General features: G+C 40.5%; 3 protein-coding genes across 16 annotated transcripts; 2 read left to right on the top strand and 1 right to left on the bottom strand.

Annotated features, from left to right (window-relative positions):
- Positions 1-36,696: 36,696 nt before the first annotated feature.
- Positions 36,697-98,202, bottom strand: LOC143662543 (serpin B3-like). 2 transcript variants are annotated; one of them, XM_077136124.1, is made up of 9 exons: positions 97,985-98,202; positions 89,534-89,623; positions 47,223-47,413; positions 46,584-46,640; positions 41,548-41,676; positions 40,697-40,814; positions 39,508-39,650; positions 39,067-39,222; positions 36,697-37,539 (listed from the first exon to the last, which is right to left on the bottom strand). In XM_077136124.1, the coding sequence occupies exons 3-9, from the start codon at positions 47,385-47,387 to the stop codon at positions 37,135-37,137; spliced, it is 1,173 nt and encodes a 390-aa protein (XP_076992239.1). In that variant the 5' UTR covers positions 47,388-47,413; positions 89,534-89,623; positions 97,985-98,202; the 3' UTR covers positions 36,697-37,134. The 2 variants fall into 2 exon arrangements, with proteins under 2 accessions (XP_076992239.1, XP_076992241.1); XM_077136126.1 differs by lacking the exons at positions 89,534-89,623; positions 97,985-98,202 and adding exons at positions 48,006-48,162; positions 48,523-48,655.
- On the top strand, positions 64,080-75,600 carry LOC143662542 (serpin B3-like). The gene is made up of 8 exons (XM_077136123.1): positions 64,080-64,304; positions 64,897-65,087; positions 65,667-65,723; positions 70,621-70,749; positions 71,482-71,599; positions 72,646-72,788; positions 73,074-73,229; positions 74,757-75,600. The coding sequence occupies exons 2-8, from the start codon at positions 64,923-64,925 to the stop codon at positions 75,159-75,161; spliced, it is 1,173 nt and encodes a 390-aa protein (XP_076992238.1). The 5' UTR covers positions 64,080-64,304; positions 64,897-64,922; the 3' UTR covers positions 75,162-75,600.
- A 72-nt stretch (positions 98,203-98,274) lies between the features above and the next one.
- Positions 98,275-124,753, top strand: SERPINB11 (serpin family B member 11). Of its 13 annotated transcripts, none has more exons than XM_077135281.1 (11): positions 98,275-98,627; positions 101,832-101,991; positions 103,111-103,183; positions 103,996-104,076; positions 105,285-105,469; positions 107,385-107,444; positions 108,622-108,750; positions 111,207-111,324; positions 120,255-120,397; positions 121,098-121,253; positions 123,740-124,753. In XM_077135281.1, the coding sequence occupies exons 5-11, from the start codon at positions 105,302-105,304 to the stop codon at positions 124,142-124,144; spliced, it is 1,179 nt and encodes a 392-aa protein (XP_076991396.1). In that variant the 5' UTR covers positions 98,275-98,627; positions 101,832-101,991; positions 103,111-103,183; positions 103,996-104,076; positions 105,285-105,301; the 3' UTR covers positions 124,145-124,753. The 13 variants fall into 13 exon arrangements, with proteins under 13 accessions (XP_076991396.1, XP_076991395.1, XP_076991399.1 ...); XM_077135280.1 differs by having other exon boundaries at positions 103,111-103,232; XM_077135284.1 differs by lacking the exon at positions 101,832-101,991 and having other exon boundaries at positions 103,111-103,232.
- The last annotated feature ends 2,738 nt before the right edge of the window (positions 124,754-127,491 follow it).

The raw sequence follows: 127,491 nt of genomic DNA, 5'->3' as shown, positions 1-127,491 counted from the left end.
GCACTGGCCCAGCCACTGCTGTAAGGATATTTTGTGGCTGGCTGATAAATCAGAAGGCTGGTGTAGCAAATCATTAGTAATTGATTACAGCTGTGGCTAATTACATTTACAATTAACTAAGGATGTGTTTCCTGCAAATGAGATGGAGAAGAGAGCATTTTCACTGCTTCTTCAGCCAGCAAGCCTCTCCTATGGATTTCTTTGAGACCCTTATTTGGAGTGGCCAGCTTCACAGCCTGCCCTTGGATTTTGGACTCTTGCATTCCCACGGTTGAATGAGACAATTTTATAATTCTCATATTTACAGACATCTCCTGTTGGTTGTTCTGTTTCTCTAGAGAACCCTGACTAATACAACGTCCAATCTTGTTTCATTTATTCCTCTTCCCAATACCTTACTCTCAGAATATTTTGAAGCAACTCCGAGACATCATATCATTTCATCCTATATAACTGCATAGTTCAATATGTAAGTTCCCAAGGATAAGATTTGTTTTTAAAATCTATCAAAATAGCATTCTCACACCTAAAGTACTTGCAATAATTCCTTAACCTCATCAAATGTCCTGCCAGTCTTGACATTGCTCTGGTTTTCTTATAAAATATATTTTAGGATTTGTTTGAAAGAAGCCCATACATTCTGGTTGGTCAATATGTCTCTGAAATCTGTTGTAATCTATAGTCTCTCCTCCACCTTCCCATTTGTTTTTCTTTGCAAGTTTTGTTGTTGAAGAAACCAATCATTTGTCTTATAGAATTCCCATAACTTAGATTCTATTGATTACATTTCCATTGTACTGTATATCATGTTCCTGTCCTGTCTATTCCCTGTAAGGTAGTGGATATATTTAGAGTCTTGATCAGACTCAGGACTATTGTTTTTGGACAAGATTGCTCTATGGCTGGTGCTGTGTAGTCCCACCGGAGGCCATAAGGTCTGGTTATCTGTATCTTCCCTTTGTGAGGTTAGCACTAATTAGAGATGCTGACCTGGATCCATCTTCATTAAGAATTGTAAAATAGTGATACTGAGTCCCATTATGACTTCTTTATTATCTGGGATATTTCTATAAAATGTAATTTCCTTCCATGATTGCCTATTTCATTAATTTGAGGTACAGTTCATATAGGAAAGGCAACGTAATGGATGAATTATTTCCCTTGGTGTATTAGTTTTCAAAATAATGTGTTGGTTCTCTAACTTTCTTCAAAGGTGACCATTGACCTGTTTGATGGGTTTTAATTTGTTCCTGATATTATCTTTATGCATATTTAAATGATTCCCTTTCTGGATATTTTATTCTTTCCGCTGATATCTCTCTATAGAGAGACATTTCTATGCCAAAATTGAACTGCAGAATGGGGCCCTCAGCTGGCAGAAAGAAGCTATTGGTATTCCACAATCATGAATCCCCTGAGCCGATGGGATCAGACACCTGCCTCAGGCTTGGTGTGAGAAGGCCAAACCAGTTTTGCTGCTTCCAACCATCACCCAGAAGGCAACCCCTCTTGGTCTATTATAAAGGCAGAGAAGAAAAAGAGGAGGTGACTCATCCAAGTTATGGGTAGTAAGCCTTTTGGAAATGCAGTGACTCAAACTATTGTACGGATGGCAGATGAGTAAACAGACTTAACAGGGGTGTTGTGAACCACAGTTCCCTCCAGGGCCTCGATGGGTGCTTGCCCCAGAACTACAGACATAGGGCCTCCTCACTCCACACACCCTAGACAAAGTGGTTGCAGTCCCTTTCCTTGGGTTTACAAGTGTCCTGAAGGGACCTGGACATGTCCACAGTGGTAAAAGGCTAATATTGGAGAAGAGCCAAGTGACACAGCTGGGCAGTATGTCATTTGGTGATGCCTGTCTGGTGTCAAAGGACCTGGCATGATCCCATGGTCATGGTCTGGCCAATCCATGTAGCGTCCACCTTTAAGCCATAGTTATCTGTCTGAGGAATGGGAATGTGGCCTGGGATTTCACCTACAGAAGATAGGAGACACTTTCTTTCCTTGGAGATTCTGAGCTGGAATAAAATAATCTGGTATTGGCTAAAGTCACATATCCTTCTTCTCATGTGCAGGAAGCTCTCCTTCATAAAATAGGAACAGATGAGACCAATATGGAGAAACAGCACCAAGAAATGGAGAGAAGGAATGCTTGATTCACCGTATGCTCGTGGTTCCACCAGCCAGTGAGTGCCTCCTCTGGGTTTAAACTAGTTCAAGCTGGGTTTCTGTCATCGTGTGCCTGAAGAATCCTGAGAAAAGCACACTCCCATTAGATGAAGACTTGTTAACAGCAGATAAGTTGGGTGCAATGTGCCTGAGGAATGTCTGAAGTCCTAGTGTTTTAGAGGAATTGACAGAAAAGATTTTCACTTGCTTTAGAGAATGAGGCTGCCAAAGACACAGCTGACATTCGTTAGGGAAATAAAACCTTGCTTGTGTTGTTGCCTAGATAGAAAAACCATCTATGGATTTCTATAGGAAGACTAAGAGGAGAAAATCTCAAAGTTAAACCTTAAAAAGTTTCAACTTAAGTAATATTTTTCAAATTAACTCTTTGCTTCTTGTTCTCATTTGGGATGGCTTATGAGGTGGATAATTCATATCTGCTTCAGAGTACTTAGGTTGGTAAATGTCATTGCATATATAATAAAAATTGATAAAACTATGTATGAGAATGTTTATAAATAAACACAAACTCACACAATCATGAGATTGAATTCTGAGCCCTATACTTAAACATAAAAGACTTAAGATGACCAGAATATCAAGTATTCTTTTTTTTTCCGCAGGTCAATTGATAACCAGGTCTTTTGACTTCTATGATAAGAAATCACATTTTGTAGAAGAATTGGGTCAATTTAAAGCACTGCCTATGTACATTCTCTGCAAGCTTTGTGTCTTTGATGGAGGAGCAGAGTGGCTGAAGGAATGGGTTGGTGTTGTGGAAAAAAGGTAGACTTTGAGAGTTCATAAAGGGGAATGTTTCAGATGAATCTGGAATCTGACTACCTGAACTGGATTCCCAGCTCCAACACTTCCTAACTATGTGACTTTGAGCAAGTCATAGAACCTTTCTGTCCCCTAATTTCCTCACCTGTACAAGTGCAGATTACCTAATAGAATAGTACCTTCCTTATGGGGTTGGTTTGGTGTTTAAATAAGACTGTTATGTAAAAGTGCTTAAGAAAATGCTTGGCACTTAAATGCTCAGTAAATGTTAGCTGCTGCATCTTCTTCTCCCTGCTTATTTTAGTTTCCTAGGCTGCTCAAAGCAAATACTACGAAAAGAGTTGGCTTAAACCATGGGAATTATTTGCTCATGGTTTTCAGGCTGGGACAATTGAGGCTTCATTAAGGCGAAGTTTTCTTCCTCAGAATTGCGGTGTTCAGGGCTGGCTGCTGCTTGTGCTTGGTTCCTTTAGGACAAGGCAAGGCACATGGCGGCATCTCCAGCTCTCTTCCTTCTCTTCCAGGCTCTGTTACAGCTTCTTGCTTCCTGTAGCATTTTCTCCCTCTTTGTCTGAATTCATTCCATTTTAAAGGACTCCAATAAAAAGGATTAAGGGCCATTCTGATTAAGGTGGGCAATGCCCTAACTGAAGTAACCTCATCCAAAGTTCCTACTTACGATGGGTTCACACCCACAGGAATGGATTATCTTTAGGAATGCATTTTCCTGGGGTACTCATCATCATTAGTCACAAGGGAAATGCAAGAATTAAAGTTGCATTTAATTCCAAACCACCCCACTCCCACTTGTCCTCTTTTTCATCCTTCTCCTTTCCTCCTTTTAATGCTATCATCGCCCATTATAATTGGAAATAGTGACTCCATCAATTTGTGTAACAGCAGGAAAGAGATGTCACATTTAACTGGGATTTTAAAAAATAACTATTTTCCATAAACTATTTATTTGGAATAATTTTTGATTTACAGAAAAATTGCAAAGATATACAGAGAGTTCCTGCACATCTCTCACCATATTCAGTGTCGCCTGATGTCATCATCTTACATTGCTGTGTGCTTATTGGCCATGTGAATATCTTCTTTGTTACTTATAGGAAACCGACATTGGTACATTACTGTGGTATGCAGAATTTAAAGATGGCACCTAAGATTTCCAGCTTCTGGTGTAGAAACACCTTTTGCAAGTTATTTAATCAAACATAAACCTAGGGGCTCTGTGAAGGGATTTTGCAGAATTAATTGAGGTCACAAATCAATTGACCATAAGATAGGGAAATTATCGGGTTGGGTCTGGCGTAATCATACGAGCCCTTTAAATCTTGGTCTAGAAGTTAGAGACCGAGATGTCGGAGGGATGCAGACCCTGCAAGAGATTAGACAAGAGCAAAATTCTCTTACAAACTTTGAAGTTGGATGGAGCCATGTGGCAAGACTCTGAGAGCTAGCCTCCTGGTGCAGAGAGTAAACCCTTGCTGACAGCTAGTGAGGAAATGAGGACCTCAATCCTACAACTTCAAAAACCTGAACTTGGCCAACAAATGAATGATCTTGGAAATAAATTCTTCTCCAGAGCATCCAGGAAGGAATACAACTGGTGGATGCCCTTATTTCATCTTCGTAAGACCTTGAACAGAGCTGTCACTGCATCATAGACCTTATAGATCTGTGAGCTAATAGAAATAAATCAGTGGCAATTTGTTACACAGTAATAAAAAACAAATGCAATTACTATGTACTAAATTCTAGACTTTGTTCGGGGTTTACCAGTTTTCAGATGATTATTTTTCTGTTCTAGGATCTAAAACAGTACATAGTGATGTACTTAGTTGTCCTGTTTCCTTGGTCTCCTCTGAACTACAATAGTTTCTCAGTCGCTCCTTGTTTTTCATGACCTCAGCAGGTTTCAAGAGTAGCGGTGGTACCATTTTACATTCCTGCTGGCAAGATCTGAGTGTTCTAGCTACTCTGAATCCTCATTAATGCTCAGTGTGTCAAACTACTTCCTTGCAGCCTTTCTAGTGGGGGTGCAACTGGCATCTCCAGAATTGTGGTTTTAATTCTTGCAAATCCCTTGCTCAATATATCCCCCCCGATAATATTTTTTATCCTGAAGTTTGATTCGTTTGATGTTAAAATAACCACTCAGGCTTTCATGGTTAGTATTATTACAGTGCGTCTTTTCCCATCATTTTATTCATTTATTTATTTATTTATTTTTGTATGGGCAGGCACCAGGAATCAAACCTGGCAAGAACTCTGCCTGCTGAGCCACCGTGGCCCACCCTCCATCATTTTATTCTTAATCTGCATAAGTCATTATATATAAAATAAGCCTTGTGATAGCCCTCATATAGTTGGGTGTTGTGATCACCCCTTGAAGGTGGGATGGACACCCTCCCAGCCAAGGAAAAAAAGGTCTAATATTGAGACTGATGCCCCAAATAAACCAAGAGAGTGTGAAGAGATTTAATTCTCACATGGTGAGGATTGCTCGGGAGAACAGGGAAGCCTCCTAAGCAGGTCTCAAAATGACTTGAGGGAGCCAGGAGGGGTGACTGGCTTTGATTTTTCTTGCGGTCAGGGGGTGAGGATGGGGTGAGAGCTGTGCACGCTTAGGGCTTATTTGATTTGAACTTCCTGCTGTGCCAAAGGGGGGAGCTCGAGGGTTTTCTTTTCAGCTTGCTCAGATGAGGATAGAGGGAAAGGCTTGAAAGCTTTCAGCAGACAATATCAGAAATGGAGTCAGATTTGTTTTTAGTTGAATCTGCCAATTTCTGCCTTTAAATAGAGTTTTGAGACTGTTTTCTATACTTCTCATTGTGTTTGGGTTTAAGTCTACCATTTTGCAATTTGTTTTCTGCTTGTCCCATCTGTTCTTTGTTCCCTTTTTCTTCTTTTCCTACCTTCTTTTTGATTACTTGAGTACTTTGGTATTCCATTTCATTTCCACTTTTAGTTATTCGTGGTTGCTTTAGAGTTTATGTGTTTTTAACTTTTCTACAGGCTACCTTCAAATAATATTATATCTCTCAATTTTCAGTGTAACAAACACAATGATATTACTTTCATTTCACCTTCCTCTCCATTGTGTTATTGTCATAGATTTTATTTGTACATATGATACAAATCCCACAGTATATCATGATTACGTGTGATTTAAATAGTCAATTTCTTTTAAACATAGGCAAAATAAATATTTTTTGTATGTATCCACCCATATACCATTTTTTTATTAATTAAAGAAAAAAAAAGAAATTAACCCAACATTTAGAAATCATTCCATTCTACATATGCAATCAGTAATTCTTAATATCATCACATAGATGCATGATCATCATTTCTTAGTACATTTGCATCGAATTAGAAGAACCAGCAAAACAACAGAAAAAGATATAGAATGTTAATATAGAGAAAAAAATAAAAATAATAATAATAGTACAAAAAAAAAAGACAAACAAACAAACGGACAGACAAAAAAAAACAACAACCTATAGCTCAGATTCAGCTTCATTCAGTGTTTTAACATGATTACTTTACAATTAGGTATTATTGTGCTGTCCATTTTTGAGTTTTTGTATCTAGTCTTGTTGCATAGTCTGTATCCCTTCAGCTCCAATCACCCATTCTCTTACCCTGTTTCTAACTCCTGCTGGACTCTGTTACCAATGACATATTCCAAGTTTATTCTCGAATGTCGGTTCACATCAGTGGGACCATACAGTATTTGTCCTTTAGTTTTTGGCTAGACTCACTCAGCATAATGTTCTCTAGGTCCATTCATGTTATTACATGCTTCATAAGTTTAGTCTGTCTTAAAGCTGCATAATATTCCATCGTATGTATATACCACAGTTTGTTTAGCCACTCGTCTGTTGATGGACATTTTGGCTGTTTCCATCCCTTTGCAATTATAAATAATGCTGCTATAAACATTGGTGTGCAAATGTCCGTTTGTGTCTTTGCCCTTAAATGCTTTGAGTAGATTCCCAGCAATGGTATTGCTGGGTCGTATGGCAATTCTATATTCAGCTTTTTGAGGAACCGCCAAACTGCCTTCCACAGTGGTTGCACCATTTGACATTCCCACCAACAGTGGATAAGTGTGCCTCTTTCTCCGTATCCTCTCCAGCACTTGTCATTTTCTGTTTTGTTGATAATGGCCATTCTGGTGGGTGTGAGATGATATCTCATTGTGGTTTTGATTTGCATTTCTCTAATGGCCAGGGACATTGAGCATCTCTTCATGTGCCTTTTGGCCATTTGTATTTCCTCTTCTGAGAGGTGTCTGTTCAAGTCTTTTTCCCATTTTGTAATTGGGTTGGCTGTCTTTTTGTTGTTGAGTTGAACAATCTCTTTATAAATTCTGGATACTAGACCTTTATCTGATATGTCGTTTCCAAATATTGATTCCCATTGTGTAGGCTGTCTTTCTACTTTCTTGATGAAGTTCTTTGATGCACAAAAGTGTTTAATTTTGAGGAGCTCCCATTTATTTCTTTCTTTCTTCAGTGCTCTTGCTTTAGGTTTAAGGTCCATAAAACCGCCTCCAATTGTAAGTTTCATAAGATATCTCCCTACATTTTCCTCTAACTGTTCTATGGTCTTAGACCTAATGTTTAGATCTTTGATCCATTTTGAGTTAACTTTTGTATAGGGTGCGAGATACGGGTCTTCTTTCATTCTTTTGCATATGGATATCCAATTCTCTAGGCACCATTTATAGAAGAGACTGTTCTGTCCCAGGTGAGTTGGCTTGACTGCCTTATCAAAGATCAAATGTCCATAGATGAGAGGGTCTATATCTGAGCACTCTATTCGATTCCATTGGTCGATATATCTATCTTTATGCCAATACCATGCTGTTTTGACCACTGTGGCTTCATAATATGCCTTAAAGTCAGGCAGCGCGAGACTTCCAGCTTCGTTTTTTCCCCTCAAGATGTTTTTAGCAATTCGGGGCACCCTGCCCTTCCAGATAAATTTGCTTATTGGTTTTTCTATTTCTGAAAAATAAGTTGTTGGGATTTTGATTGGTATTGCATTGAATCTGTAAATCAATTTAGGTAGGATTGACATCTTAACTATATTTAGTCTTCCAATCCATGAACATGGTATGCCCTTCCATCTATTTAGGTCTTCTGTGATTTCTTTTAACAGTTTTTTGTAGTTTTTTTTATATAGGTTTTTTGTCTCTTTAGTTAAATTTATTCCTAGGTATTTTATTCTTTTAGTTGCGATTGTACATGGGATTCGTTTCTTGATTTTCCCCTCAGCTTGTTAATTGCTAGTGTATAGAAATGCTACAGATTTTTGATGTTGATCTTGTAACCTGCTACTTTGCTGTACTCATTTATTAGCTCTAGTAGTTTTGTTGTGGATTTTTCCGGGTTTTTGACATATAGTATCATATCGTCTGCAAACAGTGATGGTTTTACTTCTTCCTTTCCAATTTTGATGCCTTGTATTTCTTTTTCTTGTCTAATTGCTCTGGCTAGAACCTCCAACACGATGTTGAATAATGGTGGTGATAATGGACATCCTTGTCTTGTTCCTGATCTTAGGGGGAAACTTTTCAATTTTTCCCCATTGAGGATGATATTAGCTGTGGGTTTTTCATATATTCCCTCTATCATTTTAAGGAAGTTCCCTTGTATTCCTATCTTTTGAAGTGTTTTCAACAGGAAAGGATGTTGAATCTTGTCAAATGCCTTCTCTGCATCAATTGAGATGATCATGTGATTTTTCTGCTTTGATTTGTTGATATGGTGTATTACATTAATTGATTTTCTTATGTTGAACCATCCTTGCATACCTGGGATGAATCCTACTTGGTCATGGATACGATTTGCTAGAATTTTATTGAGGATTTTTGCATCTGTATTCATTAGAGAGATTGGTCTGTAGTTTTCTTTTTTTGTAATATCTTTGCCTGGTTTTGGTATGAGGGTGATGTTGGCTTCATAGAATGAATTAGGTAGTTTTCCCTCCACTTCGATTTTTTTGAAGAGTTTGAGGAGAGTTGGTACTAATTCTTTCTGGAATGTTTGATAGAATTCACATGTGAAGCCGTCTGGTCCTGGACTTTTCTTTCTAGGAAGCTTTTGAATGACTGATTCAATTTCTTTACCTGTGATTGGTTTGTTGAGGTCATCTATTTCTTCTTGAGTCAAAGTTGGTTGTTCATGTCTTTCCAGGAACCCGTCCATTTCCTCTAAATTGTTGTATTTATTAGCGTAAAGTTGTTCATAGTATCCTGTTATTACCTCCTTTATTTCTGTGAGGTCAGTAGTTATGTCTCCTCTTCCATTTCTGATCTTATTTATTTGCATCCTCTCTCTTCTTCTTTTTGTCAATCTTGCTAAGGGCCCATCAATCTTATTGATTTTCTCATAGAACCAATTTCTGGTCTTATTGATTTTCTCTATTGTTTTCATGTTTTCAATTTCATTTATTTCTGCTCTAATCTTTGTTATTTCTTTCCTTTTGCTTGCTTTGGGATTAGTTTGCTGTTGTTTCTCCAGTTCTTTCAAGTGGACAGTTAATTCCTGCATTTTTGCCTTTTCTTCTTTTCTGATATAGGCATTTAGGGCAATAAATTTCCCTCTTAGCACTGCCTTTGCTGCATCCCATAAGTTTTGACATGTTGTGTTTTCATTTTCATTTGCCTCGAGGTATTTACTAATTTCTCTTGCAATTTCTTCTTTGACCCACTCGTTGTTTAAGAGTGTGTTGTTGAGCCTCCATGTATTTGTGAATTTTCTGGCATTCCGCCTATTATTGATTTCCAACTTCATTCCTTTATGATCCGAGAAAGTGTTGTGTATGATTTCAATCTTTTTAAATTTGTTAAGACTTGCTTTGTGACCCAGCATATGGTCTATCTTTGAGAATGATCCATGAGCACTTGGGAAAAAGGTGTATCCTGCTGTTGTGGGATGTAATATCCTATAGATGTCTGTTAAGTCAAGCTCATTTATAGTAATATTCAGATTCTCTATTTCTTTATTGATCCTCTGTCTAGATGTTCTGTCCATTGATGAGAGCGGTGAATTGAAGTCTCCAACTATTATGGTATATGTGTCTATTTCCCTTTTCAGTGTTTGCAGTGTATTCCTCACGTATTTTGGGGCATTCTGGTTCGGTGCATAAATATTTATGATTGTTATGTCTTCTTGTTTAATTGTTCATTTTATTAGTAGATAGTGTCCTTCTTTGGCTCTTTTAACTGTTTTACATTTGAAGTCTAATTTGTTGGATATTAGTATAGCTACTCTTGCTCTTTTCTGGTTGTTATTTGCATGAAATATCTTTTACCAACCTTTCACTTTCAATCTACGTTTATCTTTGGGTCTAAGTTGTGTTTCCTGTAGACAGCATATAGAAGGATCCTGTTTTTTAATCCATTCTGCCAGTCTGTGTCTTTTGATTGGGGAATTCAGTCCATTAGCATTTAGTGTTATTACTGTTTGGATAATATTTTCCTCTACCATTTTGCCTTTTGTATTACATATATCATATCTGACTTTCCTTCTTTCTACACTCTTCTCCATACCTCTCTCTTCTGTCCTTTCATATCTGACTCTAGCGCTCCCTTTAGTATTTCTTGCAGAGCTGGTCTCTTGGTCACAAATTCTCTCAGTGACTTTTTGTCTGAGAATGTTTTAATTTCTCCCTCATTTTTGAAGGACAATTTTGCTGGATATAGGAGTCTTGGTTGGCAGTTTTTCTCTTTTAGTAATTTAAACATATCATCCCACTGTCTTCTAGCTTCCATGGTTTCTGCTTAGAAATCTACACATAGTCTTATTGGTTTTCCCTTGTATGTGATGGATTGTTTTTCTGTTGCTGCTTTCAAGATCCTCTCTTTCTCTTTGACCTCTGACATTCTAACTAGTAAGTGTCTTGGAGAACGCCTATTTAGGTCTATTCTCTTTGGGGTGTGCTGCACTTCTTGGATCTGTAATTTTAGGTCTTTCATAAGAGTTGGGAAATTTTCAGTGATAATTTCTTCCATTAGTTTTTCTCCTCCTTTTCCCTTCTCTTCTCCTTCTGGGACACCCACAACATGTATATTTGTGCGATTCAAATTGTCCTTCAGTTCCCTGATCCCCTGTTCAAATTTTTCCATTCTTTTCCCTATAGTTTCTGTTTCTTTTTGGAATTCAGATCTTCTATCCTCTAAATCACTAATTCTATCTTCTGTCTCTTTAAATCTATCATTGTAGGTATCCATTGTTTTTTCCATCTTTTCTACTTTATCCTTCACTTCCATAAGTTCTGTGATTTGTTTTTTCAGTTTTTCTATTTCTTCTTTTTGTTCAGCCCATGTCTTCTTCATGTCCTCCCTCAATTTATCGATTTCATTTTTGAAGAGGTTTTCCATTTCTGTTCGTATATTCAGCATTTGTTGTTTCAGCTCCTGTATCTCATTTGAACTATTGGTTTGTTCTTTTGACTGCGCCATATTTTCAATTTTCTGAGCGTGATCCATTATGTTCTGCTGGTGTCTGGGCATTTAGTCAGATTTCCCTGGGTGTTGGACCCAACAGGTTGAAAGATTTTTCTGTGAAATCTCTGGGTTCTGTTTTTCTTATCCTGCCAATAGGTGGCGCTCGTGGCACACGTTTGTCTGCGGGTCCCACCAGTAAAAGGTGCTGTGGGTCCTTTAACTTTGGAAAACTCTCGCCCTGGGGAAGGTTCACCAGCCGAAGTGGCTTGGAAGCGTGCCAGCTGGACCGGGAATCCGAACGCGGGACGGGACCCTGGTCACCGTTCTCCGCGGCCTGGGGATCTCCTATCCAATTCTCCCAGTTGGTCTGGGGGGCCACGTGTGAGGGTGGTGCCAGCTGCCGCAGCTTGAGGGGACCGCCTGTCCAGTTGTCCCAGCTGGCCTGGGAAGGAGGAAGGGAGGAACTCCGGCCGCTTGCCGCCCTGTCCCGGGGAAGCCCGCACCCCTTCGTGATCTCACCGGAGCGGGTTCTCTCAGCCAGTCAGCCGTCCCATATACCATTTGTTCACTTTTCATTCCTTTGTGTAAATCTAGCTTTCTTTTTGGTATCACTTTCCTACTGCCTGAAGAAGTTTTTGGGAGAATTCAAGCATCTCTTTGACTGAAGTCTGGAAATAACAAGACCCCTAGGGGAAGACGTGATGGACTAATGGGAATATATAATTCAAGATTGCTTTTACCTTGTTTGATACCCTGAACTTCGTTACAGAAAGATAAAGCAGCAAGCAAGCATAATTTCAAAACCATGCAGTTTCAAAGGGCACACACCAGCCACATGTGGCTCTTTACATTTAGATTAAAGAAAATTAAAAATTCAGTCCCTGTGGGCACTATTTATTGGTGCTTAAAAGATAACACAAACGTAGCAGCTGATTTATTATCTCACATTTTGCCCAGGAATCTGAGCATGACTTAGTTGTCTCTAGTTCAGGAACTCTCACCAGCTATCATAGGAGCTGCCATCAACTTAAGGCTTGATTGTGGCTGGAGAATCCACTTCCAAGCTCATGCTTACAACTGGTGGCAAGTCCCAGAAGATTCACTTCCAAGCTCACTGCCATTGTTGCTGGCTGGTCTTGGTTCCTTACCACCTAGGCCCCTCTGTTGATTGCCTGAGTGTGCTAAAACCACATAGCAATTGGCCACCAGAAAGAGAAAAACAGTGTGTGTGTCAGAGAGCTTCAGAGAGCTCCAGAGAATGCCTCAAATGGAATTTATCATATTTTTTTAAATAACCTAATTACAGAAGTGGCCTCTGCCCACTCTGATCACTAGAAGCAGAGCAATAAGTCCAGTTCTCACTTAAGGGAGGGGTCTGCACAAGGGTGTGAATAGCTGGGGGCCTGGACCACAAGGCTGCCTCCCACAGTTCCCAAGTTGGCATTAGCTGTGTTTCAAGTGCTAAGTGGTTACCTGAGGTTGGTGGCTACCAGATAAGACATTACAGATATAGAACGTTCCCATCACTGCAAAAAGTCCAGTGGATGGCACTGCTCTTAACCAAGAGGCATTTAAAAGGAAATGTGCAGACATAACATCCTCCCTTGATGACACAAATACTCTGTCTTCTGACAAATGGATACACAGATACTGGTATAACTTGTATAACTTGCTCAAGACCAATAGCCATTGACTTCTTAAACCCATTTGTTTTCTAAAGAAGAGCGATCATTGCATGGTGGTTTATGGTTTTCCATAGCAGAGAGGTTGGTGAGAATTCTCATGTTTAATTGAATTTGCCTTCTTTTACCAACATCATATTTGTGGGTGCAGGTGGGAATTGAAGCTGTGTGGTTAGAGCCATGCCCAATACCATTGGAATCTTTGATTTTGTAAGTCTTGGTTGTCACTTTTTGTGTGACATGATATTAGTTCCCCTCTTTAGAGTTGGTTATTGTGTTTTCCATTGTTTTTACAATTATATTTTGCATTAAGTATTGGGAGAGGGAGATTCTGCAAATGGGCTTCACTTTATCATTTGTAAATACAAGTTCTGTAATACAATTTGTAAAGCTAGTTTTAATAGTTGATCAAACTATTTTCACTATTCAAAGACATCAACTCATGGTTCATAAATGCGTTTACATAGATCAATTTCATTCCTTACAGGAAAGACAAAAATGGGACTCTGAGAAAAATCTATAAATTAATATTCTAGTATCTTTTGTGGTGGATAAGAGCGTTTTCTGTTTCAGTATGTATCATAGACACTTTTGAAGTATGGAAAGTTTTTCTTTGGGGTATGTGTGTGTGATAATTTATCATTTGTTCTAGGAACAATTATATACTGATGGCCTGACAACAGTTTTCTATTTCTCACAAAGTGGAGGTGGGGAATATGGACTAGAGATGCTGAAGCCAAGGGTAAGAGACTTGGGGAAGCTGGAGGAGTGCTTGAATGCCAGGGATGGAAGAGGATGGGGGATGTTGTCAGAGGACTATATCAGATGTGCTTGACCTGAGGTTCATGAGAACATCACTTTGTCACGACCTGGTTGGGAAAGTGAGAACTAGAAATCAGTGGAACTGAAGGGACTCTGTATCCCAAACACTTTGTATAACAGGGGTAGGAATCGGTACTGAGAAATCCCAGATACTAAAACTTCTGTGCTAACGAGGAAGCTATGCATGTGATTTCACAAAAGGCAGCACCATCTAGGTCCAGGCTGGAGTCAGGAGTGACAGAGGTTTTGCAACCAAGAAGCTTAAAATCCAAGTGGTGAGTTACTTTATGGGCGCTTCAACTAATTATTTGTTTTTTTTTCAAATGGACAGGAACTAATAATATAAATTCCAAAACAATACATAATAAGAGGATGCTTCAAATTGTATTTAGGACTACTTTGTTTAATTGTTTTCATTCTACAGAATGAAACATCTTATTCATTTGCTTTGGGTAAAATAAACCATGCCAGCCTTTGTTAAGTACCCATAAATTCTGTTGACAGACAATCTGTAATGAAAATGTTGGTCCTGTGCGTATTTTTAGCTAAACTGCACATGTTAAATGGAATATCAGTCATATTTTAACTTCTCTCTGTGTACTACAGTGATGCCCATGCCCATCTGAAGGGATCTGAACCAACAGTGCTTAAGGCAGTGCCGGGCAGCTGATGGAGAGGGCTCTGCACAGCCCCACCAAGGGGGAGCTGCATATTTCAAGACTGATAAAGCCATCTCTTATCTCACGCTGTCTGGAATATGTCCTAGATTGCACAATGGTCATCCCAAGGACGCTGATATCCCCCCCCTACCCTACCCGCCCCCATCACCAATACTTATCTTCAAAATTTTGGCAGGTTTAGATAAGTGTCTAATTGTTTGTGGATCTTCTTCTTTTCATCCAACCCAGAGGGAGTGTTGGATGAAAAGCTTGTGTCCCGCCAAATGCGGAGCTGGAAATTTTGTGAATGAAATGTGAAGTATGCCCAAATTTCCCTTAGTGATGAGTTTTGGGTGTGCAAATGAAAAGATAAAATATTTTGAGATTTAAATTGCTTCATACACATAAGAACATAAATGGGTGCAACATTTTCAAAATCAGGGACTTGGCCTCAGTAAAGATGGTTGGTGAGACAGGGCTTCTAAATGCTCTTAATAAACCTATAAACATGTCACTGTTCATTTGCTATAATAATTACCTTTTCACGAAGTAATTTAGAGATGTTCATCAAAGAGAAGAGAGAAATACTTTCTGGGCCTGAACTTCTCTGAAGTTCTAAGACTATTAGCACAGCAGCTCAAATTTGAAGAATATGTGGCTTTTTGGGGGGAGATCATAATGTTGATGATGATGATGATGTTGATGGCTAAGGCACCATTAGGTAGAAACACTTTTTATCTCCATTTCACAGATACCTGGAGAGGTTAAGTAACTTGTCCAAAGTCAGCCAGATTTTAAGTGGTAGAGCCAGGATTCCAACTTAGAAAATCTGTTTTCCAAAGTCTTGTTCAAAAATCACTACACTTTATCACCTCTTAAGGCCAAGCTTAGTTTCAGAGTAAAGGTGAAGGTTCAGCCAAGAGCTACAACGACAGTGATGACAATTATGATGGTGATGAGATGACAACAGTGCCAAGGGCACTTAACATGAATTAAATGTGAGCTCTCTGTCCAGCAGCTACTTAAGCACAGTATAAACGATAGCTGGATTCATTCTCAGAGCAGGTCAATGAAATAGGAATGCTGATTAAGCCCAATTTAAAGTGAAGAAACTGAAGCTCAGAGAGATTAAGTAAGCTGCTTAAAGTCACACAGTGTGCAAATCATGAAATTCAGAGCTGGTGCACCACAAGTGACTAAGTCTAGTTGGGCATTATGGCACTTTGTATTTAATCGAGGCTGAAGTCTAGTTATCTTGCCTACAGAGTTGCCTACTTTAGTCACAGAGGGTCGATAAGTTGATAATGGATAGAGATGAAATGTGTTGAAAATGGATAATTCTGAAGGGAAGTAGTGACCAACGTAATGTTGAAAGGGACATTGGAGTTCATCTATCCAACTTAATTTAAGCAATAAAGAAACAGAGGCTCAGGGATGCCAGGGTAGTTCAGTGGTGAAAGTCTTTCCTGCCATGTGGAAGGCCTGGGTTTGATTCTTGGCCCATGCACTCTACCCCACCCCCCAAATCAACAAGTGCTGCTGCAAAATGGGATAGTCACATGGAAAAAGGATGAAATGTGACCCCCACCATGCAGCATACAAAAAAAAAGAAAAAAACAGAAGCTCAAAGAAATTATCAGTGTAAAAAGAAAATTTTACAATTAAAGCGATATTTTCAGTAGGCAAGTGTTTCATCTTTAATTAGCATAACCACTAACAAGCCCACTCTTTAAATCACTTGAAGCCCCCTGACTTTTCTCCATTGTCCACTACTGAGTGAAGCCTTCACTGGGTTCTTCTCTTGCCTGGAGAGTAAATAAATTAAAAAGTTAAAAAAAAAAAAAAGGAAATTCAGCCTTGTGTTCTTAGCTCTGGCTGCCTCTGCTTTACTCTTTGACAGTCATCTTCTCTCAGGGCACACAGTTATGAGATAATGATCTGGGTAAATGAAGTCTGGAATCCTGGCTCCCAGTGGAGTTGGCGCCCCACTCCCATCCCACTCAGTTGAACACTGACCTGTGTTCCTCTGATATTATTAACCACTGAAGTCTGGAGGAATCCAATCCTGGAAAATTCAGTGAGTCCAGAGCAGGGGCACAGTGAGTTGAACTAAAGTGGTACTTTGGAGTCAAGTATTTCAGTTCTCCTGGTCAGTTATATCAGTCCCAGCACACTGACAATTAGATAATGAACAAATGGTCAATAGCTAATATCTTACCCAGTGAGGTAGGAGTGCTGGCACAGTGGGCAGGGCTCAGGAGATGCCTTGGTGTAAGCTATGCTAAATCCAGGGATTTTCCCTTGTGGGTGGTTATTCCTTGGTGTGGCCACAGAATGTTTCTGAATCTGGTCTCCATTTTGCAAGATCAAATGCTTTATTGTTTCTTCACTCACACATTGTCAGATCTCCGGGATCTAGTTTGAGTCCATTGAATGTGTACTTCTTGAGCACCTGCTGCAGAGAATACAAGGTGACTAAGGAAGACAATCCTTGCCCTTAAAAGATGTCCAGTTTGGTAGCAGAAACAGACACATAGAGGTCACAATCACACAAAGATGTGGGTGCTCTGAAAGGCATGTGTACCTAGCTCAAAGGAGTGAGAGTGAGAGAAGCACTTGGCATTCGTTGGGAGGGATAAGGAAAACTTCCCAAACTCATATGTCAAATCTACTAACTGCCAAGAGGCCAATGTATTGATTTGTAAATGGAGCTATGTTGTAAATCATGCTTAGTCATGTCTGAACATCTTGCTGGATTAGTATGTTTATGGGTCAAATTACAATTTGGAGACTTCCTTGTTAAGTGGTAGATTATAGGTGGAAAATAGGTGTTTCTGAAACTCTAATAAATGTGCAGACCATGGTTTTGGCCCATGAGTCGTCCTTATCTACACTGGGACAGAAGCCTACCTTCAGTCTCCAATTTGCAGAGATACCAACTTTTTAAAATGTTTTTAATATTTCTCATTGGTCACAAAAAGCTTCTTTATAATAGCTTATCCCATGAATGAGGAATAATTATGAATATCTTCCTAAGATTAGATGGATTTCTTGATAAAATACTGGAGAGACTGCCTGGGCTTATTCATGAATCCCAAGCCTGACCAACAACTCATTTGTAAATCACCTCTCTAGAAAAGGTTATTTTATTGAACTATGTCTAAAGTATCACATTAATTTCAGACAATTTTAGGAAGTTTTATTTTCAGAGAGTGATATTTTCTGACTTTGTCTAATGGCCAATAGATTTCTAGAGAGTCACTAAGTACCTTTACCTGCTTTAAACCGGATCAAGAAAGCCTACTCTTTGTGGGTCTTGACTGTGGCAGAGCTGAATAACCAGAGGAGGGAGTGGGGTACAGAGTAAGAGGGAAGCGGTATCCTTTGGTCTCCCAGGCTGGCCTGTTCCTACAGGATCTACCCACCAATCTCTCTGTTTCATACCATAAACAATATTCAAACTCAGAATCTCGTGAGAAGCATAGTGAGACAAGGAACAAACCAACTTTTTAAAGACTATATGCAAATTTTGAGCCATCATTTGCTACTTCAATAATCAGTAAAATAAAAGACTTTATAAGAGAACGTTAAAATCAGTTTCAATAAACCAGTCACAAAGATTTGTCTTCCAAAAGAACTTGTAAATACTCCTCCAGTACAAGGTGATAGTGACTCTCACTGTCTGTGATGAAGAATTTGATGCCCAATGGGTCTTGCCATTTTTAAAAGCTCTGTAGTGAGGCGTCTCGTATTTTAACTACATTTGGGAGTTGCAATTTCCAGAGCTTTGGCCAGGGAACTAGTTGCCCCAAGGTTCTGGAGGTACCATAATACGTCCTTCCAAGAGTAGGTTCTCTGTGGGCATCTTCATCCCATGAGGTCCCATTTCCATTCCTGCCTCTGAGTCCTTCAGAACAGTGAGGCCAAGTCTCATCCCCAGCGGCCTCTCCATCCCATTCAAACAATGAGTCATTTGCTTACAACCAAACAGAACCTCCTTTCTCTGAAGTACAACTGTCATGCACATTTCCTTTAATATCTTGTGGCAGGATTCTGGTTGGGCAAACATTCTCTTTATAATGTGGAATGTTACATTGTCATTTCATTATTCACTTGGCATTGGGGCAATTAACCACAATCCAATTACCCTAATTATCATATGTCACTCATAATATGTAAAATAATGTGGTTATTATACTTCCCAGTCTCTTTCTTTTTGAACTCATTACATTGGGTTGTCCTTCTCATTATGTAACATCATTATTATCAGGGCGACCGTGGCTCAGTGGCAGAATTCTCATCTGCTATGCCAGAGACCCGGGTTCGATTCCTGATGCCTGCCCATGCAAAAACCAAAAACCAAAAACCAAAAACACACATAAAAAAAACTAGTATTATCAGATGTTTGGAAATAGCGGTTACAAAAACCATATATTAATAATTCTATTCTATAGAAGACAGTGAGTCTTTGAAAACAGTTGAATCTGGTAGAATCACAGAATATCTGCTTTGTTTAATATGAGCCATATCTTACCTCAACATCAGTGATTTATTCTGTACTCTGATAGCTGATGAGTATATTAATGCAAATTGTAGACATTGCTCTAAAAATTATACTTAAATTTATAAGTAAATTGAATGAATCATGTATACAGTCAGTTAATTTTTTCAAATTTTAGATTTTAATGACAGGGATTAGTTCACATGACTCAAAATTCAAAAAGGGGTGAGGGCTTATAGGGCACAGACTGTCTAAGGCCAAAGTACCAAGCCCCTCAGTCTCCTTTGCTGAAACCCTCGTGTATTTCTTTATACATCCCTCCACAGATAGGTTATGTGAATAAACATAAAAAAAGAAAAACGTATCTTAAAGACTGTTACATATCAGTAAAGAGCTTGGCATCCGTCTGTATGATTTCAGAGTAGATTATTGTATAGATGTATACAGCATAATTTATATAACTGGTACCCCGTTAACAATATTTTGGTGGAACTGTAACATTTTTGCTATTACAAACCATACATCAATGATAACTATATACATAAATCATTTTGCACATGTGGGCATATATGCATTAGGCAAACCTGGGAAACTGCTGGGTCAAAGATTATGTGGGTTTATGGTTTTGATAGCAATTGCCAAATTGCTGTCTATGTGGATTTTTCAAATATATACTCCCTCAAGCAATGTATAAAAGTTGTTTTTTTTCTTGTACCCTTCACAAATGTTATCAAACTTTTTGACCATTTCTGTTCTGCTAGCAAAAAATGGCAACTCATTTTTTTTTTTTACTTTTGCACTTCACTTATGGACAAGGCTGAGCATCTTTTCACACATTTAAATACTATTTGAATTTTCTTTTTTGTGTGAATTTCCAATTTGAGTCCTTGGCTAATTTTCCTATTGTGTAACCTTTTTCTTATTAATATGTTTGAAGACTTGATCTGTTAAGAAAAATTGTCCTTTCTTTTCTGGGACTAAGTTGTAAATATTATTCAAGGTTATCATTTGCCTTTGGGTTTTGCTTATTATGGTATTTGTCAAGCAGATTAAAAAATTTGTAATTGATTTTATCTTTTTTTATGGCTTCTAGATTTTGTATCCTCTGAAGAAAAACCTTCTCCACTTTGCTTTCTTCTAGCACTTTATTTTATTTTATATTCTTTCTTCTAGTACTTTTGTTTCATTTATCATGATCAATTTAATTTTCTGCTGATTTGAAGTTCCTAACTAATTGTATATTGCATTTCTATTCATATGTATGCCTATTTCTAAACTTTTATTCCATTTGAATCTTTATCTATGCATGCTTTGGTATGACATGGTTTTCGTTATTGTAGTTTTGTGATATGTTTTAATATTTAATCCCTTCCTCATAATTTTTCTCCTTCTCCCTGACTGTTTTTGCTTATGTAATTTTCCAAGTGAACTTATAATAAGTATGTCTAGTTAATAATATCCTATTTTAATTTTAGGGGGATTTCATTTAATTTCAAGATTAGTTTACGGAGATTTTAAATCTTTATGATTTTAGGCCTTACTTAAGAACCATAATGTGAATTACCACTTGTTTGAATCTTCTTTTTCAACTTGTAGCATCATAAAGTTTTCTTCATATGGGAAATTGTAAATTTCTTAATATTCATGGTTATTATAATATTTTCCATTATATATACATATATATGTGTACATATATATATATGTATATATATATATATATGTACACATATACCTGTGTGAGAGAGAGAGAGAGAGATATGAGGACTTCCACGTATCTTTTGGGGTGACACAACTCAACTATTAAAAGTGTCACCTCTATATTCAGTGTCAACCACCCTTTCTGGCTTTCCCACTGGGCCTGCTAATTGTGCCACAATTCCTTTCCACCGAAATCTCTCTAATTTCCCCGGGGCCAAAACATCCCCTACTTTTTATCTGAGTAGACAGTGTATCTGTGTGTCAAATTCTCAACTGGAAAGCAGACAAGAACTTGCTTTTAAGTAATATGTGTGCTAAGGAAAAGTGAAATTGTGTTGTTTCTTTGCAGCTAAAAGAGGAGTTTCCAATCTGTGAGAAGGGGAGTGTAATAGTGATAGCCAACACTTGAACAAATATTCCTTGAGTTTAGCTGCTATACCCAGGCCCAACTCTAGGCTCGAAGTATATTTGGAGCTATGAACAAAACAAAAAATTGTGCTTTTATGGCATTTACATTATTGAGCATATACTAAATGCCTGATCCCGTGATAATCACTTTACAGTTATTAATTCATTTAATTCTCATTATAATTCTTCAAGGTAGATAGCATTAGCATTCCTATTTACAGCTGGGGAAACTGAGGCACAGAAAGTAAACTTCCCAGAGTCAAACAGCATTGTGCTGGTTTGAAAGGATGTATGTCCCCTAGAAAATCCATGTTTTAATCAAAATCCCATTTCATAAAGGTAGAATAATCCCTATTCCATACTGTATGTTTGAAACTGTAATCAGATCATTTTCCTGGATGATGTGATTTAATCAAGAGTGGTTATTAAGCTGGATTAGGTGATGTCATGTCTCCACCCATTTGGGTGGGTCTTGATAAGTTTCTGGAGTCCTATAAAAGAGGAAACATTTTGGAGAATGAAGGAGATTCAGAGAGAGCAGAGAATGCTGCAGGACCATGAAGGAGAGAGTCCATGAGCCAGCGACCTTTGGAGATGAAGAAGGAAAACGCCTCCCAGGGAGCTTCATGAAACCTGAAGCCAGGAGAGAAAGCTAGCAGATGACGCCGTGTTTGCCATGTGCCCTTCCAGCTGAGAGAGAAGCCCTGACTGTGTTCGCCATGTGCCTTCTCACTTGAGAGAGAAACCATGAACTTCATTGGCCTTCTTGAACCAAGGTATCTTTCCCTGGGTGGATGCCTTAGATTGGACATTTCTATAGACTTGTTTTAATTGGGACATTTTCTCAGCCTTAGAACTATAAACTAGCAATTCATTAAATACCTCCTTTTAAAAGCCATTCCGTTTCTGGTATATTGCATTCTGGCAGCTAGCAAACTAGAACAAGCATGTAAGTAGGGAGCTAAGATTCAAAACCAGGCAGTCTGACCCCAGAGCTCACCCTGTTATAGGACTGGATTGCTTTATTTCCTGGGAGTAGGGAGCACATTTTTGGGTTGAAATTTTTCTAAGAATTTGTCCTCCAATGGAGAGCTTTGCCCCCTGCTTTACCTCCCTATTACTGTTTTTTTTTTGGAAGTATTCTGTGCTGCTTTGAAGCCGTTATGTGCCACAGAAAAGAACATATTCTCTTAATCCATTATTGTGGGTGCAGACCTGTTTCAGGTGGGACCACGTGATTAGGTTGTTTAATCTGAGATGTGACCCACCTCATTCAAGGTAGGCATTAGTCCTTTTACTGGAGTCCTTTATGAGGACAAAAGGCAGAAAAAGCTGAGAGAGCTTAGAGATGTGGAGATGCGAAGAGAGAAGGCCTTAGACAGAAATGATGAATGTGCCATTGCAAACTGGAATACAGGTGACTTGTTTAAAGTGGCAGAGAACTTCGCAAAATTCACTCCTGATGTCAGACGGAACACATATTTGAAGGTGACAAGCTTGGATACTTAGCTGAAGAGATTTCCAGATTAAATATGGACAGTGCAGCCTGGCTTCTGCTTGCTTATAGTAAATGCCAGAGGAAAGGGATAGCTGAATATTGAACTCATGGGTTCAAAGAAACCAGGGGAAAAACACACACACACACACAAAACAAAGAAACCAGGAAGTGATAGGAAATGCAAGAGCTCAAAAATCTGATCAGTCCTTGGTTCCCGCGCATCTTATATCCTTAGGTCTAGCCTACCAACTCATTGCAAGAGCAAAGAGACAGGAATAGTAGGATATAACTAAATACAGTAAAATGGATACGTATATATTGAGGATTGGCTGAAAATTATTAAGAATGAAGCCATTCTTAAAATAGATTTAATGGAGGGATGTTTACTCCCCACAACATTTCTGGAGGCAATAGTTACGATGTGAGTTTTGGACAATTCTCATCCTCTTCCCACTCCTTCCTTCTGCCAAATGTATTGAGGCAACCTTTACATAAAATGAGATCCACACATTGTAAGTGAATGTTCAATGACTTTTGACAAATGTGAACACCTGTGGAACCACTGCCCCAATTAGGAGGTAGACCATTCATCCCTCCAGCATCTTCCCTTGGACTCTAAACAATCAATCTCCGCCCCAACCCTGGACCAAGGGAACAACTCAGCTTTCTCTCACCACAGATTAGTTTTGCCTGTTCTAGGCACTTCATGTAAATGGCATTATATAGTATGAACTCCTCTTTTTTTCCTCTTTTATATTTGGTTTATTTCACTCAACACAATGTCTTCAAGGTTCATCCATGTTGTCACATGTATCAGGGATTCATTGCTTTTGAAAAAAATATTTTCATTTAAGAAAACAAACAATACATTTAGAACCACCAAAAATGGATATCTTAGTTAGCTTATCCATAGGCATACTTAAATAAACAATCATTGTGATACCTGCATTTGCACAATAAGTTTCATAAACCAGTTTAAAATTAAGGTAACAACAGGAAAAAATCAACAAATTCAGATAGCAGAGCTTCTTAAATTCTTAATATTAAACACTAATTAAATGCCATTTGATCAGCTATCAAAGCTGTGAATGTTCTCAAAATATCAAGTAGAAAGTTGCTACAAATATCAATTTTGCTGTAGTAGTGACCTATGTTACTAAACATTTTCAAATTTTTGATTTCAGCAATTTATTTTATCTAATATTACTATAGCTACCTTTTTCCCCCACCATTTTCTGTTGTAAAATATAACATATATATACAAAGCAAAGAAAGAAAAAAGCAGTAATTTTCAAAGCACACTTCAACAAGCAGCTACAGATAGGCCCCAGAGTTTGTCATGGGCTGCTATTCTCTCATCTCAGCTTTTTCCTTCTAGCTGCTCCAAAACACTTAAGGCTTTACCAGATTTATAACAAAATCATACAGTATCTGTCCTTTTGTGCCTGACTCATTTCCTTCAGCATCATGTCCTTAAGTTTCATTTATGTTGTCATATGTTTCAGGACATCATTTCGTCTAACTGCTGCATAATATTCCACCATATGTTTATAGCACATTTTGTTTATCCACTTGTCTGTTGATGGGCACTTGGATTGTTTCCATCTCTTGCCAATTATGAATAACGCTGCTTTGAACATTAGTGTGCAAATGTCTGTTTGTGTCACTTGTCTCAACTCTTCTGGATATATACCGAGTATTGGTGTTGCTGGGTCATAGGGCAAGCCAATATTTAGTTTTCTGAGGAATCACCAAACTGATTTCCACAGCAGTTGAACCGTTATACATTCCTACCAGCTGTGAATTAGTGTTTCAAATTCTCTACATACTGTCCAACATTTATAGTTCCCTGTTTGTTTAATAGCAGCTATTCTTATAAAGTATGAGGTGATATCTGATTGTTATCTTAATTTGCATCTCCCTCATAGCCAAAGAAGATGAGCAGCTCTTCATGTGCTTTTTAGCCATCCGTATTTGCTCTTCAGAAAATTGTCTGTCCATATCTACTGCCAATTTTGTAATTGGGTTGTTTGTTCTTTTGTTGTTGAGCTGAATAATTTCTTTATGTACGCAGAATATCAAGCTTTCATCTGATATGCGGTTTCCAAATATTTTCTCCCATGGAGTTGGTTACCTCTTTACCTTTTTAACAAAGTCCTTTGGGGCACAAAAGTTCTTGATCTTAAGGAGTTCCCATTTATCTATTTTTTCTTTTATTCTTGTGCTTTAGGAGTAAAGGTTAAAAAGCTACCTCCTATTCTAGATCTTGAAGACGTTTCCCTACATTTTCTTCTAGAAGTTTTATGGTAGTGGCTCTTACATTTAGGCCTTTAATCCATTTTGAATGAATTTTGGTATACGGTGTCAGGTAGGGGTCTTCTTTCATTGTGTTGGCTATTAAGATTATTTCTTTTAACTTTTTTTTTGTAATTTTCTGGGTATACGTCCTTGGAATCCCTAGTTAGGCTTATTCCTAGATTCTTCTGGTCACTATTTTTTTTAAAACGCTATTTCACTTATTACTTCCAGTACACTGTTGAGGCAATTTTTAAAAACTAACAATTTTTATGGTGCTACTGTTACCGAGAACTTGTGTGTGTCTTGGGGGGGACGGGAGTAACTGATGGCCACATATCCTTCTTTATCCCATCTGCTGGAGAATTTCTAGACTTGATACTTTCCAAGAGTCGTTTGGGGTCAGACCAGTTGGCTTAGCAGGTAAGAAAAAGAAATGCCTCTGACAATGGTCAGGAGCTGGGCTCCTTCCCACATGGCCAATGTCTTGCTGTCTTGTTTTCAGGTTACTGTACCTTTTCCATTTTCTGAGTGTCCACAGCTCTTGCAGCTTCTCTAGTGGGCATCATCAGGTCACTAATACCTGACTGTATCTCAGCCTTGCACATCGAATGATAAGCCCCTCTCTGGATCTCTAGTTCCAACTCTGGGCCTGCCCCAGAGCAAGCCTCCCACTTCTGGGATGGAAATGAGGGCCAGCCACTTTCACCTCGTTGTCTGTTAGGCAGTTCTTTTCCCAAAGCATACCAATCACTCACCACGTCTGGAAATCTGACTTTCCGAGTCAGAGGATGATTCTTCTGGGAGTGCCCCTACAGGATAAAGACTGCACTTTCCCACCTCTGGGACCTGAGTTTAAGGTCTTCCCATATACATGCTCAAGTTGCTGGGAAGCGACTTTGCTTCCTCTTGATCTGTCTTTGGTGTCCTCCTTTTGATGAAACTTTTTCAATGAATGTTTGTGCCTGTTTCCTCCATTTCTCTGACATTTACTGTTGACCTGACTACATACAACCTCGCTTTGGTTTCCACTGCAATCCTGAAAAGCCTTCCTCAACACAACTAACATGTTCCTCAAAACATTTAAAAGGCCTTTTTCCCCCTTTCCTTCTTAAAAGGGCTTAAAACAATACAAATTTAATTTATTGTCTAACAGTTTTAGAGGTCGGAAGTCCAAAATGAGTTTTACGGAGCAAAAGTCCAGATGCCAGCTCTAGGGGAGAACCCATTCCTCACCTTTTTCAGTATCTAGGGGCTGCCGCATTCCCTGGTTCCAGATGGCATCACCCTGACCCCTGCTTCCATTGTCATTGCTCCTTCTGATATCTGACCCCCACTCCACCTCCCTCTTATAAGGATGCTTGTGATACCTTGGGTCCACACAGATAATCCAGAATAATCTGTCCATCTGAAGATTCTTAATCGTATCTGCCAAGTCTCTTTTGCCACATAAAGTCACAGATTCACACACAAAAAAGGACTTTTCTTAATTTTACTCCTCTCTGTTCTGCAACATTTGATACTGTTGACCACTTTCTTCTTGAACTTTTTCTTGATGAGCTGATTTAGGGAGGTAGCATGGGGAGTGGAAAGAGCACAAGGCTTTGGAGATCCGCAAACCGGGCTATGTTTATCAGCTGCGTGGCTTCTGGCAGCATGCTTGAACTGTCTCTTGGTTTCATCATCTGTGACTCGCGTGTGACAGAATCTCCCTTGCAGGGCTGCTGCACACCAAATACACTCAATGAGTGGCAATGACCGTCATCCTATAGCACATGGGACTCTAGGGCTAACACTTCAGAATCATCTATTGGCCAATCCCGCTAATGGGAACATGTTGAAAATTAAACTCATGACTTTCCCCCAAGCATAGCAGCTCACTTAACTTGTTCTAGTTCTCTTAGCAGAACCACTGCTCTTCTGGGCATTCAAGCTCAAATCTTTCTCTTGCTTAAAGTTCTTCAAGAACTCCCCACATCATCTGAAATAAAAGCACACTTGTTAACCAGTCATCCAATGCCCCTAACAATATGACCCCAACCTGTTTTGACAGCTTCATCTTCCACTATGTCCTTCTCATGGAACACCTGGGCTAAGGCTGATGCCTGCATCAGGAAGTCTCCCTTCTTCCATGTCCTGCCCCACGGGTTGCAGTACATCTTGCTCCTTTTCCAACACAGCCTACAACTTTACTTAAGCCTTCTCAGCAAAACCTCCCTCCTCTTCCCAGAACTCGCACTGCACCCCTGTTTCCTACTCAGGTACACACGCTTTCCTTTCTCCCTGCATACAAACATTTACTGAGCATCTTTTCTCTGCCAAGTGCTGTGTCCCCATGTCTTGTTGGTGGATCACCCCCAATGAATCAGATCAGTGAGGACTCTGTGCTCACAGACCTTCACAGGCTGACAGGGGAGACAGATGCAGATGCAAACAAACCCAATACAGTGTGCCAAGTGCTAGAATCCAAGATCAGAAAACAGTGTCCCAAAGGAGGACGGAAGCGGGTATGGCAGGTAGTTCTGCTGGTGCTGGAAGGGCTGCTACAGTGAAGATTTATCTCCATCATACTCAACCCCATCCTGTGCCCCATATATTCTGTGTTCTAACAATTCTTACTTAATGAAGACAAACAGGGACCAAGGCCAGTCAGAGAAGTGCAGATACTTAGAACCGCAGGAGTTCAGAGAAGGCCAGAGCCAAGAGGCGCTGGAGGCTGTCAAATCTGGGCTTGAGGCCCAGCCCTGCCACATTCTGGCTGAGATTGAGTAAGCTACTAACCCTTCTCAGCTTTGGGTTCTTCATTGATAAAAAGACAATAAAAATGTCTGCCCTGAGTTACAGTGAAGAAGAAAGACAAAACAGATGCAAAAGGCCCAGGAGAGGGTGGAGTAGGTAACTTAATACCTATACATTGCCCTGGCTTTCCTTCCAGGCTTTGTACAGAAGCAGGGCCCCCCAGGCTGGCTGGAAGGGTGAGTGGTGGTGGAGGGGACAGCAGCACCCAAGATGTGAGAGTGAAGGACACGCATTGAGAGGCACAGGATGCTCATTACTATCCTGCTTTTCTAATATAATGTTGAATAGTATTGGCTCTCATTCCTGATCTTAGGGAATTATGATGCTGCTATGGCTTCTTCACATATGTCCTTTATGATATTGAGAAATTTTGCTTCAATTCCTAACTTTTGAAGTGATTTTATCAGGAAAGGATGCTGGATTTTGTTGAATGCTTTTTTCAGCATCAATTGATAAAATCATGTGATCTTTTCCTTTTAGATTTGTTGATGTGCTGTATTATATTGATTGATTTACTTATGCTGAACCACCCTTGCATTCCTGGTATGAATCTCACATGGTCATGATGTCTAATTCTTTCAGTGTGGCCTTAGATTCAATTTGCTAGTTTTTTTTTCGCATTTCATTCTTTTTCCATGTGAGTATCCCATTATTGCAGCATCAATTGTTGGGAAATTTTTTTTGGTTGTTTTTTGGTTGTTTTTTGGTTGCTAATTTTCCTTTCAGGCTTCTTGTTTCATGAGGCTCCCCTGGGGATGTTTTACTTCTTCATCTTCAAAGGTCTTTGGCTGCATGGGCTCTCGTGGTTCTTGTCATTCTAAAAGGGACTCTCTCCAAAGTGTTTCCTCTTTTAAAGGATTCCAGTAAACTAATCAAGACCCACCTGGAATGGGTGGAGTCACATCTTCCTCTAATCCAAGGTTAATACCCATATTTGGGTGAGTCACATCTCCTGTGAAGATAACCTAATCAAGTTTCCAACCTACATTATTGAATAAAGATTAAAAGAAATGATTGTCCCACAAGATTGGTTAAGATTCTAGGGTACATAAATCCTTTCAAACCAGCACATTTCACCCTCTGGACCCTAAAAAAGACATGTTTTCCTATATACAAAATAAATTCATCCCATCACAATATCAGAAATCCTTAAACCATTTCAATAACAATACAGATACAATACAAGGTTAAAATCAGTACCAAGTCTCATCAAAGTCAGCTATAGGCATGGACAGTCCTAAGGCAAAATTCTCCTCTGGGTCTGGACGTGAAAACTCAGAATAAGTTATTTTCTGTCAATACACAAAAGAGGAACACTCGTAGGATACATATACCCATTTCCATAGGGGGGAATTGGAAGGAACATGGGGTTTCACCAGATCCATGTGGTTTCAAAAACCTGCAGGGCAAACTTCATTAGCTTTCAAAGTCGGAGAGTCATTTATCTTTGGGATATTAGAAAGTGGCAGTCCCACCCTTTCCAAGAGCCTCCATAGTGGCCCGCCTCTCTCCGAATGCAATCTTGGCAGACACTGGGGAGACCACCTTTTCTTCAACTCTACCCTCTCCAAGAATCGGGGCTGCACTGGGCCTGTACCGGGCCCTCTGCCACCTCGGGGGCACATGCTCAACCCTTCCATGTGGTGGCAGCCAGGCTCTCCCCAACCCCCACGGGCTGTGCTCCACCCTCTCCAAGGCCTGAGGCAGCACCGCTCTTCCACTGCAAAGAGGTGGAAGGCCCATCCTCTGCCTTTGGGCAAACTCACCTTCTCCACATGCTGTGGTGGGTCAGTTCTCCTGATCTGAGCCTTCTTGACTTCAGACTTCAGCTTCCATAGTTCTGCCTCTGAAGTTATTTTACCTTCACATTGTCCCTTTTCTGAGCCCCCCGTCCAGACTGGCAGAGACTGTTTATACAGATCCCACAGCAGTCTTGACGGCTTTCCATGTAGTAAGCAAGGACCATGCCCATCAAACAGCAGGGATTTCCACAAATCTTTCCTGGATAATTCTGTCTTCAATTCTGGCTTTCTCTGAAATAGCTGACTGGTTCCACATTTGGTTAAATCCTCAGGAGGGCCACTATTCTCTGGGATCCCCCTTTTAGGAAGTCCAGAATTTTCCAGAACAGCAATTTTTCGTTTCTTTGTACCTAAGAGTTCAGTTCTCTGCTTATCTCTTTCCTGTTGCACTTCACTATAAACTGCAAGGAGAAACCAGGCTGCGCTTTCAACATTTAATTTGGAAATCTCTTCTGCTACATATCCAAGTTCACACCTTTCAAAAACAGCCTTTCAGCCAAAGCCACTAGTTAACTTAGCCAGATTATCTGCCATTTTTAAAAAAAGATTGCCTTCCTTCCAGTTTACAATAACACATACCTCATTCTGTCCACTGCCTCTCCAGAATCATCCTTTGAGTCCATGTTCCTACCAACAGATTCTTCAAGCCATTTTAGGTCATCTCTATCAAGCTCCTTACAACTGTTCCAAAATCTTCCTTTTATCCATTCAAAAAGCTATTCTAACAGGTTTGCAAACTGCAACAGCACCCCACTTCTCTGGTACCAAAATGTGTACCTCACTCCTGGTACCAAAATCTGTTCTAGTTTGCAGCTGCCAGAATGCAATATATCATAAACTGAACGGCTTTTGAAAGAGGGAAATTTTCAAGTTTAGAATTCTAAGCCCATGAAAATGTCTCAATTAATGCAAGGCTATAAAATTGTCCAAAATTAAGGCACCAACAAGAGGTTACCTTCATTCAAGAAAGGCCTGTGAAGTTCAGGGTTTCTATCTGAACTGGAAAGGAACATGGTGAACATGCTGATGTCTGCTAGCTTCCTCTCCAGGCTTCTTGTTTCATGAAGTTTCCCGGGGACATTTGCCTTCCATAGTCCACCAGTCAGCAATCTTTGGAGATGTAGAAGCAGAATGCCCCTCAGACAAGAGGCCTGGAGTGGAAGCTAGCAGACATCACCATGTTCCTCACGTGCCTTTCCAGTTGAGAAAGAAACCCTGAACTTCATCAGCCTTTCTTGAGTGAGGGTAGCCTCTTGTTGGTGCCTTAATGTGGACATTTTTATACACTTATTTTAATTTGGATATTCTCATGGGCTTAGAACCGTAAACTTGCAACTTAATAAATTCCCTTTTTTAAAAGTCATTCTGTTTCTGGTATATTGCATTCCAGCACCTAGCAAACTAGAACAGCTTCCTTCAGTTTTTCCAGTGTGTTCCTCATGTATTTTGGAGTTCTTTGATTGGGGGCATACACATGATTGTTATTTCTTCTTGGTGAATAGTCTTTTTTATTAATATGTAGTGTCCTTCTTTGTTTCATAATATCTTTACATTTAAAGTCTATTTTGTCTTATTTCAGTATAGCTAATATCTGCTTTCTTTTGTTTACAGCTTGCATAGAAGATCTTTTTCCATCCTTTCACTTTCAACCTGTGTCCTTGAGTCTAAGACATAAACAGCTGTTCTAGTTTGCCAGCTGCCAGAATGCAATAAACGAGGGATGGATTGGCTTTTAATAAAAGGGGATTTATTTCATTAGTTCTTCAGAGGAAAGGCAGCTAACTTTCAATTGAGGTTCTTTCATATGTGGGAAGGCACAGGGTAATCTCTGCTGGCCTTCTCTCCAGGCCTCTGGGTTCCAACAACTTTCCCTGGGGTGATTTCTTTCTGCATCTCCAAAGGCCTGGACTGAGCTGTGAGTGCTGAGATGAGGTATGCTGAGCTGCTTGGGCTCTGCTATGTTGCACTCTCTCATTTAGGCACCAGCCAATTAAGTCAAACATCATTCATTGCAGCAGGCACGCCTCCCTGCCGACTGCAGATGTAATCGGCAACAGATTGAGGTTCACTTACCATTGGCTCATGTCCACAGCAACAGAACTAGGTGCCTTCACCTGGCCAAGTTGACAACTGAATTTAACTACCACAACAGTATACAGATTAATTATGTTTTTTCATTCATTCTGCCAGTCTGTATCTTTTAACTGGAAAGTTCAGTCCATTAACATTCAAAGTAATTATTGTAAAAACGGTTCTTGACTCTACCATCTTGTCCTCTAGTTTTTGTTAGATCTATATACTATTTTCTTTCTCTCTTTCTTTTCCTTTAAATTACCTTTACTCATTCTGTAAATTTACTCATTTATAATTCTGTACCCTCCTCCAGACCTCCCTCTTCAGTCTTTGTTTTTATTTTTTCAGCTGATAGGATTCCTTTAGTATTTCTTGTAGAGCAGGTCTTTTGTTGACTAGTTCTTTCAATCTATTTTTTTGTCTTTTTTTTATTAAAAAAATTAACAAACAAAACATTTAGAAATCATTCGATTCTACATATATATAATCAGTAATTCTTAATATCATCACATAGTTGCATAGTCATCATTTCTTAGTACATTTGCATCGATTTAGAAAAAGAAATAAAAAGACAATGGAAAAAGAAATAAAATGATAATAGAGAAAAAAAACTATACATACCATACCCCTTACCCCTCGCTTTCATTTACCACTATTTCAAACTGAATTTATTTTAACATTTGTTCCCCCTATTATTTATTTTTATTCCATATGTTCTAATCTTCTGTTGATATAGTAGCTAAAAGGAGCATCAGACATAAGGTTTTCACATTCACAGAGTCTCATTGTGAAAGCTATATCATTGTTCAATCATCATCAAGAAACATGGCTACTGGAACACAGCTCTACATTTTCAGGCAGTTCCCTCCAGTCTCTCCGCTACATCTTGAACAACAAGGTGATGTCTACTTAATGCATAGGAATAACCTCCAGGATAACCTCTCAACTCTGTTTGGAATCTCTCAGCCATTGACACTTTGTCTCATTTTACTCTTCCCTCTTTTGGTCAAGAAGTTTCTCTCAATCCCTTGATGTTAATTCTCAGCTCATTCTAGGGTTTTTCTCAGTCCTTTGATGCTGAGTCTCAGCTCACTCCAGGATCTTTGTCCCACGTTGCCAGGAAGGTCCACACCACTGGGAGTCATGTCCCATGCAGAGAGGGGGAGGGTGGTGAGACTGCTCATCATATTGGCTGGAGAGAGAGGCCAAATCTGATACTTTTTTTTTGTCTTTGAATATTTTAATCTCTCCCTCAATTTTGAAGGATAACTTGGCTGGATAAAGAATTCTTGGCTGAGAGCCTTTCTCATTCAGAAGTTTAAATATATCATACCACTGTCTTTTTGCTTTCATGGTGCCTGTTGAGCAATCTGAAGTCAGTCTTATGTATTTTCCCTTGTATATAGTAGACTACTTTTCTCATACTGCATTTAAGACTTTCTGTTTCTTTTCAACACCTGACAGTTTGATTAGTATATGCCTTGGAGTAGGCCTGTTTGGATTTATTCTCTTTGGAGTTCATTGGGCCTCTTTGATTTGTATACTTATGTCTTTTATAATGGATGGGAAGTTTTCTCTGATTATATCTTCAACTACCTTTCCTAACCCTTTATTCTTCCATTCTCCTTTTGGGTCAACATAATTCTTATATTTGTATGACTTTTGTAGTCCATCATTTTCCTACGATCCAGTTGCCTTTTTTCCAGCTTTCTTACCATTTGTTCTTTTGTGTGCTCCAGTTTAATTATTCTGTCTTCTAGATCACTTATTCTTTCTTCTCCTTCTTTGAATCTGTTCCCGTGTCTCTAATATATTTCTAATTTGATCAACTTTTTATTTCATTTCATGTGAGATCTGCCATTTTTCTATTTAACCTTCTAAGTTCTTCTATATTCTGTTCTAGTGTCTTTCTGATTTCCTTTATATCTTTATAAACATCCTTGAGTAGTTCTTCTATATTCTGTGTCCCCTCTGGAATTTTGATTTGGTTGTTTGGCTGAGCAATTTCTGCTTGGATCTTCATGTGCTTTGTGATTTTCTGTTGTGTTCAGAGCAGTTGATTATCTAGATATGGTTATTTTGCAGGTTGGCTTCCTTCACTCTTCTAAAATTTTGTATTTACTTGGTTTTCACTGAAGGTTTCCTTTTACACTTGGTTTGTCAGTTATTTTCTGCGAAATCAAGGTCTGAATCTCATGTAGGAGATACAGTTCAACTTCAGAATCGTTGGAAGCTAGACTGGGATGCATGGGTACTTCAGTGACAGAATGACTGCCCACCAAGTGGGAGACCCAAGTTTGAATCCCAGCCCATGCACTCATCCCCCCAAAAAGTTAATAATAATAGAGTTAAATGAGAATATAATAAAAAATATGAAAAAACAACAAAAAAAACACACCTCAAAGCCCCCAGAATCAAAAGGAGACACCCCAGGTGGGCCTGGGGTGCTGACCAGCACTGGGGACATCAGCTGACCTGTGATGCTGGTGGTTCTGCCAGGTGATTGCTCCCTTCGTCCCAAGACCCAGTGCCCCACAGTGGATGAGCAGGTCTGCCTCCACGAGGACCTGTGGGGGCAGGTTTCCCCAGGTGACAGATGGATCAGCCTGGAGCAGAGCAGTGTTAGCTCCCTCCAATCGCACCTCCCTGTGTGCCACAGCCTGTCCCGATAGAGATCTTAGTCACCTGATCTGTCCCTTGCTTTCCATCCCAATCCCCCTGCTGCTCTCCTCCCCAAGAACACCTAAAGACCCCATTTGATTCCTTAACCCGGTGCTACAGTCCTGGTCATTTTCTCCCCATCCCCTATCATGTTTCACAGAGTGAAACAAGAGTTTCAGAGTTCAAGTAGTGAACAAGAGTTCAGGTAGTGAACTCTACCATTCTGCCCTGCCATCTTCCTGAAGGCCCCTGAACTCACTTTTATTCAGCTTCTTTTTCACAGCACATTGTTTGTGAGGGTCAGCCATGATGAAGCTCATGGCAATTTGTCCTTTTTATTGCTGAGTAATATTTCATTCTCCAGCTGATGAAAAGGTGGGTTATTTCCCGTTTGTTGTTGTTGTTGTTGTTGTTTTGAATACAGCTGCTATGGACATTTATGTACGAGTCTTTTGTGGATATATACTTTCAGTTCTCTTGGGTAAATACCTATGAGGGGAATTGCTGGATCATAAGTAAATATGTTTAACTTTATAACAATCTGCCAAACTAGTTTTCTAAAGTCGTTACACCTTTTCGTATTCTGACCAGCAGTGTACAAGTGTTACAGTTGGTTCATATTCTGTCCACCACTTGGTGTGGCCAGTCTTATTAATTTTATTTTAAATTCGACTGCTGTAATGGGAGTGATATAATATTCTCTGGGTAGATACTTTGAAAGTACATAAATATCCATTCCTTAGCAAACTTTTAATCTAGTTATTTATTCATTTACATCAGTGTGGACTCATCACATTTTATTTTATTCAATGAATTATAATCTAGAACTTTAAAAATCAGGAGACCCAAGTTTAGACTCTCCCTCAGTTTCTCTTACACATGTCACAGTACAGGGTGGATGGTTCTCTGGCTGGCCAAGAAAATATGAAAGTTTTTCAGTTCTAAGGGCAAAAGATGAACCATGCCATTAGCCCAATCAGACTCTAATGCCTGTGAGCCTTTGTCTTAACTTGTTTGCAGCTGTTAAGTTACCTGTGAAAATCCAGCTAAATAACAAGTAATTGAAAGTTACAGTCGAAGACATTCTAACAATTGATTCTTCAAAATTCTCTACCAATTACAACATTACTGGAATACTGGAAAGCAACTCACACCCATGGTGATACTCCCAGCTTCATTATTACCTAAGAAGTCCAAAGTCTTGGCTCACATGTCTATTCCTTTCAAATTTCTCACGCACGATGCCCATCCCATCGCTTCTTAAGCCTCATCAAGCATTCAGTGCTCCTCTGCTGTTCAAGGTCACCTCCTTTCCCCTGGCCTTCCTTTCCAGCCCATTCACTCTGCCTGGGTCATTCATGTCGCCCTCTCTCTTCCAGTCTGTCAATTTCCTTGACACCTTGACCAAGTCTCAGACTTATGTGGTGAACCATCTGCTCCTCTGCCTTACACTTGGGCTGCTGAACTCTACTGACAAAATTCCCACCTGGCTGGCACCTTCTCCTAGGTGAAAGCTATCTCCTAGGAAATAAAAACTATTAATTCTGGACCTTTTTATATAGGTATACCTCCAGGTCAGTCTAACCTTTCTTCCCTTCTCATTTTATACTCTCTCCCTAGTATCACACCTTTGTCTTTATCTACCTTTACCACATTTACCCCAGTAACTCCAAAACATTTATCTTCAGCCTCAAAATTTTCACTCTCAGCCCATATTTCTCCTCTGAACTCCAGACTCACACATTCAAGTGCTTTGCTGGACAATTCCATTCGGATATTTGCACCTTGAAATCAACTGTGCAAATCTAAACTCACGGCATTCTCTTCTTTCCAAAATCAAAATCTTGCCTTACCAATTTGCTGGGCCAAAAACTTGGACATCATTCTTTACTTCAACCTCTCCCTAGCCTAGATCTTATCTACTGGCAGAATTCAGTGTTTGTTACTTCTTAAGTAATTCTCATATGCATCTATTTCTCTCTATCATCTCTCCCAACACCGTACTTTTCCTACTTTATCCCAAGCATCCACACTGCCCTTTCCTCTCATCCATTAAATTATAGTAGCCGTAGGTAGATTTTCAAGATGTAGGCAGAATCAGCTTATTGTTATCTTTGAGAAACAAACAAAACTATCTGGAATGGATTTCCACTTCTTTTGGAACACAATAGAAAGTTCTTATTTGGGCTGTAACCCTTCAGGTTGAAAACCCTCCCTGACCTCCAAACTCATCACACCTGATCTTTGTTTTGCATTTAACTCTCTATATGGTTAACCTATTGACTGAATTATCTTTCAATACGTGGTTAGTTACTTGCAGTTTGTTGAGAAGAAAAAAAGAGGGAAAGCAACATGTACTTCTAGTAAGTCACGGTTTTATTGATATAGGTACTTTATAGAAGGCAAAATTTAGAGCTCTAAGAGTCATATCTCATTCAATTTCAACAAAATTTGGGCATCTAGGTTGAAGAGAAGATTCAACCTAAAATGATAGGTGACCTATCATTTTAAATAGGTCACCATCAAAATGATATTTCAAATTTAAGAAAGATGCAGTGTTGAAATATCCTTCTCTCTCACTTTGATGTTGAACATTTTTGTCCCAAATGGGATTTTCATGGGAAACAGTGTGTTTGTATATGTGTGTAGAAGGAGAAAGATAGTCATATAACTCTATTACTTCAACCATCATTTTTTTAGTGATAATATGAGATTGGAAAGAAAGATGAATTGAAGAGAAGCTCTTCTTTCCAGTAAACATTTCACCATCTCCATGACCTTTTCCGCAAAGTAGTGCCAGGCTAATAGCTCCTAAGGGGAAGAGAATCTGCCAATGAAGAGGATGCTCTTGGTCTCACAGTGGCTGATGAGGTATAGGAAAGGGTGATCACAGTGGAACTTTTCAATAATTGGTAACGATGTTGCAACAATTACTATGCCAGTGGCGGCTGCAGCCTCCGTGCCCTCTTCAGTCACCTCCACGTAGGCTTTATGCAGGATTTTGGATACCACGAGATCCTGGCCCCCAGTCATGCCCGAGAGGTCGGCGTTCTGTGGATTGAAGGCATCCCCCATCCCCATGGCTCTCAGCTCGGTTTTTAGGTCGTAGCTCTCCTCCACTTTGAACCGAGGGAAGCACAGATCCACGTCCCTCTGGCTCATATTTGATGAGCTCATCCACTCTATTAATTTCTCAGCGGTGAGTTTATCTTCAAGCTATACAATGGAATAAAGGAACTTACATGATGATCAATGCATATTGAGCTCAATTTAACATCGAATTGGTTCATGTGGGAAGCCTTTATTTAACAATAAGTGTAAAATACGGAAGGCTCAGTCATTTAGATAGATTACATTCAAGTGGGCGGAAAGGGACAGTCCTGCATATGTCAGTGCATTTATTTCGATTGTATATAGAGATATGCAAAAACAGAACCATTATAAGAGGTTATTTTGTAAAAGATTATCCTTATGCTGGAGACCAACTGCCCTTTTCCTTCTTAAAAAGCCCCTTCTTGTTATTCATGTGCCCATAATGTTTTACAGAGTACAACTATACTATACATATTATTTTTATCCCTTTTCTTGCTTGACATATTTGTAACCTTTTCCCACACTGTTATATACTTCCCTCAATCAACCTTAAATTCTTATATACAAAACCATCAAACACATTCCATGTATAAAAAGTGTACTTAAATTCATTTATTAATCCTTCACTTTGCACCAGGCCCTAGGCTGAAACATTGGTAATACAAATATTTACCACTGTTCCTTCTTTTCAGTTTTCATTGTTTTGAGCCACCGTGGTCCAAAAGCTTCTGCCCCGTTTAGACTGGCATCCATAGGGGTTATTGATGTTACTGGGATAACTGATGATACTGATAACTGCGGTTGCAGACATTGTAATGGAGCCTCATGTATTTTGCCATTTCACTCGCCTCAAGGATTTCCAATTCCCTATACTGCACAAAGGCAGCGGGCTCACTGTAGCGGCAGCGTCACCATTGTCCGGCTTAGTAAAACCAGCTTCCACATTTGGACTGTCTTTTACACACCAGATAATGTCTTTCATATTACAAGACACATTATATTTGACCACTATAACGATGCTAAAAAATTTCATTAATCTCACTTTTTTTTTATTTACTCCTAGGAATCAGGTTCAAAATGATTTCTGACCTCCTAAAGTCAGAATATTTCTAAACTGAATAGTAGGCTTTAAAAAGCAATCTCTTTTTCAACCGTCTACTAAACTACCCTGATTTAATAAGTGCACAGTGGTACCCTGCATTCTTTCAATTTGCTCGGTTTTATTTAGTGGTAGACTTGTACATTTTTTCCCACATCCTCCCGAACTCTCCAAGTCTTCATTTCCTTATCGAAAAATGAATAGATTGGACTACATCAGAGATCCCTGTAGTTGCAAAATGTTATGCCTGTTTGCTCATGTACATTTTTTATCAGAGGTGAGATTCCAGAGTTTTCATCAGAATTTTAATGGAACCTGGAGGGTAAAATTTTCTACATATTCTCCCATAATGTGCCTATGATACATAGGAGACTTGATTTTTGCAACCAGCCAGGTTCCTTATGGAATCCTCTTTAGACCACCCACAGGGAAGAAAAAAATCTACTCTCTGTGTGAGCTCTGGCAGCCGCCCCTCCACTCAGACAGCACTGCTTCTAAGAACAGCACCTACAAGCATTGTGGCTCTAGGAATTGCAGGTATGAGACTTTACCTTCTGCAGACCATCTCTTTCATTTGGTAGCAGCACAAACATGCTTAGTTCTTTGCCTTTGTACGGCATTTCCAGGATCTTAGCCTCCTCGTCCTCCAGAAAGGCTAAATTAAAGGATGATCTCTGTTTCATCATCTGCACAGGTTTGCTTGTATCCTACCATAAATTAATGTGTTAAACAAATACCAAGTGAAGTACAGATAAAAAAAATAATAATAATGTCATTGACATTCCAAAAGCACTCTTCTCTTAAGAGATAATAAGAAACTCAGAGACCAAAGTTTCTGCATGTATGCCCAACCAAATGAAGGCATGTAAATTAAACAATTAAAAAAATAGCCAGGACAATTTCCATTTTTTATGAATGGTTGTGCATTCTAGTAGGTGTCTCAATTCCATGTATGACCACATTACATTACACAGATAAAACAGAGATTCTACCTTGTTCACCCAAAACTTTCCTTCTTTGGTATATTCTTTATTAAATTTCTGGGTCCACAGCCCCTTGAACCAGATTGCACTTGCCAGAACCAGTTTGGTGGTGTTGTCAAGAGAGTCCCTGGGGAATAGGTCCTTGATTTTTCCTGCAAAAGAAAGAAAAATGGTCTGCTAATCAAGGTGTAAGTAGTATGCCTCAAAGGTGTTTTGCAAGTGGTCCCTACTGACCAGTAATTATTCACCTGTTACCACTTTAGATATTTGCAGACAGCGAGTCACCAACTATGGATTTCCTCATGGTGCCAGGTACACCTGGAGTATAGACACCTTGTCTTGTTAAGGGAAAGGAGTTCAGGTTCACCACCCAAGGGAGACATCCGTTATTTCACACTAAATACTGATACATTGATTCTAGCCACTACTTCAATAGAGTCCCCTCTTCCTTCCTTCCTTCTTTCCTTCCTTTTTAAATGGATGTAGGGCCTGATTGTTCTTTAGAACAAGTGCCATAAAATCAATACTCTGAAGCACAAGTCCTGTGCTGTCAGACACCACTTCCTTGGGTATATCATTGTCCATTCTCCACTTTGAATTGATGAAGGTGTGGCTTATAATGGGCCGTACAGATGGGAGTGGGCGGTGGCTTCGTCCCAGGTCAAGCTCTCTGCTGAGGATGGGGACGTCAGCCATGATAAGGCCTGCAGGGTGTGTGAATGAGATGTGGCTGAGGGCCTTCCAGCTGCCCACGGCAAGAAGAGTCGCTTACAGGAGAGCTGTTTGCTTCCCATGTAGCACAGGGGAAGGACACCCTTTCTAATGCTTGCTCTTAAGGATTCATCATCAGAACTTAAGGCTCTGACTCCAACAACAGGATGTGAACCGAAGATGAATTTGAGTAGAGACTTGGGGTCCACAAAGGTACTCTCGTCCATGGTCAAGTACAGAGTCTCAAGAGGCCTTTCCATGTAGTTTGCTTCCCGGGAAGCCTCCTTGGTTCTTCTGGGCTCTCTTCATATTGACTCAGACCATTCCACCATCTGCATTGCCTTTCCTCACCTTTCCTGCCCACCCCTGCCCTCCCTTCAAAACCCATCTCCCCAACCCCCAACCTTGTCCACCCCGATTCCCATGTCAAGCCCAGGGCTTCATGCACAAGGAGTGTTTTAAGATGAATGATCCATCCATACTGTACCATTTGTTTGGCTTTCTACCCAGGAATTAATCTTCTTTCGACACTCTTCTGCAGCATTTACAAAATCAACAGATTCCACAGAAGCTAGGTAAAATTTCTTAATATTGTCCAAGTAGTCCTTTGAGATGGGAAGGAAGAAAGGAGGAATTAAGTAAAATGCATGAGTAATTACATATTCCTAAATTAAATGAATTTAAATCACAAAATGTATATATGGGAATCAGGAATCCAGACCCTGAGCAAATCCACTTCTACAACCTCTGAATATTTTTATACAAGTGCAATGTGGTTAACCTGGGAGGAAAGTGTAGGCTAGCACTAAAGGCCAAGGGCACCTAGAGAAAGGGCAGGGAGGGAAGAGCTGTGGTTGCAAATTGCAAATCGAGCTGCCCTGAAGATGATTTGCTTTTGGTGCATCTCAGCAGTATTTCAACCCTTATATCTCTCACCTTTCTCATCTCTCTCATCCGGGGTATTTAGTATTCCTACATGCATCCCCAACTTTCCCCAGGAACTCAGCAAACCTGCCTACCCATCAGTATCCCATTAGCCATGTGTTTCCCAGATCACTTCCCAACCAAATTTACTCAGTGCGACTGAATTCATGCCAGGTCATTTGTGGTGACTAACTCAACTTCCAATCTCCTTTTGACCACAGAAGATTCTCTCTAAATCCACACCTTTCCAGTGGCTTGTCAGGCTCTGCAACACTGCAGAGGAGTAGAGTTGTGAGTGAGCATCCTCACGCACTTGGGTAAATACCCCCCACCTGGGCCAGCCCAGCCGCTCTGCCTTGCTCTCCAAAGGACCCAGGAGGCAGACTGAAGTGTGGAAGTTCTGGTGAAACTCACCTGAAGAAACTGAAATGACTTTTCTCCATAGAGCCCATTGGCAATGTTCAGTCCATAAGCATCAGTGGGTTTCTTTAATTCAGTCAGAAGCTTTTGAAATTGGTGATGCACATTTCCTGTACTGTCAACCTGCAAAAACCCAAAACGGGAGCCCACTGAATTACTCTGGCAGTGTAAAAACTAGCCCAATGCTAAGTCCCTTAGCGTAATACCAGAAGCTCAGTAGCCTCACCGATGACCATTGTGCTCACTTTCTTCCATTTGCTGTATGGGACCTCAAATATCCTTCACAATTTGCCTTACATTCAACCTCCTCAGGAAATTGTTTCCTCCAGCCCTAACTTACCCTGGTCTTTTTCTTCTTTTGAACTACCACTACTCCTTTAAGCACCACCATACATTCTACCATTAAATTCTGCCCCAACTGGTTCAAATGATTGCTTTCAGCATCTAGATCAAGTCTAAGTTTAGGGCAAGAGCCATATTTCTTTCCTATGAGCCATCAAGGCATTGTTTTTGTCAAAGTTTGGATATTTTAGCTGTGCTGTGACATGCAGCCATGTTGCATCCTTGGTGACATTATCATCTTGGATATGTTCATTGTGGTTTATGGCTCTGCCTGTGATGGTCAAACCCTGGGTGTCGAAACAGTGTATGTTCAGGACGGCCAGGGCACGGCACTCCCTGACATCTGGATAGAAAGTTCTAAAGCTGCCCTGTTCAGAAAGACACAACACTTTTTCTTCCCAGTTCTTTTTGTTTCAAGTAGATTTCTCAATCTTAACACTATTGACACTTTTGTTTGTGAGCTTTTGGGTTTTTTTTATATTTCTCTTTTTTAAATTTTTATTGACAAAACATGACAACATACAAAACACGAACATTTGGAATATATGAACATTCCATTCTTGGTATATAATCAATGACTTACAATATCATCACATAGCTGAATATTCATCACCAAGATTATTTCATAGAATATTTGCATCATTCCAGAAAAAGAAGTAAAAAGAAAAAATTCATACATACCATTCCCCTTACCCCTCCCTCTCATTGACCACTAGCATTTCCATCTACCCATTATGTTTCAACCTTAGTTCCCCCTATATCTTTCTATATCCCTTACCAGTCCCTTTCATTGATCACTAGTATTTCAATTACTCAATTTGTTTTATCACTTGTTCCCCCTATTATTCATTTATTTTTCAACCACATTCTTTACTCATCTGTCCATACCATAGGTAAAAGGAGCATCAGACACAAGGTTTGCACAATCACAGTCACAGTGCGAAAGCTATATCATTACCCATTCATCTTCAAGAATCATGGCTACTGGAACACAGCTCTACAGTTTTAGGCACTTCCCTCTAGTCTCTCTAACACACCTTACACTAAAAAGGGGATATCTATGTAATGCATAAGAATAACCTCCAGGATAATTTCTCGACTCTGTTTGAAATCTCTCAGCCACTGACACTTTGTCTTATTTCGCTCTTCCTCCTTTCAGTCGAGAAGATTTTCTCAATCCCTTGAAACTGAGTCTCAGCTCATTCTAAGATTTCTGTCCCAAGTTGCCAGGGAGGTTTACACCGCTGGGAGTCATGTCCCACATAGATAGGGGAAGGGCAGTGAGTATACCTGCCGAGTCGGCTGAGAGGGCGAGTACAGACACTTTGAGGTCAATAATTCTTGGCTGTGGGAGGCTGTCCTGTGCCTTGTAGGATGTTTAGCAGCAGCATCAACCTCTACCCATGAGGTCACCTCTCACACAAAGTTATGAACAAAAAATGCCTCCAGTTCCATGGGTGTAACTTTCCCTGGCAATGTGGGACAGAACTCACAGGGACAAGCCTAGACCCGGCATCCTGGGATTGAGAAAGACTTCTTAACCAAAAGAGGAAAGATAATTGAAACAAAAAGTTTCAGTGGCTGAGAGATTTCAAATAGTTAAGAGGTCACTCTGGAGATTCTTCTTATGCATTATACAGATATTCCTTCTTCTTTTTTGGTGTATTAGGATAGCTAGAAGGAAATACTTGAAACTGTTGAACTGTATTCCAGTGTCCTTGATTCTTGAAAATGATTGTATGATTCATATAGCTTTTATATCGTGACTGTGTGGTTGTGAAAATCCTGTGGCTGACACTCCCTTTATCCAGGGTATGCACAGAAGAGTCAGAAAACAAGGACAAAAAACTAAATAAGTAATGGGGGTGTGATAAGGAGTATGGGATATTTTGGGTGTTCTTTTTCATTTTTATTCTTCCATGCATTCTTTTAGAGTAATGAAAACATTCAAAATTTGATTGTGGCAATGTATGCATAACTATATGATGGTACTATGAGCCACTTGGTACATCTTGAGTATTTATATGATATGTGAATATATCTCAATAAAATTGCATTAAACAAAATGTCTCCAAATATTGTCCACTGCCCCCAGGTGGGGAAAATTGCCCCAGTAGGGAAAAACTGCTTTAGAGAATGTGTAGGCAAGAAAGGTCTCCAAAATTGAAACTGGTTTTGCCTCAAGCCTAGATCATAATTATTCTTGACTAGACGATGAGGTCCTTGAGCATAGGTCCTTAATTTTTTTTTTACGTTTCCTCCCTACTACGAGTACAGCATCTGACACATTGTGGTGATTGATGTCTGCTGATTCAAAATGGTGTTAGACCTATGTTATGAAGCTTTGTCAAAAAGACTTTCTTGATGGCAGTCTCCCACTTATAAGTAGATTCCATTCCAAAATTTCCCTTGTTACTGTTTTGCACACAAATATTTTTAACCATAATGTATCTGAGTCATAGCTAAAAGTGTTACAGAACTCACATGCCCCATGGGACAACTCCTTAGGGTATTTGGAGTTGCAAGTCTGACTGACGGGAATGCTGAGCTGACATCGGAAAGTGTGTTTTTTCCTCAAGCAGGCAGGGAACCCCATCTGTTCTCAGGTGCTACTACTGGCCTCCAAGACGTGCAGCACAGGATTCGGGGTGATGGAAGGCAAGGTTGGGGCTTGCAAGAGTAAAGGGCCTGGTAGGGAAACCCTGTGAGGAGGAAGGAAGATGCTCCAAACCAGTGAGTCTCAGGCTTGAGCATGCACTAGACTGCCTGGGGAGCCAATTAAAAGTACAAAGGGTGCACAGGTGGTTCAGTGGTTAGAATGCCTGCCTTCCATGCGGAAGACCCGGGTCCGACTCCCGGATCATGCACCAAAAAAAAAAAAAAAAAAAAAACACTGAAGCACAAAGACACTGTTCTGGGAGGTACACAGGGCACAGAGCAAAGTTTTGAAGCCAAGCCTGACTGAATCTAGAACCTTCCACTTGCTAGCAACGAATTTAGGAATATTAAAGCTCTAAACTGATATATCCAATAGCAATTATTTTCCAAAATATACTTCAATTTATTTCTTAAACTCATTATCAGTTAATTAAAGTCATATTCTTTTCTCAGGTAGCACATGAGATTTTGTTGGTTTGTCCAGAGTGATCCCCCGATGAATCCCAGAATGATTTGATCAGTGACTGGAAAAGTATTTGCAAGCCCCCTTCGGAGAATGATGAGAGTGGGGAGAAATTCAACTTCCCCAAGTTGAACTCTTGATATTCTCACAAGCAGTGTGGACAACCAAAGCTATAAGCTGAGCCCCCAGTCTTGGGGTTTGTTCACATGAAGCTTAACCCCACAAAGGATAGGTCAAGTCTACTTAAAATTTAGGCCTAAGAGTCACCCCCAAGAGAGCCTCCTTTGTTGCTCAGATGTGGCCCTTCTCTCCAGCCAACACAAAGAGCGGTCTCACCACCCTCCCCCTCTCTGCGTGGGACATGACTCCCGGGGCTGTGGACCTTCCTGGCAACGTGGGACAGAGATCCTGGAATGAGCTGAGACTCAGCATCAAGGGACTGAGAAAAAACCTCGAATGAGCTGAGAACTAACATCAAGGGATTGAGAGAAACTTCTCGACTAAAAGCGGGAAGAGTAAAATGAGACCAAGTGTCAATGGCTGAGAGATTCCAAACAGAGTTGAGAGGTTATCCTGGAGGTTATTCCTATGCATTAAGTAGACATCACCTTGTTGTTCAAGATGTAGCGGAGAGACTGGAGGGAACTGCCTGAAAATGTAGAGCTGTGTTCCAGTAGCCATGTTTCTCGATGATGATTGAACAATGATATAGCTTTCACAATGAGACTCTGTGATTATGAAAACCCTGTGTCTGATGCTCCTTTTATCTACCATATCAACAGAAGAGTAGAACATATGGAATAAAAATAAATAATAGGGGGAACAAATGTTAAAATAAATTCAGTTTGAAATAGTGGTAAATGAAAGCGAGGGGTAAGGGGTATGGTACGTATAGTCTCTTTTTTCTCTATTATCGTTTTATTTCTTTTTCTGTTGTCTTTTTATTTCTTTTTCTAAATCGATGCAAATGTACTAACAAATGATGACTATGAAACTATGTGATGATATTAAGAATTATTGATTGTATATGTAGAATGGGATGATATCTAAATGCTTTGGTTGTTAATTTTTTCATTAATAAAAAAAGCTTTAAAAATCATATTCTTTTCACAACTTAATTTTTTATGATAATAATAGCACCTAATATTTATTAAGGGCTTTCTACACGCCCGGCACTGTCGTAGCTATTTCCCACGTGTGCAGTTTCTGAAGTGGATTCTCTTACTTCCCACAAAGGAATGGGATCACTGTGGCCGGGATTACTTGTGTCTGGCCCTCATCCTCAGCCACTTGTTAATAGCAAAACTGAAATATGAACCCAGGCTGTAGGGCACCAGAGCCCAGTACTCTTATGTTCAATGCTGACTTCCTCTCAGGAAAATAAAAATCTGAGAATAATAAGTAGGTGGCATGAAACATGAAACTTCTCTGCACGCCCCAGCCTTTTTCGTCCCGAGTCCCCCTAAATTTATGAACCTTTAGACTTTGTGTGATATTCATCCTCAGTTTAAACTTTGACCCCTTGGATCCCAGTGCTATTTCTCGACCCAAAGCCTGTGTGACTCACCAGTTCTTTTGTAGCTTGTCCTTTTACATTCTCTGTGACCTCAGTAAAGTGAAGAAGCTGCAAGAGACAGGAAATGGGACAAGAGAAATTTATGCAAATATCAGTCTAAATCAGAGAAAAGCAAAAAAAAAAAAAAACTATTATAAAAAGCAAAGAACTTCAGTGTACGTTCTCTTCTTGAAAAAGAAACCACCGAAAAGTTGGTTTATTAGCCCCTACTTCAAAAGTGTCCCCATCCAGTCATTCCTTCAACCATGCAACCATTCACCCATCCATCCATCCATTCTCCATCCATCTTTCCATCATCCCTGAGCCAACTTCTAAGCTTTCCCATGCCTTTAAGTCAATACACAACTTCTACCAGTAGTCTTCAGGTTTCCAGCCTCACCTCTAATTTTTGGGCAATTGTAAGTTGTCATCCAGCTCCCAAAGCAAGTTCGGGCACAGGTGAGCAGAAGAGGGCAGAGCGTTTGCCTTCCCCTAACAGCTTTGTGCTCACCTAGTCGTGGGGAATTGCCTGCTCAGCTTCTTGTGCTATCCGTTTGGCAAGCCATGTCTGGGAACATCTGCTCAGAGAGCTGACAGAGAAAACCCAGCCCCAACAGACAAGCCAGGAAGAAAGTGACCTTCTTTTCTCACCTTCTCAATTTCTAATGCAGTGTTTTTTCTAGCACCCAATAGGAGCATGGACAACGCTGACGTGATGTTCAGAGGGGAAAAGAAGATGTTGCCCTTCTTTGATTTTATCAACTGTTGGTACAGATCCAACCCAAATTGGGTGTTTGCATAGCTGAGTGAATTCATGGTGGCCTTGGGGTGATCTGGAACTTCTGGAAAAAAACAAGATTCATTTTATAACAGTTTACTGAACAGAACCTGATTCTGAGCCCAAATGTTCGAGGAAAATGTCATTTCTGGGTTACAGGACTACCGTAGTCAAAGTTTGTCTTTTTTATAGTTTTCAAACCTTCTGCAGTGAAAATGCATCACTGCCATACTTAGGAGACTCGTAAAATTATTATTTTAAAAGGACAGGGATTTTCTAAAAAAAGGAACATAAAATATTTATCTTTCCCTCATGTGGTTCCACTTTGGTAGCAAAGGCTATGTAATGAAGGCCAAGAAGAAGATTCATGGAGAATTACAACTAGCCTGCTCTCGAGAGGCACCCCTCTCTGCTCTTCCCATCATGGCTAGCCAAGCACTCTCCCATGTCCTCTTAAGGGTGCATTTGTCTACTCTGAAAAAATTACATTTGATATAGAACAAATCAGATAAAGATGATATCTTAATTTTGCCATGAAAAAGTCCACAAAAAGCAAATATACCTATCAAAATAGATGTAAGATATAAGATATACATCTGTTATTATTTACAAAAATTGTTCATCTTACTAAAGCTGGATGGGCCAGCAGCACTTACCTGGGTTCCTGAGGAAGCAAAGGTGGGCAAGGAGCTGCTAAGTCTTCCCGTGCTGAATGCTTGAGAACTGGAATATATACTTCTCTCCCTCTGTGCCCACAGTCGGTATTTGAAGTAAATCAACTGTTGGTTTCTCAAGGAGGTTCACCCCCACTGTCTGTACCAGGAAATATTTATGTCCAAACTCATGATTACTGTCTTACTACTCAACTTCCTTTCTCAGCTGCAGAAAGAAATGTAGGTCTGCAACAGGTGGCAGATGTCAAACTTAGTACGTATGGAGCGTGCTGCAATTAGCTTTCCAATAGCAATGAAAATAAAGTTTAATTTCCAACTTTGTCACGTTCTCCCAACTCCCTGCCCTTGCTCTGTAACCCTCTCAAATAACCCTTTCTTCTCTTGGCTGTTGAATAGTCTCTGAGGCACACTTCAGACACCGAACAATTAAAAGGTGTACATGGGCTAGTTTTAAGTTCTGAACTGGCTTCTCTCTTTCGCCCATTTCCCCGGTAATTACCCTGTATAACCAGGAAAAGAGCTCTAATGCCTACTCCAGAGACATACGACAGAGGAGGTGACCTGGTAAAATACAGGGAGAAAGCATCCATAAACGCTCTGCCTGGGCAGCAGACCACCTCCTTACCTCCCATGCCTCCCTGCAGGGGACCCCCGAATTCTCCTGTTAATTGAGGTCAGTCCCCACCTGCTTCAGCTCTCCACGCCAGCAGGCTAGCGATCCGGGGACCACCGACACAAACTGGGCCATTTTGAGTGGCTTCCTCCTAATTCCGCAGGCCTTAGAAAAGCGCAGGGCAGAAGGAAATCCTGGGAGAGGCCGGGGTCACGTTTCCCCGCCCGCGGCCATGGAGAGCCCCCTTCCGCCTGGCGGGCTGTGAGGAGCCCCCCGAGAGCGGGCCGCGCCCCCACGCCCCCCAGCGCCCCGGCGCCCACGCAGCACTGCTGACGGCCGGGCTGGGCTGGGGGTCCGCGCACTCGCACCCGCAGCAGCTCCCCAAGGGGGCTCCCGGGCGAGCTCAGCGCACGGCCGCGGCCGGGAGGCCCGAGAGGCTCCGCAGCAGCGGGAACGCGGCCGGCCGGGGGCTCAGCGCTCCGGGCCCGGCCCCGCCACCTGCGGAGGGAGCCGGCGGCCCGCGCGGCGCGAGGCTCCCGGGTCTGAAGGGACGCGCTTCCTCCTGCTTAAGTGGGAAGAAGCTGTTCCTTGAGGTGCCGCCAAATGGGGACGGGTCCCCTCGCAGCCTCTGAAGGGGCAGGAACGGCCCGAGCCCCAGCCCCCGGCCCGGGATGGAACGGCCGGCGGGATGGAGGGGCCGGGCCCAGCCGCCCTCGGGCCCGGAGCGCAGCCGGCGCGCGGGGAGCCGAGGCGCACGGCGCCAGCCCTTCACGGCCCCCAGACGGCTCCGTCGTGGCGGCGGCGGGTAGATGTGAGCAACTGTGCGAGGCAAAAGAGGAGGGCGAGAGCAACCCTGGTTTCCCTAGAGAGTAGCCCGAATCCCGCGGCACGTCCCTGGCCGGGACCAGGTGTGGTCAGAGCCCGTCTCTCCAGTGCCGCCCACCCATCGCCTGATCAGAGCCCGTCTCTCCAGTGCCGCCCACCCATCGCCGGGCGCGGGGCGCTTATGGGCCTGGGGCCCTTTCTGCTGAGTTGTCGTCCCAGCCCGTGCAGCTCAGCTTTTTAAAACGCGCGTTCAGTGGTTTCAGGATAGTCACAAGGCTGGGCAGTCATCACCAGCATCTAATCCCAGGACACACATCCCCTTCACTCCCCAGAGAAATCCTCTACCCTGTCTTTCCCTGCCCCAACCCTGCAACTCCTAGTCGCCTTTCTAACTGGCGAAATGGATTTGCCTGTTTTGGACGTTCATGTACATGGAGTCATGGGATACGGCCTTTCCTGCCTGGCTTCCGAAACACAGCACGATGACTTCGCGTTTCATCAACCTTGTAGCACGTGCCTGTGATTCATTCTTTTTATGTCTGAGTAAATTCCATTGTACGTGCAGACCACGTTTTGTTGATCCACTCGACCGTTGATGGACATTTGTGTTGTTTCTACTTTGGAACTAATTTAAATAAAATGCAGCTATGAACATTCATATACAAGTTTTTGTATAGACATGAGTTTTCCTTTCTATTGGGTACATACCTAGCAGTGGAATTGCTGGATCATATGCTAATTCTACAGTGAAGAAATGCGATGAAGATTAAATGAATTAATAACTAAAACGATGATCACGGAATCAGGCATTTACTAAGTGCTCAGTAATGTAAATGACACAAGAGCACCTGTTATCTGTCTTATTCACAGTTCCAAACATACTTAGGGCCTGGAATGGGCCTGGTTATAGCAGCTACTCAAGAAATATTTCTTCAAATGTTCGCTATTAATTTCACTCCCTATCTCACAGTTTGGAAATTTCTCCTCTAGCTGCTAAGAGACAACACAATTTCACTGTTCCTTAGCATACATATTCCTTCAAAGCAAGTTCGCATCAGCTTTCCAGTTGAAACTTATGCAGGTCTATCATCGGTTCAGATAAAAAGTAAGGGATGTTTTGGCCCCTGGAGAATTATAGAGCTTTCCGCGTAAGGAACGTGGCACAACCAGCAGGCCCAGGGGAAGGCCAGAAAGGGTGGCTGACACTGAATACAGAGGTTGCACTTTTATGAGTTGAGTTGTGTCACCCAAAAAGATAAGCAGAAGTCCTTACCCCTGGGACTGTGAATATGAGCTTATTTGAAAAGAGGGTCATTGCAGATGGAATTTGTTAAGTTAATATGAGGTCATACTGGAGTCAGGTGGACCTTTAATCTAATAGGATTGGTGTCCCTATAAAAAGGGACCCAGAGAGAAAATGGTATGTGACCATGGGGGCAGATTAAAGGTCTGCGGTGCAAGCCAAGGAATCTCAAGGATTGTGGGCCACCTGCCAGAAACCGGGCACAGCACTGCTGACATCTTAATTTCAGACTCAGAACCTCCAGAACTGTGAGACAATAGGGTTCTGTTGTTTTAAGCCACCCAGTCTGCAGTACTTTCTTAACACAGCAGCCTTGCAAACTAAAACAACATCCGAAGCAGATTTCTCTAATTAACATTGCTACTCCTAAAAACTGCTAAGCTCGGCCATCCCAAGATACACCCAGTGCCAATCTTCTCTCTCCCAGGCCCTGCAGTGATAAGGAAAATCCCAGCGCTTTGACATCACGCAGCTTTGCTTTGAAACCAGGCTCCATCCAAATCGGTTTGTGGAACTGCATAAGACAGACAAATCTGTCTGGTTTCTCATAGGAAAATGGAGATAAAAGGTGCTCGAGGATTGAACAGGATTGGTGAGGGAAGCCCTGGCACTTCAGTCCAGATTGGGCCTTTGGTCCATGAAAGCATTCTTTGAGCATCCTGCATGCACAGATGCCCCTCTTTAGGAAGCAAAGAAGAGCCCATCTTGCCCCGCTTAGACTTGACAAGGTCAGGCTAAAAAGACGTGTGCACAAGCTCAATATCTGCCCTTTAAAATGACCAGGAAAGAGGGTGGAGAGAAAAATAAGTTGCCGAAGTATTAGAGAAAATCCTGGAAGACCGTAATCCAGGGAAAAAAATTGTACCCAGGTTACAAAGGTAAAATATACTAATTTCATCACTAATTACAATATAGAGTTAAAAATGTATTTTCTAATGCTATAGCTATAATGGAAACCATTGAAGATATAAATGTAAACTTTCCAAACTATCTGAAGAAACAAAGCAAAGAGATTACATACTAAAAGATTCTCAAAAGAAGCTTATATAAACTGACAATGACATAAAATAATGATTGATACTTAACCTTAGTTTTGTAAAAATTCAGAAAGAAGAACAATGATCAAAAGAAAAAACTTTCATATTGAATAACTATTACTAAACTCTGTACCCCCACACAAGACATTTCTAAAATGAACTAGTTTAAAGGATAAAATGATGGGCAGAGATAAACGAAGCTAATGCAAACAAAAATAAAGCAGGTTCTCTCCAAGATCAAATGCTGTCTTTATTGCTTCATGCAAAGATTATCAGAACTAGGGATCAGATTTTCCATTTTATCCTCTAATTGGTTTCCATTTGTATATACTAAGACTATTCATTTTTGCATATTAATTTTATATTTATCATCCCTCATTTTTAAAATTAATTTAAAAATTTATTCTCTTTGAGTCTCCCAAAAATCTAGTCATATCATCTGCAAATAATATGTAACCTTCTTTTTCCACCTTTCATATATGTAATTTTTTTCTCTTGCTAATTCATTGTCTGGTACTGTTTAAAAAAAAAACACAATGGGATAGCAGAGTTCATACACACTAGAACGGCTCCTATTTAAAAACAGAAAATACTAGTGTCGGAAAGAATGTAGAGAAATAAGAACATCTGCTCATTGTTGATGAAAATATAAAATGGTGCAGCTGCTGTGGAAAACAGTTTTCCTCAGAAAATTAAGTTTACAATCACTGTATGACCCAGAAAATCCACATCTAGATTTATACCCAAAAGAATTGAAAGCAGGAATTCGAACAGATATTTGCACACCAATGTTCAAAAAGGCATTATTCACAATTGCTGAAAAATGGACACAACCCAAATGTCCACGAATAGATCAATAGAGAAACAACATGTGGTATATACATACGGTGGAATAGTATTCAGCCGTAAAAAGGAATGAAATTCTGATACATGTGACAACATGCATGAACCTTGAAGATATCCTGTTGAGGGAAATAAGCCAAACACAACAGGACAAATATTTTATGAACTCACTGATATGAAATAATTAAAATAAGCAAATTCATAGAGCCAGAAACTAGAATATGGGCTACAAGGGGCCAGGATGTTGGCAGGGAAGAGACAGTTAATGGTTAATTGGTACAGAGATTGTGTTTGTGGTGATGGAATGTTTTGGATGCTGGTGATGGTAGCACAACAGTGCGAATGCAATTAATGCCAATGAAATATGTATTTGAATGGGTTGACGGGGACATTTTAGGTTGTAAATATGTTTCTAGAATTTTTTTAACCATGGGACTGTACAACACAAATATTAAACTCTAATGTAAGCTGTGGATTGTAGTTAATGGCATAATTATAAAAATATTGTTTCATCAATTGTAACAAAGTTACACCTTAATGCACAGTCTTAAAATTGGAGTAAACTGTGTGTAAGAAAGGTATATGGGAACTCTGTCTTTTCGCCATGATTTTTCAGTCAAACTACAACTTTTTTAATAAAAAATGCTTAAAAAATAGTAGTGATATTGATGTTTTCCTTCTTTTGAATTCAATGGGAAGTTCCTCTAGTGTTTCCTATTAAGCTTGACTCTGGTTTTGAAACTGACATAGAAATATTTTAATATTAAAAATAAATCTATTCCTATTTTATTAAGAGCTTTTATCAAGCCTATGTATTAAATGTTATCAAATAATTTCCAGGCGCTGTAGCAATGCTCAGAATCAAATGTTCTGCGATGCTGGAAATCTTCAATTTCTGTGCTGTTCAAAAGGATCGCCACTAGCCACATGTGGGCCCTTAACATGTGGCTAATGTGACAAATTTACTTAATGCCAATTTAAATTTAAATGGACATACATGGCTAGTGGTTACTGCATTGAATAGTGCAAGTCTAAATAGATTCCCCCGTTAATATGATCAATTATATTAATTTTTTTTTATGTGGATCCAATATTTACATGCCTGGGATAAGCCCCATTTTGTCAAGGATTATCATGCTAAATTATCTTGATATTTAAAAAACTTAAAAATGAATATATATAGATATGTATATAAAATATGTGTATATGATCTAATAATAATAATAATTAACCATCTATCCGCCTACAGGTCACTAAATGGAGCTATTGTCTCAGAATCCTTCTATATGCAGATGCTTCTGCCAGACATGTGCTATATTGGCTTTGTTTTAATCAATTATTGTTTTTAAAATAGTTTCATCAACTAGGAATATATAGCGAAAGTGTAAAACACTTTCATCAATGATTTTGTTCTTCAATTTTTCTTTCTAAAATTACATTATTGAAAGTGAACATTTTCATCAGTGTTTTTGCTCTAATCTGTAGAATACTTATAAAACTTGTTCTTCCAACTCTTCTATTGAGTTTTTCATCTTTCCTTATTTTCCTTGCAAGAGCTCTTTTTGTCCTCTGAAGATTCTTTCTTAATAGTATTAGCTGTTTTTAATTTACTCACTGAAGACATTAATGGTAATTAATAAAATTTTTTTTTCTTCTTATGAAGTTCAGTTTCTTCCAGGTTGCTATTTTCTGATTATTTCCATATAAGAGACTTTCTTTAAAATCTTCGTTTGACTCCTATATAAAACTGGAAGTCTAAAAGCTGATTCACTGTTTGGAGAATGTGATTGAACATTGTTTGGCTTTCAGTGTCACTATAAAATTATCTCCTTTGGTGGAACCCCTAGTTTCAGAATGTTCATGTCTATCATTTGACAGGTAAAAAACCCAGAGAGAATTCCTTCAATTTCATGCTTGGAGGATAAAGGCCTATTTAGTTCTAGAAGCCATGTGGGGGAGGAGAACTGGAGCTTTCTTTGAATGGTCATCAAATCCCCCTCGTATCAGCGGGATAATACTCTCACACTCTCAATGTGCTCAGTGTCCTGAAGTCCAGAGGCAATCTCTTTTTATTCACCCAGAAAATAGATCCCCAGATATTCGCGAGGGTGAAGGAGCTGGTTTCTCAGTTGTAAAATGAGGGAAGCAGATCTAGATTCCTAATTGCTTCTTTATCTGGTTTCTGTCTCACTACATTTTCTTAAGGTACATTGTGCTGCTAGTTTCTGTGCCTTTTGAAGTTCCTGTATTGTAAATCTGGTTGTTTTTTGGTTTTCCCCACTGTGGTAATATGGAGGATAAATACTTCAGAAAAACATGTTCTTAATCTTCATCCATTCCTGTGGGTATCAACCCATTGTAAATAGGACCTATTGATGGGGTTACTTCAGTTCAGATGTGGCCCAACTGAATCTGGACTGGTCTTCATCCTATTACTCCAGTTCTTTATAAGAAGAATGAAAATCAGACACGTAGAAAGGAAGTCATGGTGCTCAGAAGAGCCAGGAGAGTCCGCCATACATATCGCCACACTACAGAAAGGCCAAGGACCAAAGATCACTGGCAGTCAGCCCCAGAACACTGCAGATTCTGGGAGAATGCATCAACTTGATGAGGCCTTGATTTTGCACTTCTACTAGCTTCACAACATTTAGCCAGTAAAATCTAAACGTTTAAGCTAAACAATTTGCAGTAGTTTTAGTGATTTTCAGTCAGGAAACTAAAATACCCACTAATTAAGGCTTCTTAGGTCTGCTATACCCCTGGATTCTATATACCTCATTTCAAGGCATCTCCTGAGCCTTGTTGGGGGCCAGTTCAATATCTAATGGTCAATGTAATGGGTTTGATGCAACTGAAATGCATGACTCCAAAGTAGCCTTTCACTTCAACTCACTGTGACTCTGCTCTGGACTAACTGAACTGATCCGGGATAGGATTTCTCCAGTTCTCTGTGGTTAATACTCTCAGAGGAACACAGGTCAGTCTTCAACCGAGTGGGATGGGAGTGGGATGCCAACTCCATTGGGAGTCAGGATACCAGGGCTCATTTTCCCAGTTTTGCTATGACCCAACTGTGTGCCTTGAGAGAATATGACCATCAAGAGTAAAGCAGAGGGCGGGCCACGGTGGCTCAGCAGGCAGGAACGCTTGCCTGCCGTGCCAGAGGACCCGGGTTCATTTCCTGGTGCCTGCCCATGTATAAAAAAAAAAAAGATAAAGAGTAAAGCAGAATCCATAACTAAGAACAGAGAGCTGAAGTTTATTTACTTGTCAGACAAGAGAATAAACTAATGAAGTATTATCTTTCTCTTTCTCTCTCTCTCTTTCTATATATACATATATATAAAAAACAAAAATTCATAACAACTATGTATATTGTTAAGAAATTGTAAGCTCCCATAGCTCCCATATGAAGAAAACTTTATGATGCTACAGGATCCACAAAAGAAGATTCAAACAAATGAAGATGCATATTAATGGTTATTGAGTAAGAAGATGCACATTACGGCTATTGAGCAAGACAATTTACATCCCCACATGTAAATTCTCCCTAAACTAATCTCAAACTAAAAGCAATTTCCCCCAGAGTTAAAATAGGTTATTATTAACTAGACATACTTACTTTTCTGAAATATTACACAGCAAAAGCAGTGAGGGAGAAGAAGAAAAGTGATGAGAGAGATAGTAAATATTAAAGGATATCATAGAATTACAATAGTGAAAACTGTGTTATACAAAAGCATGCATGAGCAAAGATCCAAATGTAATAAAAGTTTAGAAACACGTATATTTACTAATAGGAATGTATTATATAATTAATTGGGAATTTCACAACAGGAGAGAATTATATTGATCATGGTTAATTAAATCTTCTAAAAGTACTAGAAGAAACTGAAGTACGGAAGTTTTTCTAGAGAGGATATGAAGTCAAGAATCCATAAAAAATCATAAAATTCTATTACATATTTTTAAAAATCTGCTTGACAAACACCATAATAATCAAAACCCAATAACAAATGATAAACTTAAATAATATTTGCAACTTTGGTCCCAGAAAAGAAAGGACAAAATAGATAAAGTGATAAAGGAACACTTTATCTATTTTTCTTAATAGATAAAGTGTTCCAACATATTAATAAAAATTCTAAAATAGGGAAATTTACCAGGGATGCAATTGGTGTATTCATAAAAAGGGAACTGTGAAAAATTGTATTTAAGGGTATGAAAACATCCTCGGCCTTGCCCATAAGTGAAGTACAAAGTAAAAGAACCCTGAGAGGCCATTTTTCACTAACCAAACAGAAATTCTGAAAGAGTTTGTTAACATTTGTGAAGAGTATGAGAAAAAGGAACTTGCATACATTGCTTGGGCGTGTGTAAATTTGAACAGTTAACATGGTCAGCATTTGGCAGTTGCAGTCAAAACCATAAATCCACAGTCTTTGACACAGCAGCTTCCGAGTTTTGTCTTATACATACATTTCCACATGAGCAAAATGACTAAGGTACATGTTTGTCATTGCAGCATGGTTTGTAATATCAGAAATGTGAAATGTCATTCACAGGGGACTATATAAATTATCATGTCTATGACTATATAGCCCTCATTCTAAAAGCAAACAGAAGGATGCCAAAGCTCTTTACTGATTTGGAACCATCTTCAAGATATAATTTTCTTTCCTTTTTTTATTCTAACCTCTAGTCTATTTTCTCTCTTTATGAATTTGCATTTTCTAAGTATTTCATATAAATAAAATAATATCATACCTTTTGTGTCACTCATTCAACAGTTTTTCCAGGTTTATCCATGTTGTAGCATATGTCAAACTTCATACTTTTTTACAGCTGGATAGTATTACAGCATATGGATATACACATACTGTTTATTTATCTGTCGATGGACACTTGGGTTGTTTACACCTTTTAGCTACTGTGAATAATGCTGCTACGAATATTAGTGTGCAAACATCTGTTGGAGTCCTGGTTTTCCATCCTTTTGGGTTAATAATAAGGTATAATATTATTAAGTAAAAGAAAAGAAAAGTGTAGAACAGTTTACAGACTATGATACCATAATGTAAAAAGGCACAAAAATAATCTGTATGCATGTATCTGTGTTTATACACAAAACCTCTGTGTTTATACACAAAATCTCTGGTGGGATGTAAAGGAAAATGAGCCAGATGTTTCAGGGGAGGGGATTGAAGTACTTGTTACATTAATGTTAAGGAGACTGTGCCCTGTTAACCCTCACCACTTTTTGTATTTTGAGACGTGTGAATGCATCACCTAACATAAAATCTAAATTTTGAAAAAGTCAACTGAATGTAAATCTGATTCATTCAATTTACTCATAAATCTAAGTATGATTTTTAGACCAATATCACAATTTGCATTAATATACTCAACGACTGCCAGAAACAGAGTACAGAATAAATCACTGATGGCGAAGTAAGATATAACTCATAGTAAACAAAGCTGATACTCTGCAATTATACCAGATTGCAACTTTTTACAAAGACTATCTTCTATGTAAAGGAATTATAAAGTATGGTTCTTGTGATTGCTATTTCCAAACATCTGATATTACTAGTTCAATATGGTACATAGTGAGAAGTCGGCAATGTAATGAATCCAAAGAGAAAGAGATTGGAAAGTATAATGATAACCTCATTATTTTACATATTATTAGTGAAATGTGACAATTAGGATAACTGGATTATGGTTAATTGCCCCAATGTCAAGTGAGTACCAAAGTGACAATGCAACATTCCACATTATAAAGAGAATGCTTGTCCCACCGTAATCCTGCCACAGGATATCGAAGAAAGGTGCATGACAGTTGTACAGCAGAGAGTGGTTCTGTTTGGTTGTAAGCACCTGATTAATAGTGGAATGGAGAGGCTGCTGGGAATGAGACTTGGGCCTCACTGTTCCAAAGGACTCAGGGGCAGGAATGAAAATGGGACCTCATCAAAATGAAGATGCCCACAGAGAACCTACTCTTGGAGGGACATATTATGGTACCAGAATCTTGGGGCAGCTATTTCCCTGACCAAATGGAAAATGCAGCTTGCAAATGCACTTAAAACATGAGGAGCCTGATTATAAAGTCTCTAAGAATGGCAAGACCTACTGGACGTCAAATTTTTTCATCTTAAGCAGCAAGAGTCACTCATATTGCTTGATGAGCATTTATAAGTTTTTTTGAAAGACAAATCATTTACGGCTAGTTCACTGAAGCTGATTTTAATGTTTTCTTATAAATGGTCTTTAAACGATTATTGGAATGGCAAATGATGGCTCAAAATTTGCATATAGACTTTATAAAGTTGGTTTTGTTAGCTCTTCCTTGTCCCACAATACCTCTCACAAGATTCTTGAGTTTGAATACTGTTTATGGTAAGAACCAGAGAGATTGGTGGGTAGATCCTGTAGGAACAGGCCAGCCTGGGAGACCAAGGGGTACCACTTCCCTCTTACTCTGTCCCCTAACTCCCTCTTCTGGTTATTCAGCTCTGCCACAGTCAAGACCCACAAAGAGCAGGCTTTCCTGATTTGGTTTAAAGCAGGTAAAGCTACTTAGTGAATCTTAGAAGTCTATTGGCCATGAGACAAAGTCAGAAAATATCAGTCTTTAAAAAGAAAACTTTCTAAAGTGGTCAAAATTATGTGATGCTTCAGACATAGTTCAATAAAATAACCTTCTCTAGAGAAGTGATTTACAAATGAGTTGTTGGTCAGGTTTGGGATTCATGAATAAGCCCAGGCAGTCTCTCCAGTATTTTATCAAGAACTCCATCTAATCTGAGGAAGATATTCATAATTATGCCTTGTTCATGGGATAAGCTATTATAAAGCAGCTTTTTGTGACTGATGAGAAATATTAAAAACAAGTCAGTATCTCTCCAAATTGAAGGCTCAAGGTAGGCGTCTGTCCCAGTGTGGATAAGGATGGCTCACAGGCCAAAGTCATGGTCTGCACATTTATTAGAGTTTCAGAAACACCCATTTTCCTCTTTCCTAACCCACTGCTTACCAAGCAAATCTCAAAACTGTAATTTGGTTCATAAAAACACTAATTCAGCAAGATGTTCAGACATGACTAAGCATGATTTACAACATAGCTTCATTTACAAATCGGTAAATTGGCCTGTTGGCAGATGATAGATTTGATGTGTGGTTTGAGAACTTTTCCCTGTCCCTCCCAAAATGTGCCAAGTGCTTCTCCCCCTCTATCCTCCCATTGATCTATATGCACATGCCTTTCAGAGCACTACATCCTTGTATGATTGCAAACTCTTTATATATCTTTTTCTGCTACCAAACTGGATATTCTTTAAGGGCAGGATTGTCTTCCTTAGTCACCTTGTATTCTCTGCAGCAGGTGCTCAAGAAGTACACATTCAATGGACTCAAACTAGATCCCGGAGATCTGACAATGTGTGAGTGAAGAAAGAATAAAGCATTTGATCTTGCAAAATGGAGACCAGATTCAGAAACGTCCTGTGGCCACACCAAGGAATAACCGCCCACAAGGGAAAATCCCTGGATTTAGCATAGCTTACACCAAGGGATCTCCTGAGCCCTGCCCACTGTGCCAGCACTCCTACCTCACTGGGTAGGATATTGGCTATTGACCATTTGTTCATTATCTAATTGTCAGTGTGGTGGGACTGATATAACTGATCAGGAGAACTGAAATATTTGACTCCAAAGTACCACTTTAGTTCAACTCACTGTGCCCCTGCTCTGGACTCACTGAATTTTCCCAGGATTGGATTCCTCCAGACCTGAGTGGTTAATACTCTCAGAGGAACACAGGTCAGTGTTCAACTGAGTGGGATGGGAATGGGGTGTCAACTCCACTGGGAGTCAGGATACCAGGCTTCATTTACCCAACTACGTGCCCTGACAGAAGATGACTGTCAAAGAGTAAAGCAGAAGCAGTCAGAGCTAAGAACACAAAACTGAAGTTTATTTGCCAGGCAACAGAACAAACCAGAGAGGGAGTCAGTCAGTGGTTGGTAAATGGAGAACAATCAGGGATTTCAGTTTGTCCCAGTCTTCCCACCTTGATGACGAACTCCCTCACTAACTTCTTTTTAAGTCTTATTGGAGCTGGTTTTGCCTGTGCAAACTATAAAGCAAAATGAATTAAACCACATTCTGGTGCTGCCCAAGACACCCCAGAGAACATAGTAATTTGCAAGTATTTGTTATTTTATGCTTGAATAATCTTCACCACTAACCTGTTTTCCAGTAGCCAGACAACTACATGCTACCTAATAAGGAAGAAATAAAATGCCTCCACTGGATATGCTGGTTAGCAAAAAGGATGGACCTTCACACCCTTCCCAGGGAACCAAGTTTGGGGAAAATATCAGGGATTTTCCTAAACCAACCCACAGAGGCAGTGGAAACAGTGGAGTGGTTCTAGCCATAGACATTTACAGCTGAGTTATTTGGGTTCCTGGTTACTGGGTGCCAGAGAAGTGCACGCCTGCTTATGAGTTTCTGACAGAAATAAGTTTGCAATTCCTCTCATGAATAAACTTCTAAAGCTTGCTGAGTGTTCCGTGACACTACCTGTACGTCATCAGGATGGCATGGTATGGACTACCCTTTGCTCAGAGCACTTTTCGGGGACAGACAAAAAAAGAATAAAATGATTTCCACTTAACTAACCTAAACTCTCTCCAAAATCAAGCAAATTCCTAGTCAAAATCAATTAGTGAGTTTTCCCCAAACCTACCCTCTTCTTGACAAACTTTGGTAGCCCAGTGCCTAAGAGAATTCAGCCTTTGTCTCAAGGCCCCTCCGAAACAGCCACCCCTCTGGAGCTGTAGGATGGAGTCCATCCTACTATGTCACCCTATTTCATCCTTCAGTATACAGGTTCGATGTCTTGCTTCTGTCCTAGGGGTAAGCCAGGTCCCTTCACTTTGAAACCCAAGTAAACACATCCAGCTCCAGCTCCAGGAACTTCAGATTGTGCCTTGTGATTACAGTCCATGAAGCAGACTCACCTGAGAAACCCCCATTCCTCGCGACTCACTAGTCCATTCTCCAGCATAATTCGCGGACATCTGACATACCAATTCCACCCAGGATTCATCACACGGAAGTGGCCGGAGGAGACCTAGGGCAGCATGTCCAGGAGGCAGGTGAGCAGGTGAAAACTTGCAGTTTTGAAAACTTTTCTGCCCATTATCTCCCTCTACCCCTTACTTTCACCCTCTGTATTTCTGGGCACTTGTAGCTGAATATTCCTTTGATCTTCCTGAGATGGGCTTGGACAAAAACAGGCCCTTCTCATGGCTGGTCTAAAAAGGGTCCAGAGCAGTAAGGGTTGGTGAGGATGTGGAGAAATTGGGACCTTCATGCAATGCTGATGGGAATATAAAGCAGTGCACCTGCTGTGGAGAAGAGTCAGGTAATGCCGAGATGATAAATATAAAATTAGCATATGATCCAGCAATTCCACTGCTAGGTATGTACCCAATAGAAAGGAAAACTCATGTCTATACAAAAACTTGTATATGAATGTTCATAGCTGCATTTTATTTAAATTAGTTCCAAAGTAGAAACAACACAAATGTCCATCAACGGTCGAGTGGATCAACAAAACGTGGTCTACACGTACAATGGAATTTACTCAGACATAAAAAGAATGAATCACAGGCACGTGCTACAAGGTTGATGAAACGCGAAGACATCGTGCTGTGTTTCGGAAGCCAGGCAGGAAAGGCCGTATCCCATGACTCCATGTACATGAACGTCCCAAACAGGCAAATCCATTTCGCCAGTTAGAAAGGCGACTAGGAGTTGCAGGGTTGGGGCAGGGGAAGACAGGGTAGAGGATTTCTCTGGGGAGTGAAGGGGATGTGTGTCCTGGGATTAGATGCTGGTGATGACTGCCCAGCCTTGTGACTATCCTGAAACCACTGAACGCGCGTTTTAAAAAGCTGAGCTGCACGGGCTGGGACGACAACTCAGCAGAAAGGGCCCCACGGCCCAGAAGCGCCCCGCGCCCGGCGATGGGTGGGCGGCACTGGAGAGACGGGCTCTGACCAGGCGATGGGTGGGCGGCACTGGAGAGACGGGCTCTGACCACACCTGGTCCCGGCCAGGGACGTGCCGCGGGATTCGGGCTACTCTCTAGGGAAACCAGGGTTGCTCTCGCCCTCCTCTTTTGCCTCGCACAGTTGCTCACATCTACCCGCCGCCGCCACGACGGAGCCGTCTGGGGGCCGTGAAGGGCTGGCGCCGTGCGCCTCGGCTCCCCGCGCGCCGGCTGCGCTCCGGGCCCGAGGGCGGCTGGGCCCGGCCCCTCCATCCCGCCGGCCGCTCCAATCCGGGCCGGGGGCTGGGGCTCGGGCCGTTCCTGCCCCTTCAGAGGCTGCGAGGGGACCCGTCCCCATTTGGCGGCACCTCAAGGAACAGCTTCTTCCCACTTAAGCAGGAGGAAGCGCGTCCCTTCAGACCCGGGAGCCTCGCGCCGCGCGGGCCGCCGGCTCCCTCCGCAGGTGGCGGGGCCGGGCCCGGAGCGCTGAGCCCCCGGCCGGCCGCGTTCCCGCTGCTGCGGAGCCTCTCGGGCCTCCCGGCCGCGGCCGTGCGCTGAGCTCGCCCGGGAGCCCCCTTGGGGAGCTGCTGCGGGTGCGAGTGCGCGGACCCCCAGCCCAGCCCGGCCGTCAGCAGTGCTGCGTGGGCGCCGGGGCGCTGGGGGGCGTGGGGGCGCGGCCCGCTCTCGTGGGGGCTCCTCACAGCCCGCCAGGCGGAAGGGGGCTCTCCATGGCCGCGGGCGGGGAAACGTGACCCCGGCCTCTCCCAGGATTTCCTTCTGCCCTGCGCTTTTCTAAGGCCTGCGGAATTAGGAGGAAGCCACTCAAAATGGCCCAGTTTGTGTCGGTGGTCCCCGGATCGCTAGCCTGCTGGCGTGGAGAGCTGAAGCAGCTGGGGACTGACCTCAATTAACAGGAGAATTCGGGGGTCCCCTGCAGGGAGGCATGGGAGGTAAGGAGGTGGTCTGCTGCCCAGGCAGAGCGTTTATGGATGCTTTCTCCCTGTATTTTACCAGGTCACCTCCTCTGTCGTATGTCTCTGGTTGGCATTAGAGCTCTTTTCCTGGTTATACAGGGTAATTACCGGGGAAATTGGCGAAAGAGAGAAGCCAGTTCAGAACTTAAAACTAGCCCATGTACACCTTTTAATTGTTCGGTGTCTGAAGTGTGCCTCAGAGACTATTCAACAGCCAAGAGAAGAAAGGGTTATTTGAGAGGGTTACAGAGCAAGGGCAGGGAGTTGGGAGAACGTGACAAAGTTGGAAATTAAACTTTATTTTCATTGCTATTGGAAAGCTAATTGCAGCACGCTCCATACGTACTAAGTTTGACATCTGCCACCTGTTGCAGACCTACATTTCTTTCTGCAGCTGAGAAAGGAAGTTGAGTAGTAAAACAGTAATCATGAGTTTGGACATAAATATTTCCTGGTACAGGCAGTGGGGGTGAACCTCCTTGAGAAACCAACAGTTGATTTACTTCAAATACCGACTGTGGGCACGGAGGGAGAGAAGTATATATTCCAGTTCTCAAGCATTCAGCACGGGAAGACTTAGCAGCTCCTTGCCCACCTTTGCTTCCTCAGGAACCCAGGTAAGTGCTGCTGGCCCATCCAGCTTTAGTAAGATGAACAATTTTTATAAATAATAACAGATGTATATCTTATATCTTACATCTATTTTGATAGGTATATTTGCTTTTTGTGGACTTTTTCATGGCAAAATTAAGATACCATCTTTATCTGATTTGTTCTATATCAAATTTAATTTTTTCAGAGTAGACAAATGCACCCTTAAGAGGACATGGGAGAGTGCTTGGCTAGCCATGATGGGAAGAGCAGAGAGGGGTGCCTCTCGAGAGCAGGCTAGTTGTAATTCTCCATAAATCTTCTTCTTGGCCTTCATTACATAGCCTTTGCTACCAAAGTGGAACCACATGAGGGAAAGATAAATATTTTATGTTCCTTTTTTTAGAAAATCCCTGTCCTTTTAAAATAATAATTTTACGAGTCTCCTAATTATGGCAGTGATGCATTTTCACTGCAGAAGGTTTGAAAACTATAAAAAAGACAAACTTTGACTACGGTAGTCCTGTAACCCAGAAATGACATTTTCCTCGAACATTTGGGCTCAGAATCAGGTTCTGTTCAGTAAACTGTTATAAAATGAATCTTGTTTTTTTCCAGAAGTTCCAGATCACCCCAAGGCCACCATGAATTCACTCAGCTATGCAAACACCCAATTTGGGTTGGATCTGTACCAACAGTTGATAAAATCAAAGAAGGGCAACATCTTCTTTTCCCCTCTGAACATCACGTCAGCGTTGTCCATGCTCCTATTGGGTGCTAGAAAAAACACTGCATTAGAAATTGAGAAGGTGAGAAAAGAAGGTCACTTTCTTCCTGGCTTGTCTGTTGGGGCTGGGTTTTCTCTGTCAGCTCTCTGAGCAGATGTTCCCAGACATGGCTTGCCAAACGGATAGCACAAGAAGCTGAGCAGGCAATTCCCCACGACTAGGTGAGCACAAAGCTGTTAGGGGAAGGCAAACGCTCTGCCCTCTTCTGCTCACCTGTGCCCGAACTTGCTTTGGGAGCTGGATGACAACTTACAATTGCCCAAAAATTAGAGGTGAGGCTGGAAACCTGAAGACTACTGGTAGAAGTTGTGTGTTGACTTAAAGGCATGGGAAAGCTTAGAAGTTGGCTCAGGGATGATGGAAAGATGGATGGAGAATGGGTGGATGGATGGGTGAATGGTTGCATGGTTGAAGGAATGACTGGATGGGGACACTTTTGAAGTAGGGGCTAATAAACCAACTTTTCGGTGGTTTCTTTTTCAAGAAGAGAACGTACACTGAAGTTCTTTGCTTTTTATAATAGTTTTTTTTTTTTGCTTTTCTCTGATTTAGACTGATATTTGCATAAATTTCTCTTGTCCCATTTCCTGTCTCTTGCAGCTTCTTCACTTTACTGAGGTCACAGAGAATGTAAAAGGACAAGCTACAAAAGAACTGGTGAGTCACACAGGCTTTGGGTAGAGAAATAGCACTGGGATCCAAGGGGTCAAAGTTTCAACTGAGGATGAATATCACACAAAGTCTAAAGGTTCATAAATTTAGGGGGACTCGGGACGAAAAAGGCTGGGGCGTGCAGAGAAGTTTCATGTTTCATGCCACCTACTTATTATTCTCAGATTTTTATTTTCCTGAGAGGAAGTCAGCATTGAACATAAGAGTACTGGGCTCTGGTGCCCTACAGCCTGGGTTCATATTTCAGTTTTGCTATTAACAAGTGGCTGAGGATGAGGGCCAGACACAAGTAATCCCGGCCACAGTGATCCCATTCCTTTGTGGGAAATAAGAGAATCCGCTTCAGAAACTGCACACGTGGGAAATAGCTACGACAGTGCCGGGCGTGTAGAAAGCCCTTAATAAATATTAGGTGCTATTATTATCATAAAAAATTAAGTTGTGAAAAGAATATGATTTTTTAAAGCTTTTTTTATTAATAAAAAAATTAACAACCAAAGCATTTAGATATCATCCCATTCTACATATACAATCAATAATTCTTAATATCATCACATAGTTGCATAGTCATCATTTGTTAGTACATTTGCATCGATTTAGAAAAAGAAATAAAAAGACAACAGAAAAAGAAATAAAATGATAATAGAGAAAAAAGAGACTATACGTACCATACCCCTTACCCCTCGCTTTCATTTACCACTATTTCAAACTGAATTTATTTTAACATTTGTTCCCCCTATTATTTATTTTTATTCCATATGTTCTACTCTTCTGTTGATATGGTAGATAAAAGGAGCATCAGACACAGGGTTTTCATAATCACAGAGTCTCATTGTGAAAGCTATATCATTGTTCAATCATCATCGAGAAACATGGCTACTGGAACACAGCTCTACATTTTCAGGCAGTTCCCTCCAGTCTCTCCGCTACATCTTGAACAACAAGGTGATATCTACTTAATGCATAGGAATAACCTCCAGGATAACCTCTCAACTCTGTTTGGAATCTCTCAGCCATTGACACTTGGTCTCATTTTACTCTTCCCGCTTTTAGTCGAGAAGTTTCTCTCAATCCCTTGATGTTAGTTCTCAGCTCATTCGAGGTTTTTTCTCAGTCCCTTGATGCTGAGTCTCAGCTCATTCCAGGATCTCTGTCCCACGTTGCCAGGAAGGTCCACAGCCCCGGGAGTCATGTCCCACGCAGAGAGGGGGAGGGTGGTGAGACTGCTCTTTGTGTTGGCTGGAGAGAAGGGCCACATCTGAGCAACAAAGGAGGCTCTCTTGGGGGTGACTCTTAGGCCTAAATTTTAAGTAGACTTGACCTATCCTTTGTGGGGTTAAGCTTCATGTGAACAAACCCCAAGACTGGGGGCTCAGCTTATAGCTTTGGTTGTCCACACTGCTTGTGAGAATATCAAGAGTTCAACTTGGGGAAGTTGAATTTCTCCCCACTCTCATCATTCTCCGAAGGGGGCTTGCAAATACTTTTCCAGTCACTGATCAAATCATTCTGGGATTCATCGGGGGATCACTCTGGACAAACCAACAAAATCTCATGTGCTACCTGAGAAAAGAATATGACTTTAATTAACTGATAATGAGTTTAAGAAATAAATTGAAGTATATTTTGGAAAATAATTGCTATTGGATATATCAGTTTAGAGCTTTAATATTCCTAAATTCGTTGCTAGCAAGTGGAAGGTTCTAGATTCAGTCAGGCTTGGCTTCAAAACTTTGCTCTGTGCCCTGTGTACCTCCCAGAACAGTGTCTTTGTGCTTCAGTGTTTTTTTTTTTGGTGCATGATCCGGGAGTCGGACCCGGGTCTTCCGCATGGAAGGCAGGCATTCTAACCACTGAACCACCTGTGCACCCTTTGTACTTTTAATTGGCTCCCCAGGCAGTCTAGTGCATGCTCAAGCCTGAGACTCACTGGTTTGGAGCATCTTCCTTCCTCCTCACACGGTTTCCCTACCAGGCCCTTTACTCTTGCAAGCCCCAACCTTGCCTTACATCACCCCGAATCCTGTGCTGCACGTCTTGGAGGCCAGTAGTAGCACCTGAGAACAGATGGGGTTCCTTGCCTGCTTGAGGAAAAAACACACTTTCCGATGTCAGCTCAGCATTCCCGTCAGTCAGACTTGCAACTCCAAATTCCCTAAGGAGTTGTCCCATGGGGCATGTGAGTTCTGTAACACTTTTAGCTATGACTCAGATACATTATGGTTAAAAATATTTGTGTGCAAAACAGTAACAAGGGAAATTTTGGAATGGAATCTACTTATAAGTGGGAGACTGCCATCAAGAAAGTCTTTTTGACAAAGCTTCATAACATAGGTCTAACACCATTTTGAATCAGCAGACATCAATCACCACAATGTGTCAGATGCTGTACTCGTAGTAGGGAGGAAACTTAAAAAAAAAATTAAGGACCTATGCTCAAGGACCTCATCGTCTAGTCAAGAATAATTATGATCTAGGCTTGAGGCAAAACCAGTTTCAATTTTGGAGACCTTTCTTGCCTACACATTCTCTAAAGCAGTTTTTCCCTACTGGGGCAATTTTCCCCACCTGGGGGCAGTGGACAATATTTGGAGACATTTTGTTTAATGCAATTTTATTGAGATATATTCACATATCATATAAATACTCAAGATGTACCAAGTGGCTCATAGTACCATCATATAGTTATGCATACATTGCCACAATCAAATTTTGAATGTTTTCATTACTCTAAAAGAATGCATGGAAGAATAAAAATGAAAAAGAACACTCAAAATATCCCATACTCCTTATCACACCCCCATTACTTATTTAGTTTTTTGTCCTTGTTTTCTGACTCTTCTGTGCATACCCTGGATAAAGGGAGTGTCAGCCACAGGATTTTCACAACCACACAGTCACGATATAAAAGCTATATGAATCATACAATCATTTTCAAGAATCAAGGACACTGGAATAGAGTTCAACAGTTTCAAGTATTTCCTTCTAGCTATCCTAATACACCAAAAAAGAAGAAGGAATATCTGTATAATGCATAAGAAGAATCTCCAGAGTGACCTCTTAACTATTTGAAATCTCTCAGCCACTGAAACTTTTTGTTTCAATTATCTTTCCTCTTTTGGTTAAGAAGTCTTTCTCAATCCCAGGATGCCGGGTCTAGGCTCGTCCCTGTGAGTTCTGTCCCACATTGCCAGGGAAAGTTACACCCATGGAACTGGAGGCATTTTTTGTTCATAACTTTGTGTGAGAGGTGACCTCACGGGTAGAGGTTGATGCTGCTGCTAAACATCCTACAAGGCACAGGACAGCCTCCCACAGCCAAGAATTATTGACCTCAAAATGTCTGTACTCGCCCTCTCAGCCGACTCGGCAAGTATACTCACTGCCCTCCCCCTATCTATGTGGGACATGACTCCCAGCGGTGTAAACCTCCCTGGCAACTTGGGACAGAAATCTTAGAATGAGCTGAGACTCAGTTTCAAGGGATTGAGAAAATCTTCTCGACTGAAAGGAGGAAGAGCGAAATAAGACAAAGTGTCAGTGGCTGAGAGATTTCAAACAGAGTCGAGAAATTATCCTGGAGGTTATTCTTATGCATTACATAGATATCCCCTTTTTAGTGTAAGGTGTGTTAGAGAGACTAGAGGGAAGTGCCTAAAACTGTAGAGCTGTGTTCCAGTAGCCATGATTCTTGAAGATGAATGGGTAATGATATAGCTTTCGCACTGTGACTGTGATTGTGCAAACCTTGTGTCTGATGCTCCTTTTACCTATGGTATGGACAGATGAGTAAAGAATGTGGTTGAAAAATAAATGAATAATAGGGGGAACAAGTGATAAAACAAATTGAGTAATTGAAATACTAGTGATCAATGAAAGGGACTGGTAAGGGATATAGAAAGATATAGGGGGAACTAAGGTTGAAACATAATGGGTAGATGGAAATGCTAGTGGTCAATGAGAGGGAGGGGTAAGGGGAATGGTATGTATGAATTTTTTCTTTTTACTTCTTTTTCTGGAATGATGCAAATATTCTATGAAATAATCTTGGTGATGAATATTCAGCTATGTGATGATATTTTAAGTCATTGATTATATACCAAGAATGGAATGTTCATATGTTCCAAATGTTCGTGTTTTGTATGTTGTCATGTTTTGTCAATAAAAATTTAAAAAAGAGAAATATAAAAAAAACCCAAAAGCTCACAAACAAAAGTGTCAATAGTGTTAAGATTGAGAAATCTACTTGAAACAAAAAGAACTGGGAAGAAAAAGTGTTGTGTCTTTCTGAACAGGGCAGCTTTAGAACTTTCTATCCAGATGTCAGGGAGTGCCGTGCCCTGGCCATCCTGAACATACACTGTTTCGACACCCAGGGTTTGACCATCACAGGCAGAGCCATAAACCACAATGAACATATCCAAGATGATAATGTCACCAAGGATGCAACATGGCTGCATGTCACAGCACAGCTAAAATATCCAAACTTTGACAAAAACAATGCCTTGATGGCTCATAGGAAAGAAATATGGCTCTTGCCCTAAACTTAGACTTGATCTAGATGCTGAAAGCAATCATTTGAACCAGTTGGGGCAGAATTTAATGGTAGAATGTATGGTGGTGCTTAAAGGAGTAGTGGTAGTTCAAAAGAAGAAAAAGACCAGGGTAAGTTAGGGCTGGAGGAAACAATTTCCTGAGGAGGTTGAATGTAAGGCAAATTGTGAAGGATATTTGAGGTCCCATACAGCAAATGGAAGAAAGTGAGCACAATGGTCATCAGTGAGGCTACTGAGCTTCTGGTATTACGCTAAGGGACTTAGCATTGGGCTAGTTTTTACACTGCCAGAGTAATTCAGTGGGCTCCCGTTTTGGGTTTTTGCAGGTTGACAGTACAGGAAATGTGCATCACCAATTTCAAAAGCTTCTGACTGAATTAAAGAAACCCACTGATGCTTATGGACTGAACATTGCCAATGGGCTCTATGGAGAAAAGTCATTTCAGTTTCTTCAGGTGAGTTTCACCAGAACTTCCACACTTCAGTCTGCCTCCTGGGTCCTTTGGAGAGCAAGGCAGAGCGGCTGGGCTGGCCCAGGTGGGGGTATTTACCCAAGTGCGTGAGGATGCTCACTCACAACTCTACTCCTCTGCAGTGTTGCAGAGCCTGACAAGCCACTGGAAAGGTGTGGATTTAGAGAGAATCTTCTGTGGTCAAGAGGAGATTGGAAGTTGAGTTAGTCACCACAAATGACCTGGCATAAATTCAGTCGCACTGAGTAAATTTGGTTGGGAAGTGATCTGGGAAACACATGGCTAATGGGATACTGATGGGTAGGCAGGTTTGCTGAGTTCCTGGGGAAAGTTGGGGATGCATGTAGGAATACTAAATACCCCGGATGAGAGAGATGAGAAAGGTGAGAGATATAAGGGTTGAAATACTGCTGAGATGCACCAAAAGCAAATCATCTTCAGGGCAGCTCGATTTGCAATTTGCAACCACAGCTCTTCCCTCCCTGCCCTTTCTCTAGGTGCCCTTGGCCTTTAGTGCTAGCCTACACTTTCCTCCCAGGTTAACCACATTGCACTTGTATAAAAATATTCAGAGCTTGTAGAAGTGGATTTGCTCAGGGTCTGGATTCCTGATTCCCATATATACATTTTGTGATTTAAATTCATTTAATTTAGGAATATGTAATTACTCATGCATTTTACTTAATTCCTCCTTTCTTCCTTCCCATCTCAAAGGACTACTTGGACAATATTAAGAAATTTTACCTAGCTTCTGTGGAATCTGTTGATTTTGTAAATGCTGCAGAAGAGTGTCGAAAGAAGATTAATTCCTGGGTAGAAAGCCAAACAAATGGTACAGTATGGATGGATCATTCATCTTAAAACACTCCTTGTGCGTGAAGCCCTGGGCTTGACATGGGAATCGGGGTGGACAAGGTTGGGGGTTGGGGAGATGGGTTTTGAAGGGAGGGCAGGGGTGGGGAGGAAAGGTGAGGAAAGGCAATGCAGATGGTGGAATGGTCTGAGTCAATATGAAGAGAGCCCAGAAGAACCAAGGAGGCTTCCCGGGAAGCAAACTACATGGAAAGGCCTCTTGAGACTCTGTACTTGACCATGGACGAGAGTACCTTTGTGGACCCCAAGTCTCTACTCAAATTCATCTTCGGTTCACATCCTGTTGTTGGAGTCAGAGCCTTAAGTTCTGATGATGAATCCTTAAGAGCAAGCATTAGAAAGGGTGTCCTTCCCCTGTGCTACATGGGAAGCAAACAGCTCTCCTGTAAGCAACTCTTCTTGCCGTGGGCAGCTGGAAGGCCCTCAGCCACATCTCATTCACACACCCTGCAGGCCTTATCATGGCTGACGTCCCCATCCTCAGCAGAGAGCTTGACCTGGGACGAAGCCACCGCCCACTCCCATCTGTACGGCCCATTATAAGCCACACCTTCATCAATTCAAAGTGGAGAATGGACAATGATATACCCAAGGAAGTGGTGTCTGACAGCACAGGACTTGTGCTTCAGAGTATTGATTTTATGGCACTTGTTCTAAAGAACAATCAGGCCCTACATCCATTTAAAAAGGAAGGAAAGAAGGAAGGAAGGAAGAGGGGACTCTATTGAAGTAGTGGCTAGAATCAATGTATCAGTATTTAGTGTGAAATAACGGATGTCTCCCTTGGGTGGTGAACCTGAACTCCTTTCCCTTAACAAGACAAGGTGTCTATACTCCAGGTGTACCTGGCACCATGAGGAAATCCATAGTTGGTGAATCGCTGTCTGCAAATATCTAAAGTGGTAACAGGTGAATAATTACTGGTCAGTAGGGACCACTTGCAAAACACCTTTGAGGCATACTACTTACACCTTGATTAGCAGACCATTTTTCTTTCTTTTGCAGGAAAAATCAAGGACTTATTCCCCAGGGACTCTCTTGACAACACCACCAAACTGGTTCTGGCAAGTGCAATCTGGTTCAAGGGGCTGTGGACCCAGAAATTTAATAAAGAATATACCAAAGAAGGAAAGTTTTGGGTGAACAAGGTAGAATCTCTGTTTTATCTGTGTAATGTAATGTGGTCATACATGGAATTGAGACACCTGCTAGAATGCACAACCATTCATAAAAAATGGAAATTGTCCTGGCTATTTTTTTAATTGTTTAATTTACATGCCTTCATTTGGTTGGGCATACATGCAGAAACTTTGGTCTCTGAGTTTCTTATTATCTCTTAAGAGAAGAGTACTTTTGGAATGTCAATGACATTATTATTATTTTTTTTATCTGTACTTCCCTTGGTATTTGTTTAACACATTAATTTATGGTAGGATACAAGCAAACCTGTGCAGATGATGAAACAGAGATCATCCTTTAACTTGGCCTTCCTGGAGGACGAGGAGGCCAAGATCCTGGAAATGCCATACAAAGGCAAAGAACTAAGCATGTTTGTGCTGCTACCAAATGAAACAGATGGTCTGCAGAAGGTAAAGTCTCACACCTGCAATTCCTAGAGCCACAATGCTTGTAGGTGCTGTTCTTAGAAGCAGTGCTGTCTGAGTGGAGGGGCGGCTGCCAGAGCTCACACAGAGAGTAGATTTTTTTCTTCCCTGTGGGTAGTCTAAAGAGGATTCCATAAGGAACCTGGCTGGTTGCAAAAATCAAGTCTCCTATGTATCATAGGCACATTATGGGAGAATATGTAGAAAAATTTATCCTCCAGGTTCCATTAAAATTCTGATGAAAACTCTGGAATCTCACCTCTGATAAAAAATGTACATGAGCAAACAGGCATAACATTTTGCAACTACAGGGATCTCTGATGTAGTCCAATCTATTCATTTTACGATAAGGAAATGAAGACTTGGAGAGTTCGGGAGGATATGGGAAAAAATGTACAAGTCTACCACTAAATAAAACCGAGCAAATTGAAAGAATGCAGGGTACCACTGTGCACTTATTAAATCAGGGTAGTTTAGTAGACGGTTGAAAAAGAGATTGCTTTTTAAAGCCTACTATTCAGTTTAGAAATATTCTGACTTTAGGAGGTCAGAAATCATTTTGAACCTGATTCCTAGGAGTAAATAAAAAAAAGTGAGATTAATGAAATTTTTTAGCATCGTTATAGTGGTCAAATATAATGTGTCTTGTAATATGAAAGACATTATCTGGTGTGTAAAAGACAGTCCAAAAGTGGAAGCTGGTTTTACTATGCCGGACAATGGTGATGCTGCCGCTACAGTGAGCCCGCTGCCTTTGTGCAGTATAGGGAATTGGAAATCCTTGAGGCGAGTGAAATGGCAAAATACATGAGGCTCCATTACAATGTCTGCAACCGCAGTTATCAGTATCATCAGTTATCCCAGTAACATCAATAACCCCTATGGGTGCCAGTCTAAACGGGGCAGAAGCTTTTGGACCACGGTGGCTCAAAACAATGAAAACTGAAAAGAAGGAACAGTGGTAAATATTTGTATTACCAGTGTTTCAGCCTAGGGCCTGGTGCAAAGTGAAGGATTAATAAATGAATTTAAGTACACTTTTTATACATGGAATGTGTTTGATGGTTTTGTATATAAGAATTTAAGGTTGATTGAGGGAAGTATATAACAGTGTGGGAAAAGGTTACAAATATGTCAAGCAAGAAAAGGGATAAAAATAATATGTATAGTATAGTTGTACTCTGTAAAACATTATGGGCACATGGAATAACAAGAAGGGGCTTTTTAAGAAGGAAAAGGGCAGTTGGTCTCCAGCATAAGGATAATCTTTTACAAAATAACCTCTTATAATGGTTCTGTTTTTGCATATCTCTATATACAATCGAAATAAATGCACTGACATATGCAGGACTGTCCCTTTCCGCCCACTTGAATGTAATCTATCTAACAGACTGAGCCTTCCGTATTTTACACTTATTGTTAAATAAAGGCTTCCCACATGAACCAATTCGATGTTAAATTGAGCTCAATATGCATTGATCATCATGTAAGTTCCTTTATTCCATTGTATAGCTTGAAGATAAACTCACCGCTGAGAAATTAATGGAGTGGATGAGCTCATCAAATATGAGCCAGAGGGACGTGGATCTGTGCTTCCCTCGGTTCAAAGTGGAGGAGAGCTACGACCTAAAAACCGAGCTGAGAGCCATGGGGATGGGGGATGCCTTCAATCCACAGAACGCCGACCTCTCGGGCATGACTGGGGGCCAGGATCTCGTGGTATCCAAAATCCTGCATAAAGCCTACGTGGAGGTGACTGAAGAGGGCACGGAGGCTGCAGCCGCCACTGGCATAGTAATTGTTGCAACATCGTTACCAATTATTGAAAAGTTCCACTGTGATCACCCTTTCCTATACCTCATCAGCCACTGTGAGACCAAGAGCATCCTCTTCATTGGCAGATTCTCTTCCCCTTAGGAGCTATTAGCCTGGCACTACTTTGCGGAAAAGGTCATGGAGATGGTGAAATGTTTACTGGAAAGAAGAGCTTCTCTTCAATTCATCTTTCTTTCCAATCTCATATTATCACTAAAAAAAATGATGGTTGAAGTAATAGAGTTATATGACTATCTTTCTCCTTCTACACACATATACAAACACACTGTTTCCCATGAAAATCCCATTTGGGACAAAAATGTTCAACATCAAAGTGAGAGAGAAGGATATTTCAACACTGCATCTTTCTTAAATTTGAAATATCATTTTGATGGTGACCTATTTAAAATGATAGGTCACCTATCATTTTAGGTTGAATCTTCTCTTCAACCTAGATGCCCAAATTTTGTTGAAATTGAATGAGATATGACTCTTAGAGCTCTAAATTTTGCCTTCTATAAAGTACCTATATCAATAAAACCGTGACTTACTAGAAGTACATGTTGCTTTCCCTCTTTTTTTCTTCTCAACAAACTGCAAGTAACTAACCACGTATTGAAAGATAATTCAGTCAATAGGTTAACCATATAGAGAGTTAAATGCAAAACAAAGATCAGGTGTGATGAGTTTGGAGGTCAGGGAGGGTTTTCAACCTGAAGGGTTACAGCCCAAATAAGAACTTTCTATTGTGTTCCAAAAGAAGTGGAAATCCATTCCAGATAGTTTTGTTTGTTTCTCAAAGATAACAATAAGCTGATTCTGCCTACATCTTGAAAATCTACCTACGGCTACTATAATTTAATGGATGAGAGGAAACGGCAGTGTGGATGCTTGGGATAAAGTAGGAAAAGTACGGTGTTGGGAGAGATGATAGAGAGAAATAGATGCATATGAGAATTACTTAAGAACTAACAAACACTGAATTCTGCCAGTAGATAAGATCTAGGCTAGGGAGAGGTTGAAGTAAAGAATGATGTCCAAGTTTTTGGCCCAGCAAATTGGTAAGGCAAGATTTTGATTTTGGAAAGAAGAGAATGCCGTGAGTTTAGATTTGCACAGTTGATTTCAAGGTGCAAATATCCGAATGGAATTGTCCAGCAAAGCACTTGAATGTGTGAGTCTGAAGTTCAGAGGAGAAATATGGGCTGAGAGTGAAAATTTTGAGGCTGAAGATAAATGTTTTGGAGTTACTGGGGTAAATGTGGTAAAGGTAGATAAAGACAAAGGTGTGATACTAGGGAGAGAGTATAAAATGAGAAGGGAAGAAAGGTTAGACTGACCTGGAGGTACACCTATATAAAAAGGTCCAGAATTAATAGTTTTTATTTCCTAGGAGATAGCTTTCACCTAGGAGAAGGTGCCAGCCAGGTGGGAATTTTGTCAGTAGAGTTCAGCAGCCCAAGTGTAAGGCAGAGGAGCAGATGGTTCACCACATAAGTCTGAGACTTGGTCAAGGTGTCAAGGAAATTGACAGACTGGAAGAGAGAGGGCGACATGAATGACCCAGGCAGAGTGAATGGGCTGGAAAGGAAGGCCAGGGGGAAGGAGGTGACCTTGAACAGCAGAGGAGCACTGAATGCTTGATGAGGTTTAAGAAGCGATGGGATGGGCATTGTGCGTGAGAAATTTGAAAGGAACAGACATGTGAGCCAAGACTTGGGACTTTTTAGGTAATAATGAAGCTGGGAGTATCACCATGGGTGTGAGTTGCTTTCCAGTATTCCAGTAATGTTGTAATTGGTAGAGAATTTTGAAGAATCAATTGTTAGAATGTCTTTGTCTGTAACTTTCAGTTACTTGTTATTTAGCTGGATTTTCACAGGTAACTTAACAGCTGCAAACAAGTTAAGACAAAGGCTCACAGGCATTAGAGTCTGATTGGGCTAATGGCATGGTTCATCTTTTGCCCTTAGAACTGAAAAACTTTCATATTTTCTTGGCCAGCCAGAGAACCATCCACCCTGTACTGTGACATGTGTAAGAGAAACTGAGGGAGAGTCTAAACTTGGGTCTCCTGATTTTTAAAGTTCTAGATTATAATTCATTGAATAAAATAAAATGTGATGAGTCCACACTGATGTAAATGAATAAATAACTAGATTAAAAGTTTGCTAAGGAATGGATATTTATGTACTTTCAAAGTATCTACCCAGAGAATATTATATCACTCCCATTACAGCAGTCGAATTTAAAATAAAATTAAAAAGACTGGTCACACCAAGTGGTGGACAGAATATGGACCAACTGTAACACTTGTACACTGCTGGTCAGAATACGAAAAGGTGTAACGACTTTAGAAAACTAGTTTGGCAGATTGTTATAAAGTTAAACATATTTACTTATGATCCAGCAATTCCACTCAGAGGTATTTACCCAAGAGAACTGAAAGTATATATCCACAAAAGATGTGTACATAAATGTCCACAGCAGCTGTATTCAAAACAACAACAACAACAACAACACACGGGAAATAACCCACCTTTTCATCAGCTGGAGAATGAAATATTACTCAGCAATAAAAAGGACAAATTGCCATGAGTTTCATCATGGCTGAACTCACAAACAATGTGCTGTGAAAAAGAAGCTGAATAAAAGTGAGTTCAGGGGCCTTCAGGAAGATGGCAAGGCAGAATGGTAGAGTTCACTACCTGAACTCTTGTTCACTACTTGAACTCTGAAACTCTTGTTTCACTCTGTGAAACACGATAGGGGATGGGGAGAAAATGACCAGGACTGTAGCACCGGGTTAAGGAATCAAATGGGGTCTTTAGACGTTCTTGGGGAGGAGAGCAGCAAGGGGATTGGGATGGAAAGAAAGGGATGGATCAGGTGACCAAGATCTCTATCGGGACAGGCTGTGGCACACAGGGAGGTGCGATTGGAGGGAGCTAACCCTGCTCTGCTTCAGGCTGATCCAGCTGTCAGCTGGGGAAACCTGCCCCCACAGGTCCTAGTGGAGGCAGACCTGCTCATCCACTGTGGGGCACTGGGTCTTGGGACGAAGGGAGCAATCACCTGGCAGAACCACCAGCATCACAGGTCAGCTGATGTCCCCGGTGCTGGTCAGCACCCCAGGCCCACCTGGGGTGTCTCCTTTTGATTCTGGGGGCTTTGAGGTGTGTTTTTTTTTTTTTTTCATATTTTTTATTATATTCTCATTTAACTCTATTATTATTAACTTTTTGGGGGGGATGAGTGCATGGGCTGGGAGTCAAACTTGGGTCTCCCACTTGGTGGGCAGTCATTCTGTCACTGAAGTACCCATGCATCCCAGTCTAGCTTCCAACAGATTCTGAAGTTGAACTGTATCTCCTACATGAGATTCAGACCTTGATTTGGCAGAAAATAACTGACAAACCAAGTGTAAAAGGAAACCGTCAGTGAAAACCAAGTAAATACAAAATTTTAGAAGAGTGAAGGAAGCCAACCTGCAAAATAACCATATCTAGATAATCAACTGCTCTGAACACAACAGAAAATCACAAAGCACATGAAGATCCAAGCAGAAATTGCTCAGCCAAACAACCAAATCAAAATTCCAGAGGGGACACAGAATATAGAAGAACTACTCAAGGATGTTTATAAAGATATAAAGGAAATCAGAAAGACACTAGAACAGAATATAGAAGAACTTAGAAGGTTAAATAGAAAAATGGCAGATCTCACATGAAATGAAATAAAAAGTTGATCAAATTAGAAATATATTAGAGACACGGGAACAGATTCAAAGAAGGAGAAGAAAGAATAAGTGATCTAGAAGACAGAATAATTAAACTGGAGCACACAAAAGAACAAATGGTAAGAAAGCTGGAAAAAAGGCAACTGGATCGTAGGAAAATGATGGACTACAAAAGTCATACAAATATAAGAATTATGTTGACCCAAAAGGAGAATGGAAGAATAAAGGGTTAGGAAAGGTAGTTGAAGATATAATCAGAGAAAACTTCCCATCCATTATAAAAGACATAAGTATACAAATCAAAGAGGCCCAGTGAACTCCAAAGAGAATAAATCCAAACAGGCCTACTCCAAGGCATATACTAATCAAACTGTCAGGTGTTGAAAAGAAACAGAAAGTCTTAAATGCAGTATGAGAAAAGTAGTCTACTACATACAAGGGAAAATACATAAGACTGACTTCAGATTGCTCAACAGGCACCATGAAAGCAAAAAGACAGTGGTATGATATATTTAAAATCCTGAATGAGAAAGGCCTCTCAGCCAAGAATTCTTTATCCAGCCAAGTTATCCTTCAAAATTGAGGGAGAGATTAAAATATTCAAAGACAAAAAAAAAGTATCAGATTTGGCCTCTCTCTCCAGCCAATATGATGAGCAGTCTCACCACCCTCCCCCTCTCTGCGTGGTACATGACTCCCAGTGGTGTGAACCTTCCTGGCAACGTGGGACAAAGATCCTGGAATGAGCTGAGACTCAGCATCAAAGGACTGAGAAAAACCCTAGAATGAGCTGAGAATTAACATCAAGGGATTGAGAGAAACTTCTTGACCAAAAGAGGGAAGAGTAAAATGAGACCAAGTGTCAATGGCTGAGAGATTCCAAACAGAGTTGAGAGGTTATCCTGGAGGTTATTCCTATGCATTAAGTAGACATCACCTTGTTGTTCAAGATGTAGCGGAGAGACTGGAGGGAACTGCCTGAAAATGTAGAGCTGTGTTCCAGTAGCCATGTTTCTTGATGATGATTGAACAATGATATAGCTTTCACAATGAGACTCTGTGAATGTGAAAACCTTATATCTGATGCTCCTTTTAGCTACTATATCAACAGAAGTTTAGAACATATGGAATAAAAATAAATAATAGGGGGAACAAATGTTAAAATAAATTCAGTTTGAAATAGTGGTAAATGAAAGCGAGGGGTAAGGGATATGGTATGTATAGTTTTTTTTCTCTATTATCATTTTATTTCTTTTTCCATTGTCTTTTTATTTCTTTTTCTAAATCGATGCAAATGTACTAAGAAATGATGACTATGCAACTATGTGATGATATTAAGAATTACTGATTATATATGTAGAATGGAATGATTTCTAAATGTTTTGTTTGTTAATTTTTTTAATAAAAAAAAGACAAAAAAATAGATTGAAAGAACTAGTCAACAAAAGACCTGCTCTACAAGAAATACTAAAGGAATCCTATCAGCTGAAAAAATAAAAACAAAGACTGAAGAGGGAGGTCTGGAGGAGGGTACAGAATTATAAATGAGTAAATTTACAGAATGAGTAAAGGTAATTTAAAGGAAAAGAAAGAGAGAAAGAAAATAGTATATAGATCTAACAAAAACTAGAGGACAAGATGGTAGAGTCAAGAACCGTTTTTACAATAATTACTTTGAATGTTAATGGACTGAACTTTCCAGTTAAAAGATACAGACTGGCAGAATGAATGAAAAAACATAATTAATCTATATACTGTTGTGGCAGTTAAATTCAGTTGTCAACTTGGCCAGGTGAAGGCACCTAGTTCTGTTGCTGTGGACATGAGCCAATGGCAAGTGAACCTCAATCTGTTGCCGATTACATCTGCAGTCGGCAGGGAGGCGTGCCTGCTGCAATGAATGATGTTTGACTTAATTGGCTGGTGCCTAAATGAGAGAGTGCAACATAGCAGAGCCCAAGCAGCTCAGCATACCTCATCTCAGCACTCACAGCTCAGTCCAGGCCTTTGGAGATGCAGAAAGAAATCACCCCAGGGAAAGTTGTTGGAACCCAGAGGCCTGGAGAGAAGGCCAGCAGAGATTACCCTGTGCCTTCCCACATATGAAAGAACCTCAATTGAAAGTTAGCTGCCTTTCCTCTGAAGAACTAATGAAATAAATCCCCTTTTATTAAAAGCCAATCCATCCCTCGTTTATCACATTCTGGCAGCTGGCAAACTAGAACAACTGTTTATGTCTTAGACTCAAGGACACAGGTTCAAAGTGAAAGGATGGAAAAAGATCTTCTATGCAAGCTGTAAACAAAAGAAAGCAGATATTAGCTATACTGAAATAAGACAAAATAGACTTTAAATGTAAAGATATTATGAAACAAAAATGGACACTACATATTAATAAAAAAGACTATTCACCAAGAAGAAATAACAATCATGTGTATGCCCCCAATCAAAGAACTCCTGGGAGAATGAGGAGAGGAGGGGCTCCCAGTGACAGGGAGATGATCGTGCTCCTGTCTGGTGGTATTGGTTTACTTAATGAAGCAAGAAACAAGGCTTCCTGTTGGAGGTGTGTGGGTGTGTGCTTGAGCATGTTGCTGTGGGGGTGGGGTAGGTAGGGAGACAAAGGACTGAATAGTCACTGGGAAATGAGGCCATGCTTGCTAGAGAACTAGAGGTCGATTGTGGGGTGGTATATGGTGCCTCTTTGGCTAGGATGCTCGTTAGCATAGATAGTCGTCAGTTCTGTTCACATGATTTACTCATAGAAACACCCGGCCATAAAAAACACCTGTGGTTTGTTATTTCAGGCTTGAGGTTAGCCAAAGGAGTAGAGATTCCTCATCTCTTTTTGTATTCATTGTAGTCTAATTCCATTATTCCTCTTAGACATTCCTATTCAAGCTCATTAATGCCTTTCTACTAGCCTCCTGATAGCCCCTTTCAGTCCTTAATCAGGCATTTTCTGAATTGTCACTGTCCTTGGAATTCTCTCTGATAGTTCTCTATCTCTAACTTCATGTTTTGGACTCTGTGGAGGTTTGAAGCTGTATGTATCCCAGAAAAACGTATTCTTAAAGCTAATCCATGCCTGTGGGTGTGGACACATTGTAAGTAGGACCTTTTGATGAGGCTTCTTCACTTAAGGTGTGACCAGCCTTATTCAGGATGGATTTTAATGCTGATATTTGAGTCCTTAATAAACAGAATGAATTCAGAGACTGAGAGAAAAAATCCATGGAAGCAAAAAAAAAAAAAAATGAAGTCAATGAATCCCAAAGAGAAGGAAGAGACATGCAGACAATGCCATGTGCCTTGCCATGTGACAGAGGAGCCAGGCATTGTCTTTATTTGGACATTTTTTCTGGCCTCGAAACTGTGAACAAATAAATTCCCATTGTGTAAGCAGAACCATTTCATGGTATTTGCTTTGAGCAGCTTAGGAAACTAAAACTAATTCCCTCACCATTGCTGTCCCTACATGCAGGCATTGCTCAGGAAACTTGCCCAGGCATTCTTCTCTTTCTTAGAGGGTGATCTTATCTCCTCTGGTGGTTTCAACCAGGGAGTTCCCCAGTTCCTTTCTCTCAGCTTTGGCTCCTTCCCATCTTTCTTTCCCTGCTCTGTGCCCCATCCCTTTGCTGACATCTCCCAACTCCAGCATCTTTAACTCAGCCTTTCCTTTTCATTTGTTTTGATTTGATATTCGACATTTTTGATTGATTGCTATTTTAAATTACTCAGTCCTCAGAAAAATCTTCATTCAATGGCTTGAGAGTCTGAATATACAAACGGACAACAGCCAGACAATACATAACAAGAGAACTCTGACCGACAACCTGTAGCAATCAGCCCAGGAAGCCAAGCCACAGTTTGCAACGGTTAGTCCAAGAGGCCAAACCACAACTTCTGTAGCAATCAGCCCTGAATGTTCAGGATGAAGTAACTATCAGCTTCACTAATTTTTGCCCCTGCTTCCAGTTAACGACCAACTGGAGAAAACAGAATATGCTCCCCTAACAAATCACATAAGTTGCCCTGCTTCAAGTTAGCTCCTGTTTCGCTTCCTACTATCGGGCTCTACTAAAAGCCTTCCTTTTTTCCACTCTACAGCTTTCCCACTTTTCTGCCTGCCTTTGAGTCTTTGCCAAACACAAGTGATAGTGGCTGACTCCTTTGCTTTAGGAAGCTCTGGATAATGCTTGTTCTCATTTGGGTGATCTTCATTTATTTCCACAGACTCCCCGTCTTATCTGAAAAAATGTCTCTGCTAACATTTCAGAAGAATAAGCTGTCTTTGGAACACATTCATTTAACCAATAGAGACTTCTTTTCTATGCACCAAATTGAGCCGTGACCAGGAATAACTGATTGTTGGCTGCCGATTGTGTTGATGAATGCTTCTTGAGGACTCAGTGGAATCCCAAGGTGGTCACATAATATGCTCTCTGGTCACACTTAAAAAATTTTTTTTAAAATTTTTTTAAATATCGCAAAAACACCAAACAAACGCAAACATTCTTATTTTGATCATTCCGTTCTACATATATAATCAGTAATTCACAATATCATCACATAGTTGCATATTCATCATCATGCTCATTTCTTGGAACATTTGCATCTATTCAGAAAAAGAAATAGAACGAAAACAGAAAAAAAAATTATACATACCATACTCCTTACCCCTCCCTTTCATTGATCACTAGGATTTCAAACTAAATTTATTTTAACATTTGTTCCCCCTATTATTTATTTTTATTCCATATGTTCTACTTGTCTGTTGACAAGGTAGATAAAAGGAGCATCAGACAGAAGGTTTTCACCATCACACAGTCACATTGTGAAAGCTGTATCGTTATACAATCATCTTCAAGAAACATGGCTACCGGAACACAGCTCTACCTTTTCAGGCAGTTCCCTCCAGCCTCTCCATTACATCTTGTATAACAAGGTGATACCTACTTAATGCGTAAGAATAACCTCCAGGATAATAACCTCTCAACTCTGTTTGGAATCTCTCAGCCATTGACACTTTGTCTCATTTCACTTTTCCCCCTTTTGGTGGAGAAGTTTTTCTCAATCCCTTGATGCTGAGTCTCAGCTCATTCTAGGGTTTGTGTCCCACGTTGCCAGGAAGGTCCACACCCCTGGGAGTCATGTCCCATGTAGACAGGGGGAGGGTGGTGAGTTTGCTAGTTGTGTTGGCTGGAGAGAGAGGCCACATCTGAGCAACAAAAGAGGTTCTCTTGGGGGTGACTCTTAGGCCTAATTTTAAGTAGGCTTGTCTGGTCACATTTTTAAGGATTCTTAGATGGTCTATTTTCCATCTGATGGGTTCTTAGGTCCTATGCCTAACGGATAGGTTAAGTGAGCACTTTTCCAGCTCAGAGCCTGAAGCAGGCATTTCCTGACCAGAGAGCCTTGCCAAAACATCTTTTCTTTTAGGTGAGAAGTGACTGACTGAGCCTCATATCCTGACCCATACTGCTGAGCTGAACCTGTTCATTCCCTTCCTATCTCATTACCTTGAGAACCAGCCTCCATATTTCAGGAAGTAATCCTGCCTTTAATACATCACTTCCCCAGGAACTTCAGGAGCAGTGATGATCACCTGCTTCCTCAGGACCCAGTTACCCCCTCCTGATAAAATCTACCCCCTTACCAGTAATCATCCGTTACTGCTTGTGTAAGCTCCTCCCCTTATCCCAGCGATACCCTTCCTAAGATATGAAAGTCATTTGACAAAGAGTATTATTCTACTCTATATAAAATTAATGTTCTGGAAATTTGGTCACTTTTCAGTATTATCCCAAGGCTACTCATCTCTGCTTCTTAAAAGTTTTTTTTTAATTACAAAATATTAGATGCTTGCTGTAGCATAAATGAAAGCAATACGCAATGTAGGCAGGTAAGTATGAGAGGGCATAGAATGGCATATGTAGCAGCCATTCTATTAACCAAAACAAGTCACCATTAACAGCTTGGAAAGAACGATTTCAGATATATATTTTTTCCCCATGATGCTAAAACATGAGTTTCCATGTGATCACGAACAAGCCTCAGCAGTATATCTTGGGAATTATAGGGACACTGAACTGCACTTCTTCATGGTTGTCTGTTGAGTGTGTTGAGGCCAGGTGGTATTTGTTACGACTGTCAATCATCCTGGTGCAGCAATTGGCAGGCCTAGGGTTAGGCAGTGGAAGGGACTTCCAGCCGCCTTCAGGACTAGCCTGATTGGGATAGCAGAAGAAAATGCCCAACTAGCAAAAGCAGTATGAGTTCATGCAACTGATTATTTTGAAAATTAAATGGAATAGTTAACCAGGCTTCAATTTTTTAAAAAAGATACGTCGGATAAAACCTATGGATAAACTTATAATTTCATATTTGGTTTAAACATTCAATGAATATATAAAGCTTATTTTATCGAATAATATCATGAAATATATACTCATATTAGTTAATCCTTGTCTTATTATCTCACAAAATGTTTAATGTTTTGATTTCTTTTTAACAGAATCTAAGATTCCATGTCAGATGCAGGACCAATGAGTCTTTAGCAGTACATACCTTTTTTTCTTAAATAAAAAAGTGCAGAAAAAATTTTGCTTAGACCCATCTCATTAAGCATTTCAGCTCCAACAAAAAATTTAGCTCTTATGTTTAATAATTATCAATTTTCAATGTATTTTTTGTCAATTGAATACTAATACGAAACTTTTTAAACATTTAGAGCAATATGAACATTGCAAATAAGAAAATTTTATATTTTAAATTTATGTACATATTTTCATTATAGAGAAGCGTGACAGGAGTATTGAGTGTGAATTCCAATATGAACATATATTTACTTAGGACACAATTCTTTGGAGGAAGTGAAATGGAAATATAATCTCCAAGTAAAAAGGAATAATGTAAAATATCTCAACATTAAAGAGCCCGTCCATGTATTTTTAGATGGGTAGTGGTGTGCAGCCTGTAGTTAGATTCCGCTGGATACATTTAAGGGTGATGCAACAGTTTTATTAAAAATAGCAACATTCACAGAATGCCAAAAATTGAAGAAAACTTTTAGATGTCAACTTAAAATCGTGCAAGGGGTAAATGGTTAAAAAAAAAAGTTAGAGGGTGTCCTGGAGGGAAGTCTGGAGAGGAAGACGAAGGGACCAGGGCGGGACGGATCGGTGCTGGGGTCCGCAAAGCGGAGCTGGACCACCTCGCCAGCGACACCGTGCGGCAGCGGCTGCAACGGCAGCTCAACCGCGGGAGACTTCCCGGGACAGAACGGGGTTCTGGCTTTTCCTGTCTAAGAGGATAGGAGCAAAGTTGAGCCCAGCCCATATATCAGGGCCTTCTTAAAGTTACCATGGGAGGGAGGTCCAGGGAGGGTGAGTGACATTCTTCAATCGACAGGATGGTGGATAGATGTCCTTTCATCTGATTATGCACCTGCTAATAATTCATGCCTCCTGATTTTAGCTGCTCTCACAACAGTGTCTACCAGTCTTTATTTATCTTGGGTCAAATGCCTCTAATGTGCCCCCAAAAAGTTCTATGAACTGTCTGCCTTTTTAAAATTCCCTACTCATCCTTTGATTTTATCACTTTCAATTCCTGTCCTTGTTTCCTACTTCATTAAAAAAAGGAAGAAAAATAAAAGGACTATGAATTTGGAACTTCTTGACCTTCCCCTCATCCTCTAAACTACCAACATATATGCCTTGTGTCTCTTCCTTCCTCTGCCTGTTGCCATCTTCCAATTTCTCAAGAACCTTTTCCTTCATCAGTTACATACCTTCTTACAATAAACCTCTCTCTCTCGTCTGTCTGTCTGTCTCTTCCCTTTCCTGGCCTAAATACATCCAAAGTTTCCCTATTCTTAAACAGACCACTTTCTTCTACCCACCCCATCCCTACGCACTTTTCTTCCTCTTGTCACTCAAGTCTTCGTAGTCTAGACTCACTGTCTCATCTCTACTTTCTCACACTGCACTCTCACTTCTTCCTCAAACCTTTAATGGTACCGTTTTTGCTGAGTTTGCCATGCACTTTCTTATTTCCAAATCCTGTAAACATTTCCAGACTCTACGCCTATTCCAGGGCTTTCTCCAGGGATGCTCTGCAGACCCCTGAGAGCTCCCAAGGACACAAGACCAATCCACTTACACAACAATAAGAAATTGTTTTCCTTTTCCACTGTGTTGAGATTTGTACCGATGGGGCCAAAGCAATGGTTGATAAAACTGCTGGCGCTTTCGCATGAATCAAGGCAATTTGAACTAGGTGGGCATGGATTCTTCACTACACACACACATGCACACAATTTTGCACTAAAGAATGCCCATGATGAGGTGGCAAAAATTGATTTGATCCATTCTCAATTCTTTTACATATCCATTAATATTTGATGTGATGAAAAAGGCTGTACACATAAAGCAATGTTTAATTTTGAAACGAGAGATTTACAGGAACTTGGGAAAAAAAAAAACTCCAACGTATAACGAGGTCCTGTGTACTTTACCCAATTTCCCTCAATTGTAATGTTTTGCATAACTGTAGGATAATATCACAATCAGGAAGGTAACATTGAACCATACTAGAAGGTAACCTACTCAGATTCTACTAGGTTATATGCACTTATTTGTGTGTGTGTGTGTGTGTAGTTCTATAGGTCTGTGTGTTTTATCACATGTATAATTTTGTAGAACGATCACTACATTCAAGATATAGATCTCTTCCATCCCCGCCAGACTTCCTCATGCTACCCTTTTATAGCCACACCCTCATGCCTAATCCCTGACAACCACTAATTTGTCCTCCTTTTAAAAATTTCATTTCAGTATTTTTATATAAATGGAATTTTACAGCGTATAACGTTTAGGGATTTGCTATTTTTTCTTCCACTTGGCATAATACCCTTGAGATCCATCCAAGTTGTTGGATGTATTAACTATTAATTAATTATAATTATTAATTATTGCTGTGTAGTATTCTATGGTGTAGATATTGCACAGTATGTTGAGCCATTCTCATACTCATTCTCATTCACCTCTCCCACGGATCCTACGTCCAGGGACTCAGGTAAAGCCCACCCCCTTCCCTCAATTGAGGCCATCTCAATTCCAGGGCCTCCTGTAGGATTGGCTGAGGCCTCTGTTGCAGCTGCATCATAATTCAGCTTCTCCCTCTGAATAATCCTGCTTCCTTCACTCCCTCCCAGGTGTGGTTCCTGAGCGTACACCCCGATAGACTTTCTATATGAAATCTCCATCTCAGAGTGTAGCTACCGAAGCCTGGTACCAATCAAGCCAGTTTCATTTATAAAAGTGCTGTGAGACTGACAATGTGTAGGGGAGGCAAAACTGAAAAAGGCCCAGCCCTCAGGTAAGCTGGAGGAGAGACAAAAAACAAATAATCACAATATTCAGGACAGTGTGCTATGTACACTGTTAGAAGGCAGAGCAAAATAGAGAGGCAGGAGCTGTCGGAATGGGAGGAAAAAGTGGACACCTGTTCAGGGTTTAAAGGATTGAGAGCAACTCAACAGGTGGATAAATCTGGGGGAGAGGTGCGTTATAGCAGAGGGAAGAGATATACTAGTTGTGTGAAGAGAACAGCAAGTTTTGTTACAGTGACAAATGCAAGAAGGGACATTCAGGAGGGAGTTGCAATTGGGAAGGGAAAACTGCCCATGGACGAAAGTCTCCTGTGCCGTGATGAAGGGTCTGAGCTTTTGTTCTGAAGGCACTGGGAAGCTATTGAAGGGTTTTCAGCAGGTGAGTAAGTTGCACGACTGGATTTACATTTCAGGATGATAACTGGCTTGTTTGGAGGATGGAAGGATCAGTAGCTGGAAACCCATTGGGAAGATGTGAAATAGTCTAGGACAAGAGATCTTGAACTATTGCAACAGGTGGAGGGATAGGTAAGAAGAGAAATTCCAGACATATTTAAGAAGCAAAAACTAGAGGGCTTGGCAAATGGTGGGGAAGTGCAAGAAAGAAAGGAGTCTAGGACTACTCACACACTTCTGACTTGGGTGGCAGGGTTTAATGACAGTGCTGTTCACTCACAGGCTCTGTTTGGGAATATTTGAGCTTAGCTTCCTAATAAACATCAAAGGTGCAGATGGCCGGTTTCACTGGTATGGAGCCAGGTGAAGTAATCAGGATTACACATACAAATTCAGGTGTCATCTACTCAGTTGGTCATTAAAATGATATGAGCAGTTGAGATCATCTTGAGATGTGATATAGAAAGGGAGCAAAGAATGGAAACTAGAAGAACACCAGATGGTGGAAAGAGGAACACAAGTTGGAGGAAGACTCTGAGAGAGATCAGTGAAGAGAAGGAAAGACAAGGAGGGAATGGTCAGCATATTAAATGCAGCAGAAATGTTCGGTGCAGTGGTTCCAAATTTTTTTTTTTTGGTGTCAGGATCTTTTTACATTTTTCGGAATTGTTAAGGATCTCAAAAAGCCTTTGTTATGTGCATTTATATAATTATATTCACTGTATTAGAAATTAGCACTGAAAAATTTTGATATATATTTATTAATTTATTTTAAAATAACAATAACACTATTGCATGCTAATACCAATGATATATTTTTATGAAATAACCCTTCCATAAAGGAATTTGAAGTGAGTTATTTATGAACATGTTAATTCTTTTTAAAATCCACTCAGCGAATTTCTTTCTTTTAATTGGTGTACTTAGACAATTTATACTTACAGTAATGATTGATGTGGGGTTGCCACTTTATTACTGGTTTTCTATTTGTTTCCTCTCTTTCTGTTCTTCTGATTGTCTTTTCTTTGCATCCTGTGGGATACATGAACATTTTTTAGGATTTCATCTTAGTTCACATATAGTATTTCTTTTTTATTGTATCTCTTTGTATTTTTTCTTACTGCTTGCTCTGGGTATTAAAATATACATATATAATTTATAACAGTCTACTGATGGCAACATTTTGCCACTTTGCATTGTGTGGAGCTCCACTTCCATTTAGGTTCCTTATCTTCCCCATTTTTAAATGCCATTGTCTTTTATCTTTCCCATTTTTAAATGCCATTGTCTTCAGTTTTAAATAGTGTTATAATTTTTGTTTCCATCAAATATGATTTATTAAACTCATGAAAAGAAGGACAGTCTCTTGTATGAACCTGTAGGCTTACGTCTTTCATCAAATATGAGACTTTATAGCCATTATGTCTTGGAATACTTTTTCAGCCCTACTCTCTTTCACCTTTCAGGATTTCAAAGTACAAATATTACATCTTATGTTATTGTCTTGCAGGTCATCTTTTTTCAGTCTTTTTTCTCTCTGTTGTTCAGATTAGGTAAATTCTATTAATCTGTTCTTAAATTCACTGATTCTAACCCTGGCCATCTCCATTCCACAATTGAACCTATCTGGAAAGTTTTTTGTTGTTACTATTGTATTTATGTTTTATAATCTCCATTTGGTTCTCTTTTATTTGCTGAGATTTCCTTTGATTTTGCTTGAAGAAAACTTGTCGTTGCTTACTGAAGCATTTGAATCTGATTTAGCTGATGTTCATGTCAGCTGATTGCCTTTTCTCATTCAATTTGTGGTTTTCCTGGTTCTTGGTATGATGGGTGACTTCTGCTTGTATCTTCGACATTTTGGCTGTTATGATAGGAGACTCTGAGTCCCTTTTATTGTAGCAAGTAGTCACTCTGTTTAGATTTAACGTACAGACCCTGGCCTACTTTTGTGTGCTGTGGTTCTAATGACAATTTACTTTTCAGAGCTTTTGCAGTGCTATTTTGGGGTCTGCTTGGTATCTGCTGCTGCTGGACTTCCTGCTGGTCTTGGTTGGTGCCATGTGCGGGATGATTGGAGCTTCCTGAGGCAGAGTCACCAGCAGCCTGTAAGCAGGAGAAGGGACAAGGAGCACTTCTCATCCAGGTGGCTGGTTGTGGTAGATCTCCCTTGCTGGTGCAGCTGGGCCACCGGCTGTATCTTGAAGGGGGGGAAGGTCTCAGACTTTAGGGGAAGGAAAGCACACCCCCTTGCTTATTGTTTGCAGAACTCCCCATCAATCCCACTTACCTGCTTTTGTCAGAGGCTTCCTGTTCAACCAGGGGCAGGAATGAGCCTACCTTCTTTCTATTGCTAAATTGGGAGCCAGGAAACCCTAGTCTGGGTCTCTTGTACTGTGGCAGGGGAGGGGGTGCATAGGATACTTGGCTTCTGTGTGGCTCCCCCAGTCCTGGGGGGTCACAAACCAGCTTGCTCTTTCTTTACCACCTTTCAGAGTACTCCTCTGGTTGTCTAGTCTCTATTTCTAGAGTTTATATTTGCATTTGTTAGCGAGGATCAGGGAGAAACAAACACACCATCTTGTCTGGACTCAAGCACACAGAATATAGATTTTCTCCTTATTTTGAAGTAGGATGTTATATTTAAATGAGAAAGGCATTAGGCATCTCCCCATTCCCCCAGAATTTCATATAGAGCTTGTTTGGATGGATGGACATCCACAGCAGTTAAAATAAAGAAGGATTCAGATGTCAGCAAGGTAATGTGGAGACTGAATACTAGCTGGTTCCAGAGCTTGCCCAGCCCCTAACCACAGATGCCAATTCTAAGCTTCCATTATTCCTTCTGTAAGTTGAGCACTTTGGCCTAAATGAACTTTGGGGTCCCTTCCATCTCCTATATCTGTAAGCCGAAGCCCATCTCTTTTCATTTAGCTAAGTGAGACTGATGGGCCAGGTTTCCTGCAGACATTTCTCCCAGCCATTGAGGCAACTTTGGTCCGGGGAAAACAGAACACACTAACAAGTCTGGTTCAGGACTTCTGCTTGCACTAGAGCCATGATTTGATCATTGTTCACTTGTCAGTAATTAATCCAGTTTGTTTTATATGCTTACTTGCTGACAGTATTGTCCTGGGTTCCGTAAAAGAAAATGGGACAGATTCTACCCACAAGTTGCTCATTCTTGGCAATATCTCCAATAAATACACAGTAAATAATGTGAACAAGTAATTCGAGATGCCAAGGTGTCGAATGTTGTTAGGCTCAACAGGTAAGAGATCAACATGGGTCTCCGTGAAGCTGCCCAGGAAATCTGGGACCTTTGTTGAAACACAATAAATTACAAAGCCTAGCACTGTTTGCACTCTTTGGCCTCCAGGAGCAAGCTCCAAATGTGATTCTGCGAGCTTTTGTGTTTTAATAAGTTGAGCAAACATGAACTAAGAGTGCTGTCATCCTGTCTCTATTCATTGGGCTGTGTAATTGGAAGGGGACATTCTAGTTTGCCTCTTCCCTGTGAAGTAGCCAGCTGGGCATGAGGCCAGTCTTCTGCATCTGTACCCGGGACAGTACAGACTCTCAGGACCCAGTGCTTTATAGACGGTCTTACTTGGTTAATGGCACATATCTCCTTTCCTGGAGGCCACAGGCTGAGACCGTCTGCTCTGAGAAGCAGGAAACCAGGCCTTTGGATCCTGAATCGTCGGCTCATAAAACTCAAAAGGAGCATGGAAGAAACAAACAAAAATAAAACAGCAAACATAAATTAAATTATAAAATATACTTAATGGGAGAAAGAATACAAGCAATTTAAACATTTGGCAAAACAAAGGGCAGCGTAAGTTCTCCAGGCCGCTGAGCTGAGGCCACACAGAGACCCAGTAGCCTCAAATATGGAAGTGGCTGAGAGAGGAAGCAGAAGGTAGGGCCAGAAAGTCATCTGATCCGACTGCCTGACTCGCAGCTGAAGAAGATGAAGACTGAGGGTATTCCCAGGGCCACCCGTGGGCTGTGCCCTCACCTGGTCTCCTTCAACGCAGACACGAGAAAATGGAGTCAGGCCCCAAGAGCCCTCCTGGAGCCTGTTTGTCTGGCTGCTCCTTTTCTCTTCTCCTTTGGCTCTCCCGTTTTCTCTTCCTCTTTGATGGTCCCTCCTCAACTCTTTTTGCACTCCTTTTAGATCACCGCATGGAAAGTGCTTCTCCTTTCTTTCTCTTTGTTATGCCATGGAAATAATGTCTTTTTACTTATTACATCAAATACCCGACTTTGAATCTCCTTTATTTTACAAAAGGATATGTTGAATGTTTTATATTTACCTCTTTAAAGTAACGAGGACATTATTAGATTGCTGTGTGACCTTGCATTTACTGAATAATTTGAAATACAGACCCCCTCCAGCTGCACCACTCCCAAAACGAAACAAAACGAACAAAACAAGAAAACCTCTTCCCTCCCTGCTACTTATCCACAATGCTGTATTAAAAATACTTACCCACGATAAGCCTCGTACAAGAATGCTCCCAGTAACTTTATATATAAAGGCTAAACACGGGATGTGCATCAAAAGAAGAAAGTGTAAACAAACTGCGTCACATTCACACCATGGAATGCTACGCAGCATTAAGAAGGCACAGGGGACTGCATGAATCTCAAAAGTATTGGGCTGGGATCCCTCCTGGATCCTAGTTCTGGAACAGTGGCCAGTTTTGAATTCTCCAAATAAGATTCAGTTGTATACACAGACCTCAAATAATCGCGACACATAATGGTCACTCTTTCCTCCTCTCCGCATGCATGGTGACAGTCTAAAAATAGCAATGCAAATGCCTGTGCTTCCCAACTGCCAACCTGGGTATTCTCTGGGTAAGCCTTTCTTTGAGAAGCTGAACTTTGCCTCTCCATCCATCCCACCGGCACCGACACTGTGGAACATAATCTTTAAGCAGCCTATGCCAGGCTGGGGTGGAGGGCAGTGAGGTTTTGAAAGATTGAAAATCCCAGGAAGCACATGGGCCTTGGTAAGTCTAACCAGAGAGCAAGTCCTGAAAACCCAGGGCCTGTGGGTGGAAGAGGGGCTTATGGGGCTCCAGAAGAAGCATCAGAAACCCCTAGTTTTGGTGCTATGGGTCTCCATTTCATTTCAGACCCTGTCTCCCGTCTGGTTCTGGCCAAGATACAGACAAAAAGGCAGTTGAGTGAGAGACTTCTGCTTCCAAGACTGAAGCTGCAGGGCCTGTAGATGGCAAAAGAAGTATTTCCTGGGACAAAGGGGCCATTAGCAACAGCTACTGGGCAGCCATGGAAAGCCCTCGCCTTCAATTAAAGTTGATGAAGATGCCGTAGTGAAAATCCTAATTACTGATGGAAACTCATAATTCTCTGTAATTAATGAGTAATATAGCCTTTATTATTCTTTAATTATCTTAGTAACAGCAGCATCAGGAGCCATTTGGAACAAGGACAGCCAAGGATTTGCAAAACCTGATGACACAAGAGCAATGCGATGCAGCCAGCCCACCCACTCCCATCTATCAGTTTTGTCTATTTTAGAACATCCTATAAATGGAATCATGCAATATGTATTTTGTTGGATCTGACTTCTTTCATGCAGCCTAAGGCTTCTGAGATTCATCCAGTCACCTGTTCCTTTTTATTGCTGCGTAGCATTCCATGGTGTGGCCGTGACATAGTTTTACTTTACACTTTCTTCTCTTGATGCACATCCCGTGTTTGGCTTTTATATATAAAGTTACTGGGAGCATTCTTGTACAAGGCTTATCATAGATAAATGCTTTTTATTTCTCTTGGATAAGTTCTTTGGAGAGGGAGGGTTGGATTTAAGAATCTGGCAGTTTTCCAGTGGTTGCACCCTTTGCATTCCCAACAGCACCGTGGAGTGTTCTGGTTACTCCGCATGCCTGTCAGCATTCGGTGTGGTCGATCTTTTTTCATGTTATCATCCCAGTGGGTGTGAAGTGGCATGTATCTGTGGTTTCACCTGGTGTTTCTCTGATGACTAATGATGTGGTGCACTTTACACTTTGCTTATGGGCTGTTTGTACATATTTTTAGTGAAGTGCCTGCATACATCTTTAACCCGTTTATTTGTCATTTACCTTTTGAGTTGCCATTCTTTGTATGTCCTCTAGGTACCTGTGTCATGTATATGTATTATGAATATTTTCCCCCAGCCCGTGGCTTGCGTAGTTTCTTCCTAGTGTCTCTGGATGGGTCTTAAAGCATTTTTAAAAGACCAGCTTCTCTCTGACTTTATGTTTCAAACGGGTGGACTCCTCTTGACTTACCAGTGGAAATTCCCCAAGTGTACAGGCTAAAGCCATGAAGCCTAGGCAAGGCCTTTGAGTCCTTCAGGTTGCTCATTATACTTGAGAGGTTCTCTCTGTGCCTCCTGGAATATCTATATAGCAATAGCATTGTTGATTGTTTTACTTGCATCTAGGAGACTGTGATGCCATGCTTCAAACACTTTCCATCTCGTTGCAGATCTGGGTCTTTGTTAAGACCAAGTCTGACTAAATGAAGAGGGCTCTGGGAGTTGTTTTCAAAACTCCTGGGCATCACATGACATGATGTCTTTGAAAGGGTTTCTTTATGTATTGGAAAGTAAGAGTTCCAGTGCCTCATTGAAAAAGTCCTATCTTTTGAAAATGTCAGAAAACAGTGGAACTTTTGCAAAAAAAAAAAAAAAAATGGAGGTTGGTTGTGGGGATTATGTTCCAAGGACCTGGGAGCCTGGGAGGTGGGAACTTTGCAAATTACAGCAAACCATACTTGTTAGCATTTCATCCTCACTTTCTATTACTACTAAGGTATGGTTCCAGCCCTACTGGGGACTCAGAATGGAAGCCTTTGTGTGTTCTTGATCAGTCCATTCTTTCATTTTCCAAATTGGCTTTTCCAAGCCTTCACCTTTTGCTTCATCTCAACTCTAAGCCTCTCCATCTCAATAAAAAAAAATAGGTTATCATTTTAGTTTAGCTAGTGGTTATTGAGTAGTTACTAAATGTCAGGCACTTAGCAAAATATATGTTACCTGTCTGTGAGGAATTACCATTCTAAGCAAAAATTCTCCCTCTAAATGTATGAATTTATAGAAATATGTATCCATTTCCCTCCACTTTTGTCTTTGGGAAGGGCTGTGTCTCATTTGTGTAAAGTCGGTTCTTCCACCTACTTCACGTCTTGCCCCCTTATATCTCTTTGGGAGTCTTTTTCCATCAACTGTTCCTTCTCTTTCCTAATAACAGTAACCACCTTCTCCATTTGTTTATTCCCTTTAGCAGATAGATATAGCCTCCAAATTTACATTGAGCTGCCTTGGGAATCTTTCTTAATTCTGTGTCGAGTTCAAAGAAATGTCAGATAGAATAATATTTACTACAGTTTCTCAAGAATAGGCCAAAGGGACAGGGTTGCCAGATAAAATGCAGGATGCCCAGATAAATTTGAATTTCAGATTAACAATGAATAACTTTTGTAAAGTATAAGTATACCCCAAATATTGTATGGGACATGCTTATTCTTTAAGGTCCGTACTTTATTGACAGAACAGATTGCAGCCTGGATTCTTCCTATAGTACATAGTCAAAGTGACCTCTATCCTCCTGGTTGCCTTGAGGTTCTTTCCTGAAATTCTCCTTCTTTAACTCTTGACAAGGGCCATCTGTCAGGATAGCTTGCCCACAATGAAGGGGTAACTGGGGGTAAAAATATAGCTTGTACTCTGCTCTCAAGCACATGCCCATTTTTTCTAGGTTATGATTCCCAATAAATAATACCTCTCACCTTACCTGAGTCTGGAAAAAATTTGATATGCTGAAAGTCAGAGAATTCCAGTAGATGGAAAAACAAAATATTCATTGTGGGTAAAGCTAGGTTGAAAGACAGGGATTAGGCATGAGCCAACACAGAGTTTTCTAACTCTGGTCCTTAGAATTAGATACATATAGAACCTAGTCACGGGCCTTAGTGGCTCCCAATGTGAGAGTCCACCATACTCTGGTATGACCTCATCTTAACTAATTCTGTCTGCCCTATTTCCAAATAAGGTCACGTTCTGAGGTATTGGAGGTTAGGACTTCAACATATCTTTTTGGGGGCCACAATTCAAACCCTACAGAAATGTTGGACACCTCTTGGGCACCACTTCAAATTCTAACCCCAACTCTAAATGTAGCTCCTGCTGAGGTTACCAGTTTTGCTTTTTAAAATAATTTTGTGATGTTGCAACCAGGGACCATCACCCCTACATCTGGTTTCTCCTTTTATGGCTTTTCTGATGCTTTGGGATCAGATGTGCATGCTGGACACTCGCACAAGTACAACTCAAGTTAACACCCCTGGGGCCATCCTTGGCCAATGAGGATGAAAGCCAATAGATGCATACTTCCCCCTTTTTCCTTTGGGTGAACAGTTCTAAGATGTATTTCATAATGTTCCTTTGAAGGTTTAAGTGGCCAACTTGATAACAATACTTTATTAGCTTTTCTTCCTTCCCTATTTCACTCTTTTTTCTTTCCTATGTCTATTCACAGAGTCTACTTAGCAAATAAATCATTTGCATGAAAGACTTTGTCTAAGGCTCTGATTTCAGGGGATCCAGGCTAAAGCTTTGGATTTAGCAAATCCAGCCTAAGGCTCTGATTTCAGGGCTTCAAGGCTAAGATACTAGGGAAAGTGGAGTGAAGAAAAGGGTAAAGGGAGGCCACGAGGTTTATGCTAATGATGCCCTTCCACATGGAAAGAAAAATCAGAAATCGAGTATAAGTATTTTCCCTCTAATAGGAAAAGTAACCAAAGTATAATCTAAACCAAGGATATAAAATGATGTTCAATCAGTCTAACTCTTAGATAGCAGGAAAGTGAAGAAATTTGATTATTTTCTTATTGGGTCTCAAGACAGATGAGAGCAAAGTAGAGAGGTTGCAATGAAAGCCCCTAGCTGGAGGTGGCTTAGGTTGGGAAACCTGCTTGCTGCAAGCAGGGAGAGAGAGGCCAGGCAGATACGGGACCGTTTTTGGTACCACGTGGTTGGTTGTATACAACCCTTTTTACAGGAGCCATGTGGGCATAATGGGTATTAGGGCTATAATTTTACACCAGGTTTTTCTAAATTCCATGTCCTGTAGAATGGCTTCATTTTGATTAAGAAAGGATGGACTGACCTTTAAGGATATAGAGAAAATAAAAGGTATTAAGGACTTTCTCATGTCACAGGGCAGCCAGGACAGTCCCTGGTTAGGCAGTGGTTTTGATCTGGGGAAGCTGGGCCTATGGGAACTGGGTTCACACCCCAACTGCTTCTACCCCTAACGTATAGTCTTTATTCCACGCTCCTGAATCATACCACAGTACAGCCTCTGTATGCACCTGAGGTAGGGTTGGCTTGTTGCTCCTACCAAGTCTTTAAACTGAAACCACAGAATGACTCCTGCTTGAGCTCACTCTTGTGCCCTTTAAAGGGACAGGATTTACCTGCTAGTAGATTGCTGAAGCGCTCCATAAAAACATACGCTCCACCTAGGGAGAGCACAGAAGACCTTGGAATGAGTGTGCCTCAAACCAGGAAATGTCCATCCCAGCTGGAATCCTGCCTGTTGAGTGGCCTTGTGACATCCACGCTGACATGGGCAACCCCTGGAATTTGGAGTCTGGCACTGCCAACTTGATGTGTTGATGCCATTCTTTTTAGAAAGACAGCCTGAATTCTTGAATAGTGGTTAGGTTGTAATTGTTCACGCATGAATGAAGCAAAGGATGTCAAGGACAGGGCGTTTCTCCAGAAAACACTGGCCATCCAGAGAGTCTCTGGATTTTAAGCATCTCTGGCATGGCCTTTGGCTGACTTACTTGTCAGGGTTGTACTTTCTTCCTGGCAGGAGGAGCGCTGAATCACCAGGGACACAAATGGAAAGGGAGGAGCAAAAAGTGAAGGCTTTATATTTCCTCTTGTAGGTCACAGCTCCAGTCTCTCCTGCCAAACTGTCTACTTCGCCACTGGAAAGCAAAAAAGGTAAAGAGAAATATTTCTGTCCTGGAAGCTTTATTATCTCAGCCGAGCTTGTTGTTGAAAGGGAACAGAGGAGAGCAATGAAAAATGTATATGAACAGGGGTGTAATGAGCCAAATGTGGGGTCTTGGTTTTGTGTTATTTCAGGGTACTTCGGTGAGTATAATAAAAAGTGTGAGTAGTATACGTTTAAAAATCTGTGAAGCAAGCTGACTTGATTTCAAATCTTGCATTTGTGTTTCCCTGTTTGTCTAGTGCAGCTGCTGATGGTGCTTAGTTCCTCACTAACAGTCCAAATTCAAAACAGCTTCTCACACATGACCATGACACTCGGGTGGTACAGCTCTCCTCTGTACCTTCAAAGATCTCCACTCCACTGGACTGAACTTATTAATACATTGATGTCTTAGGAAGAATTCCTTTATTCTCCTGGGTTTTGGTTTTCCCTTCTGGCTTTAAAGTTATTTTTCTAACCTGTGTATTCTGGAAGGGGTGTAAGATATCATGGTTTATGGCTGTAGGATGAGATCAACATTCTTAAGATCAAAATCCTACTATTTTTGGGAAATGTCAATCTCACAAATGAGCATATGTGAAATTTAACAGAGACCCAGAGTAAAAGAATAGCTCTGATTCAGTAAAGGGGAGATAGGCAGTAGGTAGGTTATGTCATGAGAGAGGAGGCTTGTGAAATGAGTATGGAGCCATCCAGTCTGTGTTCCAGGTTGTAAGAACCTAGTGCCTCAGTGACTTTGGAGATGTATTTTTTCAAGAAGAACAGACCTAGACTCTCTGTCCCTTTGTAGTCCTTCTAAGACACATGCCCTTCCTCCTCACATTGCCTGAATAGTCCTCTCTTCTGGAACTTCTCCTTCTTGACCTAGAAGGGATACGGCCTTGGACATCTTTTCTGCCCTCCCTTTCCCCCATGATGACTTCCAGATCCTTATCTCTCTTGCTTGGGAGAAATTTTTCTAAAAGCAGACAGAAAGTGTCTACTCCAGGAAAAATTCTGCAATTCTTTCCACCTTTGTAGCTCAACTTGAAATTTTTCTGCTTTGGAAGACTTCCAACTTCCCCTTACCATTTGGCTGGGGGGCATTTATCACTGGCAGGACTCTTTGTGCCTTGAGACTCCTGACTACCATCGACTCCGCTTCCCTGAAACTGACCAGGGAGTGTTAATTAGGCTAGGAATTGTGAAATATTTAGAATTTCAGTTACTCTAATAAATGTTGAGCTGGGTGATTATACAAGGTACTGTGATTAATATCAAAGGTAAATTTCCCCTGCTGTCAAGGAATGTTTAATCTAGGGAAGAAGACCTACGTATCGATGGGTCAGAATCTGCACCTTCACTGCCCATACCTAAGCGCATGCAAAGGTGGGTATAGCTTGATATAAAGGGAACTGTCAATAAAGGTTGCTGTATAAAATAATTTCAAGATATATGATTAACACAGACAATCTGTTGTGAAACTGTGTTAACAGCTAGAATAGTGGAATTCTGGATGAATGGGCAAAGTGGAGACCTTCAGTGCTACGTTAATGAGAGTTAAAACTGTCTTGCAGTAAATATGCCAAATACTAAAGTTCATGAACAAATTCTAATTACACATTCTCAATAATGTTTGGGGAAATCATGAACCTAAGTTATTCCTTCCCTGTACTGAGAACTAAATGCCTCAAGAGTGATAAGATCTAACTGCAAAGTGAGACAAATAATATTGCATTTATTAACCACAAGCTATCAGATTAGACCTATTAATATTTTATATCTTGGAAAAATTTTCTTAATTTTTCTTGTAAGATACTATCCTTATAAAATAGAGATAATGATAGCTATGGTGCAATAAAATAAAACCAATCTCTCTCAAGTAAAAACTTACCTCAAAAATATGTGGTGAGAAGAGTGAAGAGTAGGTTTCAGAGAAGAGGGATCTGTGTTCAAATCCTGCCAACTCCCAAATCTTCTGTGACCTCCTAACCCTTGTTGCTTCACCATGTAATCAGATTATTTGGTAATGATAATATGATATAAATTTAAGAACAATAGATGTACATTTACTTGGAAATCTGAAATTACATTCCAGAATGTGATTCCACTGGCTCACTCCATTCACTAGAGTGCAGAGTGCGGTATGAAGAATGTCTGGCATAGACATATTCTTGTTATTGAAATAACTAAAGAAAGGGGTTGCAAGGACACTACTGTTAGGCATGTCACAAAGCACAGTATACAATTAACTTGAGCAAGGCATCTTGTTGAAGATTCATAATTATATACCAGTAAATATGACCAGCAAAATTATTTTGTTGTATTTAAGAAAAAACTGCCAAGAGCAAAGAAAATGGTCTGGGCTTGGTACAGACAATCTGCTAGGCCCCATGATACTGGGCTGGGTGTCCTGGCAACCAGCATGCTGCCATCTTTTCCTCAATGACTGCATATGTGAGCACTTTTGACTAAGGGGTATCTCATTGTCATTTTTTACCAAATAAATGTCATGGGTCATTATTTTGAAAGTCCAGAGGAGACACATTTCCTCTAGCCCCTCTCTGCCTGATAACAGATGCACACATGTATATTTTCCTCAGTCCCCTAGTCCTGAGGCTTCCACCCTTGACTCTGTTTGGCTTTCAGGGCACAAAGCATCACATTTTAGTAAGACGCATATACTATAAATGCTGATATCAGTAGCAAACACACTTTGTTTTTTCGAAGAAGGAGAACACACTTCCAGAGAGCTTGCCTCATATTTGAACTAGAGGAAAACAAAATGCCTTAGCAACTAAAATAAATACCTGCAGTTAGAGAAATGTCCTGGTCATTTATTGTAATGTCCTAGAGAATATAAGCCTGGACTAGGATCCTAAAAGTTGTCAAAGCTGTAACCTAGGAGATGAGAGGTAAAAGAATTAAGTACTTCTGCTAGGAAAGTGGGGATGTGAGTAAGTGGACTAATTGCCCTTGGGGACCAAGGGTATATAAATAAATTCCTAAAGTGAATTGGGATGCTTTCAGCTGCAAGTAATGGAAGATTCAACTAAAATGGCTTAATCAATAAAGGAAAAACTGTTATCCCACATGTCAAGAAATCCCAGTGTAAGGCAGATCTGGATTTGATTAACCTGTGCACTCAATGGTGCCTTATCAAGGACCCAAGTTCTTTCCTTTTTTCCTCTCTGATATCCTTGTCCTCTCAGGTTGGTACATCATGGTCACAAAATAACTGCTGCAATCGGGGCCACCTGCAGACCAACGACTCTGAGTGGAAGAAGAGAGCCAGTTTCCACCTGTCGGTCTCTTTTCATCACAGGGAAACCTTTTCCAGAAGTCCCCAACCAAACGTCTCTAGTCTTCCTGGTGAGGATTATGGCACCTGCCCATTCCTAGACCAGTCGCTGATATGGGGCAGAGAATGATCTCAATTGGCTTAGGCCATTCAAGGCTTGCAGCAGAGAGCTAGGGAGAGCAAAGTCCTCCCTGGAGTGCATGGCCAAGTGAAATCTGAATCAAAGCAGGTTTTCTTAGCACAGAAGAAGGGAAGGGAAGAGAAGGGCTGGATGGTAGGCAGCCAACAATTTTTGGAATATGCCATATGAAAGAGTCTTGAAGTTATCTTAAGAGAAAAGATGTGCTCAGTGGAGTGATCATGAGAGAGAATTCCAGTTGTAGCTTATAGGTTGGTTTGGCAGTGAGGTAGGGGGAGACCATTGAGGAGGGAATCTGAGGAAATTGGGGAAGAGAGGAGAGGAGAGGAGAGGGGATGAGAATATGATTGAGTCAGAGAAAGGTCATAGAGATGATATAACTCTGCAGCATGGAGACTCAGCTCCATCATGAGCTGTGTAGGGTTTTCTCTGATTTTTTCTCAGTGGCACATGCAAGGTCACAATCCTGCTAACCTCCAGCCCCACCTCCCACCACTCTTGGCCTCCTACTTCATGCTCTTCTAACACAACATTTCTGTGTCTGGCATTCGGGTCTCTCCTCATGCTATTACTTCTGCCAGCAATAATTTTCCATATATATATATATATATATATATACCTGGATGACACTTACTTCATTCTTTAAGAAGCAGCAGGGACATAACCTCCTCCAAGAAGTCTTCCTGTTACTATTGGATTGGGCTCCTCAGAGCCTCTCCTCTGTGCTCTCACAGAATTCTGTGATCACCTGTATCATAGTACTGATTGGACTGAAATTCCTTCACAAATATTTATTGAGTGGCTCCTCTATGTCCAGGGCTGGTCGAAGTTCTGGAATAAAGCATAAAAAAGTCCTTGGACTCAGAGAGGGTGCATTCTAGTGGGAGGAGTCAGGTCACAACTGCATGGTATACAGCTCTTCAGGTGATGATATGTGCTATGAAGAAAAACAGTCTAGAGTAATGCAGTGGAAGCTTTTGAGGGGATGGTGGCTCAGATTTCAAATAGGATGGTCAGGGAAACCTTCATTAATGATATCCTATTTCAACAGAGAGACAAATGAACTGCTGGAGTGAGCTGTTTGACTATCTTTGAGAAGAGCATCCCTGAAGAGGGACTAGCAAGTACAGAGTCCCTGGGTGGAATGTATCTGACATGTCGAAGGAATCCAAGGCAATGGCATGGCTAGCAGGGGAGTGATGGGATTAGGCCTGAGAAGTAGCAGGGGCCAGATCTCAGAAGGCTTGTTGGTCACAGTGAGACTGGGGCATCTACTCTGAGAGGGGAGCCACTGGAAGTTTTAAGCAGAGCCGCACATAACTGACTGATATTTTAAAGCTATCACCCCAGCTTCTCTGTGGGAAATATGATGGGGGAGGGTTATGATGATATCAGGAAAATGGGTTGGGAGGCTCTTATTTTTCTTTGCTATGGGCAGGCACTGGGAACTGAACCCGGGTCTCTAGCATGGTAGGTGAGAACTCTGCCTGCTGAGCCAACATGGCCCGCCTGGGAGGCTATTTTAACAATCTTGGAGGGGGGTGATGATTGCTTTTTACCAGGATGATAACTGGAGGGGTAGAAAATGGGCAGGTTGTGAATTTTTTGGAGGATTTAGCATACAGTGTTTTTTGATAGATTAAATGTGATATAAATGAAAGCATATTGAAGGATGATTGCAAGATTTTTGGCCTGAGCAAATGGGGGCATGGCATAGGCTGAAGAGATGTTAGGAAATTAAGAGTTCATTTTTGGATGCACTCAATTTGAAATGGCATTTAAATACCCAAGTGCATATGTTGAGTAGGCAGTTGGATAGAGGAGTCTAGAATTACAGGGTGACATAAATTCAGGAACTGACAATATGTCATACCTGGGGTATGAGTGTAAATAGAGGAGGCCAAAGGTCTGAATCCTGATGTATTTTGATGTATAGAGGCTGAGAATGTGAGAAAGATTCTACAAACAAGACTGCAAAGGAGTGGCCAGTGTGGTAGAGGTAGACCAAGAGAGAAAGGTGAGCTGGAATTTAAAGGAAAGAAGGGTTTCTTGGTGAGGGGGACTGTAAAGGACGAAACCTCTCTGAAGGCAGGAACTAGGTTGATCACTGCTGCATTCCTAGCACCCTGTTTCCAGTTAGCAGTGCTTAACAGGCATCTGTGGGACTGAATAGAATAAACTCTTCTTTCCTGATATGTAATTGTCCTACGATAACACACATTCCAGATCTGCCTTTCTTCCTCCACTTTGACATCATGGCTGAGCTTTGGCCACCTTCTTACGGTGTGAACTACCTTCTGATTTGGCCTTACTTGCATGTAGGGGCATAGGGAAGTAAGTCCTACCAAGAAGATATATGTGCTGATAGTTTTGGCCATATTTGCTTCATTGGCTCTCATTTTGTTTGTGCGAGAATGGCAGGGATAAAGGTGTTCTCTGGGGGGCTCTGTAGGTGGGAAAATAGCTGACTGAGCTCAACCCTACACAGCTCAAAGATTTTCCTACACAAATTCTGTAACTGTTGACTACAGTAGTTTTAATTGTAACTGTAAATACTATTTTAGCTTATTTCCATTCCATTACTTATGTTAACTGTTGTAATCAGATGCCCTTATTCGCAACCTTCCTTCATAGCCACTTTGTGCTTGCCCCAGCTGGCTTTTGTCAGTTTTCAAGGTTTCTGGGGCCCACGCTTGCATACTCCCTATCAACTCTGACCAAAACATAACCAATCAGTATATGCCAACTTAAATAGTGTGACTATCTCTGCCTCCCTTTGTTTGAATCCCATAAAAACCCTAAGCTCTTTAGACTTGGGGAGACAGATTTTAGCTGGGTGGGGGAAGTGCTCCTGTGTGCTAGCCTACCTTTCATTAAAGGTCAATACCTATGTGAGAAGTGTCCTAAAGCATGAAAATTAAGAGGGCAATGATCCAATACCTTCTGCTCTGTTGCACCAGAACAATTAAAGATCATTTTTAAAGTGTGCACAAATACTAGTGAAGAGCTGTGAGCTATTGGTTGACAGGGATAGTAAATCTGCTATTCATCAGAATCTAAAACAAGTGTGAATTGCCCCGTCCATCAGTTACTCCTTTCTCAAATTGTGATAAGGGTGTGTAATTTTCCATGAAGTAGTGTGCTCAGATACTCATTCAGGAAATGAAATAACTGAACTCAATACTACAAATTGTATTATGAGGTTGACTTTGCTTCTGTTCCCAGGAAGTCCTTGGCTTAAAATGAGTCCCCTTAGTACAGCGAATGCGGAATTTTGCCTTGATGTGTTCAAAGAGCTGAACAGCAACAATGTAGGAGAAAATATCTTCTTTTCTCCACTGAGTCTGCTTTATGCCCTAAGTATGGTTCTTCTCGGTGCCAGAAGAAGCAGTGCAGAGCAAATGGAAAAGGTACGGACTGCAGCAAACTTTCCCCACAGCCCGGGCATCCTTCACACGTTCCCTGTGGGTCAGCCAAATGATTTGCATCTTTATACCGATGAAATTGCCAATCTTGTGAAAGAAAAAAACACCTTTGGGCAAGTCATATTTCTTAAAAATGAATAATGACTCAAATAATGCAATTATATAGTTTCATACTACCATAAATAAATTTTTCACAAATAAATCTCGATAGGGTACTTGTGGTTTTGTGTGATAGAAGACACATGTGTGACACTATTCTTGCCCTTTGGCAGTTTAATTGATAATAAACATGATTTATATTTATAGGGTACTTTAAAAATTACCAAGTTTTGCTTTTAATATTTGTTATTAAATTTGAATTTCATAATGACCTTGTGTCATAGGTGGAGCCTCTTGCATCTATCTGGTTGATACACGGGTGAACTGAGACTCAGAGAGAAAGCGGTCTCTCAGGATACTTGGACTGATACCCTGTATTTTTCCATCCCATTTGTTTTTCACTGTGGAAAATCCAGAAAAATGTCACTTAACTCCTAGAATACTTACAAATCTGATTGTGGTGGTTTGGAGCCATGTACCCCAGGAAAACATGTTCTTAAACTTAATCCATTCCTTGGGCATGAACCCATTATAAGTAAGATGTTTTGATGAAGTGACTTCAGTTAACGTGTGGGCCAACTCAATCAGTATGAGTCTTCATCTTATTGGTGGAGTCCCTTATCAGCAGGATGAAATTCAGACAGAGAGAAAGCCATAGAGGGAGCAGCCAGAAGCTGAAATCAACAGAATCTGGAAGCGAAGGGAGAGGCCTGGAGAGGCCGCCATGTGCATTGCCAGGTGAAAGAGGAGCCCAGGACCGAGGGTCAGGGGCAGCCAACCCCAGAACACCAGTTTGGGGAAGAAAGCATCACCTTACTGACAATTCAGTTTTGGAATTCTTCTAGCTTCAAACTGTATTCCAATAAAATCCGATTGTTTACATCAACCTATTGCACGGTATTTGCTTGAGCAGCCAAGGAAACTAAAATGTTCTTTTTGTCCTTTATTTCTTTATACTGCATTTCAATGCACTTTCACGATTTCTTACCCTTACAATAAACTCTGTGTTGGGAAATCATGTAATGTCTTACAGGTCCCAGATGGGTACTGGGTGGTTAACGACTTGGAGAATAAAAGGGGAGGGACAGAAGAGACTGGTAGGTAAGAGCTCAGTCTCTGGAGCCAGACAGACATTGCCCTGGGACGAGTCACTTAATCTCTCTTGACCTCAATTTCCCTAACTATAAAATGGGGAAAATAGAATATAGTCACAACTTGTTTGGAGGGTGTTGGGGATTGAATTGTGTCCCCCCACCACAAAAGGCTCCCCTGTGGGTGTGAATCCATTTGTAAACAGTACCTTTGAAGATGTCATTAGTTAAAGTGTGCCCAAACACATAAGGGTGGGCCTTCCAATATGGCTGAAGTCCTTAGAAGCAAAGGAAATCAGATACAGAGAAAGCAGCCACTGGGAGCAGCCAGAAGTTGGAGGTCAGCAAAACCTGGAAGAGAAAGAAGGAGATGCTGCCATATGCACTGTCACATAATGGAAAGCCGAGAACCTCAAGATTACCAGCCAACCACGAGATACTGACCTCGGAAGGAAATATGCTTTCTAGCCTCTGAAACCTTGAGCCAATAAATGCCTGTTGTTAAGTCAACCCATTGTATGGTATTTGTATTAGCAGCCTGGAAATAAAGCAGAAGTTAAATAAGATAAATCAATTGGAGCATAACAATATTAAATGTTAGCTATTAGTATTGCACTTTATATGAAATGGAATGATAGATAGGAAGTAACTGTTTATCTTTACAGACTGCACATTGCCTTGATGCTCATTGAGCTCTCCTTCTTTTCTAGGTACTTCACTTTAAGCATGATGTCAGATCATTAAAACCAGAGTTTAAGGACTCATCTAAGGTATGATAGTATCACTGGTGAGTTGTCAAACATGCTTTAATATAACAAACAATTGCCTAGGCATTGAGGGACAGCGCCTCCCTCTTTGTTCCACAAAAAAGCTAACAAGGTCTTCCTTTATCTCCTGTAATCTTCCTGATGATCACTACAGCCTGTAGAGATAGTAATGATAATAACAATAATAAAATCCCCCAGATTCTACTACCTTTTTTATTGTCATCCTACTCAAGCTTTACTGTTCTCTTATGGACTTGCCCCATGTTGGGTCTACCAGTCTCGTCTACTCAGGGCTATATTTTCTGAGTAGAAAGTGGGCCTGAGAAGGGGCACAGATGCTTTTCCATGTAACTGAATACCTGGAAAACAAGGCCTGACGTTGCCCAGTCAGTATTCTGTTGGACTACGGTCCCTAATTAATCCCAGTTGGAAGATTTTTTTTACATTAAAATTATATGGAACCCACATGTGAAAATAGCTGAATGCTTGATTGTAATTGATTTAGAAAATACATAAATGCATATAGAGTCAGAGAATAGTTGCTTCACAGAACCTAAGATATTATTTTTAGGAGATCAAAGCCAAGGACTTGGGAATTATTGCTTTAGGAAAAATGGGTGTAACTCCTATAATGTCCACGATTGTCATTCTTCTTTTAAATTAATCAAAGTGCATCTTAGTGAAATTGCTTCCACTGAGGGACAGATGGGTGTGCAAGGTCTATCTAGTGAAGGATTGTAGTATTAAATGTGCACCCAGAAAACTGAGGCATTGAAAAGAGTGTGATAGAGTAGAGAAATGATTCCATAAGCAGGAAGGCAGCAACAACATTTGTATTATTGCCCTGAATATCCCACTAGACTTTCTTCATTTACGACAACTTCTGTGTTTGAATTAAACCATTGGTGCCAACAAGGGCACATGTGTTTTACAATAGCTAATGATTCTGCACAGTCTACAATTTCCAGAAGTCACAGTGATTGGATTGTTGTGCTGGAGGAAATCTAGAGAAGAGAAATGCTCTGAAACTATTCAACTCCTTGTTTATTAATATACACTATCCTTTTATTAAGATAAAGACACCTTGCTTTTCAGATTTTGTTTTTACTTTACTAATAACTCTGCAATGGTAAGAAACCAAGCAATTTAACATCCTAACCCTTGTTTGCTGATGCTTTAGTGCAGCCAAACTGGAAGGATTCATTTGGAGTTTGGAGCCCTGTTCTCTCAAATCAACCAGACAGGCTCTAACTCTACCCTTGGCATTGCCAACAGACTCTATGGGACCAAAGAGATGGCATTCCATCAGGTAAGCCCATCTGGAATGGTGGCCAACAGCTTTCTTGGCACCTTCTGAGTTTTATACCATAAAACCAAAGAAGAACGGGAAGAATAAGAGCATTTCTCTTTAAGAGGATGAATTTGAGTTGACTTAGAGTCTCAATGAAATGGTTTTACCCAGAACTCCCATTTAAAGTTGTGAAATGCAACATTAACTTTACTTCTATAAATCCCCAAAGTCATTAAAAAACCAAGGTCAGGGATGAAGCACAAAAAAGCAAAGTGGGGAAAGAATTAGTCCTTATGGACCCAAAGAAAAACAAAATACACTTCTCTTCTCTTCTTCTAAGATCCTTAATGGTAGATTATCAATAGGCCAGGGGAGGTATACTGGGCCTGAGTTCGGTCCCCATTAGACCTATGACTTTGGGCAAGTTACTTCCCCTCTCTGTAAAATTAGAGGATTAGGATATGTTCTAACACCAAAATTGTAATAGTAATTATGCCATTTCCCAACAGCATTGTAATTTGTAGTTTTATTGAGTGCTTACTACGTGCCAATCATTCTATTTTTTACAGACATCATCTCATAAAATTCTTACATAGCCCTAAGAAACAGGTACAAAATTGTCAGTAAGTCTACAGATAGGAAGGCAGTTTCCAAAAAGTCAACTTGACAATGGTTACAGAGATAATCATGTGACAAAACCTGGGTTTGACTCCAGGTCTTTTAGAAAGAGGGCTCAGTTATCATCAAAGGCAAAATACAGTCCATAAAGATTAGCAGTTACTTTGTATTTATCTTTCCAGCTTCTTACTTTTAATTGCTACAGCACCCTGCTGTGATTGAGCTGAAACTCTAGCTTGACTGACTTTGCTGTTGTTGGACCAGTGATCTGTAAATGCCAGTTGGGTGAAGCACAACGAAGTACTGAATTTCCAATGCACTTTCCTAGCCTGGAGGCCCCAGGCAAGCTGCTAATAGTCAGAATTTTTATAATTTATGGTAGCCCACTCTTGTACCAAAGTCATTTCAGAGGGATTTTCTTCCATTGTCCTAAGAAGCCTGTAGAGAATGTCTTACACAGAGTGCCTGAAGTTGTGATCCTTGGTTGGAGTGCTCTCTCTCTCTCTGCCTTTTGCCTCCTGCAGGTAATGACCTACACATAAGAGTAGATAAGTGTTGATCTGGGTTGATGATGATGGCATCTGGTCCTCAAGTGAGAAGTTCCTTATTGGTGTCATGAAGGTTGTCATGGCCTGTATCATGAGACAGACTACTTTATCCCAGGACCCTGGCTAACAAAACTCTCATGAGATGGTAGGGGGCAGTGGGCAGCCATCTGAGGATATTCCAAACACAATTGAGCTCTGCTTAGAGCAAGAAACCTCTGAACCATCCTAAGACCCAATTGCTGCTCTTAGCTAAGCTTTGCTTTTGTTCTACACTGGATTTAGGAACAAAATAACCCAGTTGGGGAAATGGTAAACAAAATACCAAGTCAGCCATTTTCACACCGATCATATTTCTGTCTTATGTCATTCTGCTCAGTTCATGCTGGGGCACTCACTGGATCCTGCTGGCTTATCGAGGTACATCCCCAGTTCTGGCCAGTGGAACTGTGGGCAATTCCTTTGGGGTCCGTGTGAATTTGGTTGCTGCCTTGGCAGTGAGGCATTGGAAAGTTCATAGTTCTAGGAAATAAGGACCATGAGTGGTATTCTATGTTGGCTCCCGAATGCTCCATGAGAGCAGTTTAGAAGTGAGAACTTTGTTTAAAAAGAGGGTAAGCTCTTTATGCTGAAGCTGAACTGCAGTGTGTTTACTTGGATAATATGCTGTAGATGAATAAAATAATGACATTCCTTAAGATGCTTTTGTTTGCACTTTACATAAAGTAGAAAAAATAGCAATTGTCTATACCAGAGAATAGTATTATTGTTATTATTGCTTTTATTTATGGTATCCTGTGGTATTGTCGATACATACCACGAGGTGAGGGTGAAATTCTTCCAAGTCATGTCTTTGTATTGTCACTGGCTATAATTTGGACTCAGACGAGCAACTTACTCAATCTCTCTGTCTCAGTTTTCCTATCTAAAAAATGAGAGCAGTAACTTCTCTTGGTCTATTTGAGGAAGAAAGGCTAGGTATAGAGTGAAATTGTATATACTGAGTGCAATATGTCATTTTGCTTTGATCTTTTTAGAAATAAGAAAGCCTGGAAGAACTTAATATGGGAGGACTTAATATGACAGGACTTAATGGCTAAACTCTGACCAGTTCATTTGGAAAGCTTTTAAATTTTGTTAAATTTATTTGTTTTATTAAGAATAAATAAGTGTGGGTTCTGCTTCCTTTCAGACTTATATACCTGAACTTCTTTTGTCTGCGTATCAGGATTTTAGAAATATATTGAGCTGTAGTTTCTGTGTTCCTTACATTATTGTCATGCTGTTGTATGATGGTTCTTTCTTTCACAGAAATATCTGAGCTGCTCTGAGGAACTGTTTGGAACAAGGCTGCAACCTGTTGATTTTGAACACTCTCTAGAAGAAACAAGGGAAACCATTAATGCTTGGGTTGAAAGTAAAACCTACGGTAAGGATAAGGCACAGCACCACAGAGGTGCTATTGAGCTTCCCTGGGCTGTGTTGATGAGTGCCCTGGGTAAATGTTAAGGGGCAGTTGCAGGAAGCCCAGAACCTGACAAGCAGGTAGACCAGGCAGGAAGTGGGGGTGAGGGTGAGGGGGCTGGAGAGCACCTCAATGAGACTGTGGTCTGTGCCAAGTGATCCTGAGAATGAGAATTAGCATCGGTTCCAATTTATAGATGTGGTGTTGTACATTCTGCAATTGAACCTAAGCTGACGTTTTGCAATTAAGGAAAAACCACCTCTCTATATTGGTAAATGTGTCTTTTGAAAAATGAGCACAAAAGGTATGATATTAAAGATTGTATCAGATCTAAAAACATTTATTTAAGGAAAAAATTTAAAGATATGCAAAAGTAGAGAGAATCATATAATGAATCTTTTATTTACCCATCACCCACCTACAATATTTAATTCTTATGGACAATCTTATTTTGTCCATATCCCTGCCCATTTCTCACCACTTCTTCCAGGTTTTTTTAAACAAACCTCAGATAGCATACAATTTTAAATGTATATTTCAGTTTGTTTCTCTAAAAAATAAACACAATTTTTTTGTATGCTGTTTGGCAGGTCACATTTCATTATTTTTCCATGTGAGTATCCCATTATTGTAGCACCATTTGCTGAATTTTTGTTTGCTTGTGTTTTGATTGTTTGTTTTGCTTGTTTTTTTATTTTTTTAGGGGAAGCGCATGGACAGGGAAAAAATAAACACTAAGTTTTTAACATGACTACCATAAATATTAACAAATACTCCATGAGTTCTCATATTTCCCCAATTGCCTCATAATGCATATATATACATTGCAGTTGGCAGATATGTCTCCTGGATCTTGATTTCTTAAGTAAACACTTTAAATTGACATATACATACTTAAAGAAAATGCACAGGCCTTACGTATGTGGCGTGGATGATATTACAAAGGGGACACCCATGTACCACCCCGCAGAGCAGGCAAATGAAGCGCCTGTTACTGGGAAGAATCACCCACAAAGCCACCCTCATATCTCTTCCCATAAGTCACCCCTGTTCTTAAAAAAGGCTGACAACCATGACTTCTATTACACACACTAGTTCTACCTATTTTTAAATTTCATGTCAATGGAATCATGATGTATGTATTTATTATTTTGTTCGTGAGAGTCACCCCCACCCACGTGTTTCTATGTGGCATGGTTTGTTTATTCTCATTGGTGAATAATATTTCCCTCTCTAGTATCCGAACGTATTTACCCATTCTACTGTTGATGAACAGTTGGGATGCTTTTAGTTTAGGGCTCTTGTGAGTAATACTACTAGGAGAATTTCGTCTTTTGGTACACATGGGTAGGCGTTTTTCTTGGGTGTATACCTTGGAATGGAGTTGCTTGGTCATGAGGTATGTAGAGACTCAATTTTAGTAGATGCCAAACAGCTTTCTTAAGTGGTTATAGCAATTTAATCATCCAAGAAATAAATGACAATTTTACTTGTTCCACATCCTTGTCAACCCCTGGTATTGTGCGTCTTGTTAATTTTAGCCGTTGTAGTTATTTTGATTTTAATATGCATTTTCCTGAGAATTATCTGGTTGGAAACTTTTTCATAATCTTCATAGCTTCTTTTGTGAAATGCCTGTTTAAATGTTTGCCCATATCTAAGGATATCTTTTTTCTTATACATTTTCAGGATAGATATGTATTTTGCAAATAACTTCTCCCATTTGTAGTTTGTCTTTTTGCTCTCTTCATGGTGCTAGGTGAATGCAAGTTCTTAATTTCAAAGGATTAAAATATATTAATCTTTTCTTTTATAGTTGGTACATTTGTATGCTTTTAGAGAAATCTTAGCCTGCTCCCAAGTTATGAAAATATTGTCATATATTGTTTTCTGGAAATTTTATTGTCTTACTACAATCAAACTGGAATGGATTTTTGTGCATAGTGTGCACAAAAGGTTCTTTTCATTCTATATGGTTGTCTAGTTAACATGGTACCATTTATTGAAAAGTGCATCCTTTCATCATACATGTATATTGCAATGCAAAAGTTATCATGAATCAGGTGAACATATTTGTGACTCTGTTTCCGGGTTCTCCATTCTGTTCCTTTTGTCTATTTGTTTTTCCTCATGAACACAGCACAATTATAATAGCATTATTATGAATCTTGTTAGCTGGAAGTGGAAGTCCGCCAACATTTTCCTCTCCTTTTAGGTTACCTTGGCTGATCTCAGCCCTTTGCATTTCCGTATAAATGTTCAAAACAGCTAATCAATTTCCATGAAAAATAAAACAGTTGAAAATTTAATTGGAATGCCATTGAATCTGTACATAAATCTAGGGAGAAACGATGTCTTTATAGTATTCTGCTTCCAATCCATGAACATATTTATCTCTATTTGAATCCTTCTTGTTCTAGTTTGCTAGCTGCCACAATGCAATATACCAGAAACAGAATGGCTTTAAAAAGAGGAATTTAATAAGTTGCTAGTTTACAGTTCTAAGGCTGAGAAAATGTCCCAAATAAAACAAGTCTATAGAAATGTTCAATCACATGCATCCAGGGAAAGATACCTTGGTTCAAGAAGGCTGATGAAGTTCAGGGTTTCTCTCTCATCTGGAAAGGCATATGGCGAACCCGACGTCATCTGCTAGCTTCTTCTCCTGGCTTGTTTCATGAAGCTTCCTGGGAGGCATTTTCCTTCTTCGTCTCCAAAGGTCGCTGGCTGGTGGACTCTGCTTCTTGTGGCTATGTCGTTCTGCTCTGCTCTCTCTGAATCGCCTTCATTCTCCAAAATGTTTCTCTTCTATAGGACTCTAGAAACTAATTAAGTCACACCTCAACTTAATCCGGTTCAACAACCACTCTTGATTAAATCACATTACCACGGAGATGATCTAATTACAGTTTCAAACATACAATACTGAATAGGGATTAGAAGAAACAACTGCCTTTACAAAATGGGATCAGGGGGATTAAAACATGGCTTTTCTAGGGTACATACATCTTTTCAAACCAGCACACTCCTTAATTTCTTTCGATAAACATTTTGTATTTCTCTATGTTGAAGTCTTGCACATCTTTTGATAAATTTTTTCTAGGTGTGTGAGGTGTTGAATTTTAGCTGGTATCTATTATTTCAAATTTTATTTGTTCTCAATACATAACTGTATAACTGACTTTTAGATATTAACAGTACTGAATTCACTTAATGATTATAGTTTAGCGTTAGATTATTTTAGCTTTTCTATTTACGCAATCATCTTACTTTTCAATCTTTGTGGATTTTTTTTTGTCTTATTGGCTAGGGACTTCTTTTGAATAGAGGTGGTAGTGAGATACTGGCATCCTTGTGTTGTGTTTCGTTTCTGAATTTAGGGAAAGTACTTTTAATAACTCATCTTAAGTGTAATGTTTTCTGTAGGTGTTTTTATGAACACACTTTTTAGATTAAGGATGTTTCCGTCTATTTTTAGTTTTCTAAGAATTTTTGAAGCAATGACTGTCATAGGTTATTAAAGCTTTTTCTGCAACATTGAGCTATGATTTTCTTCTGTATTGATGTGCTGGATTACAATGATTGATTTTTTAATGTTAAACCAATCTGGTATTTCTAGAATAAGCCTAACTTGATCATGATGTATTGTACTTCTTATATATTGCTAGATTCAATATCTTAATAGCTTCTTTAAGGATTTTGAATCTATGTTCACGAAAGAATTTGACCTTTAATTTTTCTTACTTGAAATAGCTTTGTCAATTCACGTATATGCTCATATCATGAAATTAGTTGACAAGTGTTCCCTCTTTTTTAATTTCCAGAAGAGTGTAAGTAAGATTGGCTTATTTTTTTTTTCCTTTAAATATGTGGAAGCGATAAAAGCTTCTGGGCTTGGAGCTTTCAGTATGGGGAGATTTAAGCTCTAATCATATTCAAGTTCTCTAATATAGGCCTACTTATTTTTTCTATTTCTTCTTAAGTAGATCTGAATTTTCATATATATTAGCATAAAATTATTTATAATATCCTTGCATTATATTTTTTTATTAATTAAAAAAATTAACTAACACAACATTTAGAAATCATTCCATTCTACATATGCAATCAGTAATTCTTAATATCATCACATAGATGTATGATCATCATTTCTTAGTACATTTGCATCGATTTAGAAAAAGAAATAGCAAGACAACAGAAAAAGAAATAAAATGATAATATAGAGAAAAAAATAAAAATTAAAAATACAAAAAATATATATAAAAAAACAGAACAAACAAACAAACAAAAAAACTATAGCTCAGATGCAGCTTCATTCAGTGTTTTAACATAATTACATTGCAATTAGGTAGTATTGTGCTGTCCATTTTTGAGTTTTTGTATCTAGTCCTGTTGCACAGTCTGTATCCCTTCAGCTCCAATTACTCATTATCTTACCCTATTTCTAACTCCTGATGGTCTCTGTTACCAATGACATATTCCAAGTTTATTCTCTAATGTTGGTTCATATCAGTGGGACCATACAGTATTTGTCCTTTAGTTTTTGGCTAGTCTCACTCAGCATAATGTTCTCTAGGTCCATCCATGTTATTATATGCTTCATAAGTTTATTCTGTCTTAAAGCTGCATAATATTCCATCTTATGTATATACCACAGTTTGTTTAGCCACTCGTCTGTTGATGGACATTTTGGCTGTTTCCATCTCTTTGCAATTGTAAATAATGCTGCTATAAACATTGGTGTGCAAATGTCCGTTTGTGTCTTTGCCCTTAAGTCCTTTGAGTAGATACCTAGCAATGGTATTACTGGGTCATATGGCAATTCTATATTCAGTTTTTTGAGGAACCGCCAAATTGCCTTCCACAGTGGTTGCACCATTTGACAATCCCACCAACAGTGGATAAGTGTGCCTCTTTCTCCGCATCCTCTCCAGCACTTGTCATTTTTTGTTTTGTTGATAATGGCCATTCTGGTGGGTGTGAGATGATATCTCATTGTGGTTTTGATTTGCATTTCTCTAATGGCCAGGGACATTGAGCATCTCTTCATGTGCCTTATGGCCATTTGTATTTCCTCTTCTGAGAGGTGTCTGTTCAAGTCTTTTTCCCATTTTGTAATTAGGTTGGCTGTCTTTTTGTTGTTGAGTTGAACAATCTCTTTATAAATTCTGGATACTAGACCTTTATCTGATATGTCGTTTCCAAATATTGTCTCCCATTGTGTAGGCTGTCCTTCTACTTTCTTGATGAAGTTCTTTGATGCACAAAAGTGTTTAATTTTGAGGAGCTCCCATTTCTTTCTTTCTTTCTTTCTTCAGTGCTCTTGCAAAAGAATGAAAGAAGACCCGTATCTCACACCCTATACAAAAGTTAACTCAAAATGGATCAAAGATCTAAACATTAGGTCTAACACCATAAAACAGTTAGAGGAAAATGTAGGGAGATATCTTATGAATCTTACAATTGGAGGCGGTTTTATGGACCTTAAACCTAAAGCAAGTGCATTATCTTTTTAATGCCATTTGGATATGTCATATTATCTCATTTTTCATTCATGGCATTGGTAAATTGTGCATTTTTTCTTTCCTTTTTCTCTAAATCATATTTGTTATAAATTTATAATTTTTAAAATATTTTCAAAGACTAAACTCTGGCTCCTAAGACTTGTTTTCTGTTACATCAGTATTTATGGCTGACATTTTTATTTTATTTTCTATTGTCACTGGTTCTAAATTGCTGTATTTTCATAATTTCTTGATATGGATAATTGATTCTCACCCCTTCTTCTTTTCTAATATATGCTCTTAAAAATAAAAATTTCACTCTAAGTATGAATTTAGCTTCATTTTTGAGCAACAATTTTTATCTGTTGTGTTTCAATTATAGTTAAATTTAAAATGCTTTCTAACTTCCATTGAGATTTCATCCTGATTCCATGGGTTATTTAAAAGTGAGCTCTTGATTTCCAAATATATGAGAATTTACTAGCTGTCTTTTAGGCATTGATTTTTAGCTCCATTCTATGGTGGTCTGAGAACATGAGAATTCTTTGAAATTTATTGACACTTTCTCCATGGTAAAACATATGTTTCAATTGTGGTAAAATTTCCATGAGCACTTAAAACTAATGTGTGTTCTCTTTCGTTTGGAGGGGAGATGTTTTAATGTTATCAGTTAAGTCAAATTCCTTCTCAGCCTTTCTGCTGTTTCTCCCTGTCATGGCCTATGGCAACTTATGGCTCCTCGTAACTCTAGGGGGAGTCCTCCAAGACTCTGCTGGTTCAGTTTTCTGTGCTTCTCTTATCTGAGTGCTTTGCCCCTGCAGATTTGGCTGCCTTGCTTCTCTGTTTGGTTTTCCCAGCCCTTTGTAAATGCCAACAATTTGCTGGGCTTCTCTTTCTTCAGTCAATGTCTGCTTAGCTTTTCTGCCTCTCCATCAAGGCAGAATTGTTCTTTGTAGAATATTTTTTGAAGAAAACAGGTATTTGTACTGCAGTATGCCATAATCTAATTATGATGAACACATCCTGAAATGTTTAATATTCTCCTTTGTTTTAGATTTCCTATAAATTGGTAGCTAGAGTTAGAGACTTGATAACATTCAAATTTGATTTCTTTTTTTGGCAAATAAGGGCTTGAGGAGTTGTGCTTCTAACAAGAAACACATAATGTCTGGTTGCTTCTCTTTCTGTGATACTAATGGGCATTGATGATTGTTGTTTAGATTCATTCTTTCATTAGGGGTTTCAAACTTACAGTGTTCTATCATTCCTTCTTCATTTACAAGTTGGGTGATTTCTGTATGAGAAATTTATATTCATCAACTATTTAGTTGCCCTTAGGTACTGTCATGTGGGAAAGGCAGAATAAAGGATGCTGGATTCTTTCTCTAGTTTTCCAAATGATGTTTCTTTCCTAGCATCCTGCAAAGGTAGCCAATGAGCTTTCTTTTGAAAATATCAGTATGAATACATAAATGTTCACTTCCTTTCCCTGACCTGGAATTACCTACTCCTCCAAGAAGGTCTGTTCCTTTCACTGAGAAATGATATTTAGAGTGCGCTTTGCTACTGGTTTGGCCATCATTTCTAGTCCTTCTGAGTAGTAATAGCTAGGAAACATTTATTTTTTTGATGAAATACAGCATGATTTCTTACTGAAGTCGCCAATTCAAATTTAGATTCATAGGACTTTTACTTAGCCCCTTTTGTTATGCTTCTATTTCTTTTTTATCTCATGTCAAAGATCCCAGATTTCAGTGTCACCAGTTTTATTGCCATATATCTCATCCCACAAAACACGCAATCTCAAAAAATGAACTCACAGTGCTAATAAAACTATCAGCAATAGGTACTTCATATTTTATTTTCTTTTGCAGTTGTCTTTGTGTTTAGGATATGTCTCACTAGAGATATACAGTCAAATTATTGTGCAGTAAAGTCATTTGAAATAATCCCTCGCCGTGTGAGGATGCCACCAATGCATTGTGTCATTAGTTTCTGAGGTCTTGGCACATAGGCGATCACATTCCCTGAAATGGAAGAGAATTGGGTTTATTAAATAATAAATTAAAATTTGGATGGACTAACATCAGATTATTAAATTAGTGCTAATCATGTTTATGGAGAGTTTGTTAGTGATATAAAACAAATACTTCTCTGGACATAAGGACCACGTTTTCTAACACCTTCTGTATCTCATCATATCACTTGACAGTGATGAATTTTTAAAGTAATTTTTGTCCAGCAATCTTGTTGATTGATGGGCTGATGGATACTTTTCAAGTTTAGTAGTAAGTAACCAGAATAAAGTATACATCTATAAAATTCTTGGAAGTAAATTATAAAATGCAGGGAAAGGTCTGCAGATTTTTCAGACTTAAGTTATTTAAAGCAGTAGTGGAAAAATTATCTTATGTCAACTCTAGTCAGTTGGTTGTGGCTGCCTGAGAACTCTATATTGAGAAAGAGTCTTAGAATGTTAGCTCCATGATGGTAAGGAATTTGCTTAGTTTAGTTTCTATAGCGTAGTAGCTGAGACATAGAAGACATTTAAAATTCTATAGAATGAATGACTAGATTGATTAGTAATGTCTGTCACGGGTGTATATTTGTCATCCTTTACTTAGAGTATTGCTAATATTTCACCATTCATTTATGTATTTATCCATTCATTCAAAAATATATTAAGCAGTTAAATATATGTTAGGCACAGAGTTCAATGGAAATTAAAACTCTCATCAAGCATAGAGTCTGATGTTCTAACTATCTCTATTGTTGACAAATTATATAACAGATTATATTCCAAAAAGATTTAGTAAGTTCTAGTTCAACAAAATGCTCCAAGAGTGCTTAGTGTTCAATTTGGATCAGTATATTTGTAAAGTAATCAACTCTTGGTTTATGTTAAAAATCTTGATTTTTAGATAAATGTTTACTTCAAATGCTGGTATATACTTAAAAACTTGATTCTAGTGCATTGAAGGAATCAGTTAAACTTCTTAAACACTTAACATATTTGCATGGTGTGAGTGAACATATAACCTCAAAAATATTTAAGGCAAGCCACAAGAAATTATTAGAGAATTTTCTAAATAAGCAGTAATATCTAAGAAAACATTGGGTATAACTAGGTGTGAGACAAATGCACTTGTAGCTAGTATACTAACTCCTCTCTGATGCCATTTTCTGATTAGAAATAATAAAGCTCTATTCTGTGACATAAACTTAATTGACAAGGAGAGGCTCTATGACCAGTAGATAAAGGAGGTCCTCTAGCATTTCTACTTTAAAATTAGGCTTAAAAAACAGTGCAAATTTCTTGTGACTCTTTAACTCTCTCTCGTTAATAAGTTGAAATCCAGGTAGAATTATATTCTTTTTTTTTATTACAAGGAAAAGTAAAAAACCTCTTTGCAAAGGGCACAATTGACTCTTCTTCTGTGATGGTCCTGGTGAATGTCATATATTTCAAAGGACAATGGAAAAATAAATTTGAGGAAAGAGAGACAATTAAAGCCCCTTTTCAGCTCAGTGACGTAAGTATTTCATTTTCAGATTGATGAAACAATTCTGAGAATGTGATAATCATTTAACAACAGCTTAGAAAGTTTTAGTGAAAACACTGAGCTCATTTTCAATAGGTTACTTTGATTGTGTTTCCTATGATTTTCATTTTTCCCTAGTGAAGTGACATGGTCTTTCTCTCAAGGTGCCTAACTGGGGTCTTTGGACATTGGATTCACTGGCAGAGAAGAAAATCTGTTCTTTTCTTACTGTCCTCCTATTGATACATTCTTTCTAATGTATATTATCATAATTTCCCCCAGCAATACAACATGACTACTGGCATTATTTTTCTCCTGGAGAGTCTCTAACTGGATTTAAAAAGGAAATGATCCTAGTATATATATATATATATATATATATATATATATATATATATATATATATATATATATATATATATTAAAACATTTTAGCTAGAAACACTGGCTTTGTTTTTGGGAAGCCCAAGTCATTCATCAGTCTATAACCTATATATATATATGCATGTATGTATCTGTATATGTATACACATATGCATGATAAACTTTGCAAGAGCAAATTAATAAAAGATGTACTGGTAGTTTATATTTTGTGTGTTAATGTGTATATTCCTCTCACATAGGAAAATCATGGTACATGTATGCTCACAGGTACTGCAGTATCTCATGACAGTTTTTTTTTTTTAAATAGGGTAAAAGTGTAATCGTGGAAATGATGCATCAAACTGGAATGTTTAAACTGGCCTTTATAGGGGAGCCACAGATGCAAGTACTTGAGCTGCCCTATGTTAATAACAGGCTCAGCATGGTTATCCTGCTTCCAGTAGGTCTGGCTAATCTTAAACAGGTAAAATTGGGAAAATGTCAATATGCAGTAAAGGTTCATGTATGCCCACCCTTCCACATGTGCGTGCATGCACCCATTTTCACACACACTCACACACTCCATGCACCCATGTCATTAGTGTGGTCTCTTTTGTCCTCAGGGCTGTGGGAAGAAGGCGTGCAGAACACAGGGTCCTGCTCTTAGGGACAGGGTATTTAGGGAGAACAGCTGTTCCTGCATGAAAAAAAAAGGTACACAGAGGGGAAAATGCCATGTTGTGCAAACACATAAACATGTACACGCACTGAAATTCTGGATGTGCAGATACACAGACTGGGTGTTGGACACTTGGAAGACCAGCCTGTATGGCCACATGGTCACAAAGCTGGTGGGGGTCACAGTGCCCAGAAACGTCACAGACCCCTCTTCCTCTCAGGGGCAGTATTTCTCAACCGCTTGTAGCCTGCTGTGTGCGTACCACTCCCTAGCCTCGCTGGGCAGCCCCTGGAGGACGGTTCCTTACAGGGCACAGCAGAGCCTCTGCAAACCTGGGGAAGCTGGCACACCCAGATGGGAGGGCCCCAGCCAGGGGTCTCTAAGTCAGGAGGTACCTGTTTGAGGTAAACTAATCAGATACATGTCGGGGTGGGGATGTAGCGAAGGCTTCCTGAAAGCCGGAAAGCCCTGGGCTGGGGTGAGTACATCTGGATTTAGAAGGGAGAGGGGGGCCAAGATGATGGGAAGCCTCAAAGGGGGGCTCAGCCATGGCCTTGAGGATGGAGGTAGCAGAGATGTGTTCAGTCCAGGGGCCTTGGGCTTCTCAGAGCCTGTATAAGGATAGTGTGGAGGATATTTGGAGGCAGGTGATAGTCTGGAAGTCATTTAGAAGTGGTTATGATTAACTTGTGTTTTAGTTTCCTTGTTGCTAAAGCAAACACCATGCAATGGGTTAGCTTAGACAATTATTGGCTCACAATTTTAAGTCTAAGAGAAGTCCAAATCAAGGTGATGTTTTCTCCCAAAGACCGTGTTCTAGGGCTGGCTGCCGGTGGTCCTGGGTCCTGGGCTCCTCTGCACACGGCAGTGCACGTGGTGGCTTCACCTCGCCTCTCCCTTCTCTTCCGGGTCCCATTGACTTTCAGCTACTATCTGCTCCCTCTGGCTGTTTTTCCTGTCTGACTTTCACTCTGTTTATAAGGGACTCCAGTAATTCCAGGTTAAAGTCTAATCTGATTCATTTGGGCCATTCCTTAATTGAAGTAATCTCAGGAAGAGATTTTACTTACAATGGATTAACACCCACAGGAGTGGATTGAGTTTGACAGCATATTTTCCTGGGGTAAATAGCTCCAAGCCACCACAACATGACTCATTTATTTATTTGTTCATGTATTTATTCAAAACCCAAACACTGAGTGTCTATGATGTGTTCTGAGCACTGTGCTGGGTTCTGGAAACACACACACAAAATGTCATAAGTATTGAGCAACAAGTGCAACGACAGGCAGTCTCTAGGAGTAGAGGGAGCCTAAAGAGAATGAGGAGCTCAAGGAAGGTTTCCTAGGGGAGTAATGTGACAGCAGCCTCACCAGACGAGTGGAAGGTGAGTAGAAGGGGCCAGGACATGGGGGAAGCCAGATGGGTTTGGGTTCTGAAGCAATGGTGACTTGCATTAGGGCAGGCAAGGATAAAAGGACAAGATACTTTGGGATAGAAACCTCTTATCCTTCATTTCTGATCTTATATGGTCAGGGACCCGGGTGAGGAGCGAGTTTTTAACTTTGAGACTGAATGATGGAATTTGACACAGCATGCTGGTGGGACACTGGGGGGAGGGCTGGCTACAGAGTATCAAATGCCCCAGTGTAAACCTTTGCAGGGTTAACCAAAAGTACACAACTGGACAGAGGCTGAGAAGTCAGTGTTGCTGAGGCTGCTTCATGTGACCTGTGTATAAATGTAGGAGTTGAAACACTGGGTGGAGCATAAAGGGCAGAAGGCGAGCGTCAAGAGTTCAGCTTCAGACACTGCGTAACAGACGATGAAGAAGGACACATGAGGGGTCAAGATAATTAGAGTGGATAGGGGAACATGGCATCCTAGAGCCAAAGGAGAAACAAGTTCATAAAGGGTGGTGTGATTAAATGCTTCAGATATGAGCATTTGTCCAAATTCATCCAGGAAATGGGGACCCAAGGACCTTGAGGGGAACAGAGGGAGACGTTCAGGTGAGGCACATGTTGAGGGGAGAAAAGGCAACAGACTGCAGGATGCACATTTGAGGAGTTTAATTGTGAAATACAGAAGAGAAATAGACAATAGAAAAGGGGAGGAGTGGCTACAGACAAGCCTGACACCCCACAGATGGGACTTGAGCACATTTGTAAAGGTAGAAAAGAAGGGGATGGAATTGAATCATGTGTAATGGGAATTATAAAAGCAATCAGCATTTAATGCAGAGGCCTGTATGTTGGCTAACCTGGGCTCATCTGCGTTTTGTCTCTTAGATTGAGAAGCAGCTGAACCTGAAGACATTTCAGAAGTGGACCAGCTCTTCCAATATGGTGAAAAGAGAAGTCGAAGTCCATATCCCCCGATTCAGGCTTGAGATCAAGTATGAGCTAAATACTCTGTTAAGATCCCTAGGGATGACAGATATCTTTGACCAGATGAAAGCTGATCTTTCTGGAATATCACCAGCTAAGCACCTGTATTTATCCAAGGTCATCCACAAGTCATATGTGGATGTCAACGAGGAGGGTACAGAGGCGGCGGCAGCCACCGGGGACAGCGTTGGGGTAAAAAGACTCCCCATCCGAGCTCAGTTTATGGCGAATCACCCCTTCCTGTTCTTCATAAGGCACATTGACACGAACACGATTCTCTTCTGTGGCAGGCTCACCTCTCCATAAACCCACGGGGTTGAGCAAGTTGCAGAGGCACAGAGGAGGAGCAGGGCAAACTCATGACTACGCCATTGCCAAAAAAAAGAAAGAAATAAAGAAAAAAAACCAGCAACACGAAGAAAAAAAACCAGTTCACTCTGATTTGGGGCAAGTCACAATCCTTACACACCCTTGCACCTCAGTTTGTTCATCTGCAAAATGGGTTGAGGCAAGGATCTCTTCCAAAGTATTCCATAAATTAGTGAACCCTAAAAAGATGGCAATCATGGAAAAAAAGGTAAACTTACACTAAGGCTTTCCTTGCTATATTTGGGGCCACTGATGACATGATGGAGGAAATGAGAGCAATTTCAAAGGATTAGATTTTCTTGACTCAGATCTGTTAGTGAGACCTCGAATAAGCAACCACTCTGCCTTCAGGAAACCTTCAATTTTCGATGGGTTTTTAAAAATTATTTGCTTGCTTGTGTAAATATAACATCTTAAATTTTAGTTTAAAAATGTGCATTGCTTATAATAAATACATGAAATGCCTTACTCTCCTGGAAGACATTTAATACACTGTAGTCATTAACGAGTTACCAAAGGAGGCTTAGAATAAAAAGTCTTAATTCAGTGAGCAGTTCAGTGGAATTTTTGGCCAAATGGTTGTCAGGCCCTAACCTGAATAATAGATTTCTGGTGTTCTGCTTTGTTGTTGTTTTGTAAAATAATACAGGGAGTAAAAGTTCTGAACAGCCAAAGGCAGAAGCAAGCAGAAAAGTTTTATTTTAAAGAGAGCCTGCTTATTTTCTACTCAAGGTAGCTTGCAGAAATAAAGAGATAACGGCGGCCACGTAGAGACACCAACTGCTCACTGCCTGTGGGTGTGTGAGGTCCCTAGACTCGCTTAATGGTCTGAGCAGACCAGTGGGGACCCCAAATTCTTTCTTCCCCACCGGCACTTAAGCAGAGGCCACCGGAGGTCCCTCTGGAGGTGATGGGATGACCCACTTTTAATGATTGACAGCGACAGCAGCCAATAGCAGCTAGCTTTCCCTTTTCCATTAGTTCACTGGAGGATGGGACTTGCTATTTCCTCTAATAAAGATAATATAAAGTAGCAAGAAAGCAACAGTTTCATACCAAGGTGTAAGACAGAAGAATATCTGCTTATAATGTCATAAAATTGTCCTGTGGGACTGGAATGGCCCGTCTTGCTGCACGCTCTCCCAATGGCAGTCTACCAAGCCCATTTGCCACACACCCCAAAGCCCAGGAGCCACCTGGTGGCCTCACAGGGTCATACAAGGGTCCCCTGGGCTTGAATGAGGGTTTAACTGTCGTAACCCGGAGAGTCAGGAAGAAACAATACTGGGAGTAGAAGAAATAGGAGTGGTTTCTTGGCGTGTCCTCTCTCACCTCACACATCTTGCAGACGCTTCAGTGGCTGCGCGGTCCTTGCGCAGGCCTGGGCCGCGGGGTTGCGCAGGGGCGAGGCAGCACCTGACGGGGCACCCCGGGCCCGGGGCGGCAGGGAGGAACCCCCCTGGGAGGCTTTTCAGGTTTGATGGCATCACTTTCAAAGCCACGGGGCATCCAGTCCCAAGCTGCAGTCCCAGAGCTCCAGTGTCCTTGGAGGGCTGCAGGCTGACCTGAAAGTCCTCATGTAGAGACAGGGCCGGGAATTAATCCACCTGGGGGCGGGGCGCTCCCGAGGCACCAGTGTGGGTGCGGGCAGTGAGACCTGACTTGGGGAGCTCGGGATTAGACAATCCCGTGAGAACACGCTGGGAGCGGGTGGGAGGAGACCTGGGAGTCCAAGTCCTGTACCGGAGCCTCCTGGCAGCAGAGGCAGGAGCTGCTAAGGGCTGGTGGGTGAATCCTCCCCTAGTGTGCAAACTCCAGCTGTCCTCAAGGGTCCTCTTCACTCTTAAATAACAAAGTCTGTGATGGCTTCATGCCACAAACATGGTTTCCAGTCAGTGGTTTAAAATACCTAGGTTCAGCTATTGATCTAAGCCCTTATTCCAAGAGTGTTGTGGGGACCAAAAATATTACCTTCACCTGGGAGTTTTGAGAAATGCAGTCTCAGGCCCCACCCACTTATACTTACAGAATCAGTCTATAGGTTAACAAAAGCCCCAGGGTATCTGTGTACCTGTTCAAGTTGGACAAGGGCTGATCTTAACTACAGACCTGACTGAGTATTAAATCTTCTTCCCTCTTCACTGCTGGGGTTGACACTGGGGCAAACCAGGAACCTGGGCAAGGAGATGTGGTCCTGTCCCCCTGCCTCCCCTACTTCTTACTACCCACTGCTTCTGGAGCCCTCAGGTTTCGAAAGAGGGGAGGAGCTGAGAGGGTGTTGGGATTGCCTCATGTCCCCACAAAAGGCATGTTCAGGTCCCGTGGGTGTGAACCCAATTTTAAATAGGACCTCTGAAGATGCTATTAGTTAAGGTGTGTCCAGACTGCCGGAGGGTGGGCCTTAATTCAATATGGCAAAAGTCCCTACAAGCAAAGGAAATTGGACACAGAAAGAGGAAGCGGGGGGCGCAGCCAGCTCTCGTATGCCTCTGTTCTCAGGGAGAAAGCACTGCCTTGTGACTCCTCGATGCCAGACTTCTCTGAGCCTCAAAACTGCGAGCCAATAAATCCCCCTGTTTAAGCCAACTCATTATGTGCTATTTGTTTTAGCAGCTAGAAAACTAATAGGGAGAGGGAATGGTCCCCATTCTGAGCTGACTTCACAGTCTGGATCTGGCCTTTGCTTGTGGGAGCTGTGGAGATTCTCTGTAGATTCCCCAGGGCCCCCCTCTGATCTGTTGCTTAGCGTAAGGCCTGCTGGGTCAGTGAGCCACCCCCCACCCTTTACTGCTAAGTTCCCTGTGCCTTTTTGGCAGGATCTCTTTCTGTTACTTAAGGTTCACTGAATATTTTGGGGCTGTTGATTAATTTTCCCCATCAGGTTTGTAGAATTTTCAGAAACAATTTTTTCCAAAAAAATTTCCCTTAAATAATTTGCTGGTGACAGAGCCTGATCCTATTGTGGGTTTGGGGCATGATTGCATGTATCTAGATTAGCCACTGGAGGGCAGTGGCCTGCAAAATGCAGCCTGTGCACCCAATCCAGCCACTACTTATTGACTGCGCTACCTGCATCAGTGACTGGTGGCCTTGCCTGCCACTGTCCAGGGCCCACTGGTCACCACCTACCAGTGGTGACTCTGCTGTTGGCAGTTGTCAGGCATTGTGTCTAGTGTTGAACCCTCAGTCTGTGAGTTGGTGGTTCATTTCCAGCCAGCTGTCCAACTTGAGAGAGCCTGGTCCTGCAGAAAGAGAGAAGGGCTCATGGGAATCTGGGGTTCCTG

The sequence above is a fragment of the Tamandua tetradactyla genome, chromosome 18 (assembly GCF_023851605.1).
Source record: "Tamandua tetradactyla isolate mTamTet1 chromosome 18, mTamTet1.pri, whole genome shotgun sequence".
Lineage (NCBI taxonomy): Eukaryota > Metazoa > Chordata > Mammalia > Pilosa > Myrmecophagidae > Tamandua > Tamandua tetradactyla.
This window is presented reverse-complemented; position numbering and strand designations above follow the sequence as displayed.

Bases quoted from the DNA above. Each gene is read 5' to 3' on its own strand.
- LOC143662543 (XM_077136124.1), bottom strand. From the start codon at position 47,387: ATGAATTCACTCAGCTATGCAAACACCCAATTTGGGTTGGATCTGTAC. The intron at 40,815-41,547 runs GTGAGTTTCACC...CCCATCTCAAAG, and splicing joins AGTCATTTCAGTTTCTTCAG to GACTACTTGGACAATATTAA. The intron at 39,223-39,507 runs GTAGAATCTCTG...AATTTATGGTAG, and splicing joins GAAAGTTTTGGGTGAACAAG to GATACAAGCAAACCTGTGCA.
- LOC143662542 (XM_077136123.1), top strand. From the start codon at position 64,923: ATGAATTCACTCAGCTATGCAAACACCCAATTTGGGTTGGATCTGTAC. The intron at 70,750-71,481 runs GTGAGTTTCACC...CCCATCTCAAAG, and splicing joins AGTCATTTCAGTTTCTTCAG to GACTACTTGGACAATATTAA. The intron at 72,789-73,073 runs GTAGAATCTCTG...AATTTATGGTAG, and splicing joins GAAAGTTTTGGGTGAACAAG to GATACAAGCAAACCTGTGCA.
- SERPINB11 (XM_077135285.1), top strand. From the start codon at position 105,302: ATGAGTCCCCTTAGTACAGCGAATGCGGAATTTTGCCTTGATGTGTTC. The intron at 120,398-121,097 runs GTAAGTATTTCA...TTTTTTAAATAG, and splicing joins CCCCTTTTCAGCTCAGTGAC to GGTAAAAGTGTAATCGTGGA. The intron at 121,254-123,739 runs GTAAAATTGGGA...TTTGTCTCTTAG, and splicing joins GTCTGGCTAATCTTAAACAG to ATTGAGAAGCAGCTGAACCT.